Source organism: Passer domesticus, chromosome Z (genome assembly GCF_036417665.1).
Source record: "Passer domesticus isolate bPasDom1 chromosome Z, bPasDom1.hap1, whole genome shotgun sequence".
NCBI classification, from domain to species: Eukaryota; Metazoa; Chordata; class Aves; order Passeriformes; family Passeridae; genus Passer; species Passer domesticus.
Genome location: NC_087512.1, coordinates 18,670,497 through 18,782,643, shown reverse-complemented (window position 1 = coordinate 18,782,643; position 112,147 = coordinate 18,670,497). Strand labels below are relative to the sequence as shown.

At 39.6% G+C, this 112,147-nt stretch overlaps 2 protein-coding genes and 1 long non-coding RNA gene across 13 annotated transcripts; 1 reads left to right on the top strand and 2 right to left on the bottom strand.

Moving 5' to 3' along the window:
* Positions 1 to 17,186: 17,186 nt before the first annotated feature.
* On the bottom strand, positions 17,187 to 23,649 carry LOC135290420 (uncharacterized). Its single transcript, XR_010353189.1, has 3 exons — positions 23,422 to 23,649; positions 22,419 to 22,544; positions 17,187 to 21,362 (listed from the first exon to the last, which is right to left on the bottom strand). It is a non-coding gene; the product is annotated as an uncharacterized LOC135290420 (long non-coding RNA).
* Positions 23,650 to 23,926: 277 nt separating this feature from the next.
* Positions 23,927 to 55,911, top strand: IL6ST (interleukin 6 cytokine family signal transducer). 7 transcript variants are annotated; one of them, XM_064404324.1, is made up of 17 exons: positions 23,927 to 23,966; positions 31,126 to 31,206; positions 31,769 to 32,080; positions 33,845 to 33,977; positions 34,225 to 34,239; positions 35,518 to 35,678; positions 36,020 to 36,171; positions 38,066 to 38,225; positions 40,500 to 40,582; positions 41,459 to 41,678; positions 43,920 to 44,096; positions 44,838 to 44,936; positions 45,539 to 45,685; positions 46,631 to 46,771; positions 48,005 to 48,101; positions 49,355 to 49,436; positions 50,294 to 55,911. In XM_064404324.1, the coding sequence occupies exons 1-17, from the start codon at positions 23,942 to 23,944 to the stop codon at positions 51,017 to 51,019; spliced, it is 2,811 nt and encodes a 936-aa protein (XP_064260394.1). In that variant the 5' UTR covers positions 23,927 to 23,941; the 3' UTR covers positions 51,020 to 55,911. The 7 variants fall into 7 exon arrangements, with proteins under 7 accessions (XP_064260394.1, XP_064260395.1, XP_064260396.1 ...); XM_064404326.1 differs by lacking the exon at positions 23,927 to 23,966 and adding an exon at positions 24,018 to 24,122; XM_064404329.1 differs by lacking the exon at positions 23,927 to 23,966 and adding an exon at positions 24,036 to 24,134.
* An 11,021-nt stretch (positions 55,912 to 66,932) lies between these two features.
* Positions 66,933 to 107,043, bottom strand: IL31RA (interleukin 31 receptor A). Of its 5 annotated transcripts, none has more exons than XM_064404332.1 (16): positions 107,002 to 107,043; positions 90,512 to 90,593; positions 89,724 to 90,011; positions 88,160 to 88,280; positions 86,521 to 86,687; positions 85,224 to 85,375; positions 82,511 to 82,676; positions 81,607 to 81,689; positions 80,882 to 81,098; positions 79,472 to 79,654; positions 77,264 to 77,365; positions 75,740 to 75,886; positions 73,692 to 73,832; positions 72,391 to 72,484; positions 70,816 to 70,894; positions 66,933 to 69,985 (listed from the first exon to the last, which is right to left on the bottom strand). In XM_064404332.1, the coding sequence occupies exons 2-16, from the start codon at positions 90,561 to 90,563 to the stop codon at positions 69,392 to 69,394; spliced, it is 2,586 nt and encodes an 861-aa protein (XP_064260402.1). In that variant the 5' UTR covers positions 90,564 to 90,593; positions 107,002 to 107,043; the 3' UTR covers positions 66,933 to 69,391. The 5 variants fall into 5 exon arrangements, with proteins under 5 accessions (XP_064260402.1, XP_064260404.1, XP_064260401.1 ...); XM_064404334.1 differs by lacking the exon at positions 107,002 to 107,043 and adding an exon at positions 106,369 to 106,391; XM_064404331.1 differs by lacking the exon at positions 107,002 to 107,043 and adding an exon at positions 101,918 to 102,116.
* Between the last annotated feature and the right edge of the window lie 5,104 nt (positions 107,044 to 112,147).

The following is a 112,147-nucleotide window of genomic DNA, read 5'->3' as shown; positions in this document are numbered from 1 at the left end:
GTGGGCTGGGGGAGGTTGTCCCCTTTTGTCACACTTCTGTATCACCACTTCTAGTAAGCCGGTCCAAAATTAGCTCTACATCAGCAGCTCATTCAGCAAGGACATGGCACTTCTGCTTATCTCTAGATAAATGTCTTATTAGCTGTACAAACATTTATTTTGCTGTGTCACAGTAAAAGACAAACCTGACATGAAGAAGAAGATAATCATGTTCCAGCAGCTGCAGTTTCCAATTTCCTTGCGCTAATGACTGTAAATAGGATGGCTGGTGGCTGTCACATACAGTCCCAGAAAGAAAGAAGCAGAGCACAACAACAGCTGCTCTGATGCAACACAGGGAGAGGGAACTTTTGCACGCAAATAAAATAATGCTTTATTTTTAATCATGTCACCCAAATGTCAGGGTATAACCTCAAATTCAACAAGTAATATAAACATCTAGCTTCTTGAGGAAAAACATAAGACTAAAAAGTTCATGTGCTTGGACCTTCCAGACAACCTACTCCCTGAGGCTAAATGCAAAAAACATTGCATGACAGATGCAGTGCACTTTTAAAGGAAAAATCAATTCTGGCATGCTCTGTCTTTGTACCTGAGCAGTCCTGTTCAGGCCAACCTCGCTGAAAAGTCCAGAATTTCTCCTGCAGTATAGCAGACTGGTATTTGCTCCACAAGGTCATTTGCTGAGCTGCTCTCTCTGCTCTACAGAGCCCCTGAGCTTCTTTGCTTGAAACTTTATCTTTGCAAGTCCCAAAATCTCTGTCCTGACTTATGCCATTCTGTACCTGTGTGGCCTCATACAATAGACAAATGGTTCATAAGTTATTTCCTAGAAACATTAAAGCTTCAGTGCAGACTTTATGCCTCTACCATTTGGTAAAAAGAAAATTATTTGGGTTTGCACATATTGCACAGAAGAGAAGGGAAATCTAATTCCTACAGCTCTGGCTGTAACAAGAATGAGGTTTGTCTTTACAGAATGATAGCCTAAAGTAACCATTCTGGCAGAGATTAATTATCTTTACTTCAACAAACTGCTTGGGAATGGGTATAGCATGTGGAAGAGAGGAAAGACCAAATGGCATAACAAGGAAATCCTAGTGAGGTCAAACATCTGTAACTCCTCTGCCACATTAGCCCTTTTCAGTGGGTATGGAAGCCATGCCTTTAGCTGTCTACTGGGATGCCTCAAAAGAGGCTGGTCACATGATGCAACTCCAGATTTTCCTGAATAGAAGGGGATCCTCACTGATACTGCTGGATTTTACAGAGGAGGTGGATCTCTCTCTCATTTATTGCATTACCCTGCAGGTCCAGGGTCTAGGAGTCCTGGGCTGCCTAATGGCAATCGTGAAAGCTGTTCCCATTTGTTTGCCAGCTGCTGTTCTATGCTGGAGAGGAAGATAGAGCAGTCTGTGTTAGCTTCCCATAGAGGCTTGAACAAATTTAAAATGTTTCCAGTATTACAGCAAGAAAGAAAGGGAGAGAAATTCCCCCAGGTTACACACTTCCATTCCCAGAAAAGAAGCAATCAGATTTCTGGTTTTCCTGTTCAGCAGTGTTTTGTTAAGGCAGCATGGGTGAACAAAGCTGAATAATGAACAATTTCTGATCAAAGATAACACTGTCTTTAAAATTAAATTCCTTTTAAAAATGTAGAATTTCAGGTGCAGTCACTTGTTACTTACTATGCATGTTACCACTGTCTACACAATACAGTTGCATGACAGAAGGCTAGGTGAATTTTTCCTATCATTTATCGTTTTTTTCCTCATCTTCTACTTGGAATTAATGTTTTTTTTCCAGGGGTCTGCCACCTAAGAAAGGCTTTTTCAGAACAGGAATGCAAATCCAACTGCCTGTTCAAAGGTAAGCATAGAATACAGTTCTTACCTGAATAGAGACAATCTTAGGAGCTGGTAATCTGAGTTAAGATCCAGGCCACTTTTCTAATGTGTTTTTTCTGTAGACTGCCAATAAGAAAGGAGTTTGTGATTTACCAGATATAGATCTTTCAAAAATTAATGCTCATAGAAAGCATTAAAAGTTATTCTCAGAAATGTTCCCACCAGAAAGTATTCTTATCTTTTGAATTTGGTTGCAAATTCTACAGTAAAGGAACATGACAAATTAAGGTGAAGTATTTCACCTTCATTGAAGAGCAGACTGTTGACTAAAGCATACTGCATGAAAGATAACAAATGAACCAATACCTACTTAAGCTACTCTGACCTCTTGCTCAGACCTTTCCTGGAAGATAATGGCAGGGGAGACAATAAAAGGCTAACATTGTTGATTAGCAGTTGCCAAGAAATGTCTGGTCGGTAGGTCATGACAGATTTTTTTTCCCCTCTGTCTAATGATTAAATAATCCTGGCACATTCTTCTCTGACACTAGCTGAGTGTTTATTCACAGAGTGTGAAGTATTCAGGTGTCTGCAGAGTTCAGCTTGGCACAGCAAGCTAAGAAAATACATGTGCACAAAGGATATATTTTCTGAACAAAACACACCTCACTGGCATAGGCTCAACATATCTCCTCACTGGCATAGGCTCGACATTCCTTATACCATTCTTATGAACATAATTTCAAAATGCTTTTAAAAGTAGCCTTTATTCCAGTGGACCATTTTCTTATACATTCCTACTGAATGGACTGGTCCACTCTATGAGTAAACTGTGCAGGTGATTAGCTTTAGTCCCTTATTTAAAACAGAGAAAAACATTCACATGTATAACAAAGGATCACCACTATTATGATGATCTTTCAAAGGCTGTTCTATTGCTGAGCAAAATATCTGATGAGCAGGCTGATTTTCTTGTATAAATACCTACAGAGGAAGCTACATCCTCTAAAATTCAGTCCTAATAAAGCATTTTAAGTACCTCTACCACTGGCAAAGGTGGAGGTCTCTGTTCCCTCACCACTTAACAGACTGCATTCTGCTACCATCACCAAGGGATTGTCTGCACAATCCATACATTTTTCCACTGCAAAACACCAGAAGCATCATAGCTATCACTTTAGCTAGGGACATTAAAAGCATATCAACTCTTCAAACAATTGTAAGAGGGCTTAAAAAGCTCATGTGGTCATACTGTCTTCATGGCTCATCACACCTCTTCCTCTGCATTGACATCTTCATAACAATTTAGGAGAAATATTGAAAGCATACATTATTTACCTTTGTATTTCAAAGATCGAAATTTTTTTTCTCATTATTTTCATAGGGTTTTCTGAGGATGCAGAGAATCATAGGAAATTCCTTAGATTCTGAGATTTTTCTGTGCTGGCCCTATTTGTGCAAAAGCTCACCATCATAACAGAGGCAGTTTAGACCAGTTTGTCCAGTGTCCAGCCACAGAGCCACCTCAGACCAAGAACACGGATGAGTACTTGATGTAAAGAAGTTGACACAGAGACAAAAATTAACCCCATGCCTGTCAGGATCCTAAAGTCCAACTTTTCCTCACAGGTAGCCAACACTGACATGGGTCTGCCTGATGCAGCTGCTACTGAACGTGGTAAGGTCACACAGTCACAGAATCGCTGAATGGTCAGGTTGGGAGGCACCACACTGGGTCATCTGATCCAGCATCTCTGCTTACTCACTTGTACAGCCTTCTGTAGTTAAGTTTCCATTTCCATCTCACTGTTTGTGATGCTTTAGGGTACTTGGCATCATGATGTGACTTTCTGTGGCTCTGTAAACACTAGAAGAACCTGCAGAGTCAAGGGTATCTTCACACCTGTCTAAGAGTATTATTTGACTCTACACACATGTGCCTTCCTGCACCTTTGCACAGGTTTCTATGCTCAGCGGGTGGAATTCCATCCTCTGGAAGAAGAATGTGCCAGAGTTCCTTGTATCACACAGGAGCAGACTGAAGCTGTCTGAACGCACTAATGCACTAAGAAAAGACTTGGTCCAGCTCTCCCAGCGTATCTCTGTAGCCATCATCACCACTACAAAAGACCCCACAGTCACAGCCTTTCCTTTCAAGACTACATCAGGAAGATTTGTCAGTAAGAGTAGAACTGAGGAGAAGGGGCAGGAGAAGCAGATCCCCGTCTCACACACAGTGCCACAAACTTCAGCTATACTTTATCTTACTGTCCTTCTATTGCCTTCTGTTCTGTTGGGGGGTTTTATGCCAGATAAATTTACATCAGAATTTTATTGTATTCACTACTGCATAAGTACCTACTGTACAGTTAATCAAATGCTGCATTTATAGGCACTTTAAAAGCACAGCTAAAGCCTCTCCTATACTGTTCCTGATGAGACCTCATACTACTTACTTTCAGAAATGCAAAAAATCAATGTGTAATTACAGCAAAATTACTCCTTTACTGGAGTAGTTCTTCTTAATTCAGACACCATCTTCTTAACTGAGGCAATTGTTACACACAGTAGAAAGAAATACTTTTCCAAATTCTTTTTCACAAAAAAAAAATTCATTTTACTGTCAGATTTATCAACATGAATTTTCAATATTGTTTTTGTAGACATAAGATCAGCACATGTCAAACAAAGGTAAAAAGAACATTGTAAAACTCGCAGGAATCAGAGTAAGTTCTTTATGCAAATAAAAAAAAAAGCAAGTACCAGTTTTTGCATGCTTCTGGTGTTTTCTGGTAAGGTGGCAGACAGGAAGATAGTCTGCTTTCACAGAGGTTTTATTTTCCTCTCAGCTTTTATGTGATGATAGCAAATGGTTACTAAAATCCATAGAGATCTCATAGGCAACTAGAGGATATATGTTCTAATGAAATTAAGCATTTTACAAAAAATTAGTCATTCCACAACTGCACACTTCCTCATAGGTTAGTAAATATTATTAGCCCAATGTCACACGAAGAAACTAAGGCAGAAAGATTAGACAATAAATTTCCAATAGTGGCTTCTTAGAACTGTGGCTGGTGGGAGCTAACTTTAGTGCTCAGTGTTAAACCTCCAAAATGTGGCTTATGTATTCCCTTCTTACGGGAACTTGCTTTGAGTGTTCTGTATTTATGACAATCAGGTGGAGGAATGCAGGAAGCAATTTAAGGGCTGAAACATAAAGATGATAAATTGTTTTTCTCAGGGTACAGTGCAGAGAGTCAGAGTCTGACAGCAGAGCCTGACCACTGGCTATGCTTATTCTTGACCAAAAGCCACCTTGGCCAGCTCAGCTGCAAGGCTTCTGCTGGGGAATATGTAGTAGTCACAGTGCTGTCACTGGCAGACTGCAAAGCAACATTACCCATGGCTATGGGAATCTCAGCCTGGAACCACAACTTAAGAGCAGTAGAAAAGGACTGGAAACAGCCTGTATCTTCAGAAAAATTAAGTGGAACCTTCTCTTGGCAATTATTTTGTGTGATTACTCCCTGGGCTAGGAAAGGTACAGAGCTGCCAGCTGAGACTAGCTCTTTGTGTCCTTAATACTCCTTATCCTCTCATCTCCATAATTTCCTTAGCCGATGGAAGAGAATAGGCAGGGTTTTTGGAGTCACAGTACCACTCTGCCCTCCCAAACTACAGAAAAGAGATTCAACAAACTAATCCATAAAGAGTACATTCCAGCTCCTCTCCTGACATGTTTTGTAAACTCTAACTGAACCCATCACATAACACTCTTCATCACAATGGATGGATCACATTCCCTAGCTGATCCAAATTAAACTGCTGCCTTGTAGGAGTGCCATGAAGGGACACCAGACAGGTACTTGTGGTCAGCACAACCTCTCTTGGGCAGCACCCTTTGGGAAGCACCTTAGCATATCATTTTCACCCCAGAAAAGATGCTCTGTGAACAGCACTTGAGAATGCACAGCTGTATTTACAGCTTCACTATAGCAAAGTGATAAAGGCATGATGAGATTATCATGTTCTCCATTTGTACCAAATGGAAAACTCTCATAGTAAAATATGAGATGAGGCTCATCTCATAAGATGAGTTCAGTTCTTACTGACACACTCTACTTTCGGCAACAAGCTGGTCTGATTTTTTTTTTTGTGTTAATGTGCCAACCAAATGATATGAAAATAAAATCCACATTAGCTAACTCCCGTGTTTAACATTCTAACTCCATAGTACAAGTTTGCTAATGCAAATGTTGAGCTAAACTCAATAATTGGGACAGTTCAAACTAACAAGCACGAATTGCTTCAAGTGATGATTTAAACTATCGTAATTTAAAACATGATTTTTTCTCTGCACTAGATGTCACTTTTTTATGGTTTTCTTTCAGTACACTCTTACACCAGTAGAAGCTTTAGTTGCCTCTTAGCCCATCTTCTGAACTCTGTCAGAACATTAGTTCATATTACAATCTGCACGAGCATGATAAATTCTGCATTCCACACATTAGTTTGGGTGGGGGTTTTCTGTTGGTTGCTATGGATAACCACATTGTGTTATTTAACTAAACAGCAATATTACAGTGGCAGCCAAGTTGATTTTCTTTTATGCCAAACATTTTTCAAGAAAAAATTAAATCCCTCAGCTGACTGAGGCTGAGAGATGTCTGAGATTTGTGTCAAAATGTTCTCTAAATTAAGAGACCTTCAAAGAAATGCCACCACAGGTGTGAACTATTTCCTTTCAAGCATGTCTACCAAGAATTTCAAAGCTATTGTTAGTCAGAAAAATTGTCTCTCAAGCTATTTTTAAATACATTTTCATAACAGAAATCAAGTCTCAGGTCAAAAGAGAATTTTTACAGAGAAAAACATGCTAGAGAATGGCCAAACTCAAAGAGTGTGTCAGATGCCTACCGCCATAAAAGACAGTAAAAATGTTTCTATAAATATATCAACAACAAAATGAAAGGTAAGGATAATCTTCATCCTTTACTGCATATGGGGAGAAACATTGTGACAAAGGAAAACAGAGAAGAGGTACTTAATGCCTTGTTTGTCTTTGTCTTTAACAGCAATACCAGTTTTTCTCTAGATACCTAGCCAGCTGAGCTGGAGGATAGCGATGGGAAGAAGAATGAAGCCCCCTTAATCCAAGGGGACATAGTCAATTACCTGATGCCCCACACGTTTATGGGATTAGATTAAACCCACCCAAGGGTACTGAGGGATCTGGCAAAATAGCTCACCAAGACACTTTCTGTCACTTATCAGCAATCCTGGCTAACAAGACTGGTCCCAGTTAACAGGAGGTTAGCAAATATGATGCCCAAATACAAGACAGGCTGGCAGGAGGAAGTGGGGAACTACAGTCAACCTGTCCTTGATGCTGAGAAGGTCATGGAATAGGTGATCTAAGTGTCATCACACTGCACTTGCAGGACAACCAGGAGATCAGGCCTAGCCTGCATGGATTTATGAAAGGGAAGTCCTGCTTGACCACCCAATCTCCTGAGGAAGAAGCTATGGAGACTGACTTCTGTAAAGCCTTTGACACCATTTTCCAATATTCTCGTGGAAAAGCTTGGACAAGTGCTCTGTTCACTGGGTAAAATCTGCCTGGATGGCTGGGCCCAGAGAGTGGTGTGATGGTGATGGAGTGACATCCAGCTGGTGGCCCGTCATGAGTGGGGTTCCCCAGGGCTCAGTGCTGGGGGCATTTCTGTTTAATATCTTTATCAATGATCTGGACTAGGAGATTGAGTGCAGCCTCAGGCCCTTCACAGATGACACCAAGATGAGTGTGAATGTTGATCTGCTGGAGGACAGAAAGGCTCTGCAGAGGGATCTGGACAGGATAGATCAAGAGGCCAAGGCCAACGGTGTGAGGTTTAACAAGGCCAAGTGCCAGATCCTGTCCTTGGATCATAACAGTCCCAGGCTGGGGGCAGAGTGGCTGGAATGCTGACCTGTGGAAAAGGACCTGGGGGTGCTGGTGACAGCAGCTGAACATGAGCCAGGCTGGGCCCAGGTGGCCAAGAAGGCCAATGGCATCCTGGCCTGGATCAGCCATGGTGTGGGCAGCAGGCCCAGGGCAGGGATTGTCCCCTGTACTGGGCACTGCTGAGGCCACAGCTCCAGTGCTGTGTCCAGTGCTGGGCCCTCAGTGCAAGAGAGACCCTGAGGAGCTGGAGAGAGTGCAGAGAAGGGCAGTGGAGCTGGGGCAGGGTCTGGAGCACAAGTCCTGTGAGGAGCAGCTGAGGGAGCTGGGGGTGTTTATCCTGGAGAAAAGGAGGCTCAGGGGTGACCTTGTCACTCTCTACGGCTGCCTGAAAGGAGGCTGTGGCCAGGTGGGGGTCAGCCCCCCTCTTTGAAGTAACAAGAAATTGAACAAGAGGAAACAACTTCAAGATGCACCAGGGGATGTTTACACTGCACACGAAAAAAATTTCTTCATGGAAAGAGCTGTCAAGCACAGACTGCCCAGGGAAGTGGCGGGTCACCATGCCTGAGGATGTTTAAAAACAAACCTTGATTACATGGTTTAGTGGTAGACTTGGTAGTTCTGGGTTAGTAGTTGGACTCAGTGATCTTAGAGGTCTTTTCCAACCTGAAAAATTCTGTGATTCTATAACATTCTTCATTAGACAACCTTTTGGATTTCTTCAAGAGTCTGAATTTTGCAGGAGAGTATTCCTTTCTTCTGTTTACAGGTGACTTCTGAAATCTGGCACACTGATCCTCCAGCTGTTATCTACATGGTAGGATGAAGAGCAGTAAACCCTCAATGCCAACAACAGAGAGTAATAGTGATGTACTATTGGAAATTATAACATGTGAACTCAGTAAAACAACCATGTCACAACATTAAGCACCTGCAATTAGTTGCAGTGTACCACCTCACTGTATTGACATGCATTTGTTCGGTCATTATATTTTTGGATTAAAACTTTCAGTTTGTCATTTTTAAACTGATTACCCAATCTTCCTGACCAGGTCTCCCAGAGTGCATAGTTTTGTCTGTGCAGTGACTAAGAAAACATTGAATGTGAATACCTGGTGATGTGAGATCGTTGGGTGTGGTTTTGTTTTGTTTTTAACAGTAAAGGAGTGTCAGCTAAATGTTGAACATGCATCTTGGAAAACACAAATGTCTGTCTCAGATTATCAGTTAATTTCTGCTGTGTACTCTGAAAAAAAGTCACCTGCTTTATAAAAATGGTATAACCAATTTACTGATTTTAGTGGTGTTCTTGATAGATTAGTAAGATACATTAATTTAAAAACAGAACTTGCTTTCTGAAGCTTACATTTTTCACCCCAACCTCTGCAAAGAGGAAATTGTAGAGCCTAGTTCAACAGAATAGAGCAGCAGAGCAGGAAAATGTAACTCTGTGTGATGCTCTAAGTCCCATGGGTCCACACAGAAGCATACTGGAAATTTCTTGCAAGGGAGAAGGAAGGAACTGAGGAACAACCACATGATGCTCTGTTTCCAAGGTGAACCTCACAATGTGATATGAGTTAAATTCAGAATTTTCAGGGGGGTATTCCTGAAAGTAGGAAAGTATTCACAGAGTAGTTGTAAGAACAATTATTGCATGGACCCTAAGTGACCAGCAAATAAATCTGAGTAAGATCCATGAGAGATAAGCAGCATGGTCTCTGACTTGGTCTGATTATTTTTCAATAGCAGCAGGGTTATGCTTCCTACATACAAAGAAACAAGCACTAGAATCAACTTTCTGTTTCTGTATTCAAAAATGGGAACCTTCTTTCCAGGCAGATGCAGAGAAGCCTATTGTTTCTCTTCCCACTGTCATCCTAATAGAGTCTCTCCCGGTGGATTCTTGGCCATCCCTTCTGCAGTGATCAGATTTTCATATCACCTGTTCATACTGACCAGCAGCAACATAGCTGGCTCACACACCACCCAGGAATGTTTTCTATTTACACCCAAGCTGTTTAGCATCATACAGCTATGCCATAAAATGCCAGGACAATGCTAACAGTTTTGACTTTCTGGGAATACTTACCCAGTTTCAATTAAGATCTCACCAGTGAGTACTTTAAATAGTGTCTAGCAGGAGTTTAGGAAAGTAAGTAATAAATATGTTTATGAAAGAGCTCAATGTCACAGAGCAGCAGGGCACATGACAGTAATCTGTACTGTGATTTATAAAAGAGCAACCATTTAGGGTGTGGTTCATGTAGTTGGCTTATACAGAAAAAAAAAAAGGCAAATTCCATTATGCAAAATATTCTTTCACATTGCAGTCAGCATAACTGGAAATATAGCTTGTGGCAGGAGCCAGCATTGTCTCAGACTGCATCCATCCTCTCCCAGGCTGCAGGCAAATCTTTTTGCTATTCATTCTTGTTCCATTAGGCTCCAATTGCACTAAAGTGCATCTTTTATACATAAGATGTGACTACTTATTTAACTGGTTGTAATTTATTCCTTCATATCAAAGTAGTACCTAGGCATTCCAGTGAAGATTTAAACCTCATTGTGATTCTTACTTTGCAAATATGTTACAATAAATAGACCCTGTAATCCCCAAATTTATATCTGAAATAAGCAGGCTACACAGAGGGAGAAAATGAAACTATTTTGGTCAAGGTGATAGAGCAAAGATATCTTAGTTGGTTTCTTGATTCAGCCACGCATGATGCCCATTTGCAGTTAATTACTGAAAATGGTGCTGTTTTCAAGTAATCCATTAATATCGGTCACTGGTTATCTGACACATAGAATCCTTGTAGTGCTGACAAGCCCTTTTGAACAGTCACTATTTCACCCTAGGAGGGGACTGCATTTTAGCAGTGGATAAAGCATAATTATCACATATGCATGATTCCTTAGACGTTATCTAACTATTAACAATTTTAAATTAATGGTAATAGCCCATGCTCCTTGAAACATGTCAGCAATGGATGTAAACTAAGAAACATATGCTCTTTCAGCTAAAGTCTTTTGAAGAATCTTTTACAGAGTGCTCTTTAGTCTTCCTGCAAAGCATCTCTCACCCTTCACCTCATTCCTGTTACTATTTTTAGAAGCCAGAGATGTAAACATATTGTCTAAAATGGAAGCTTGCAAGGCCAGTTGAAAAGTAAAGCTGTTGGAATTCTTGCATATGCTCATGAAAAATAATTGTAGAGGAACATGGGGCCAGTCAGAATCAAGCACCAACCTAGCTTCTGATGTTCCAGTCAATTCTAAAACAACATTTATAGAGCTCTGGGACACAATTGCACTGCAAAATGTACTAGTAGATAAGTGCAGCAGGACTGTCAGAATCCTTTATGTCTTGTGTCACAAGAGCCTCAAGATATATTGTGTATAAATTCTTCATGTTTGTTAGTAATTCAAAACATTTTTTAGAATTTTACAATCTTTTTTTTAGGCTCATCTACACTTCTGAGTTGAAGAGAAAAATTAAATACATGCTAGACTCATTTGCTGCAATGCTTATATGGGTGTTTCTCTTAGAGAAGAACATTACAAGAAGTAAAGAGGAAATGCTGTAATCAGCATGCACAAGCTTTGAATGACTTAATATGGAAAGTGAAAATACAAATACAAATACCCTTCTCCCCAAATACTTCTTGGCTTCTTTAAAAGAAAGTCCAATTTGTGTATGAACAGTATTTCTGATGTACTTCAAATGTTTATATTTTTAAATATAACAAAAAAAATATCTTTATGTTCCCCAATGCTTTAGGAAAAAAAAAAGGTTTCTCTGTCATAGAGTTTGAGGCTTAAGGCCAGCTAGAAAGTGTGGCAGCTGCTCAACAACTATTTGAGGTGAATTGTAGACAAAAGTACTTTTATACATGGAAATTTACTCCTCCCATTTCAAACCAGAAAAGCAGGCAAGATGCCAGGAGCTACACGCTATGAGCATGTTTTGAAGAGGGAATTCACCTGCCAAATCATGAGCTCGTTGAGCACTGCATGACTTTCTACACCCACTTTTCCAGAATACACTCTGAAACAACTTCTGTGTCTCTGAAACACAGGCTTCTGTCTGTGTTGCAGCCTGGAAAGATTAGAAACCATAACATACTCCTATGATCCTTCCCTGGACTTTTCCAGCCGATATTATTTGAGTGTGTTCTGCATCCTGTACAATAATTTTTTTATTCATACAGAGACTCCTATCACATTACACTGCCCACAGACTTTCTTAACATAAGATTGAAAAGTTTCAGAAACCTCTATGACAGCTTTCTAAACTCCACTGACTTCAGTCCATTCAAAACTGATTTAAGGCCTGATTTAGATGAACCAGTGGATGAATAAAATGGGAAGGCAGACTTCTTGTACCAATAATTATTTAACCACAAAGTTTAGATCAATGTTTCTATTTCATTTCTTATGTGTATTTCATGGGTTGGCATTGAAGTGTTTCAGTGGAAATGTAGTAGTCTGTCTGCTGAGAATACTACCTAGGTAAAACTTGAGAGTGAGCCACAGAATACACAAGTAGAAAGCTACAGCTTTTCTTCTTTCTGACAATAGATTACACAGGTTACCCTGCCTCATTACCCTTAAAAGTAAACCACATCAGCATAACTCCCCCTTAGCTTCACTGGTTTCCCAACACTGCTAAGTGCATGAAGAGTGTGTGCTTTCCAGTCTTGTAGAGGTATTAATCAATATATTTAGAGTATAAACCCTGTATATTCAACAGAGCCTGGAGAAGTCATGTTACTGGCATAAAGCACTACCAAACCCATTGTGTTTGTCTTTATAACTCAAAGCTTCCACAAACCTCCACAGCATGCAAATATGGCACTCTTCCAAACCAGGAGAAAAACTACAGAAAATGTTGCAGTGGGGTTTTTCCACTTTTAAAAGAATTCTTATCTTGGAATTCAGCATTATTTTGCTCTTCCTGTAATCTGAAGCAGCTGTTTGTTTTCTCAGTTGTAACTGTCAGCCACGGTTAACATGAACACAGAGCTGCATGAAGCACGGGAGAAGGCCTGGAGCACTTCTTCAGAGCAGATTCATTCTACAGACTATGCTTCTGCTTTTATGCCATAGTCAAAGCAACACAAAGCAAGGTCAACCATGGCATCTAAGAGATCTCTATGATCATCAAGAAGTGCAGCCATGAAAGAAACCCCTTTTGAAACATATTATTCCAGTGGTATCTTGTTTCATTATAGTTCTAAAAAAAAAAAAAAAAAAAAAAAGAAAGAAAGACAGAAAAAAAAAAGAAAAAGAAATCGGCATTCTTTGGAAATGTGCTGAATGTGAGGAAAATGGAACATTCTTCCCCATCTGCTGAAATACTCTAAAGTAAACAAGGGTGCTAAGTACTGGGCAGAAATACTGGAAGTAATTTTTAAAAATAACAGAAAGGCAGACGCCAATGGAGGCCCCTGGTCATTCGCCTAGGCTTAGCACTGGAAAGAAATTACAGTTTGGGAAACTAAATCTACAGATAGATGCCAGATGGCTAATCTTGGTTAGTAGAGAGCACAAAGGGCTTTGCTTGATGATCAGGTTTAGCAAAATAACAGATGTCCCAAAAAAATAAAAATTTTACAGATTCTGAAAAGTCTGGAGTCTGTAAATTTATACAGTCTGGCTCACAAATTCAAACATTTTTTTGAATGCTAGGCCTTGCTTAGATGTTAACTGTTGTCTAAGAAATACAGGCTGCTAGGAAAAGCTTTAACAAACTTGTCCCTAAGGAGAAGGGTGCAGGGATTGACTATGCTACTAGTATACTACAGCCAATTAGACTAAGATGATAAAATGATCCAATCTCCTCTTGGTGTCATTAGATGGGCTAAGAAGCATGTCCTATACCTACATTAGACAAAAAAATGCTTGCTATATCTAAAATGGTCACCTAATATACCTTTGAAAAGTCAGCAAACACTGTCATCAGTAAGAATCCAAAGAAGTGTGCTAGGTAATATAACACATTAATGATAATTAGAGAAATACATTTGGTTTCATAGAAGATTCGGTTATATGCCAATTGTACCAGTGTAATCAAAAAACAACAGAAACCCCAGAGGTCCTGGCGTAAGAAATAAAGAAGATTGAAGGTTGAAACTTGGTGGGGTTTCAAAGAAATCTATTGCAATTGCTTAAAGCAATTTATTTGAAGCATTATTTGTGCAAGGTAAACAATAAAATATAAATTTTCTTTTTCTTACAGTACTAAAATTTATACAGTACCCCAATATTGTTGACAGAGGCACAATGTCCTCTGTATCTCTTCAATAATCTTGTTACTTGTGTTTTCCTCCTTTTACCTTGACAGTTTTTCACCATTTTCACATAACCTACTTTGTTGTTATTATCAGTGAGTCTTTTTTTAGAACTAGGGTTTGACTCAAATCAGAAGTGGATTCACTGTGCTTCCCTTCCTTTCAAGACGTGTGTCAGTCAGTCAAGCAGTTGGCATCCTGTCTTTCACCATTACACTGTAGCTTCATTTCATAAAGAAATTTACACTAGTATTGTCATCCCTGTTTCAAAAATCAACTGTAATTTGAAAAGACACACATTGTTTAAAATGTACCATTAAAGGCTGAAAATGTAGAGGACCTCTACTACTGTGACATTTCTTTACAGCTTGGCTAGATTGCATTTACTCACCTGGACAGTCCATTTTTGGAAAACTGAAGATGAAAACTGACCTTCTAGAAGACAATGGAAAAATAATTAACTTCACTGAGTACAGAATTTCTCGTTACTTCTTCTTTTATGCATTAAACTTTTCCAAGGAAACACCATTTTTCAGTCTCCATTTGTACATAAGCAATATCACAAAGCATTATTTGGACATTACAATTTGTGTTCACAAAACAGATTAATCTCCCTTGCAGAAAATCAATTTTGTCTGCCAGAGATGACTTTTTTTGTCTGCATTTTGGGCTCATCTACAATAAAAAAGGGTTTTAAAAACAGTTCTACAAACAAGCACAAATAGATCAAACTCATTCCACATAGATATACTTCATTAACAATATCAAGTTTTACACAGCTTTACAGCTTAAGAAGATTCCTGCTGAAGTAAAGATTCTTTTACCCAATATAGGCTATATGTATCCTAGAAAACTTTTCCTTCTTAGTTAATATAACAACATATGAAAAGGAAAAAACAATACCATTGTGTCTTGAAATTACTTTTGTACCAATATTTTATAAGGTTTCTGAATAGTTCAAAGTACATTCATAATGATCCTATTTTCAAAATGTCTTGCCTGTTTTAACTAAAAATCGGTATTTTGTTCTTGTTGATTTCTGAGTACCAACTTGTCTTAAGAGCACAGTGACAGATTTATTTCCATTCGTTATAAATAAAGGGATTAGCAGAGGTCATTTGAAGAATTCAACAAGGGAGTCCACACCAACTGTTACTGAACTCAACAGCAAACACCTATTTATTTAAATAAGAAGTAGGGTTAATATAAAATCATACTGTTGTTTAACTTTCTAATAACAGTTGAAAATTTAAATCCTCAGAGAACATCCCTACCCTACAGGGTCACTAATAAAACACTCATTAGCTTTGCTGGTCTAGATTTTCCTCAGTAAATTGCACTTCATGGTTCAGGAACCAAATCTGCCAGCCCTTAATATGACAAAAATCTAACTGTGAGTCTTTAGAATAATCACACCACCAAGACAACATCACATTATTACAAATGAGAACACTGGAAACATACTGGTCATGTTGACCCTGACCATTTTAAGGGGAAAAAAGCAAAACCAAGGAATTCTAAACTATGACCTGAAAAGCTTCTACTTTGTTTTTTTTTCCATAAATATTGGACTATTATGTTAGCTTATATTCCTTTTCTCAAGAAAAGTGTAATTGAATAATGAACAGGTAAAAAGTTGTTTCTTAAGTTGGCTGGGAAAACACCTTCTTACAGCATTGCATATGCCCAGAAATGATAACAAAAAGTATGTCAGTTACCACTTTAGAGCTATCAAGTTTATAGTGTGTGAGCCAATAAACCTGATCTTGATCTAGCTTTGAATAATTAACTTCTTCCTCTCTGCAAAATTCCTCTACAGAACCAGCTGGATATAATTTAAGACTTCACATTTTTAAACAATTGTTACATTTGCTCCAGACATGGCTGAATTCAGTCATCTGTAAAAGGGACTTCTTACACAGAGAAATGAGACTGAACTTTCAGTCTTCAACTCAGACTTTTTTTCTTAAGGCTGAGGACAAAGAATTGCTGCTTACAGAGAAAAGAATTGTGTGAACACAGATAATATTTCCTCTCATCCCTCAGATACAGGGGTCAGCAATTTGTCAAGGATTATATGTCAGATTGTGTTTTTCTTTTCTGACTCAGTGGTTTAACTTGCTGGAAGGAACTCAGCAGGAGCCAGGAACTGCTGCTTCCCAGGGGACAAGATCCCCCCCACCATACCATCAATAGCTCATGTGTATGTGACATAGTTTCACATAATCACAGAATCATTTAGGTTGGAAAATACCTCTAAGATCATCAAGTCCAATCTTTCACACCGATCACCACTAAGAGTCACAAGCACTAAGTGACATTTCCAGTCATTTCTTGAACACCTCCAGGAATGGTGACTCCATCATCTCCCTGGGCAGTCATCCCAATATTTTATAACCCTTTCCATAAAAAAAAATTTGTCCTGCAGTCCAATCTGAACCAACCTAGGCACAGCTTGAGGCCATGTCTTTTCACTGGATGCTTGGAAGAAGAGGCTGACCCCCACCTGGCCACAGCCTCCTTTCAGGCAGTTGTAGAGAGTAATAAAGTCACCCCTGAGCCTCCTTTTCTCCAGGATAAACACCCCTAGCTCTTGAGTATGTAGAACTCTTCAAAAGGATTCTCCCATTGCTTAATTAACTATAGACAAAATACATTTAAGTAAATCCTTACAGGATGAAAGACAAGTGGCTCCAATTACAGAATAAAGGAAAGGCAAAATTAAAGAGACAGGAAAGTAAAAAATAAAATGAGCAGACAATGATAAAGAATGATGGAGCACTAGTCTATGCAAACAGTTTGGCGTGCATGTTACATCTCTTACCACTAACATTTTTCTGCCATTCTCATTTATCTTTTAGGATCTCTGATTCTGGGGAAGATCTACATTTTTGCCATACTTTTATACACCAGCAAGACAATGTACTCCTACTCCAGTCTGGGAAATGTGAGTGAGGGAATGAAACAAAAAAGAAATCACGAAACATACCAAGCTCTGTTCTTGAAAGTTAAAGTTTGATTACAAATATTCAAAACAGAATTTCAAGTAACAATGACAATTTCTACACTAGGACCTTGGCTCTAAAAAGAATGCTTCACAGATCAGTGAAGGAGATGCTCCCAGGCTAGGATTCTAATGTCTCTGGCTTATCTCTTAAAGCAAGCTTTCAGTGCTATTGGCACTATGAAAGTGTTTCTATACTGACAGACTGGGCTTCATTATGCACACTCGCCACCATTTTTGTTTGCTAAATTCTGACTATGAAGCACTTGTTATGCCATGTTGGTAAGGAACTCTGTCATTTTGGATTTTTGGCAGAATTTAATTTGTTATATAGCTGAGTGATGGTATAAATTGAGAACAAAAGTATTTCTAGGCAATTAACTTTCTCCTAAAATAACTCTTAAAAGGAATTATTTTGACAGACTTTTGCTGGAAAACTTGTAAATGCAACAAGTATTCTGCTAAAGGGAGCAGAAATAACAGGAAACAGGAAAATACATGAATGTGAGTTTGGCAATATCAAAGGACAAAAAGAGCAAAAAGAGATAAAAGCAAGGAAAAGCTCTTAACAAATGGCAAAGAATGGTAAATAAATGGTAGGGTAGTGGAAGAAGATAAGATAGATCAGTAAGACCACAAGTATAAAATACAAAGTAGATACTCAAAGGCAGAGAAACATATGGGGCAAAGATTTTTACCTCTTTGTACCATATAAGAAGACATCACATGAATTGGCTAATACAAATCATTACTATTTCTTTGACTTTTTTAGTGAATGTGTAAGTTTCCTAGGTACTTTTTCACTCCAGGTATTAACTATTTAGTAGCTGATAGAAGCTATAATATATATATATATATAGGTATTTAGTATATTGTCTCAGCAATTAGAAATTATTACCAAAAGCCAATATTGTCCTTCTCCTTTGTTCTCTTTTGTTCTGTTGCTTACTTTATGTGCTATACAATTGCATGTAAAAAGTCCTACATCAATTTCTGCATCTCTTAGTTGCTCATTTACACACAAATATACCTGGTATGTTGAATTTTGTTGCTGCTTTTTCAATTTTTCTTATTCTGAGGTCTTCATTCCTTCATCATACAAAGTTGTTACTCTTTCTCACAAAGCATTCATTTTGGTGACATTATCTCAGGAGCGACTATATTTTACCATGTCTACATTGCTCTCAACAGCATTAGCCAATTTAACAATAAGGCAGCAGTCAGTGAGGGGTTATCTACTACTAACTTAGCTTCAGTGTTAGTGATGAGAATGTACTTCCCTGTGAATTCCACAGTCTTTACTTGTAGCAACAGGCTCAAGCCTTTTGTGTTTTCTAACAGCTCAAGCAGAAAACTTGAAGCACAATGCTGTCAAGGCCTCTTTTTTAAAACGTGTCACTTCAAAACAATTACCTATCTATCACTGATGATAGCTCTCTTCCTGGCAATCAAGGGGTATCTCACTGTATTGATTTCAGTGGTATAGTGTAGAACACTAGGTATAGCATGGAAAAATACAAAAAGGACTGGTCAAGTAGCTTGCCTGTAGCATATTTCCCCTCTGTAACCTACATATACACTGCTTCTTAAATATGTCTCTACCATCCTTTATTGAGAAGTCACAAGCTGTAGTGTCACAAAGCCAACATTTCCAACCACAGCTTAACTCATACACACTCTTTGTGTTTAGAGTCATTCCACTAAGACCAGCTCTCGCACAGACAAGTTTTAGCCTTAGACTGCAGAGGCTAAGGCTAAATGGAGCAACCAGAGTGCGTAGCACAGATTTAGGCACCCCTGTGTTGTGCCTGCTACACTCTGCAGTTGAAGACCAAGAACGTGAGCTCTATTTGTGTTTCTACACCTTGTATGCCAGTCATCATACAACCTGAAAAGGCATGTCCATGGTGCTGCTCTGCACCAACTAGAATCTTGTTACAGCCTGCCCGAAACTCAAGGGAAGGTCTGGATATCTGTGGCCAGTGCTAATTTGCCTGACTAGAACTGTTCCCTCACTCACTGCAAAGGACAGAAGTGCCACCCATGTGTTTTTTAAGAGGTCGACATTAGAAAGGAATCCACAATTACACTGATGTAAGACAGTAACAGAGCAGACTGAACAACACCCTTGGCTTCAGAATGCCTTTTTCTATTGCTAGCGTGCGTTTTGTCAGCCCAAATAACTAGGCCCAGCTCAACTGTTCTTCACGCATTAACTTTGTGCATATAGTTGTGAAAAAAACTTTGCCAAAAAAGTACTGACTTACATTTTCTGGCATATTTTTTATTGACTAAACTGCTCATGAAAGCCTTTGTGGCCAAGTAGGAAACATAATTCCAGTCAATCTGAAATGTCATTTTCTTTTTAATCATCTTCTGCTACTTTTAGTTGGGTCTTACTCACTGCCCAAGAGTTCTGCCTTAAGAACACATCCACATTCTGATCTGTGTGTGCAGAATTACTCCAAAGGCATTTTAACTCCAGCAGCTGCAAGAAGCATATTAAATTCATGGACAGCTCTCCCATGTGGTGTAAGAGACTGCAGCATAACACCTTCACCTCACCTTAGCTCAGAACAAGCATTTCTTCTCAGTGAACTGCATTGCTCATTCTAACTGAACCATTTTCCATGTTTGATCAATTTAATCCTTTACAGTATTTTTATCTTCACTGAAATTTAATATTTGTTTTCCTTTCCTGATCTCACCTTTGGTTTTGTTCCTCCAGTGAAGACCAGACCACTTTTTTTCTGATTATCCTACCCATTATCTTTTCATAAAAAACACCCGCTAGCAACATGTTCCATCAGCCAAAGCTTCCAGTCTAGGTCTCAAATGTCATTAGCTCTGTAATTTCCACTGCAGAAAAACAAGCAGATTGCGAGGCACACTGCTCCATTAGATGTGCCATTAATTTAAAGTGGGCTATAACCAATCTGTTTTCTGTTCTGTATGCCAGGCTGCAGTTTCATGGTGTTACCACTCTTATTTTTGATAATCAGAATGAAAGAACTAGGTCAAGCCCTCATGAGCAATCCAAAGCTTTCCTATCACATGTGGAGGAGTCAGCTATCACCATTCCTAGCTTCTCCCACTGATCACAAGATTCTCCTGAGCTTCTGAAGTCCTGATGAAGCTCTACAGACGCTGGCTGAATTTTGCAAGGTCCTGCCCAGAATCTCAGTTTTTATGCCCTTTCACTGGGCATAGCAATGCTAAGGAATGAGGTCAGTCCTGTTGCAATATGCATCACTCACTCTCTTGTAAAGAGATGCCATCAGACATCCAGCTGCACATACAAAGTTGCCATGATGGCTGCTTGTGGCTCAGTGAACTTTACTTGTTTGTCACACAAATTACAAACACCTACCTGCTCTCAAAGAAAACCAGTATGCTCCCATCTCCCTCAAGAGGAAGTAGTGAATTGCAAAGTCCATTTTTTGCTGCCACTGAGCTACTCATGTTTGGTAAGTTAAAAGGCTGTGAAGTTCTGTAACTGTCATTAAATCATTTCCAAAAGTTACATCAGCCATTTTTTTCCTTGCTGCTCTCTCCTCCCTACCTCTTCAGAGGACTTCACCCTGACTTTTTGACCTACAAGACTGTGGCTTCAATGCAACAGTCTGCTACTTGTCTGACATTCAGGCCAAAGGGAGAAAAAATTGTCTCTTCTTCATGTTAAAGAACGTTAGACACCGGAGATTCTAAGTTCAAGCTCAGAAGTGATACAAGCTGAGACAACATTATCACTTCAGCAAGAGGCTCATATGTTTTACTGAACCTCCCAGGCAAATAGTTCTACAGAGTGATTCACAGAAAATGTCTTGGCATGGGTCAGAATGTTGCCATTAAAGGGTGTTGTTGTTCAGCTTCTCTCTTACTGTGAGAATCTTTCCCAACATCCCTGTTCTGAGAGTCATACATTACCCAGAAAACCCCATATTTAGTGAGAGTGAGGAATCTTTTCACACCCCTGATGCTCCATGTCCTTATACCAAGATAATAATACATGCCAGAAAGATTCTTCCTGTCTGTGGCTCACCTATTTTAAGATTCAGTGGATCATGTAGACTGAAAATTTTTTCACAACTTGTTACGAAACCGCTGAAAATATCCATAGTGTGGTACAATCTGGTTCCTCAGCATTCTCTAACAGCTTCTCCAAAAATGTCTCTGCTCCCACAGTTGAACAGCTATCAACCTTTGCCAACAGCTACGTTTTCAAGTGTTGGTGCCCATCTCTACACTTCCAGGCTATCTCCTTCTTTCTGGAGGAGAAAGCAGAGGATGTGAAGGCGTGCTTCACCGACTGATATCCTAACTGTGTATCACGAGAGCTGGAAATATCCCATATAGCCCTGATGTGAGCACTATGCTGGAATATAAATTGCAGTGTGCATAACCAGAGGGTAATTGATATCAAAGACCTTCCAATTCCTACAACTAGCTTTCTTTTATTCCTGCCTCATATATTTAGGGAATATATGACCAAACATTTAATTAAATATATAAAATAAACATTTAATGTAATGCTTTATTCAATGTGCAGATTAAAATGCTTGGAATTAAAATGCTTAGAATGGCTTAATTCTCTTCTTTACTAGCAATCCCAAATGTCCTGATTCTATGCAGTGGCAATTGTAATGCTATTAACTTTTTACCTGCTTGTACCAGAAAGTGGCTGGTGTCTAAAAACAATAATATTTTTGGCAACTAAATTGTAAATGAAAAAATGGTACTCTATGTCAATACAGAAAAATTAAGTACTGTTGCAAATAAATTATTTTGTTTCTCGACACAACTTCAGATATGTGTACATAGTTTTACAGAGTCCACAAATAGTCTGTGAAATACACAATCTCTTGCTTATTTGAAGAGCTACAATGCATGTCATATATTAAGTGAAGCCTGTCACAGGACTGGTTGTGAAGGGAGATGGAAGGTTGTTCTACAAGTTCTGGCAATATACCAGGAATTGCTTCAGGCTATAGGATTTCAGAATAAGAATGTCATAAGAGGCTTTCTGTTGGCTGGGGGAGGGAGGAGAGTGAAGAGTCTGCTCCTGGAATGTCTATTTAGCAGCAGAACTCAAGTGATCCTACAAGAGACAAAAGACATGCTAAAACGAGAAAAAAACATTATTTTTTTGGTCCTTCTAGTTAGAGCCAGGTTCCACTTAAAGTTTTGTTGACAAAAAGTCATTTTTTGAGGATGCTGAAACAGGCACATCCATGCACACTGAAATTTACCCATTATACAATCAAAATGTACTTGTACAGCCTCAAACTGTAACCCAGAATCGATGCAGACACAAACATACTAACCATTATCTGGTGAGAAAGCAAAAGTGACCAACTGTAATGCTTTTGTCATTCTGCAAAAACTGTGAAACCTGTTCTGCAGATGTCATTTGTCCTGATACCCTAGGAAAGGTTTGAACACCAGAAGTCCTGTAGGAGGAAATGGGAAGGATTGAGTCACTGAGTGCAGACACCACCAATGGGAGAAAACAGCAATATCTACAGTATCTAAGGTTACTAGACAGCATCAGCTGCAAGCAGGAACATAAAGTAATGAATTTAATCTGCAGCCTAGATAAATACCTATCAGAAATTATGTAAGTACAGACAACTTTGTTGTTAGGAAAACAGAGCAACTAAATGACTATTTAAAAGTGTCCATCCAGCTTTACTCTGCTACATAGAAAAAATACAGCATTTTCAGAATTAGCAACAACATTTTTGTCGGATATTAAGCCATCTGAGACAGTACACCAAGCATAATCAGAGACTGGTACAAAATCCAGTGAGAATCAAACTATGTTCCACTGTCTTTCTCCAAATTTCTGAATCTTGTCTTATTAGCAGCTCATGTCAGTGCCTGAAACAGGGTATTAAACTAGATGTCTTTTTTATCTAGCCAATCTGCCCACTTGTCTAAAGATGTAACTAGCAGTGTAATATACCTCATATCCTACTTGGATAAATATAACTTAAGAACTAAGGGGGCAAAACCCTAAAGCATTTGGCAGGAAGAAACTCCAGTTAATGTCTTGTATCATTAGCCTTCTTTAACACTCTCAGCACCAAGTTTGTGACATGGCACTGTTCCTTCTTACTCACGAACTAGAGAAGACATTAATCTGGAATGAAGAAAGCATCTTAGAGGACATTATTTTGATTTACAAAAATAATTTTTCAGAGCTACTGCATGAAGAAATGTCCAAGTATAAGGTGGGTCATGATCACATCAACGATCTATATCGAGGACCATTCCTCAGCAACCTAGCCTTCCACAAACATCTTTCTCAGGGGCTGCAATCCTGACCGATTTTCGGGGACTGAAACATCGAGACCGCTCTGGATCGCAGCGCTCTGCTCGCACGGCAGCTGTTGACAAGAGCATTCTACAGCCGCCCGTACTCCCAGGGGAGTCTTGCGAAACGCCGGGAAGGCCGCTGGCTCCTCAGGCCTGCTCAGGACAACACCCCCGCCGCGCCGCCCGCGCAGGCCCGGCCGGGCGAGGGCCAGGAGAAGCTTCCAGAGGCCGGGCCGGCCAGGGCGCGGGTAGGGTCCGGCCGGGCTCAGCCGGGCGTCCCGCGGCTGCCGCCCACAGCGGCACACACCGCGACGGGACCGCGCTGCGGGGGGCGGCGGCACGGCCGGCGGAGGGGCCGGAGCGCCGCGGGGCAGGGGCAGGGGCAGGGGCAGGGGCAGGGGCAGGGGCAGGGGCAGGGGCAGGGGCACCGCTCGCTCCCGCCCCCCGCGCCCCCGGCATCCTGGCACCGGCCGCCGCGTTACGGGAAGCCCCGCCCCTTCCTGCGGGCCCGCCCCCGTGCGGTGACGTCATGAGAGCCGCGGGCCAATGGCGGGGTGGGTGGAGGAGGAGGGAAGGGCGCGCGGGGGCTGGGGCGGGGCGGGAGCGTGACCGGGCGCGGGGCCGCGCGTGCGGGACGGCGGCGCGATGGCGCGAGGCGGCTGTGCCGCTATTTAGGGGCAGGGGCCGCGGAGCGCAGGCGGCGGCGCCGGGTAAGAGCCGGGGTGTGCGGGGCTTCCCTTACCCTCCACCTCCCCCCTCCCCCGTGTCCTCTCCCTGAGGGCCGTCCGCCGGCGGGGACCGTGCTGGGCCGTCCTTTTCCTCCGGGCCGTGCGCCCCGGGCGGGGGCAGCGGGGCTGACCGGGAGACGGGCCGGGGCGGGCGGGTGCGCGGCAGTGTTGCGCCACTCGGTTCCCGGGCCGGTCGCCAGCCGTGCCCCGCGGCGGTGTCTGGTGTGTCCAGCCTGCCCTGGCCGGCGCCGGCGGTGACGCTCAGAGCGCGGCGTGGCCGAGCCCGGGGCCGAGCCCCTGGCGGGCCCCTCCGCAGCCCTGCCCCGGCGGGCTCCGGCTGAAGGCTGCCCGCGCAGTTCCCCAGAGCGGTGCTGCTTGGTGCTGGCCGTCCGGGCTGGCAGCGGTGTCGCGACCCTCGCGGGACCCGCGTCTTTCGGCTTTGTCGCTTGTCGCATGAGCGCGGCCGTGCCACCGACACGGATTTCCTTGATGAAGAGATTTGCGTTTTGTCGCCGTCTCCGCAAGTGGCGGCTCTTGTTGCCTGTAGGTGGTAGAAAACTGCTGCCCTGTAAGATACGCACACTTTGTCTTATTGCTGGTCCAAGTAGTGGAGGGGATTCCCTGAGGAATTAGGGAGAAGCGGGTACAGCGGCCGTCTGGTTGCTTCCCATGTGGTCCTGGGCGCCAGTCATCCCTGTCGTGGGGCTCCGATGCTTTCCCTAAAAAAAATCGGCATCGTTTTCATCTCTCGGATGATGAAACTGAGGCACAAAGGAAAGCAGGCTGCCAAGTGTTTTGGCAGGATTGAGGGGAATAATTCCCAGTCTCAGTTTTCGTGCTTGTTTCAGGCTGACTAGGGGTTTGCCAGCTGGTGGCTGCTTGTTACTGCTGAGGCATTCTGAAGGCATAGTTCTACACATAGTTGTAGTTCTACTACCAGGTAGTGGAACTGTGTGGGGTTATAGCTCTGTCGTTAGTGATCTGTCACAGAGGGGGAAAGGGAATCCACAACCTTCCCAAGAAATTGGATACTGTGGGGAGTTAAGGTATTTTTTCTTACACCCTCTTTTCTATAGAAATATAACATTTATGCTTCCTACATGCTGTTACTTTCAGAGGCATGTAGAATATACTGTTCAAAGCATGTAACTTCTGAACAAATTATCTATATGTTGGTGTAGCAAAATAAGAATGTAAGTGTGGATGATGAAAATTTGAGATAACTTCCTAGCAGTTGAGCATTCGAAGTAATTGTTTGGATGTTGTTTATATGTCTGGAAATGTGGTGCTTCACGTAAAGTCAATAGATAAATATTTTCAGTGGAGGAGAAAGATAGATAGATATGCACATCTGTAAGTGAGTACACCAAATGGAGATACTGTTCCCATGCTGCTTGTCTGGAGGATTAGCATTCACACAGTTATGTGAAATTAAATAACCTTTTTGGCCATTTTGAAATCAATTATTCTTGTATTAGCAAGAACTGTCTAGATTAGAGAAGCAGCACTGTTTGTGATCCGTCTGGAAGGTTTGATTTCAAAATGCAAACACTAAGTGCTAAGACATTACTCTGTATAAATTAATATAATTTTTGAACTAAAACTACTTGCTAGCTGTGAGAAAATTCTGAAGTGTTCCAGAGAAATTGATTTACAGTTTTAAGAAGGTACCAGAAAGAATTCAATTATTGCAAGCAAATATTTGGTGCCTCTAGTTAGGAATTTCAGTAATTTTTAACTTTGTACCTGTTTTGATTTTCTTTTTTTTGTGTATATATTTTGTTCTGAAGGCCCTATCAAAACTACAAGGATAAGCCTCCTTCTAGAGGCAGAGGAATAAGTATACAGTAGAGAAATTACTTTGTTAGATGGTGAAAGGAATAGAGATGTCATTTGTATATAGAGATTTTAAATACAAAAATGTATTTCAGAGTATTCTGTTCATATAACATTATATTAATGTTACATATAGTATTACATAATGTTGTGTTCATATAACATTACATATTTTCAAGTGCTTGTCTTAGAGGTGTCTGGTGTTTCTTGAGTCTCATAAATATTTCCAAGAAGGAAGTAAGCTTGGAGGAAGGAAGGAAGCTTAGAGATGAAATACGCTTAATTAGAAAGCGGTTACGGTTTGAGTGATCAAAATTCCTTGAGGATAGTTGCAGCTTTTAGATGGCTTTAAGAACAGTCTGGCTTGTTATAAAACCTCAAGGAGCAGCTGCTTTGTGAAGCATCCCTGGTTCTGTCTGCTTGAGCTATGTGGATTCCTAGTGACAGATTACCTCTTGAAGCTGTAAACATAGGTCTTCTTTTTTTTGTGAGGAATTTCTGTAAATCCATTTTCCCGCAACCTTTGGTCTCTTGTGATTGATGTGATAATGAGCCTTAATAGACTGAACACCTTCCTGTGGTGGTTGTGGTGTTATCTATACTTCCTGACTTCCAAGCTGGCTTTTCTGGCAAGTACATGTTATTTTAGCTATAGTTTTTTAAACTGACATGGTGATTTGTAGGTCACTTGGACAGGAATTGCGACTTCTCTGAAATTGAGAGATAACCCTTTATATAATGGCATATCCCTGTGTATCTTTTGGGGCAGGTCTCATGATTTATGAATTAAGATGAATTTTTAAGATTTCTCTCTTGCTCAGAATAAGTAGTGATATGTGTTTTGCATGAAAGCCTGATACTGCTTCAGAAACTATTGGTCACAGGCTGATATTAAAACTCAACACTTGCTACTTTGTGCACATAAGGTGTGATTTTTAGGGTTATTAGCTTTTCATGGGCACTGCATGAAGCATCAATTTGTGGATCACACATAAAGCCCTAGTGCTTTCTTTTCAAAATGGCTGCAGGATGTGAAGAATAATAGAAGTCCCATTTGATTTGGATATTAAATGGGATGATCTCATGGCATATCTCGTGGCAGTCTGTCTTTACGGAAACAATCAGAGCATTTTAACTTTTTTTTTTCCACTTTGAGTTAATTTATTTTCTATGAGTTAAGGACTGTCACCAGCAGCATTCTAAATAGATCCTGTTGGTTTTATTCAGTAGTATTTTGATGGATTTTGGTCTTTGGGCACTAAACCATGAGAACAACCTGGCAAACTTCTGAAGTCAGTTTCTTTCTCATTCTCCCTTGCCTCTTCACTTAGTGATCCACAACAATTACATATAACAATTGCATAGTTAGTTTTGCTATTTGGTTTTGTTTGTTTTTAATAGAAAGCATCTGAACTGGCCAGCTGTTTCAGTGTTCATTCAGCATTGGATTCAGCTTTCACCTTAGATATATGTGTGTGTGTATATATGTATATATATATGTATGTATGTATATATATATATGCACTCTACCAGTCAGTAAAATGTAAAACTTGTGTTAAGCTGTGCATAATGGCTGAAAAAAATTAGTTTTCTCTTGTTTAGACTAACAGCTTAGTCTGACTTAAAATTGTGAGTTGTGTACAAGTTAGTGTTTAGCATTACTATTGAATGATGGCACTATCTTTTAAGGTTTGATGTAGCTTATATGCAGGGTTTCTGCACTGTCTTCGCCGGATCATTTTTACACACTCAGATATGAAAACACCAGTTTGCATAGAAGTATTTTCCTCATTCTAATTTGAATTATGGCTCCTTCTTTTGTTAGTTTTAAGTCCCACCATTTTTTTTTTTTTTTTTTTTTTTCATTTCCTTTATGGTTTTGAGGTAGGCAGGATGGATGGAAGTGTCTAGTGTAACTCTGGATCTTTCCCCTAGAACTAAATTTCAATTAAGAATCAGTCTTGTAAAAGCCAGAGACACTAATGTTTTTAAAAATAGCACACATTAGAAGGGGTTGTAATAGCTCCTTTGTGGGTTTAGAGGTGTGTAGCTTCAGTCTTCTTCAAACCGCATTGATCGGTGGGGGTGGGGGTAAGTAAAATACGTCAGAACAGCCTAAAGCAGATATTTGCTGAATCGTGGCTTTGGCACTGTAGTCTCAGCTGCTTGGTTCCTACTGGAGGTGGGTGGCTTTCCACTTAACTCTCCTTTGCAGGTGATGGAGCATGAAGCCCCATTCTCTTGCCTTTTAAGAGCTGATTGCAGTGGAATTGAGTCGTATGGTTTGTGGAGGGCTTATCGGCTCCCTCAAAACAATTGCTAGACCTTCCAAAGGGCAAAGTAGTAGAGATTGTAGGAACTTCAGTCTCTTACATGTGAATTAATCTGCTTGGAACAACTGAAATGTTGTTTTTCAAGTCTGGAAGACAGTTGAATATAGAAGTGGCTTTTATATTAAAAAAATAGTAATTTAATTTTTAATTTCCAGTGAAAAAATACTTTAGGACAAAAATGTGTAATAATTATGTATTACTGTTTACTTCTTAAGTTGGTTATTGCTTTTTATTTATTTATGTTGCTTTGCAGTATGTTTTTAATAACCTGAGCTACACTTAACTGCTGGTGTGAAAATAAGTAAATAGTTTTGTGGGAATATTGTTTGACTTTAATAAATAATGACCCAACAGAAAGCCAGTAACTTTATAATGTTGTAATAGCTTAGGTGACCCTGCCGTTATTCTAAGGTGGCATGAATCATGATGCAAATGGGAGAGAAATAAAAGAAAAGTTTAAAAACTTTCCTTTTAACATCTGCTTCATTCTTTCCCCTTCAGTTTGAAAGGTGTTTCTGCTGTTGTTTTGCAGCTTTTGGCAATTAGCAGTGAAGCAGAGCTCCTGCTTCTTTCCACCTAGCTTGTAGTTGCCCTCAGGCTTCTGATGAGTTTCAGATCTTCTGCAACTCAAAATGTTCCAATTAAATAATTTAAATTAATCTTGCTCGAAATAACAGATCCTAAGATCTATCTGTAGTAGAGCTCAATAGGCTTTAGTTAACAAGCAGTATTCTGGTAAGTGTTAGCACAAGTCTAGTCATTAAAGTAGACCCCTATGTGCTGATATTATTTGGTGATTTAAACTAAAAGAGAATACTCTTTAGAATTTGGTTGTATTCACCATGCAAATTTATAAATATTTGCTGAACTAGTTGGATTTTTTTTTAAATTCAAAAATTCATGTGTGGGTAGAAACCTTATTTTTCAGATATTGGACACTTCAAAAATAAGCAAGAATCAATTGATATAGTTATTTCACTGTAGCCTTGTAATAAATATCCAAATACACATTGCATTTAAAGCAGTATAGTGGTTGTTATATCCAGCCCAGTGAGAGCACTTAAGCAGAACACAGAAAAAATTAATAGCTTTTTGGTTCTCAGTGCCATATAGCTACAGTCTGATGACAAACAACTTGTTATTTAGTCAAAAAATGAACTAACAAACTTCCAGTGACAAACAAATGCTTGTTAATATATTTGGCAAGTCTTTCAATCAGCAATGTTTATAGTATAAAGTTTCTGTATAGGAAATTTTGCTGGGCTTTGAATAATGAACTCACAAGTATAGGCGCAAATAAAGATACTGCTAGGTGATTCTGATGGCTTTTATTTTAGTTCTAACTGAAAGACATCTAGGTTGGCAAACCCTACAAAGATTCTGCTATAAATGTTTGAGATCTACTTTCATTTAGTTGTTCCTGTGAGTAGAGATTTTCTTTACATTACGCTATCTTTATTTGTAAAGAAAAAATGGCATAGTTGTGTTGATGTGTAAGAAATGAGGTTCTGGCTTGGGGGTGATCCATGCTTAAGTGTGTCTAGTTTTACATATATATAGATATGTGAAATACCTTGTGTCTGTCACTTTTATGAAGTGAATTACATGCAATCAAAGCAAAGGGATGTTTGCTGTCATAAATTGCAGTTTCTTCTGATAATAGTAAGTGGAGTTTATTAATTTTCCTTTCTAGAGAATACTGTGGAATTCCCTTAAAATTTTTAGCAAGTTTCCTTTTATGGGGTAAAGCTCAGAATACTCGTTTCCAAAGAAGTTCTGTCAGGTTAGTGGAAAATAAAACTTAGGCTCTCTCTTCTCAAATCTTAGTAAACCTCAACTTAACCTATGTTAAGTTTCTAGGTGTAAGAATAGCATGAAGTCTGCTTCTAGAAATCAGCTTGTGAACTAAATGCCTTATTTCACTAAGCCAATCTACCTGTTCCTGTAAAGATGCCTAAATGTAGCTAAAAATAATATAGCTCATATGCTTAGCAGAGTGATCACTTGCTTTTGGTAGTTTAGGGCTGCTTTAAAACTGTAAGTTGAGAAAACCAGAACACACTTAGTGGCTTCCTAACAGTGGGGGTGAAAGCTACTATCTGAATGCTTCAGGATCTCTAAAGTGTTTTCTAGAAATGTCAAAACTTGAGAACGAGTGGGCTCTGTTGCAGTACAGAAATAAATACCATGTTATAAAATGTACTCCAGCTTTTGGGGAATTGCAAGCTCCCTTGTAAAGTTTTGAAGACTTAATTAGTGCTTTTCTACAGTAGACAGCAGTTCTTAATATGGAAGCATTGTGCTTTGTAATTCCTGAGTGTATTTTAAGTCACTCTTGTGAATGAGACACGTGGTTTTGTGGTGAGTTGTTCTGAACCTTGTCTGAAGATTTTGTATCAGTGCCCTTGAAAGTTAGGTAAGTATGAAAACCATAATCAAATTCATAGGGTTATATTTTAAAACCTGAACCACATTGTTATACCCTGTGTTCTAATGGAACCTCCTACAGAGTTACCAGTGAAGTTTGTTTTCATATATAGTGTGGAAACCTAAAGCTGATACATTTCTTAAACTTGTAATTAAAGCAGCTTTAAACAATCTTAGGGTTTTTAAATAAACATTTGATTTTGTTTTAGCAGTGAAGAAAATGAAACAATTTGCCCATTCTAACATGAGAGGATACAAACACTTCCAGGAAAAGAAATGTGCATATGTGAGAAATTATCTTACAGCAAAGACAAATCTGATTTTGACATTGATCTAAAGTAAAGAGTAATAGTTTAAATTTAAAAATAAATATCTTTCTCTTGTTACAGAAATTCTGTGCAGGATGTTTTCTAGGTGGAGCTGGGTGGCCTGTGGCTTCTGTCTGGTGTTGAGTATTTGTTCTCCTGATGGTAAGAGTTCTGTGTCTCAAATACAAGAGAATATAGAGCTAGTTATATTGAATATTTGAAGCACCTGCTTGCTTTTTATCTAGATATTTGTGGCTGGGGACAGAAAGTAAGGTGTGTTAGGATAGACACACCTAGTCTTCTAACGCTAGTTCACCACAACACCGGTCCAAACTTACCCCCATTTTCCTATGCTAACTTTCTTAATAGAAAAGACTTTTTCATCAAAAGAGTGACCTCAAGTATAACAACTTCCTTCTTCAAAAGATACAAACATGCGACCTTTGACTCTCCTCTCTGTTTTATGTGCCTCTGTTTATTAATAGAGCTTTCCTAGCTTGGTGAAATGCTTTTGCAAAGCCTAAAGAGCACTATGCTGGTTTCTGCCCTTAAATCTTCATGGTGGTCTACTAATGCATTTCAGTTTTATTATTGTCAGGAAACTACTTAACTTGCTGCTTAGACAAATGTAGTGTTTTTAACATTGCACTAGTGATGTATCAGCAATATTGGTTAGGGAATGCTGTGTTGCTCTCAATAAATGTGAAATTTGTTTCCCTTTTAGCTTCAGGTGGACTTGTGCAGTCATGTGGTCACATCATCCCGGAGTCACCTGTACTGGCCCTTGGTTCCAATTTCACAGCATTATGCATTCTGAATGAGAGTTGTCTTGACTTTGGCAATATCTATGCCAGTCAGATTATCTGGAAGATTAAAAATAGACTGGTACCTAAAGAACAGTATCGTGAAATAAACAGAACAGTTTCCAGTGTCACTTTCAATGACACTTCTTCACTAGCTACTCCTCTGACATGCAACATTTTAGCAGATGGGCAGATTGAACAAAACATTTATGGAATTACAGTTACAGTAGGCTGTGAGTACCATTTTTTTACATTTTATTCTGGTGTTAAGAAAATTGTTTCTGAGAAATGGGAAAATGCAAAAAATAAAGTGTACTTATCTTTAGGCACTTAATTTTTATTCCCTCAGTTCCTGGATAATTGAGTAAAAATATTGTCAAAATGCCACCACAGCTGCTCAATATGCATTGAAGAAAATTTTCTAAAGAGTAGAAAATACTCTGGAATATTTCAGTGTTGAAATAGGAAAAAAATGGAACAACAAAAAACGGCAGATTTGAATTACAGAATAAAGATGTGGATTTAACTGAAATAGGAAGTAGGAAACTAACTTTTCCTTCTTCTTGATTCTATATCAGAGTTGGAGAAATACTTTTAGGTGATAAGTCCTGGTTTCACACTAACATTTTGAAAATGTTTTCTTCATTAATGGACTGAGAAACATTTAGTCCATCTGCGTCACTAAAGCTAACCTGAGTTGCCTTAAGGATGGAACATATTATTTGGATGCCTTTACCAAAGAAAATACATTTAACTAGTTATAAACTTCATTTATTCTAGAATGATAGCACTTGCATGGTTCAGACCAAGTGCATTAAGACAAGACTGTCTTGAGAAAGTCACATGAATAAATACAACTTCTTAATTACTTGGTGTTCTGCTAACAGGACAGGTGTTGTCATGATATGGCTGATGAATTACGTTGTCTCCTAGTGATGGTAAAAGGTACTGCAGTTGTGAATGGTCTGCATGCAAAAGGTCTGCTTGAGTTCACAACTTTAAATTATATGCTTCTAGCATGATTTACAAAATGCTACCACAGAAAAGTAATGTTTTCCATTTCAATTTCTGAGGCGTAAATATTGTACCAGAAAAGATAAAATTAAAAGTATTTTTAAAAGTAGAATACATGGAAAGGCAAGGATAGATAAATTATTCTAAGATTATGAATGTAATGACAGTGCAGATGACATTCCACATTTGTAATTCATGTCACAAGTCTTGACATGCATTTTTATTTAAAGCTATTGTATTTTGATACAATTAAAGAAAACTAAATCATGAGACTAGCAACAGGTGTGAGAATACAGTTATTCAGGAAGAAAGCAATAAGGTTCATAAGGTTGTTGTATTGAAACTAGCACTCTGCTTGAAAGCAAATAAAATTCTCCAAGTACGTTATACTGTTGTAAATAGTGATAATATAGAAGGTAGAAACAAACTCATATGTTACAATTTGAGTTTAAGAGGAAAAGAAAATAGTTTTGCTGCATTCTGAAGAAGTTCCTTACACATTGCAGTGCATGGATGAAGATCTCTAAGCTTTCTTGTATGGGTTTGCAGCTCAAGCTTCTTCCATACCTTGGGTGGGGGAGAACAGACCTATCAAATTGCTTATTGAGCTTAGGTTACTGGCAAAGTCACTATGTGCCAATTCAGTAGTGATTATTAATTTATTTTTCTTCTGTGTGAACTAAAATATATTTAGATGAGAGATGGTTAATACAAGGTGTTCTGCCTCAGAGTGAAAAGTCTTTGTTGTTCCTTACTAGCAGGTGCTTAATCCTTATACACCCTACTGTTTGTCAAAACAGCTATTTAAGCTTCTTTACTTTGACTGCAGTATGGTATCCAGCAGTTTTTGCCACATCCTTTAGAGAAGAATTAATTAAATTCTTCTGATGTTCACGGAAATCATTCTGGTGGTACACTTAAAAGGATTCTTGCTGGATTGAAATATGTGTATAGATTAATTATTGCTAACTCTTTCTGTACAGTGGCTCCAGAGAAGCCCAAGAATTTAAGTTGCATTGTACATCAGGTATCAAGATTCACATATGTCATGACTTGTACCTGGAACCCTGGAAGGCATACATTCCTGGATACTCAGTACAGGTTGAAATACAAATGGTAAGTAGTGCTCTGTAAAATACCTATATAATTCTGAAGAATATTTTATGCTAGTCCTTTCAAGCAGTCCTTGAAATTTCTGATTCTTTGGAAGAGTCCAGTGAGTAAGTCCAGTTTTCTGAAACGTTGCTGTGTGTCTGGTATGAGGGGAAAGGGAAGAGTTAAAGAAGTAATTCTAAGTCAGATGTGAAGTTTTGTTGCTGAACTTCTTTTTGGAGTAACAGTAATCTCATATTTTTCTATTCAGGTTGAGATACAGATGGTAAGTAGCACTCTATAGAATATCTAAATAATTCTGAAGAATATTTTATGCTAAACCAGCAGTCCTTGAAATTCCTGATTCTTTGGAAGAGTCCAGTAAGTAAGTCCAGTTTTCTGAAGTGTTTCTGTCTGTCTGGTATGAGGGGAAAGGGAAGAGTTAAAGAAATTGGCATTCAAGTAATTCTAAGTCAGATGTGAAATTTTGTTGCTGAACTTGTTTTGGAGTAACAGTAATATCATATTTTTCTATTTTTCAAATACATGATTAGTGTGGCTTGAGTACAGTACATCTCATAATAGGGGGCTGTACCCAACCTCCTACACTTGTCTGGGTTGACAGTTCTATCCCATTCTAAGCAAGCAGAAGATGTCTCTGTTCATTGCAGGAGGATGAGACTATGTGAATTTTAAAGGTCCATTTCAATCCAAATCATTCTATGACTCTAGGTAGAGAAGTTAACATAAAATGACTGAGATTTGTAAAGTTATTATCTGAAGTTCCCAGGAACTGTTGACAAACACTATTCTGAGTTAATTCTAACATGAAAACTTCAGCAAAGTATTTCTCCTGTGAAAGCAAATTAAGTTACTTTCCAAGCTCTTTACATGGCCTCTCATAAAATGGAGTTTTTTTAGGTGGCTTCTCAGTTTAAAATTGAGTGAACAGGATTGTTGCATTGCTCTGGAAACGGGAATGATTGTGGACAGCTTTCCAGCTATCCCATTCTGCTGAAGTGTTTTGGTAACAGGTGTAGTAGAAAGTATGCACAGATAGAAAATGTTAATGCCTTGCAAATTTCCTGATGCCCCTAGAACTACCTAGTGTTAGTGTAGCAGAAGATGGTGAACAAATTATGTATTACACCTCTAACTGTACTCTTGAAAGGTATTTGAATAGCACTGACTGCATTTTCTAATGTGTTCTAGTTACTGCTTTTGATTAATTTTGTATCAGTTCTTGTTCTTCTTTTCTTTTTTAAGCCAAGTCAGGTTTTTATATAAATAATAGAAAATTGTTTACAGTGCTCTAGCTTGTGCTTTTGAAGATACATGACTGGAAGTAAAGAGATGTTGTTTTGGTTTCAGTTCTAATGCAATCATGCATTTGTGGCTGAACAACCCATTCCCACTTTTTCTTCCCCTCCCTCTGCTTACAAAGCTAAGGCAGAGGGGAAACATACAAGATAAACTGATTGCTCACTCTGATCTACTTTAAAATATTCTCTAAAGAAACCAAACTCACTGCTTTGACTCTTGTTTTTCTTTCTCTTTTATTTAGGCCAGAAGAGGTCTTTCCTGACTGTATACCAAAAGATGTAAACAATTCTTGCACCATTACTGATACTCAGTTCTTTGTCAATACGGAGATCTGGGTGGAAGCAACAAATGCACTTGGGAAGGCTGAATCTGATCATCTGGTTGTCGATCCCATTGACATTGGTAACTATATGCGCCTTAAAGTTTTAATGGAAAGCAACTGCTGCTTCTGTGTATGCTGCTTAACTAGTATGTTAATGTTTCTTCACTATAAAAATTATCACTACATAAGTGTTGTTGACTAGAGCTTGAACTGTGCTGGGCAAAGGTAGGGATGGTGAGAGATTTCTTCACAATTCAGATAGCAAGTTTGTGTTGAGTAGTCTTACTCAGAAGATAGTGTAAAGTAGCAGCCATTTCAGGTACTGGAAGACTTTAATAGTAGTACTGCAATATAGTATGCGGGCTTCTAAAGGCATGGTAAAGTACAGCTGTGGAGGTAACTTTAATTTCTTCTCTTTTAGTTAAGCCACTGTCTCCACAGAATGTATCAATCACCTCAGGACTACTACCTACTGTTCTGCAGCTTTGCTGGGAGAATTGGATTTCATACGCTGTGATGACACTGAAATTCAATATTCGCTACAAAATTGTTGGTGACACAGACTGGATGGAGGTAATACTGCTAATGTCCTTTGCCATGATTCTGCTGTAATCCAGCCATCTGTCAAACTGGAGTTCCCCCTGTTGCACTTCAGAGCATTCCGTTTCATTTCATTATGTCTTACATGGCCACCCAAGGAAGTTTATCTGGCCTGTTCATAGAGGCTGTGATCTAGGTATTTTTTGGCATAGTCTGAGTATGGTGACCTTTTCGTATCTTCATGGACTTTTCTGCTGTCCTCCCTGTCACAGTGCAGTATGTTTATTTTAAATTTTATTTTGTACAACGTGTAGAATGTTAATGAATTTTCATCTTCCCATGCGTGTGCAAAATGAGTGATCTAAATGTCATTCAAAACTTGGATAAATACTGTATCATGCTGGAAAACTTTTTAGAACTTAGTCTACCTGCAGCTACAAAAGGTCCAGGCAGGGCCACAGGCTGGGTCAGAGTGGCTGGAAAGCTGCCCAGTGGAAAAGGATCTGGCAGTGCTGGTGATGGAAGCTGAACATGAGCCAGGTCGTGCCCAGGTGCCCTAGAAGTCCAGTGACATCCTGGCCTGGATCAACAGTAGTGTGGCCAGCAGGACCAGTGATTTGTCTACCTTTATTTGTGACTAGTGAAGCCACACCTTGAATCCTGTCCTGTATACATGCCTCAAGTGTGAGGCAGTCAAGAACAGGAAAAGTGTAAGGAGTAAGCCCTACCTGTAATGTACTATATGTTCCTGTCATTAAGAGCTGTGGGGTTTTTTTTTCTTTATACATCAATCTGTCAGCATATTTTTAATAGCTCCTCTGTTTTTCCTTACTTTAAGCCTTCTCTCAGAGCAGTAGTGGGCCAAATGTATTCTCCAGCAGAGGCCCAAATGTATTCTGAATTCTTTGAGTTCTTGGAAGACTGCTTTTGATTTTACCAAAATACTCTGTTTGGAGCAGGTAGCATAACACAACTTCTTGTAACTAATGTGGCTTTAGATGCAGAAACTATTTATTAAGGTCACCTGTAATTATGTTTTAAAAAGCATGGCCTGCACAATCTAGTCTGCAACTCCAGGATCATGTATATGTTGTCCTGATAGGACAGTAGGACAAGTTCTTCTAACTTGTCTTGCCTTTTAATATATGCACAAAACAAATGAAATAGTGGCTTTTAAGTCAGCTGAACTTGCTTAGCTGTGTTAAAATTGGACTATTTTGATAATTCTTTACCCTCAGGATTAACCTCTTAAGTGTCCTGCATTTGGGTTTAATCTGTAGTCATTCCTTGCAGGGGTCACTATAAAAAGCCCTTAGTTACAAGTGGAATAATGTGAAGAGTCAGTTACATACTTGTGTCCATTATCTACTCCACCCTGCTTCCCTACATACATACTAAGAATACTTTTCTGGCATTTGGTTGCTCACCTAAGATAAGAGTTTATGAAAATAATTTATTAACAAAACTATAAACTACTGTAAAACTATTTTCAATTTCACTCACAAAGTACTATTCTGGATCAGTGGAAGCAATGATCCTGGACTTTTAACTTCTAGTAAGCAATAATTTTGCAAAGTTCTGAATTGTGAGGCAGGGTATTACAGATCAGTAAGCAGCAGAATTATGTGGAAAGGAAGAAGAGAGATGTAAGCTAATTTTCAAAAAAAAGGTAATGAGATTGTCCTGAGGTAGCTGCCTAACTGTTCTAGTGTATTTTCTTATACCTGGTAAAGACACACAACTCTGACTGAACCTTTACCAAGCAATGTTTGAGAATTGAAGTTTTTGGAAATGAGAGGGAAGGCAAGCTTGTTTGTGTTGTGTGTGTGTGTGGTGGGGAGCCTCCTTGGATGACAGCTGAAGTAGCACAGAACTCAGCTCTACAGTACTTTGATCACTGCTTTTAAAATCTTTGTCACATTTGCAGGTTCCTCCTGAAGATACAGCTTCCCCAAGAACTTCGTTCAGTGTTCAAGGTCTCAGACCCTACACAGAGTATGTCTTTTCCATTCGTTGCATGAAGGAAGATGGAGCGGGCTACTGGAGTGACTGGAGTGAAGAAAAGACGGGGATTACCACTGAAGATTGTAAGTAGTGTATAAAAATAGGTCACTGACTTCTCAAGTGTGAGTGCTCTGCAGTTTGGCAATGGCTAGCTGAAATGGTGTTTCCTTCCTTGAGCTGCTTGCTTGTATAAGCAACAAAACTCTCCTGAGTTACTTTCAGCACTGACTGACTTGACCCATGCATTCCAAGGAGCATAAGACCAGCTTCTTGTTAAGCTAGTGTAGAGGAACTCCCTGAAAACAGCTAGAACAGCAGCAGGGGAGAAGAGCCTTCTCCACAGAAAACTGTGTTCTCAAAGTCTTCTGGAAAAAATCTAGGCTTTATGCTTGGATTTTTATTCTGAAGGTTATTCTCTGTAACAGAAGGTATCCTATTTAGAAAAGGTTTTCTTAGTAGACCAACTGTCTTAGTTTATTAACAACTTGATGTTTAAGAGGCTACTAAAAGTCATAGGTGAACAATCGTCACCTATGATGATTGAGAAACAGAAGATCATACAGGATGCATAGATTTCTTCACGAACTTAATAAAGCAATAATATAAAATAATGTGCATGTGGTAAGTGTAGCTAGCCTCTTATGCACTAAAGCATCTAAATAACACATCTTTTAATACTTTCAACAAAGTATTCATTTTCATTTATTTTCCACTTCGGTAGCCTGCAAGGTTGGCTTTGTTTCTGGCTTGTGCTGATGCTACCCCATAGAGAACTCAGTAGGGAATCTATTCTTATATCCAGTTGCTATAAATAATTTGTAATAGCTATTTAGCTTCAGTGTCAAGCTGATTGGTATTTTTCTGGTTTTTAAATACACTTTAGCTTTTCCTACTTGCACCTTTATAATCTTGCTTCTGTAATACCCTATATGTCCCATAGCATCTTCCAAGGTGTCTTTTCTGAGCAGTCTGTTCACTGCAGCGTTTCAGTGCACATCAAGTTAAAACAATACAAGTTCCATTATTAAAACAGATTTTAAATTCTTCTTTTTTTATCCTGAGTTCATTTGTCATCTTAGATAAGAAATAAGAGGGATTATTGTAGTTTAAAATAAGTGAAATTTATATCCATGATTGCATTGCTTCAGTTCCATGCAAAATTTAGTTTCTCTGGGGGAGATACTGTAAAATGTCAATATTCTAGTCTCTGCTTTTCAAGTTCTAATGATAGTATGACTTCATTTTCTATGTTTCCTATCTCAGGCTGAGCAATGATGATTTCAGGACTGCCTGCCTGTTTAGAGTGCATTGCTGTTCTGCTGTGGTAACTGGCTTTGCAAAAATACTGCTAATATTGATTAAGTACTCATGTCTTACTTTAGCCTCAGAACAAAAGTTTTAGAGTAGCAAATGAACATCAGGCAGGTCATGTTAGATTCATTATCTCTATTAGGCAATTGCTTCTCTTTAATGTGAATCAAATTTGGATACTCAGATGAGTAAAAGGGCTCCCTTTGCATCAATTTGTAGTTCTCCTCTCACAGTGTAAATCATAAAAGATGAGATGCATGCTGTACATTTGGTACTGAGGGGTGTTTCAGGTTAAGAGCCAAAACCTCATAATACACTAAATGCTATGAAAGAATTCTGAGAAAAAATAGTCTTAAAAGGTTGAAGATGTAATTCATTTTGAGATAAGCTTTCTCTTGGGACTAAGACCCTCACAGAAGATTGGCCACTTTTTATTGCTTTGTGCAGTATTGTATTGGTTGGTTCATTTTACTTTGAAGTGGAATTTGTTGTGGGAGTACCACCTTTTCATAGTACAGATGCCAAAACATACTGTAGTATTGTATAAAAATACTGCAGTTCTGTTATGCTTTTCAAATCAAAGAGTCTTACTGCCAGGAGAAATTTGTCTCCTTGTTAACTCTTGTGCACTTTTCTTTTTTCAGGTAACTTGATATTGAGGGGTAGGAACAGTGTTGGATGCAGACTAGCAAGGTTTGCAGGGTGCAGGTGTGCAGCGCTGTGCCTCTGGATGCAGGCTGCACAGTGTAGGTGTGATCATGCCTCACTCAGCATTGTCACCTTTAGTCTTATCTTGCAGATGCCCACCATTGACTCCATACTTCTTTTGATACTGTACACTTAAAGCAGAACTGGTGTCTTGCTCATCTCTTCAGGAAATTTTTCACTTAATGTGCCAAGCATTATTTTCATTGAGAAAGCAAGAAATGCTTTTTAATATGCTTTTATTTTTTTAAAGAAAGCAAGCATATAATGATAATCCAAGGATGAATTGAAACAGATTAAATAAAAATTATTCTACTCTCAAGCATTGTTTTTTTCATCAGTGCCATCTAAAGGACCACCCATATGGAGGATCATTGATACATCTCGCTCACCAGCTTTCTGGACTGTGCATCTCGTATGGAAGGTAAAGCAAATTGAAAAAATGGAGCATTCTTTTAGAAACAGGAGGTTTTAAGTGGAAAAATCTACCCAACAGCCTTGAGAGATGACTGGGATAGTATAGGGTTTTTTAATATGAAAAGTGACTTCAGTATTCTTATGGTAATACTTATGAAAAATTAAACATGCAGATGTAAAGGCTATCATTTAACTGACACTCATCTGTGACCTAAAATATGCAGAATATACTCATATTCCTCATTTGTTGTCCTGTGAATTTGGAACTGCCACTCAAACAAAGCATAGCTTCATGTCGTGTCTTCTGCTGTAACCTAAAACGTGGCAACACTGTCCAGACAGTGATACCCCAGCTGCAAAATCCATTAAGCCTTGAGATTCTGCAGAGACCAAGGTTATTACAAACAGCACTGTGCATTTGTGTGCAGTAAGGCTCTTGTGTCCAACTGGATGATTAGTCCAGCTGAGAAGGGGAATGTAATTATGGTCACTCCCCTTTCTTTTGGTCCATGAACTGTGTCATATTAACACAACCAAATGTGAGATTCCTTTTATGTCATTATGTTGTAAAGTCATGTAAAATGGAGGTTTTATCAACTTTTGCAATCCTTACAGAACAGCTTTTATTAAATCACTAGGTATGATCAAAGAAATAGTATTTAAAGAAGAATAGGCTTTGAAAGTGACTGTTCTATAGAAATATGTGCATCACAATCCTTATCATAGCAAATGTGCTCAGGTTATTTATGTTTTTCTTAAATGTACAGGTGTTTGATCTATGGAACTTGCCTTGTTCTCATATTTTTTAATTGTACCATAAGGACAGTAAGGGTTACATCACATTTGTTCATTATCAACTTAATCAAAGATGTGTTTCTGACAGGCACTGAAGCCATTTGAAGCCAATGGAGTAATCTTGCAATATGAATTGACTGTCAGAGATAAATCATCTCTTTCCAGTCCAGTGAAGAAATGCAATGTTACCAGCACCAACCATACCTTACAGCTGCGGGAAGGAACTTATGAAGTGACTCTGATTGCCCGTAACAGTGTTGGGGCTTCTCCTCCATCAGTTTTACTTATCCCAGCAAGTAATTCAAAAGGTGGGTGTCCTAGTAATGGCTCTGTCAAGTAAACCTGCATGGCCTTTTTTATAAGAAATCTTCAGTGTTGTTGTCAAATAATACTTTTTACATGGGCACATAATTAAAGTATTACTGAATTATCTATGGTCTCATGCCTTTTGTAAAACTGCCATTGTATATAGTGTATATGTGCCAGGGAACGTGTGGATTTGTGTACTCACAGTGTCATTTGAAACTGTGTGTTGATCTGCTGGTTTTTGATTCTTAGAGCTTCTGTATACTGTAGTCTCTATTTTGTTTCTTTTCTTAGCATGGCAGGCATTTTTGTCTCTTTCTTAAAAAAAATAAATATTTTTAAGACATATGTTGATATACACTTACATATATACCATTCTGCCGTTGTTTCGCCTTTAATTAATTTCCTGATCTTCTCACTTCATTACTTGTTTGTCCCAGTCTTATTCTCCTACATTTTCAGTGTCTTACCTGGTTGTCTTGTCGTCTGCTTCCACTATTTCCATACTGTTCATGTTCTTTTTTGTGTTCTATTCATTATGCACTAATAGTAAGGACAGGCTGGTTTATCCTTCTTTCCAGCCTTTTCTTAGACAATCCAAACACTACCAGGATAGAAAGGAAAAAAATAGGTATATGGATAGGTGCAGGTAGATACCAAGGGAGAGCCACTGGTTCTAAAGCTGTTAGATGAATTAGTTAAGGGTATAAATTCAAACAAAGTATTATTGCAGGAGGAAGTACTTAGTAAGGTATACATATATGGTATATAAGCATATAATATGTATTACAGAATAAGCTAAGTTGGGAGGGATGCACAGATATCTCAAAGTCCAACTCCTGACCCTGCACAGGTCACCCCAAAAGTCACACTGTGTACTTAAGAATGTTGTCCTACTGTGTCAAACACTACCTGAACTCTGTCAGTCTTGGTGCTGTGACCACTTCCTTGGGGAGCTGTTCCAGTGCCCAGCCACCCTCTATGTGAAGAACCTTATCCAGCCTAAACCTCCCCTGACACAGCTTCTGTTCCCCTTGGATCCTGTCACTGGGCACTCAGAGAAGAGATCAGGGCCTGCCCCTTCTCTTTCCTTCACGAGGAGGTTGTAACTGCAATGAGGTGTCCTCTCAGTCTCCCCCAGGCTGAACAGACCAAGTGACCTCAGCTGCTCTTCCGATGGCTTCCCCACAAGGCCCTTCTCCATCTTTGTTGCCCTCCTTTGGATGCTGTCTAATAGTTTAATAACTTGATTATACTGTGGCACCCAGAGGTGTCCCCAGCACTCGAGGTGAGGCTGCCCCAGTGCAGAGCAGAGCAGGACAATCCCCTCCCTTGCCTGGCTGCCCATGCTGTCCCTGATGCCCCCAGGACACGCTTGGCCCTCCTGGCTGCCAGGGCACTGCTGGCTCATGTTCAGCTTGCCATGGACCAGAAGCCCAGGGCCCTTTCCAGGCTCTGTCCAGCCTCTCATTCCCCAGTCTGTCTGTACATCCAGGGCTGCCCCATCCCAGGTGCAGAATCTGGCACCACTCCTTGTTAAACTTCATGTGGTAGATGATTGCCTATCCTTCTACTTTGTCAAGGTCTTTGTGCAGGGCCTCCCTGCCTTCGAGGGAGTCAGCAGTTCCTCACAGATTTCTATCATCTGGGAACTTGATTAGTGTCCTTCCAGTCCTGAGTTAAGTCATTATTAGGCCACAGGGCTGATGGCGGAGCCCTGAGGAATGCCCCAGTGAAGTCCCTGGAACTGGTCCCAGCTCCCCAGTCTGATGCATTCACTGTAACCCTTTCTGCCTGACCCATGAGCCACTTGCTGCCCCATCACAGGATGTATTTATCCAGCTCTGGGCTGGACATTATATATGCTATTTACTTCTATATATACACACTACACATAAAGTATAAGTACTTAGTAAGGTACTTAATTGTAACTGTTTGATACACTTGTAAATTCCCATTCTAAGTCTGATTTCTCTCTTGAAATAAAGTGGTTTTTTGGAAGAAAGAAACATAGTGTCTGTGAGAATAGAGAAGTTGAGTCTAAGTTCCAGTTTTTAAATAGTCTGATACTGCTTTTGGATCTCAGATAAAAAGATCCATGTGTAAATCTCCAAATTTCAGAAAACAGCATCTACATTTACTTTGGTTGTGTCAAATTGCTACCATTACCCAAAAGTACCAACCAGAACTGCTCCTATCATGAAAAAACTGTCAGTATTGATCACCTTTTTCTTTCATTACAGCTCCTGTAAAGAATCTTAGAACATTACCTAAAGATGACAAGTTGTGGGTAGGGTGGACTGCTCCTAACAGTTATGTTCTTAAATATGTGATCGAATGGTGTCTGGTGTCCAGCAGCTCAGACTGCATCATAGAATGGCAGATTGCACTAGGAGATGTTCAAGGAATTGACTTAAAAGGTATGTAGCTCATAAATCTGTGTATGGTTTGTAGGACACTCTAAAAACCTGCTTAGTGTTTAGAAGATGAGAAACATTCTCACAGTGATTAGACTTTTATAGTGGAACAGGGGTTTAATGCTGAAGGTTTCAATTAGTTTATTCAGAGTGTATGGAAGTATTTGAATGTTGTTGTCAAATATACAGCTGTATCTGATCTTGAATTTTGAAATTTATGTAATGTAACAAGGGGTTTATCTCCATTTTGGCTTTAGTACTGTCATTTTTGGAAACCATTAAAATAGTGAAAAGGCTGAATTCTTTTAAAATCAAATTCTTTGATTACTCAGTTCAAACAGTGAAACTTGATCAGCTTTGTTCTTTTGAGATTATGATCAGCATCTGAAATTAATAATTTGGGGACTTAATACTACAGATAAATAAAGGCTTTCTATGTAAAATAAATTTTTTAAAAAACCCGTTTCTCTAAAGTCTACTTTTTAAATTTTACATTTGAATGTGAACCATTATTTTATTCCTTTAGTTAATATTTTGGAGAAGTGTATCAATGAGCTCTAGAAAATACCCAGCTGCATTAGGTTCAAGTCCTAGTTAGACAGTGGTCCTATTTAAACAGCAAAAACTCAGAAGCCTGTATCTGAAGTAAATGAGAAGGATAGTGAGGAATTTGACTGTCTGTGAAACACCACCTTTTAAATTCCTCTTATTAGGTATATATTTATTTTTTATTCCTTTTATTAGGTATAAAGCCTTTCAAGTGTTACTTGATAACTGTGTACCCTCTGTATGCTGATGGTCAGGGAAGTGGACAGTCTGTGAAGGCTTATCTCAAGCAAGATCGTAAGTATAAAATTATCACCTTGAAGCACATACACTGACCCTTTTTTATAAAAAATGAAGAAACCTTTTCTTTAATGTGGACTGTGTAATGAAGTATGGCTTAGTACTAGAGAGCCAGGTGACATCATTGATCGTTTCCCATCTGTTATCATCTATTCTGCTTTTTTACAGTGTTTGGGAACTAGACAGATGGTTGACTATAGCTGGCTCTTTGTTTTTCCAACCTTGATCAGATAATTAGACATGAACTTGTTATTCTAGTGATATATTTGTTATATATATATGTATATATATAATATATTTATTATTTATAGTAGCGATATTTATATGCTGGTCTATTTTAAATTTCAAGTGTAAAATCAAGACTTAACTTCATTTGAAGGTTTCCCGCAACATGCTGATTTTTATTTTCATATGTGTTTGAGTGTTTCTTTTTTAAAACAGCTTTGTAGTTTTTGTTATTTGAAACAGTGTTTTCTAGAGGAGTTAGTAAAAATATTCTATTGAAGTTTTTATGCTGTTACAGTTCAGTGCTTGTTAGTATGTTGTTTCTGTGAATGCAAGGTTGCCAAGCAGAAACTAATCTTCATCTCCCATTACAGGTCCTTCAAAAGGACCTACTGTTCAGACAAAAAAAGTAGGAAAAGCTGAAGCTGTTTTGACGTGGAACCATCTCACAGTTGAGGAACAAAATGGATTTATCCGAAATTACACTATACTTTACAAAACTATTGATGGAAATGAAACAGGTACTAGAAAACAGAAGTGTTTTTGGGGCATTGAAGTGTTTTATCTGTCTCCTTCCTAATGTTTGTTCCTGAAAAATACACAGAATCAGTTATAGTTGACAGTCTGTTCTGAGAATGTTAAGCAGGTGTGTGAGCCATAATTCTCCACACAGAACAGAAAGTCCCTAGTAAAGAATTCAGAGCATTCAGTCTGTGTACAGCAGGGTACTGAGTTTAGTTTCTGGAAGCTGATTTCTGAATATTGTGCTCCCATATTGCTATCTAAATACAGAATGAAATTATGGCATATCAAGATGATGACAGACCATTCAAGATACAAAAGGAGTTGACTGCATTTTACTATGATAAAACCTTCAGAAAAGGAAGTGGGGAGAAGTTTTTTAATTCTTCTGAAGCTGTAGATCAGTATATTACTGATGTAAATCATCTTGTTTGAAGTGCATCTTAGTTTTCAGTAATATGTATGACCTGCAGGCATACTACAGGCAGCTGGCACTATCAAAACTGTAATTTTTAGTTTTGCTTAAATTGAAAGGGCCAGGTACTTACGCATACTTATGTCTCACTATTCCTTACCTTGATTTTTTTTTTCTAGTCAGTACTAGCAGTTCCTCATTAGGGCTATGTCTAGTAAGCCAAATACAGACTTTAAGCCTCAGTTATACTGCTGGTTTAGTTTGTGGATGCATTCTGGGGAAACAAAAATTCACAGGAAATTAAATATAGAGGGAGACTAAATTCAGACACCTAAACAGAAACAAATGAATCTCAGTATTTCTTGTACAAGTTTGTTGTCTTTGACTGTTGTATTTTCCATCTGCTACATGTTCTGTTAAAACTATCTTTCACATCTGAAGTCTTGATGTCTTAATGTTGCTGGTTTTGTGGGGATGCAGTTTGTTTGTAGTTTGTAGAAAACTAGTATAAATTTCTTCTTCTCTTTAGTTGTGACAGTGGATCCTTCCAAGACAGAGTACACCCTTTCCTCTCTGACGAGTGACACACTGTATACTGTGCGGATGATGGCATCCACAGATAATGGAAGCAGGACCGGTCCTGATTTCACATTTACTACACAAAAATTTGGTAAGGCAGAGTGGCACAGTTGGTAGAAGTCAGAATTAATGTTGCAACAGTACAGCAGGGCTCTGTGAAAGATGTGTTAGAAGGGGAAGGTGTTTTTATTTTAAAGTTTCAATTACGGTCAGCTTGCAATGTTCATAATACCTGGGTGATTTGTCTAGTGTTCCAGTGTCTAGTGTTCTACTAAGAGGTAGTTTAGTCAGGTTTTTTCTGATTATATAGAGAACAAGATATCTTCTGCAAATCTCATGAATTACACTTTTTATGTTATTAAGCATGCTGTTTTGGATGTGTTTTATGTATACTTCAGGTTATAATGTTTCGCCCTGACCTTTAATGAGTCATTAGAGTTTACCCAGTGCTCTTGCCTCTTTTGGTGTCCAATGGCATCCACCCCTAGTCAGAGTCTCTGTTTTAATCCTGATAAGGTGTGCTGAAGAAGCTGTAGAGATGTGTGCTTGTATCTTAATCTGCTGATGTAGGCACCAGTCAGCATATGTCATTCTCAGAGCCCTTTCATGTTCTTTCATATCACTATGAAAGTTTTCTGCAGCTCTTTACAGAGACTCATTTTGAATAATTAAATTTGTTGTATGTTCAGCTCTAGAGTGCTTCTTATAAGTAAGGGTAACAGCAACATTACTAACTGAATTTAATTGTGAAAGACATGTACTTAAATTTAGTGGAGGGGTTTTTTTCTGTATAGTGTTGCTCTTCCCCTAAGCATTCTCCAAGCTTTACTTAAGAAAGTGTATAACATTGGAAGGAATACATAACAATAATGCAAACTTTGGTGTTTGCAGACAGATGCGATTTTCATGTACAGAATAAACTGATGGATGAGTAGTGATGTTGTTCACTTTACTTATTGGACCATGACTGTGTTATGAGAGCTGCTGGGGCACTGAAATACTGGGGCAGCAGATGGATTGGCAAAGGGGTTACTGTCATACCTGCCCAAGCTACAAAATTATTTGCTCTGTCACTATTACAGCTTCTAGATCAGCTCACGTTTTCTGTCCTTGCAAGGCACTAGATTGTCAGGGCAAAGCTTTTCATGTTTTTACCCGGAGACACTTTTCATATGGTGAAAAGGTTCTTCTGAGTGTGAAGCTTTAAGACTGAGGTATTTCAGTTTCAGGTTCTCCCTAACCTTTTGGAAATATGTACTGCTTCTGAGTACATATTCGTTAAATGCTAAAGTGGGCTATAACTGCCTCTTTTCACCTCCTTCAGGAAAAGGAGAAATTGAAGCCATAGTTGTACCTGTGTGTCTAGCGTTCCTGTTGATTGTGCTCCTTGGAGTTTTGTTTTGCTTCAACAAACGTGACCTGTAAGTACTTTTCCTCTTACATTTCTGAGCATAACAGAAATGGCAGAATTTATACCAACCCAGCTAAGTATCCTTCAGTTAGAGCAGAAAAAGAAGTTAAAACATGCATATATTGATTTGTGTTAAAAACTTCTGTGTTTTCCATGAGAAATCAGGGTCTCTTCTCATACAAATCTTTTACTGTTAATTACACACATACTAAATGTTCTATGATTCAATACTGCAAGAATATTAATGCTTTTGTTAGGTTTTGATCAGGATAAACTGTTTTAGTAATCCTGTGACTAGGAGTTATGGTCCCTAGTTTGTGAAGAGTTGGAAATATCTTCCTTGTATTTGGGCTATTTAATTACAGCATTAACAAACGTGAAGCTTTATGACAAAAAAAATTAGGCAGACATGATCTCCAGTAACTCTGTGCCTGTTTACTGGCTTCTGGGAAGCCTGCCTCCTCCTGCTCCCCCACCCCAAAGCTCTTGTCTGTTGCTTTAACCAAGACGTCATTGCTGCAGTGTTTCCCCTGGCAAGGTGTAACACCCCTCCTATGTCGCCTGCCAAGTATCCTTTCTTTCTTATTAAAGACAGCATTTTATGCCCTTTTCTTTTGACCTCCCTGCTGCTCCTAAAATCAGTTCTTAATGGATGTCAGTTGGAAAGCCTGTCTTGAATTGTTCTTCGGAGTTCTCCTTCAGAGGAAATGTTGTTGGATCTGTTTATAAAGAGCAGGATACGTGCATCAGTTTCAAAGCTGGTTTGGTTGGGGGTGATGTATCAACAGAAGCTTCTGGTTTTAAGTAACATTAAATTCTTAAAAGTTACAAAGCAAGTTTTTCTTCCAATTTTTTTTATTCATTTTTATTTGTGACGTTAGCTTAGGTTTTGACCTTTGGTATTCATAGTTATATTAAAAAGAAGCAGGATTGTATTTTCATACTGGCATGCATCATAAACTACCTAAGTAATAGCTCTGTACATTCTAGAGTGCTATAAATTTGAAAATCTCTTGCTGTTACCATTTGTTGTTTTGTGTTGCATTGATAGCTTCATCTGATGTGTGGAGGGGTTAAGTTCAATGTGTTTTGCTAAGTAGTACAGCCTCATACAAAGATGAAAAGTAACCCAGACAACATTCTTATTTGGCATACAAAATTTCTAGGTAAGGGAGTGGTCTTCTGGGTTCTGCTGTACTTGCTATGAACAGGGAATTTGGGGAGTGCATCTTGTGACTTTATTCCATTTTTAATCCTTTACAGAATTAAAAAACATATCTGGCCTATCGTACCTGATCCCTCCAAGAGTAACATTGCTCAGTGGTCTCCTCAAGTTCCAGCTAAGGTAATACTTACCTTTCTGCATCCTGCATCTTCCAGTCTGCACGATTTCAGATAAAATAACCAGTGGGAGTCTTCTATCTTCTAGCAGACATGGATTTCAAGGAAAAACCTGAATATTAAGTTTCACTGACATTGTGATACAATAGGGTTAGAAAACTTCATTGTGTCTGTAGATTCAGCATTAGATTTACATGGCTCTCAGCAAAAGTTCACACTCTTGGATGGGCTTTGAAGTTGTGAGTTAGTTTCAGTTTACTAGCTGGAATGGTCAAGTACTCATTTCTTTGCTCATTCATGGGAAATCAGCATTAAGTAAACAATTCATGGTTCCCATTCTTAAAACCCTGAAGTAGCTTGTTTGCACAGATCAGTCATAAATGAGAGAGAAGACTATAAACAGTTCCTCATGAATGAGAAGATGGTAGCAAAATTTATGCCACATGTGAGATGAATGACCAGGCAAACTGTTCAACAAACTGTGGCTAATTTCTTTGAAGAAATATTCCGATGTTGAGTACATTATTTGAAGTAATGTATGGTTCTCAGTATAGAATGTTCCTGTGCTGCACAGCAAATACTTCTATCTTTACAGTTCTTAAGAATAATTAAAATGAGAGCAAAGACTTGCTCACATATCCACTATCATTTTAGAATAGCTGCATAATTAAGACTGTATTGGAAACAAAGCTGTATCCTTCATTTTTTAACACATGCTTTGGAGATATTGCCAGACTTAGTGAAGAGAAAACTTACATTAAGAAATTCAAAGACATTATGAACAAAAATTCACATATTTATTGAAGCTTCTGATTTGTAACATAAACTTCCTCTTAGGCAACATACATCTCTTTCTTTCAGCATAACTTCAGTTCCAAAGATCAGATGTACCCAGAAGGCAGCTTTACAGATGTAAGCGTTGTAGAAATAGAAGCTGATGACAAGAAGTCTTTTTCAGAACAAGATCTAAAACCCTTTGACTTGCTTAAAAAAGAAAAAAGTACTTCAGAAGGACACAGCAGTGGTATTGGAGGATCCTCGTGCATGTCTTCTCCTAGGCAGAGCGTGTCTGACAGCGATGAAGGTGAAACAACACAGAACACTTCAAGCACTGTACAGTATTCAACTGTGGTGCTTAATGGCTACAGAGACCAGACACCTGTGCAAGTCTTCTCAAGGTCTGAGTCAACCCAGCCCCTGCTAGATTCAGAAGAGAGATCAGAGGATCATGCTGGAGGAGCTGACAGTACAGCACAGAGGCAGCAGTATTTCAGACAGAATGGTGGTCAGGATGAAACCAACACAGACAGGCCATGCTTTGAAAGAACAAAGCAGATTACTCACGCTAATGAGGGAGATCTTGTTGGATTTGTTCAACTGCAGATCTCAGGTCAGAGTTCACAGCCATTGGGCCTTGGGATGGAAAAAAATACCCAGGAAGCTGCTGTATCAAATGTTTTACAGACATGTACTGAAGGACAAACTGTGAGACCTGAAACGGTGGAAGAAAATCCACTTTCAGTTGATGAAATGCCAAAAAGTTACCTCCCACAGACTGTGAGACAAGGGGGCTATATGCCTCAGTGAGAGAAAAGACTGGCTCTGTTTAGGCCTTCATTAGTGCCTGTTCACATCTTCCCCTGTGTTTCTGATAAAGTAAGCTAGGTATTTTTATCTTACTGCAAATAGAGAAACTGAAATTAAGCAAAGAGTAATTTGACAAAATACAATAAGGACTGTTTTTGTGGAAAATTTCCAGTCCAGACCTACTGGAGATATACTTTTATGCACTACATAAAACCTTACATCTGGATAGCTGAACAAGCCTTTGTGCTATATTGGGCGTTTTGTATCTCTTCATAACAGAATTTCACACGATTTAAAAGGTCAAGTTTTAAATATCCACATCGGCCAATAGACCTCTCTGAAGAAACACTTCAGTGTGTGGCAGTGTACGAGCCTAAAAAGCCAGCTCTAGTTGCACAGTGCAGCTTTGTGCAAAAGTAAGGCTGAAGCTCAGTATTCCAACATGGCAGAATACTTGTGTGATACACTTTTCAGTAACTTAATTGACTTACTGAATTTTGACTTGGCCCAGTGCCTCAATTTTCAGCTTACCAGACCTGCAAATCATGTTCATCCCTGTTTAAAACCCATAAAAATTAAATAGAACTTGCTATGTTGTACAAATAGGAAAACACCAAGATCAGTTGAATCCAAATGCTACTATAGTAACTGATACTTTACCTACATTTAGATATGTGTGCACATGAACTATAGAATAATTTGGCCTAAATGTGCCTTGCAACTTGACGCACAGCAATTCAGTCTCATATTCAAAAGTTTGGAAATCAGATGACACTACAGATCAGCAGTTATTTAAAGGCTTTGTACCCCAATCACTGTTTGATGATATAAAACTTCTGTGGTCATATATGCCTTTGTTTAATAGGTGCACCTTTGTTGTGTACAGCTCAAGTAACAAGCTGTAAGCTTTTACCATCTTGCTGAGTGCTCAGGAGAAGGGAAATATGACCTTCTTCCTTACAGCACACTACCAGACTGCAGCTGGTAGTGTGCTGTAACCTCACTGCTAATACTGCAGGACATCCTTGAAACTGAAAGCAGCCAAAGCATTGAAGTCATTGGTGCTCAACCAAAACCTATACTCTAAATTTGAACTTTGCTGGTAGTACACCTCTGTTAGTAATCATGAGCCACAAAACACACTTAAGTGGCTGTTAAAATTCCTTAGTTTTTCTTAATGTCTCATTCTTTCCCTGCTCACAGTTTATATTTTTTTGAGGAAGCTGCATTTCTTGGGAACTTCCTCTGCCAGTGTTTAAACGAAAATTAAATTACAGGACAATAAATCCCTTCTCCAGTGATAACCAGTAATTTTATGGCACGCTTAAAGATATTTTTTTTAAATTAATTCTGATCTAATATAGGCTAGTCAGCTTTCTAATCTGACACTAACAAAAATGTATTTCAAAACACTAAATGCTGTTTGGTGAGACTAAAACAAGTGTTTTATTTCTCCTTCAGCAAAATAACTATGTATTTAAGACCACCTGAAACCTTTTGTGCTGTGACCTCTGGTACTGCTGTTCTGCAGAGCACTTGCTAAAAGCCCTTGAAAGGCCTGTGTCAGTATCATTTCATCTTCCCTAGTCTGTCAGCTTGCATGGAAGGATGGGTGTACATGTAAATGTCCACATGTGTCTTATGCTTTTGTTATGAAGAAATTAAGTGCAAGAGTAAATTTGTGAGATTATCTCTTGAAGTTTGGAATATTTAAAACAGATAAAGAATGCAGAGTCTTTAATAACATTTCAGTATTCCACAGTTCCTATCTCCTGACAGTATTTTTCTGTATCTAGGCACTTTTGTCTTTAATTAAAAGGCTACATTGCAGCTTACTATAATTACACCTTTCTTCAGACCAGTCCTCTTCCTTTTCACCCCACTGCACCTCAGCACCTTTAAACTCCCTCCCAGAGGGCAAAGGTGTAATGAAAACTGCTGCCATGAGACAGCAGGGAGATCATCTTTCATTTTTCAGAGGTTGAAGGAGCATTCCTTTTTTGGAACACCTTACTCTTTGAAAAAATGGCAGTTCCTTTAATGGGGGATGAGTTATCTTCTCTATGCAAATTTCAAAGTGACTGTAGAAACCACAAGTAAAAGGGAGAGTCTGTTGAGCAGTGTGCATGCCTCTTAGAACTGCCCAGCAGCCACATGCATTCAATCCATCCTCCACCTCTGAAGTATTATAGGCCACTTCCTGGCTAAGTAATTGTCTGGTTTAGGGCAAATTTGGGAGGAAACTTCCAGTGGGATCCCTCTAGAAAGCAAATTCAAGTGGCCCCTCTTCCTACTGATTTGGGAAAAGAGTTCCTTGGAGAAAAGTGGAAAAAAAACTTGTTTATTTAACAGGCAAAATATTCACAAGCATTAAAATAAATGAAAAGTATTAAACACTAAAACCTCTCAGTGTTCTGAGAAATGGCAAATTCAGAAAGTCCTTGTCATGTGTGTACCTTGTCTTGCTCATCTCTTATCAGTCCCTCCTATGCTGGACAATGCCGTGTCCTGGTTCCCAGCAGGCCACAGGTGTGAGCTCCCGATGTTTTTCTGGGTTTTCAGTCCACGGCAGGGCCAAACAGCTCCAAGAAAAAGAAAAGCCAGAGTCCAGGATTTCTCTGCCAGCTAAAAAGGAGCTGAAAGCCAAGGAGAGCTTCCTGCACTGCCCGTGCTGCAGACAGCGCAGTCTGTGAGGAGGATGCAGGGAGCAGGGGCAGTCCCTGAGAACAAACTCTGCTTCTTCTCCCCTCTCAGCTCTCAGAGCCAGTCCTAAAGGTGCAGAACCTAGTACCCAGCATAAACAGAACAGACAACTGAGGATACAAGCATCATAGAGTCACCCTAGGACAGTAGTCTAAACAGTGCTGCAAAGGTCTGGATGTTTTCAAAAATGTGTTGATGATTTTTTAAAATATGTTTTTGTGACTCAGTAATACTAACTTTTGATAACATATGTTATTTGAGGGAGAATGTCAGGTAGTCCTTAAGTTGCTACTTGCCTTTCTGTAAAGGGAAAGAATTTTCTTCTCAGTTGGTGTTAAGTGTGGACCACTCAAAACTTAACTACTGCTTAACAGCAGCAAGAGATTCTGATTTTTCAAATCTGTGCTAACAAGAGTTCTGGCCTGTCATTTCTGACATCTTTCATTGTTGTTTATGGGCCAGTGGTACTAAACACAAAGAATTGAGTGGGTCCTCGAGAAAGTTCTGGCTGGCTGGCAGTGACATGCTCTCTTTTGAGACAGAGCATTTATCTAGGGCTAAAATTATCTAAAGACTAAGCAGGAGCTCCTAGTGGGTGAGCAGCTTGCAGAAGCCACAATACATATAAATAACAGGTATACAGCTAGTTCATTAACCTATGTGCCAAATACATTGTGCAGTGTTCAGGGTTTAACAAGATTTTGTACTTTGGACTGTAAAAATCTAAGTGCATCAAACAGTTGCATACAGGTTATTAAGAGTATCTGCAGTGTAATTATAGCAATCCACTGAAATTTTCTGAGCTTGGCCCTAACATAGTAACACAAGAAAAAGTTTTCTCCCCCCTTCACCAATGGCTGCTGGTGCACATCACAAAATAAAGGCATTATTAAAGTCATATTTCATATAGACACTTTCATGTCCATCTTGATTTCCTGGACTGGAATTTTTCAGGTACAGGTGGAAGATGAGTTGTAAGGACTGTTAATTTGGGTGTGGGGAAGGGAGGCTAGTAGAAATATATTATCATATTTGAAAAACCTCTTAAATGCAGGCTGGTTGATGCTCTTCTGTTCACAAGGGAAGTGAATATATAACCTTTATAGTTCTATTGTGGTGGTTCTGTTAGACCAGAAGATGATTGGTATTGTTTTCTGGAGTGTATTGGCTCACTTTAAGGGCAGATAGTCTAGGAATATCCTCTCCTGCTGTAGTGAAAATCTTGGGATTGCTTCATACGTGCTGTTATAGAAAATTAAGCTGCCTGTTACGCCTGAACGTGACAGTACAAGCACAGCAGAGGAAAAATATTTTTAAACTTTGTTCTGGAGAGTTTATGACAAGTATGTGCTTGTCTGGTACAGAAGGGTAGAAAAAGCTGGAAAAAACCTTGGCCCTGGGAGGATGAGGGAGTTTGCATGTTAGGGCTGAGTCCCATTCTTGGGCTCTAGAGAAATCCCGTAACCTGGGTGGGAGCTTCAGCTTTGTAAATCATGAGCTTTGTCAGGTGGTTAAAGCATACATCAGTATGCCTGGTAGGTGGGGTCACCACCGCTGATTTACATTAAGTAATAGTTTAATTAGAGACAGGTCTCAGATACCCAAGATCCACATCAGAGTATGCTGCAATGGAGTTGACTTCTCAGTGGGATCTGAAACTCCAGCGGCTGTCAGATTGTTAATAGTCTGCCCCACTCCAGGACATAGACATTTTGCATTGTAATTTATGTGCATTAAATGGGACTAAATACACTAGTTTATTTTTCCCATTAGACAGTGGTTGTAGCTGAGATTAAATGTTATTTGAGTGCATTCCTTTAACTGGGTTAAAAAGTTCTCTTGACAGAGACTGTAAGAGTTCCTTAATCCCCATAACCTCTTGTCTGCCTGCAAGGATGGATACGTATAGCCATTTTAAATTCCAGGAGTTGCTTGTAATATTATACAGGAGAAGTTTATATAAAAATGTTGAGTCTTCTGTCATGAAACAGCTGTTAGGGAGTTGCAGCCAACCCGAGTCTTCAGCTTTGCTTTTGACCCAGAAAACTGCAGTAAAGTGGAGGTAGAAGTGCAAAAATCTGGAGGAGGTTGAAATTAAGTATCTTGTATTGGATTCATGAATTTCCATTTCTCTTCCTTCAAAGTGAAAGCATCAGTAAAACAAACAAAAAAAAAGAAAAAAGTAAAAATGATGTGAATTTGCTTTCATTGTTGATTCCTTTGTAGGACTTGTGCAATCTGAGCCATTCTTGAAAATAAAAGCAGTGCTGAGTTAATGCAGAAGGATGCATTTCTAAGGCCACAAGATTTGATTTAAAAAACCCTAAAGATAATAATGAAGGGCCATATTTCAGCAATTGTCTGCTTCCCTGCCTCTCAACTGTAGTGCAGAGAGAGGGTGGGCAGCAAGAACCTCCCAGAATGCAGCCTTAGCCAGTACTTGTATTTATTTGCAAAGACAACCTGAAGGGGATATATGCAATAACGTCATTGCTACTCTGCAGAAGCACACTTCTGTAACAATAGATGAAAAACACTTATGGCACAACTGTTGACTGATGGCTGGAAAGCTCCACATCCACATCCTCCTGCTCAGACTGAAGTGTCAGCTGTTCTTCTCTGGGGATCACGGGCGTGGCATTCTCTGCAGCGTGAAACTGTTAACACCTATCACCTTTCATCATCAAAGCACATTTGTTAATGGATCCAGTCAACTTGCCGTGTTTTTTTTAACACACACCAGTTTTGTTTACAGTGTCACATCTAGCCTGACACTTTGATACAGCCAGGGATTGTCTAGTAACCAATTGCTTTTATTTGGGGATAAGAAGTTACTGGTCACCCAGTTTGCTGTGCCAATATATGCATCTAGGTGCGTGGAGGTGTGGGACACAGGAAGAGATGTACCAACAAGGAAAGTGCCTTGATGCTGGATTGGATGGCTAGTGAATGTAAACATTAAGTTAAATTTTGCTATGTACTTAAACTAAGTATGGCCGATTAAGCTAGTGGTAATTTGAATGCCAGCTTTAAAGGGCTTGCATACTCCGGCCAGAGGTTAAACTTGTAAATTGCTGCATAAGCTGTCTCTGTATGGAAATGTGTTTTAATACCTGTTCACTGTCTTTATTCTTTTGCAAGCTGCATGTGTATTGTCATATAAAATCTGCTTTCTACAATTTATTTTGATGGTCAGTTTTGAATGGCTTCCTCTTTGTTACTTGACTGAGCCTGAATGTTGCGTTTCTGTAGTACATAATATGCAGAAAAAAACAAACCAAAATTCCATATTTTCCTTTTGTGCTGGAGTCAGTGTCTTGTAAGGCTGACCAAGTAGTAACCAAGAAGAGTCTGGGGCACTGCTTCGCACACTGGATAAAAGGCTATCTCATTGCACCTGTGGCCACGTTTAGCAGCAGGTGAATGGTCTTCAGTCCTGCCTTTGTAATTCCTCCTGGAAACAGAAACAATGCTCTCTACCCACACAGTCTCATTTCCATGAAAGGCATCCCTGACTTGCCTATGTCTGGTACTGCTCTCGGTCTCATCTGGGTTTAGTTCTTTTGTTTCTCATGGGTGGAGGATCCTCACAGATTTATATGTCAGTATTAAAAAGTTCTAACGTATCACAGTACTGAAAAAGCAGTGTCAGGTCTTCAAAGGCTGGTCACCTTCACAAAAGGTTTTAAGGTGGACAGCTGGGGAAAGACTGCTCCCCCTTCCTGGCTGAAGTCCTCATTGGAATAGACAGACTCAGATTCCTGTAAAGCTGAGGGGGCAGTGGGGTGGGGAAAGGGGGGTCCATTATATGTCACCAAAAATTATTATTGCCACAGAAGAGCCATCCCAGGCATGTCATGCATGAGTTAATGCTGGGTGGTGTTAGATGCAAAGATTCCTTTTCCAAAATGTTGGTTTACTGCACAGTTGTTCACTGTTTCACATAAGGCCCTTCACCTTTTCAAGAGGCATAGCATTTTTGTGTGTCCTACTCCTCTGTGCTCACAGCTGATGAGCATTAGTGCAGTTGGGCTCCAAAAGGAGGACAAAGTGTGTGCAGAAGAGGAGGCAGCAGTTTGTCCTTTACAGGCTGCTCCCTGCTGCCAGAGCAAGAAAGAAAACATGTACTTGGGCACTGTACACTCAGAGCTCCAGAAACAGCTCAGTTCCTGGAAGGAAGCAGTTCTCCATCCCCGTGGCAGAGGCCAGCAGAGTCTGGAGCACAGGAGCAGGAGGTGTGCCTAACCATGTTCTGTCTTTGAAGTAGCTAGGTCTGTCCAGCCAGGATTGGCACTGGGCTGCAGCACAGCACCTCTGAGAGGTGCACAAGGGCCCTGCCCAGGGCTGGGCAGTGTGGTTGTAGTGAGCTGGGGGATCTCTGCTTTGTTCTGACCACTGATAATCACAGTAACACTCAACCTCTCTGCAAAGTCATCTTACATGTTTTCCAGTCATTTGTGCTATTTATGGCAAAGTGATCCAGTGCCTTTCTGACTTCCCAGCAGACTCCATCTGCACAAAATAACTAGCAGAGCCAAAATATTCCTCCCACTCCTACAAAATAGCTAGGAAATTCCTGGATCAGCCAAGGAGGCTGAGCACTAGTGACCCAGCTGGGAGATGCAGACTTTCCCGATGAGTAATCTGACTCCAGGCTCTCTCCTGGAAATGGAAGTGTGCTGTGCAGTAGTGTACTAGGCGTTGCCCTGGCTTTCCTTTTGTGATGACTCCTGAGTCACACGGCCAGCCTGGGCACTAAGCTGGTCAGGGGCCAGCAACAGGTTTCAGTGAGAGGACAGCTCTGCAGGAGCCACATAGCTCCAGCAGCTCTCAGCTGGTCCTCTGCTGCTGCTGGCACAGCCTGTTGTCCAACTGCAGTGTCATGCAGCAGTTGTGGGCACCAGAATCCCGAATAAAGCTCCTCAGAGAATGTCCCGTAGGACTGTGAGTGCCTGGGCACTCATTGCTAGGATGCAGCTGAGCAGACCCATGCTGGGACCAGCGAGGAGCACTGTCATGGTGGGGCAGCCTGGGCAGCACCTGGGGGGCACAGAGCACTGCAGATCCACTGCTCTCGGCAGCACTGCACTGCACTGCACGCCACAATGCACTGCAATGCATTGCACTGCACAGCACCGCGCAGCAATGCACAGCGCAGCACAGCAATGCCATGCCGTGCACTGCAGTGCACAGCCCCAGTGCTGGCCTCGCTTGTGGCGAGCAGGGCAGAGCAGCTGCAGCCCGTTCAGCCCGCCAGGACCGTGCCAGGAGAGGGCAGCACAAGTTGCCTGTAGCAGCCGGCAGGCTGACTGCTCCAGCACCAGCTCCTGACTGGTTTTAATATTTGTTTTCTGGCAGTTTAGCAAGTCCCCTTGGTTTCCTTTCTTCCTCTCCCTTGGTGAGCAAAACCCTTGTTAAGGTTTTGCATCACCCGCAATCCTGAGTCACAAATCCAGGTCAAGGGCAGGCTGTTGCCAATCAGGTCAGTATCCCAGAGCCCACTTGGCACACCATGCCCCGGATGGAGCCTCACAATAGCCGCTCCACATGAAACGGGCCCAGTTCCCGGTTCCCTGTCCCCACGGGCTGACGGACCTGCTGATAGATGTGCTGGGGTTTGCTGACAGGAAACCTGTTCTCATGCACTGCTGCAGCCTGGATCACCGCCCTGCTCTGCCCAGATAAGTAATCACCACTGACCCAAGTGCTTTGGGAAAAAAACAGGAGGCTCCTGAAGATCATTTCTGGACGAAACCTGTGGCAGCACAGCTCTTCCTGACTGAACAGATGCAGCTTTTTCCCGTTTTGAGGAGATGCGTCACTGGCAAAAGAACATGCATGGCTGCTCATGCACCCAAGACCCCGGGGACCACGCACACTGCCTCTCTTGGTACTAAGGCAACTTCCCTAAACTGAGTCACTATAATAAGCTTTAAAGCATACCCTGACTGTCCTTTATCATGTATTACACAAAACTTGCTATGTTCAGCCAGACACCTGAAGAGTGCCTCTCCTTCCCTCCCCACCTTCCTCTCTCACAAGAGGAAGGAACACAAGGAAGAGACACAAGAGTTTGCCAAATACCCCCAGGGCAATAGCAGATGTCTCCAGAGCCTGCTCAGGGCACAGCTCTTTCAGCACATCCCCATTATGCTCCATTTGCTGCATGTGTTTTTACTCCTCTGTCTGCTGATGTCTTCCTTAAGTGAAACTATTAACATTCTTGCACGTGTCAAAAAGCCTCTCCGTTTTACTTATTTATATAAATTAATGCCATTTAGATAGATAATGCGGAGATACAAATCTGTAAATGGAAGCAAATTGAATCATTTCATGAGCTTGAAAAATAAGAGATCTTGTCTCAGCCTTTAAAATTAGGTTGCTTGTAATGCAGGAAAAAGGTCAGACTCTGTGAAACTGCAGCATGTGGAATAATTTAAATAAAAAAATGTCAGCATGGAAGCACCAAAAATAAACAAACACTGACAGAGTAGAAATTCCTTTAAAGGCAGTGAAACTCAGACTTGGCCACAAAAACTCGAGTAAACAGATACCTTGGACAACATGTGGCTCTAGAGAGAAACTCTAGTTAGCCCTATCATTAAAGAAAAAATCAATCTTTACAAAATTTCCCATGACTGACCTCAGTCATGGGAAAAGAACAACCACAAGCTGGAGACAATGCATCCAATAATTTATCTGAGGAGATAGCACAAGAGAAACCGAAGTCACCATAAAACAAGCAGGGTCGTGAGGGATTTACCCCTGTGCACAGCTGTGCTGCTATCTGTATTAGACAGAGCACTGCCAGCTCAGTGCCTGAGAAATGAGCTCCTACCTTAGATCAGGAACCTGGTCCAAATCTACAAAAGAGCAGCCCTGCTAATAAACCCAAGGCTTAGGTAATTTCACAGCAATTTGTTTGGTAGTTTTGCATTGAGACAGTGGGATCGGGGAAGTGGGAATGTGTGCAAGAAATGTAAAAAGGGATGGGAGCTAAAGATGGTGTTGACCCCTAATTGAGCTCAAGCAGCTCCTCTCTGTCTCACTGTAGAGCATCAGGAGATGTAATGCACAGCTTATTTCCAGGACTGTCCTTTACTTAATAAAGACAGTACTTACAAACAGAGAATGAGCCCTCTGTGCTGGAAGAAATGTGAAAAATAGCAAAATCTAAAGTCCTGTGTGTTCTTTTTCACCCAAAATGATTCAACACTCCCCTGCTTCCTTCCTTGCAGATCAGATGCTGGGAAACCTTGTCTGACCCAAGAACTGCAGAAGCCTTTAATCACAAGTATAAAACAATTAAGCTCCCAGAAAACAAAAGCAAAAGCAGAAGAGAGATGCAGTCCCTAAAGACAAGCAATAATCCAAGCCTCTTTGTGAGCCAAGCTATAAAACAAAACAAAAAATAGAGAGAGACTAAAGCAAATGCATGGAGCATGTTTGAAGCATGTGTAAGGTCATGGGAGAGAGAAGCAGGCAGCCAAGGCAGCAAGCCATGAACACAGCTGGGTATGAGCATTTCTGGGCAGTGTGATAGTGACAAAAAAGCTTTACATTCAAAGCAAAAACACCATTCCCCACTGTTCAAACCTTTTTGTGTTCAGAGGATTTAGAAACATATTTTGTAAATAAAAGCATCTGTAGCTCATAAACTATTGATGCTGGCATAAATTCCTACACTAAAAGGGAACAAAACATAACCAAACAGGAAAAAGAAAGGAAAACTAAACCCCCTCCCAACTCAAACCTTCTCAGTTAACTTTTAAAGACAGTAACAGAAATACAGCATAGAGTCCATGTCCAGACTTAGCAGACACTGGCTATGAGAGGATTCACTGCAGAATCGTGCTGGGCTCACTTGGTATAATAAAGAAACTTCCTACATTAGGACCTTATTTGCCAGAGTAACATTTTAGAAAGTCTTTTATGCTCTTTTACTTCAGAATAAAGTGTTTGGTTCAGACCAGTGATGCTTTAAGTGTACATCCAGAACACTAACTGTGATTATAATCCTATGCTCATTGTCTCTGACATCCCTAAATAGTCTTGTATAATATTTCTGTTGTTATGAAAAGTGTTACTTCTTTGTTAAATTCCATTAGACACACAATTGCTCATGTAGTTGTGAAATTCTGCAGAAATTAGCCTTGGCAAGGCTACTATTACATTCTGAGCAGAGCAATGAGAAACTCAGGAAATATTAGGCTACTTTTCCAAGAAATAAGTACTCAGAAACTTCAGCTCTATCAGGTCATACACTGAAACTGAAACAATACACTAGCTGGCTGAGCAGACTTGCTACTCATCAGTGTGGGGTTGAGCAATGCCTGGAAATCAAGGCAACCTAAGAGGCTGAGAAAGATATTGGTAGCAGACATTCAAACTAGAAAGAAAGTCTGGACCTCACTATTCAGTTGGACTAGTCAATGTTAAAGCATCACTTTTCAAATATAAACCACCATATTATAGTATAGTTTCTTTGACAGCTTGATTTGGGAAACAAGCCCACTGCAGCCTTAGATGTTCTGTTCTGTTACTGAGCACTCACTGGGTAACTCCCCCAGAATCCTCATCCCCCCTGAATGAGCTGTGGGCTAACCCTCCATCCTCCTCCGTGCTCCCAAAGCTCACTTGAACCCCCCTGAGTAATTCAGGGCCCTGGGAAAGGACATCCTTAATCTGTAGTTGGGGCATCTCAGGACAGCCTGCACCGTGGCGTATTAACCTCTCAGGTAAAGTTAGATATGTGACTGGTTTGAAACTGCCCCTTTCTGTCTGGTGAGAGCATTTTATACACTTGTCTCTTTTAAGAGCTGAAGGAAGTACAGCATAGGAATGGTGCTACGCCCCCTGAACTCACTCGGTGAGTGTTTGAAAGGGCTGCAGTATTTCAACTCCTTCAGAAGATAACAAACTTCTCAGGAGGTTGAACAGCTTTTATTTGCAAACTTCAGAGAATAACGTACTTGGCAAATTTTAAAGCAACATCCAATTAAAGTAAGGCAATTCATGTAGCAAACTCCAATTTTAAGAACACCGATTTTGAGAAAAGGAAGTTGTGGGGCAGGGGGGTGGGAAGTAGTGGCTTGGTGACCACTTTGGGGCTGGGCCACAGGCTCCAGCGGGTGAGAGGTGGAGCAGTGGCTGCACCACTACCCAGAACCTGCCCTGTTCCCTGCTCTGGACACACACTTCAGCTGTTTCGAGCCATTCATCTTTTCTCCAGTCGGCTACAAATGGGCAGCACTAAATAATCATGCTGTTTACTTTTCAAGCATCCTGTTATGATACTGATAGGATAAATCTACAGCATAAGTAAGCACATCTGTTTCTATTCATGTTTTGATATTCTTGAAAATGGATATATTTTTAAAATCTTGATTCACCAAAAAATGTGTTAGTCAAACATCTGTTCCAATTTTTTTATTGTTACTCTTCATATACATGCTCTGAGTTCAAGAGACCTAGATAAAACAGTAGTTCTTAATTAAGGCAGTTCTTAAGTAAGGCAGCAGTAAAAAGACTATTTATTCTTGAGAAAAAAGGCAAACAAAATAATCATTAGAAAGCCCAGTAAATGAGCAGGCTAATTAGTCCGTGTTCACTAGAATAATAACATCTTTTTCAAATACTGAAAAAAATGTATGCAAAGTAGAAGAAAGACAACAGATGAAACCGACACTATTTTGCTCAGTGCCTTCTTCATAAATTCTCAAACTGCAAAACACAACATGTACAGAAAGTATTTTGTAATTAATAACAGTGTTTTGGAATAAATACATCTAATGAACAGTATTACTAAGAACAGGTCATGCTACAAAAACAATAAAACACTGCTTAATGATTTTTTGTCAGCTCTGTTTACAAATGCCATCCTTTGTTAACAGGACATAAAAATTCCTTTAGTTATGCAAGGAAGCAAGAGTAGCACATTTTCCAGCCTTCCTACAGAAACATTAGATTGCTGTATATTTTATTTCTGTTGTGCCAGGAGAGAGAAAAGGCTGCAGTTAACAACTACTTTTATTTGCAATAAGCTCATATTCTTATGGGCTCAAGACTCACCTGCAGTGAGAATGTGCCTTGCTTCCTGTTATTAATATGCCAGACATTAACACAGAGCAGTGGAACAAAACTTTTACTGTCTTGACAGTAGATTGATACAAGAAAAAAGTAGCTCAGACATTAGCTTAAATTAGTATCCATTTCATCTGTTTACAAGAAGCTTTCATTTAGCCGTAAATAATTTATGGTATATAAGCTCTGTGTGCTATTTTTGAGTAACCTTTAGCAGGATATCTTATCTGACTATTTCAGAATAGCTACTAGCAAAAGATAAAACTATTGAATAAATATTCACAAATTACCTCTTACAATCCTAAGGGTGTTTTTTTTTTATTCAAAACACTGTTTTGTGTGGCCACTGGGATGTGGAATCACACTGCTTGCTACACAAGCTACTTTCCAAACACTGTGCTGTTAATCTTTGCTATTTTGTACTTTGACATCTAGACGAGCAAAGCTAAAATCTTACAACCCAATACACAAAACCCCTGTTACAACAAAGGTCTCTGATTCATCAAAGGAGTATTCAAAATTAAAATCTGGTATTTCTTTGAGATAGAACTTGACCCGTAATATTTTCTTGTAATATTTCTAATCCTTGACAATGTAAGGCCATTCAACTGCAAAAAATACACCAGACCAAACCTTGCTTTCATAACCACATCACAATGTGTGCACCACAGTTCATCTGAGGCTGCACAGAGCATGGTCTCTGACATTTGCTCCACCCAGCCCTTCAGTGTCATTTTAAAATGTATATCTGGCCCAGTATTAATACCCTAAGGTTGCTGTGTCTGCACAGATCTACTCAACTTACCTGTGAGAGCTGCCTTGCCTAGCACGGCTGCAATCACAAGGCATCAAAGTTACTATCTTACTACTGATCTTAGCAATCACCTGTATCATGGGAGCAATGGATGATATTCCTACCCTGTAGCTCTGGACATGAGCCTCCATGTGTCTAAAGCTTCCTGAGCATCCAGACTGTCTGAGTGTTGGTTTACTCTGAACTGTGAATGGAGGGAGCTGGTCACATCCTCACACATTAAACCCAGGAACAAGGAACATCAATTAAATCAACAGATACAGCACAAACATGGGCTAGGGTTTCTGCGTCTGGTCTGTCAAGGGCCAGGACCTTGTGGGCTCTTATGCCAGACTCCATGCACAATGCAAAAGAGAGGATCCCAGCAGTGAAGCAGCCTGTAATGCCATCTGTGCTGGTGAATGACACTGTGCAGCAACATAAATCACATAAACAACTTCCTTCTCTGTGAACCCTCCTGCATAAATTTGATTAATTATGACACCTCACTGTGTCCGGGCTCATGAACATGCTCAGGTGTACACAAGCACTTCAACAGCCAGTTCTCAAAGGAATCCATGTGGTTGCATTGCACATGTACCTGCACATGTGTATGTGTGTATCTGCATAACTGCATCTCTTCTGGTGAAGCTACACCACCTTGCAGCAGTGACAGGGCCAACTCCTCTCCTTTCTACATCTGGAGGTGCTCTGCTTCTGCAAACACTAGAGAAAGAGACTGCATTTCAACTTTCTATAACTGTGCCTGTGCAACATATTTTCCTCTCACAGAAAGGACGCATAATATATGGCAGCTGAACAGCTCCTCATGGAAGGTCTAACTACCATTAGGGAGACAAGAAAGAAGTTGGAGGGGAGACCAGACACTAATACAAGTAAGGGATATAGTATTAAGGGATAATACTAGCTGAAAATAAGGTCTGGACAAGCAAGACATGAGTGTGTTGAGTAGTTCAGAAGAGCAGAGAAGTAATTTTAAGGTAATCTTTGTGTTTAGGAATTATATGCATGGGTGTACCTACAAAAAGTCTGATCAGATTTCAGATCTCATGAAGTTCTCAGCTCCTTGGTACCCTGGGGAAAAACATAACATCAATAAAGAGGATTATCGTTTTCAAATTGCTCTTTATAGTCACAGACTTCTTTAGGTTGGAAGGTACTTGTAAGATCAAGGAGTCCAACTATTAAACCAGTACTACCAAGTTCACCACTTAACCATGTCCCCAGGAGCCACAAACACACATATCTTTTAAATACCCTCAGGCTGATGACTTCAGCACTTCCCTAGGCAGCTTGGCCCAGTGCATGACAAGCCTTTTGGTGGAGAAACTTTTCCTAATATCCAATCTATATCCTTCTTGTCACAACTTGAGGCCATTTCCTCTTATCCTATCATGGCCATTTCCTCATCCTATCCATAGGAGAAGAAGCCAACCCCCACGTGGCCACAGCCTCCTTTCAGGCAGCTGTAGAGAGTGACAAGGTCACCCCTGAGCCTCCTTTTCTCCAGGATAAACACCCCCAGCTCCCTCAGCTGCTCCTCACAGCACTTGTGCTCCAGACCCTGCCCAGCTCCACTGCCCTTCTCTGCACTCTCTCCAGCTCCTCAGTGTCTCTCTTGCACTGAGGGCCCAGCACTGGACACAGCACTGGAGCTGTGGCCTCAGCAGTGCCCAGTACAGGGGACAATCCCTGCCCTGGCCCTGCTGCCCACACCATGGCTGAGCCAGGCCAGGATGCCATTGGCCTTCTTGGCCGCCTGGGCACAGCCTGGCTCATGTTCAGCTGCTGTCAGCAGCACCCCCAGGTCCTTTTCCACAGGTCAGCATTCCAGCCACTCTGTCCCAAGGCTGTAGTGCTGCCTGGAGCAGCATGGCCAGAGAAGCTGATTTTAGTAATGGGCTGGATTGTGGTGGTGCACCCCACCCTCCCTCTCCAGATACACTCTAGGCTGAGAAATGCTCATTAGTCCTCAGCCTTGACAAACAGTACCTGGGCTGAGCTCCTCTTGATTTTTTCAGACCACTGTCTCCCAGGAATTGTTAGTGCTGTCTAACAAGTACCTGTTTCATTAACAAACTTACTTGGAAACTTCTTGCCTGAATAACAACCCAAGTGGAATAATACTTTTGTTGCTGAACATTCAAAGGAAGTTACTGACTCAAACTGTGGCCGTAGAAAAATACTATCACTAAAGCCCATTCTCTTGTGACCCTATAAACAGCAGTCCAACGTGAAACTTATTCTATATGAATTTGAAAAGCTAAAATGTCTAAATGGTGCATTTAGTATAAATCAATAAATTAAAAAAAATTACACGTTTTCTCAGTTTTAATTTTTTAATGGTTCACAGTGTTAGTTTGAAAGACACATTGCAAAAGGTCAGAAAGAGTACAACTCTCAATGCAAAATAAACCAAGTACAAGAAGCTTTCATTCCAAAGCATGTGCAAAAGGCAGCCTGACTTTCTGGAATGTACTGAGCCCACTTCTAGCATTTTGCTTTTTATGGGAAAATAATGGGAAAGGGAAGCAGAAGAATGAGGAGAGAAAAGCAGAATATCAATAGGGAAGGAAATAAAGTGAGATAAAAAAGGATAGACTCCAGAACCTAAAAACTGTTACAAGGATAATCTAGTCAAGCCACCCAGAAAGAATCTCCCCTTTCTAATGATCCCTTAAAGGTTGCATTATTTTCACTTTTTACCTGTCTCAAACATGCAGCTCAGAGTATGCAGCTTTCATATGGCTGTTAAACAATTCCTAGAAAGGCCCAAAATATCTCTGCATGTGTTTATTCCTATATATCGTGATATTAAAACAAACACTGAGATTTAAGGAAAAGAATTGCTGTGATGGAACCAATGAGCTCTGAGCCTGGGGAGACAACAATGTCGCTGTGAGTGAGAAGTCTAGAAACAACTGAAGAAGCAGGAAAAAAGCACTGACCTAACCAAAGCCTTGCCCTAATTTCAGAGTATGACTTACCTAAGTGAGCATGGCCTTATCAGAGCAAACATATATGCATTTCATTTTGGAGCACTGTGGTTGAGAAAGTGATCCAACAAACATGAGAGGTGGAAATCAGTGTTGCAGGCTAAGGAACGTTTGCAGAAATTGTTTTCCCATCCTTTCTTGGCAACTAGAGGAACATTGTTCTAAGTTAAAGCAGCTTCCAAACTATAGAAAAAGATCCTAAATGCAAAACTTTACATTGTTTTCACCAAAACAATGCAAGTAATAGCCACTGTATCCAGGGAAAGGCTCAGCCTCCTCATTCATGCTTACAATATATTTTCCATTCTTTCACTCCTCTTCCTGCACAGAAAGGAAACACTTTCTAATCCTATTCACATTTGTCTCTCATTTTTCTATCCCCATAACTCCTGTATCTTTTTTTACCCTGAAATAAATCTGTAGTTGTGCAAACTACAACCTTGTGTAAACAAGACTGATGACATCAAGCCTCTAAATACTGTAAAAATACTCAAAGTCTTAAAATTGGCATATACCCCACATGTGTCAAACTGAACAACCCTAACACAATTAATTTGACTCTCCTTCTTTTTAAACCTGTTATTTAGCAGAGTACTTCACTAAGAGTTTTACAATAACAGTGTCTTTCTTGTTAAAAAAATTAGTGTGATTGAGTGTTTTACTGCTTAAATGCTGATCTGTAAAATGGAAACTATAATTAGATTTATGACTTAACAAAATCATAAAACAAATGACAAAAGTTATATCCTTCATGTAGAAATACCTAATCCTAAATCAATTACCAGATAATATCTTCCCAGATTTTACAGACTTAGTGTTTTTTCATTACCTCCCTGAAAAATAGCTTCCTAACTCAATGTTTATTCTAACACAATATGACATATTTAATTGAATTCTTTTTCAGTTCAAAATATAAAAATCTCAACTGGGAAACACAGTTTTAAATTGAAATAAATTAGAAGGACAGAGCAAGAAGATAAGAAGTTATCCTTCAACAAGCACTTTTAAGTTTTATTTCTCCTGTTTGTTTTTAGGAAACAAACAGTAGAAACAAAAACAGCACAAAATGCTGAGGACTATTAAAAAAACATGAGAAAGGAAAGGAAGCCACATAGTAAGCACAACACATTTTCCAAAATGCAGGTAACACAGCAAATATACTCTCATTAAAGACAAGAAACTATAAGCCAAACTATTAATTTAAGAGTCAAGATACAAAAAGACAACTCCTGAAATGTATAAAATATTTGTAAAACAAGAGGAACATAATATATAAAACCAGATGAAAAACAATCAAGGGAAATAAGAACAGAAAAGTAGTTCTGCTCCATGGAAGGAAGGATTTGGTAGGTTCTGACTCTGTTCAAGTCTGCCCATGTTTCCCCATCAGAGTTGAGCCTTGGGAACTGGTTGTGTGGGAAGCAAGAGATGAGTTGCTTGTACTGCTGGATGCTCCTGTAGCAAATATCAGTTTGTTTTAGCAGGCTGTTACAGGAGAACTAAGAAATAACAAAAGCTGTTTCTTTTGTCTCACTACTGGCATGCCTGGTAAAAAAACAAACCACAACAAAAAAACCAAACCAACAAAAATGTCAAACATCCATACTGAAAGTGAACTCTGACGTGTACACAAACAGTGCAATTCACAACTATCTGAAGGAAGAGGTTGTTTCCATCCAAATGAACAAGATCAGCCACCTCAGAACCTGTGAATGCCTGTGGACAGCAGGGCCGAGGGACACTCACAGGAGGATTTTACAATGGAGTTCTCTCACACTACTGACCTTTGGCCAGCCTGAACATGTCCACTGTTACGTAGGATTGTCCCGGAACATTTGGTTGAAAAGGAGGTAAGACACTTGACTGGCTCTTGCGTTCCTCTGTACTGTGCTCTGGCAAGCTCTCAGAAACAAGAAATTCCCTGGTTTTAACTGAATTTTTAAGATACGGATTGAACAGTGCTTTTTCACTGAAATCTTCCAGCTTTAAAACTTCCTCATCATAATTTTCTTCACTTTTAACTGGATTCTGCTGCAATCCACTCAAATCATTTGCCTCCACTTCTATGGGCTGGACTTCCTTCACTGGTATCCAAGCTGACTGCATTTGACTTCTGGTAAATTGATCAGTAATTATATAAGGCATGGATGGGGAAAAACTTTTAGCAGCTTCATTCTCTTCATTATGCAGTATCTTTTCACCTCTGTTAGTTATGCCTTTTGAATTAATGTCAGTACATTCAGAAGCATGGTTTTCATAATTTATTAGTAGCGATCCCTCCTGACTTTCTTCAGGAAAACAATATTCCAAAACATTTATGTCTTCTACAGTTTTAGTCTGAGATGACAGTCTCTTCAAAAATGAATTATTCTGTCAATACAAAGAGATAAATTGGAGGGTTATAAAGGGATATATAATGTATCAGTTAATTTTTTAATAAACAAATTATTGCTATTTGAGCTCTGTTTAACCCATAATTTCAGACTTACACCAGTAAAGAGTTCACGTGCTTTTCAGATGGGATGCAGTTACATGTGAATGAGTACTAAAAAAGGCAATGTTATTCTGTCCATTTGCTAAACACTTTCGCATTAGGTTTCCTGTACCTAATGAAATAATGAATTTCAGTGAAGGCTCAGAATCAGGTTTGGATTGTGTCATCTTTTCTTGTCTAACCAGACATTTTTGAGAAAAAAGTTTAAATCCCATTATCCACAAATTACACCTTCTATGCAGACCTGGTCAACTCCACTCCACTCAAATAAACATCAAAACTTTAATAAGGAATAAGTATTAAAAATTAAGAAGACAGAACTGTTAGTACAACCATGTACCAAATCTTACTATATGTCGCAATACATTTTTTGTGGAGAAGAGAGAAGGTATGCAGATGTGGAAACATGATTTAACAGACTCAATAGCCTGCGTAAATTTAATTTACTTCATTAAATGAAGTATATCCACCAACCACTTTGTCACTTAAAAACATTATTTCCCAATATTCTATAAGAATTAGATTAATATACTTTAAGAAAATGCATCTTTCCTATTATATCAGAACACGACAAAGAGTATTTTGTAGCACTTAAGTTGAAGAATTAAACTCAATCAAAAAATTGATTAATAAAATGACTGCCAGAAAAGGATTTATCTTCTCTCCATTCTCTCCCTTTTTTAATGTATAAAATTCCAACTATTACCACAGATGAAGCAGGAGGCCATTCCACTGCAAGGCTTTCTTCAGGATTTGGTATATCAGGCCAGCAAACCTTTTTAAACCTATAATTGAGAATAGAATTTTAGACAAATTATAAAAGAAATATATTATTAAAAATTAATAAATCATCAGAAATTCCAAATACTGCTAAAATATCAAACTTCAGAAAAGAAATGTTTTCTATATCAACACAATGCTTTTCAATAAAATTGTTTTCCCAAAAACTGATTTTTATTACAAAAGAGCTCAACAAGATCTCTTGGGTTACAGAGACATTGCAGAAAAGCTATTTTATATTATATAATATATTACTCAGTTAAATAGTATATGAAATAAGAGCATGCCAAAATAAGACAGTACAAAAATTCTGTTGTGATCATTTTTCAGGGTGATTCTTCAGTGAAAATCCACCTCAGGTGACCTTTGTTCAAGGAAAGTGACCCTAGCACTATAGCACATTAGAGCTACACTGAATTCCTAAATTAACCGGAGATAAAGGATGCTCACTCATTTAATCACTCATTGACACAGGATACAGAGGCAAGGGAATGAAAACCAGTCCTTACATTGACTTTTCACATGGCAATTTTATCTACACAAGAATATAAACATTCAACTGCATCTCAAAGTATTCTTCAGAAACAAAACAACAGTTTTTACTATTGTAAAAATTCGGTATACTCAATACAGATGAAGATGTAAAAGGGATGGAAATTATTGCTTCAGTTGTACTTATTACCTGACGCTTCTTCACTTGACAACAGTATTTACTCCAATACCCTAGAATGCCCCAAAATAGTTCAGATTTTTAACCTTCTCATCAGCCAAACAACTCAGTCACTTTTCTTGTGAAAATATTTTAAAACTTTAAAAAAACCCCTCACACTCATCTTTGGAATGTTACCAGATCCCCATGCTCAGAGAAAAAAATTTAAAACCTGTCAGGGGACATCCATGACAGCAGATGAAAGGATTATGAATCATGTGCAGATACGGATCTGCAAGGATCAAGCATCCAAACGTTTTCACTGAATGTAATTTCTAGGTTTTCCCTTACTCCTTTGCAGCTCAAGGGAGGCATCACAAGCTAATAAGAGTCACAGTTATAGATAAGTAATATGGGCTGTGTGAAATACTTCCTAGTACCATCCTAGCATATTAGAAGTGTCTAGAAACTTTATTTCCTAACATTATTAATTTTTCAGAAACTGACTTTAAGTTTGCTCCCCTCACTTAAATGACCATGGAACTGCAAATGGCATGTGTGTAGCATTTACATAAACTGATGTAGGTGATATGTAAATCTGTTTCTCTCATATATTTTGTTTCAATTTACTAAACTTTCTAAAATTAATACTTATTTTTGGACTACAGCACACAAACTGCAGTCAAAATATAACCTGTACACTTACTTATTTGTTAGTTCAATTTCTTGTTTTCTATTTAGACACTGGTTTTGAACACAACAAAGGCATTTATAAAACAAATAAAAATTCCCATTTTACAGTTTAATTTTAAATGGTTGCATTCAGTTTTAGACAGTAGGAGATATACTCACGTGTGTTTTTTTAAGACGCACGTTATCCAAAGGCCTATCAGACACAAAATGCTTATCTCAACAGGTATAGCAATAAAAAAGATATCTTCTTTATCTTTAGACAAAAACAAAGAAATAAAAACCAAAACACTAATTAGTCCACATTGTCGTTTCCTCAGGTATTCCCTTAAGACAGCAAATTTTTAATATCCAAGTCACTTAATTAGCAGAATTCTAAAGAGCTCTGTCAAAACTAGCCAAAACTACTCAGAATACTGTAGGATACCCATTCCATGATGAGTCAAAAGATGAGTATCTGGAATCCAACAAGCCACAGTTACTGAGCCAGAAAACCAGGCCATGATGAGACTTTTCAGGATGTTTCAGGAACAGATTTATCACATTTTAAAGTTTTCTTTATTTAACACAATCACACAGTAATTTAGATTGGAGGGAGGGGATATCTGTAGATCACTTCATGCAACTTCAAACCTAGATGAGGCTGCTTAGGGTCATCATACCATGCAAACATTTTAAAGCAACCTAGGAAGAAGGCTCTACCACCTCTTGGTCATCTGTTACTTCACGCTCACCTAAATCTGCTGGTCCATGCCACTTCTACCAGTTACAAAAAGAAAAACAGCAAATTGAGTGCAGGAGATAGATTTTAAAACACACCAAAAAAAAAAATACAGTTACTCTGGCTGAAACACTGCCCAGATTTCTGAGCCAGTTTCCAAGTACCAGAGTACCAGAGGCATTTAGGGATATAGTGAGAACATTCCTCCTGAAGCTGAAATGAGGAAATGTCTGAGCTTCTGATCTGTTGCCATTATACCTTCTCAAATCTGGCTAAAACAAATAGTAAAAGACAGGAAAAGGTATTTCCCTACACACTCACTGGCCACAACCTCTGCACTTGTTTACCAGTTAAGCTTATATACCAGAATAGGTGCAACACAATGTGTGGCTATTGTAAATTGCTCACATGGAAAAGTCTACTTTTTAATGAACTGTTAGGCATCCCACCCCACAGCATACACACTGCTGCTTCCACAAACAACCAAAGTATTCCACTGCTTTACTGACAAAGAAATGAAGATTTTTGGGGTTGACTTCTGATTCTGAGGGTTTTGTAGTCTGTGAGATTGTCAGTGAAATTAAGTCAAATTCAACTACTGTTGCCAATTCTTCCTTGTTTAGTTCAACACTACTTAAAAAACAAATAGAAGTTAACAAATGTCTAGACAGCAATGTCATATATTTCTTACTTCCAAGCCCATTTTTTTAAATAGTAATAAGTAACCTGGATTATTACTTACCCAATTTTAAAGTCTTGAAGGTTTTTGGCTCTCCAGTGGTTCCACCAGCCTTGTTGCTTGCCATGATCTGAACAGTATATTGTGTATTAGCCTGTAAGGACTTCAGTCTGTACTGTAGAACATCAGAGTTCACTGTTTCATCTTTTTAGGAGAAGATTTATGTAAACACACAAAAGTAACGTTATATCAGGGAACTGTTCACTTATTTAGCAACTTCTACAATAACAGATCACAAACTATTTTAAAGGTAACTTGAAATACAAAGCAACCTTACCAGTCCTTTAAAAGACAAAACCTAAATTACTGAACAATATTTATCAATATTACTTAAAAGTTTGAGGCAAAAATCTGAAGCATTATGCATTTACTTTTAAAAGTAAATACAAATATTTTTGTTAATATTAAAGATAGGTGAACTATGTTCTCCGGCAGATTATCACTGAAAACACCAAAATAGTTGGCTCAGAAATGAAGAACTTAAAATAATGTTTGTAGCTTGTGAAATTCAACTATATTTCTACTACATGCAGTTAGACACTGATCATCCAAAAGAATGACATCTATCAGCACTGGGATACCACACCAATAAAGTGAAAAGAAAGTCAATATCAAAAGGAATTTTTTTCCAAGTTTCAAAATGCTTTATGAATAGAACTCTGTTTCAAATACATTCTCCAGTATTGAAATTAATGTAATGTGCTTCACAATATTTTAAGCAGGGCATAAAAAATCCTAGTAACAGTACCAGTGTTCACATAAGAAGTTACAGTCACTAAAACATTTTCTGGTGCATAAAGTCAAGGGCAACTCATTTCCTCAGTCAATTCTATCAAGAAACACTCAGGAAATACTTATGCTGCAATATGTCCCAGTTAAAATAAACTGAGTTTCTCTCAAGTCAAGGGTGGGAAAGCGAAGTTCTAGTGCTAGAAGGCCATTAGTGAAGTCACCTTGGCACACACCCCCACGTCCTATTATTAAGAACATATGACATCACAGAAGCCCCAGAAAACATCAGTACAGCATGTTTTGTCATTTAACTCCTTTGTGTTGGTATTTACAACTAATTTTCTAAAGAAAATAATCTGAAGTCCTAAAAGGGACACATCCTGCTTTACATTACAAGTGATATGGAGAAATACAGCTCTGTAACATGAGGCTCCGTGTCTCACAGATAACCCTGCACAAAGCAGTCAGCATTAAATTACTCAGAAACCAACACAACAGGAAAAACTGTGCAGATGACTAAATCTCCCAGAAATGATTAGCTTTCTCTTTCCCATTTAAAAATTGCCAGGAATTGCCCTGGTCTGAACTGGATACCCATAAAAATCAAGCATCACAAGATTTGTAAGTCTGAAAACTGCAAAAGAGATTGTGTTAGGTGCCTGATAACAATGATGTCTAAAAAAGGGAGGAAAAAACCCAATTCTGAAGCACTGAATGATCCAACAGCTTTTTTCATAAACTATATAGGAAGAAAAGTTTAGGTCACCCAAAGACTTTTCATGAAAGCTTCTGCTGAGATATAAACTAAAGGAGTTTTGAACAGATACCATTACACTGCCAGATTGTATGGACACTATCCCTGAGGTAGAGATTAGGAGTATGTTCAAATTTATGCTGTCAGCCTCCAGACCAGAAAAGCAATGGCAAGCACAGAAAATCAAACACATCTGAAGAAACTCATCTAAAATTATGTCCACAGAAACTATTCCTTGGCAGCTTATTTTACTGTTATTTCCAATTTGTTTTTAATAGAAAATTGACAGTAAAAATACTTTAGCAGTAAATTTTCACCATACTTTTCCAGAAGCTGAAGGCATATCCTTCCAAGAACATGAAACTTATAAATTCACTGAACCCTCATGATCTACATCTTTGCAAAAAAAATTATGATTCTGCAATATATATTAGCTCCTCTACTCCTGTCATGACTTTTTTCATTTACTTTGAAGGTAATGAATATGATGATGAATATGAAGATGAAAGAGAGATTGAAAATTTCATAACCCTGTTGGAAGTATTGTTGTTTAATGTGTACTTACTCAATTCTTTTCCATCTTCAGGTTTATAAAATATTGTATAGTTAGTGATAAATCCATTTCTTTTAGCCTTTGAAATCTCATTCCACTTTACTGTAACTTCATTTTTCCCCAGAATGACTGTATCAGCCACAGGTCCTTCTGATGGCTCTACAGAGAAGCATTATGAAATAGCAAAAGTAGTAAAATAGTCAATAGCGTTATCTGCCTCTGTTATTTTACACATATCAGTAACATATGCATGAGAAAATAAGTAAACAATGCTCTGACACAGTCCTTAACTTTTCTCACTCTCTTTAATGTAGGAATTCTTCTGATAAAACTTGCTCTCATCTATTCTGGCATTTACATAGTTTTAGGTGTTACTGTATTCAAATACTTAGAGATCATTAAAAGGCTTTTTGATTACAACATCAGGGAGAGATCAAGAGGAAAATTATCCTTTGTGCATTCCTGGCAGAGACTCAGGTGCAAGGCCACTGCCTCTGCAGAAGGTCTCTGGCTGAGCTGGGATTCAAGTGGCATCTCCTGCACCCCCAGCATCCTCATCACACTAAACAAAGCCTTTCTGCTTACACAATAACATCTCACATGCATTGCTCATAACTTTGTGGAGACTTTTTGAAGAAAGAGTTCCCTGTGTTGCAGTTTTAAAACTTCCTTCCCATTCTCTAACAACCTTGAGTGTTATCACAGCTACCTATAAACAGGAAAGGACTCAAAACACAGTTCTGACTGTGCTAGTAATTATTACTTAAACATAAAATACTCCATTGCCTCCCTCCAGTAATTAATGCTCTTTAGTGGTGCACTGTACTACGTCTGCATGCACATTTGCATAGACACACACACCAATCAACATTTTCACATGGAATCTTAAAACTAGTGGTAAACTACATTCTTATAGTTGATTGTATAAATCATTGAATTCACAATAAACTTCTACAAATAAAGAAACTTTACCCCTTCCCCTGCAAAACACTACTTCATGCAAAGTTTCTATCCAATTACAAACTCCATGCCTTCTTACCAGTTTTTATGTGCAAGACTGCAAATATTTTATTACATTATAAAATCTAACAAAAAGTAGCCTTTTCAAACCAGCCATTTTATTTTATGAGTAGAATTTCCTCATATAAAAAGACTGAAAAATGTAATCAAGCATTAAAATGAAGTATAATTATATACCTAAATGAGTTTTTAAACATTGAAGAGATAGCTAGTTTAAAAAATTCTTTCATGTCCATAGCTACACTCTTTCCAAATGCTTTGTACACAATATGTAAACTTCACAAAAAATGAGAGGGTGCAAACAGCAATGTACCTGTATCACAAGATGAATACTTTCTTATAGATAAATTCTGTTGCTGAACAGAACAGAAATGAGGAACCCTGAAACCTGGGAGTTTTTCCACCGCCTTCATCACTTTTTCAAATAACAATAGAACCAAATCACTCAAAGATAATACATCCTGAAAAACAGACTACAACACGCATTTCACACCATGATTACTTTAAAATACCTACCTTTTTCTTCAGCATAAATTTGTGTGTGAGATGGAGCTGCTACATTACTTCCATAAAGAGGATACACCAAGATGTTATAGCATATAAATGGTTTAAAGTTTTCTACAAAGAAAAGAAAAGAATATTTACATACAATCTCTACACGATATTAATACAACAAAAATAGACTAAATGACAAGGGAATTCTAAACATAGTCTTACTGACTATTTGCTTCAACTCTCTAGCAAGAGCAATATGCAATTATTGATTTCAATGCTCATTACTAGCTTTAACACATTTTTTTCATAGTAGTATTTGTAGGAGCACATGGTTTCTGGCTCATTTTTCACTAGAAATAGTTTGAATGGGTGCTTCAGCATCATACAACTTCTCTATATGAATCCACTTATTCATCTCTAAACCCTCTATGGTTTTAGAGGAAGTCACTATTTTCAAATAACTAGTATAAAATTACACTTGAAGGTAGCATTTTTAATTTCACATATCTTTATGTTTACTGCTTTGCAGGAGACAACTTTGTCTCATGCATCAGCTTATAAAGCTGTGGGAGTTCTCCCTCGGGACCTGAGGAAATGGCAACTGTGTCACAGAGGCTTAGGTCGGATATTAGGAAAAGGTTCTTCACCCAGAGGGTGGCTGGGCACTGGAACAGGCTCCCCAGGGAAGTGGTCACAGCACCAGCCTGGTGAAGCTCAAGAAGGGTTTGGACAATGCTCTCAGACACATAGTGTGATTTTTGGGGCCTCCTGTGCAGGGCCAGGAGTTGGAATTCAGTGATTCTTCTGGGCCACTTACAACACAGAATATTCTATTATTCTTATTTCTACAATGATGTTCTAGTCATGCCAACTGAAGATCTTCTGACCAGCCTGATTGAAGGGTACAATTGTCACAAGTGAGATCTCTCCAGTAGAATTTTATGTTTCAAGAGGTAGTTCCAGCTTCTGGAAATGAAGTTTTGAACTCTGAACAATCCAGGAGCCAAGTAAACAACCAGGTGCACCCACTACTTACAACAACTCCCATCGACTCTGAGAAGACATATCTATAGCTTTACATCCCCTGGAATGAAACCAGTGTAAATGGATTCCTAGATCATTCCTCTCTAGCTCAGCAGCTTGCTCAGCAAGAATAATGGCTATCAACAGATCCCTGTATTATATCAGCTTTCCGCTGCTCTTTCAGTCCTTACACCTATTGGAATGGCCATTATATATACATTACCCCAGCTGGTTTTAGCTAGGGCAGAGTTAGTTTTCTTCCCAGTGACTGGCATGGGGTTGTGCTTTGGATTTGTGCTGAACAGAGGGATGACAATACAGAGATGTTTTTGTTATTGCTGAGCAGAGCTCACACAGAGCGAAAGCCTTTTCTGCTTCTCCTACTGCCATGGTGGTGAGGGGACTGGGGGCTGGGAGGAGACACAGCCAGGACAGGTGACCCCAGGAGAGCAAAGGGATATTCCAGACCATGTGGCATCATGCTAACTATATAAAGTGGGGGAAGAAGGAAGAAGGGAGTGTGATGTGTGACTGAGTCCACAACAGAGCCTGCAGCCTGTGGAGGACTCCACATTGGAGCAGGAGGATGCCTGAAGGAGAATGTGACCTCACAGTGGAGTCATACTGCAGCAGTTTGTGAGTAACTGCAGCCAGTGGGCAGGACACATGTCAGAGAAGTTAAATGAACACTGTCTCCCATAGGTGGGAACCAATACTGGAACAGGGAATGTAAAGATTCCTTTGCAACATGTAGTGAAGATCAGGTCATCCTGATCGAAGCAGGCCGTCCCCCTGCAGCCTGTGGAGGACTATGAATATGGGAAAAGCTCATGCTCATTCACGTGTTTTAGAGACAGAATATCAATCTTTTTTTTTAGTTCTAGATTTCCCTGATAGAAGAGTCACATCAGTCACAGGCCTCCCTACTAGCATAAGATCAAGTCACAGAACTGCTTTAATAAAAAATTCTGTAGCCTAATTTTATATGAGAGCAAGCACTACCTTGCATGTTGCATGAAAATTTGTAAGACTAAAAAATGCTATTACATTAGCAGTTCAGATTTCTGTAAAGCATGTAATAATACTGTTACATTTTAAAACAGTCTGAGGAAAGTTAAATGAGTTCATTCCTTGCTTATTCTTTCCAAACTACCTATAAGTACATGTACATCTGTACATTGTTACACCTGTAACTCATAAACATACTTTTGTTATTTTTCCACTTTGTAGAATTTGATACATATTGCCATGATCTACCAAAAGGATCCATCTCCAATTCCTCATACCACTCAACCACATATTTGGTTGTTTCTGGTTCAGAGGTTATCCATTGCACCACCACTTCTTCATTCGTTGTAGATGTCACCACTTTTTCAATCATCTGAGAGGCTAAAAATTTAACAGAAAATATCAGCAATTCTGTCTTCAAAAACCTTGAAAAACACATACAGAATTGAAGAACCAGTCTCGCTTTCAGAATCCAAATTTTGCAGTGTGCAAAACTTTATAAACCAAATTACTACCAATTTTGCAGGTAGCTTATAAGTAATTTTGATTGAGATAACAAAGGCAATAGTATAGGAAAGCAAGTCAGCAAGGTCAAGAATGACACTGAAGCAAAGGTGAACTCTGCATCAGCCTGCAGAATAGAGGCAATGAAAGTCTGAGTGAAAATCCAGCTTGGCAAAGCAGAGGCAAAAAAGACCTGATGAAGCAGAGAAAAAAAGAGATGCATCTGGTGGGGGAAAAGCAAATCCCAGCATGAAAAAGATCAGAACAACCTTTGTGGTGGGATGCAAAAGTGGATAGGGAGGTAGTCAGCAACCTCCAGGACAAGATTATATTAAATCTACATATCCAGTTTTCTGATTAGAAATGGAATTTGATGGAACAGTTTCAGGGGGACACTTGCATGTACATCATGAACAACTCCTCTTAGAAGTGATTCAAGTGTGTAAAATACAACCTCTCTGTCAGATCATGGCAGGCAGCAGAATGCTGCAACAAAAGGCTCAAAGCAGTATCAGAATTAAACGTTAAGAGCCAAAGAGCAACTCTTGTGCTAGATCAGGCCAGCTTCCTAACGCTGGCAGTGGGTGGGATGGGTACTCTGGGAATGCATATGAAATGAGAATAAACACAAGGCTTCTCTCCCTGCTTCCACTAACACAACTTAGAGACTTCTATTTATCATATCTTTGAATGATGTTGAATACTCTGCAATAGCGCCCTGTGGTAACCAATCCTCTGGGCGAACAAAGAGATCCAAAAGAATTAGGTAGCATTCCATAAACTTATTTAGGAGGTGCAAAGTTAGGAAAAAACCTAAACCAACCAAAAAAACCCTCCGAAAGTAATACAACAGAAATTCAATTAGACAACTAAGACATCACAAAGTATTCATATCTTAACAACTGTATCTCAAAATAAAACCCCCAACAATAATTGTCTATAATAGAAATATGATACATGTTGGCAAAATATTACAAGACACAGATAGATACATATGACAGAAGTCCTTAGCACAGTTTTGTTTCCACTATATCAGAACTTGAACAGATATAATGAAAATCACTTTTTCATTAATGAGAAAAATATGACATTGAGAAATCTTACATTTTTCATCAGCAGATGGAATCCTCAAAATAGCTTCAGGAGACTCTCCAGCAGAGTTATAAGCAGTGACAGATATTATATGTGCCTCTTCATTTAAAAGTAAGGTAATTTTCTGTTCAGTAGAGTTGTTTGTCCTTTTCTGTGCAGCCTTGTTTTCTGGAAAATACCGTATTTTGTAGCCTAGAATTCTCCCAGAAGGCGGAAAGCTTTTTAATGGCTATTAAAAAAATAAACAGTAGTAAGTGTTTCACAGTGTTATCTGCCCAAGCAAAAATATATGCTGTATAAAAGATCAAATTACAAAACTATTATACTGCATTTAGAAAAACAAAGTATTTTCTTCAGGCCCATCTTCACGACAGACAGCCACAATAATTTCCTGGATGGATTTCAAAAGTCAAATGGTGAGATTTGAAATGTAAAGACCTTTTACCAGCTTTGGTAAACTGGATTATTTAAATGCAGTTTAAGGACTTTCAATGAGATTTTCCAGTGATCTGAACACAATTAAACGCTCCCTTTCCACACAGATTACAAAAATCCATTCATCTACCATTCAGTAAACAAAAGCCTTTTCAATTCTAATTTAGTTCAGTGAGAATTTTTTTTTCTGATAACATCAAATGCCTCTGGCAGTTATATGTCCTAGAACACTGAAATACGTAAATACAACATCTGCTACAGGATATCAACATGATTACCAATTCACAAAAAAATTTATATACCTTCCACATAAGATGTACAGATCTATTCCTAGATGAGCGTGAAGACTCAATTACTCTCCACAAATCCACTTTTCCTGAAGGAGCTGTTTAAAGACAAAAAAAACCACTTGTAATTTGTTGCTATATTAAAAACATCGTTTTAATATGGTGAAACCTTTAATAAGGTTTCAAACATAGGGTCTAAGAGAAACTTACTAAAAGTAAGTATTATCTTCTGTAGTGCTATGCCTTTTTTTCCCTAATTAGGTACTTTTTTTCTTTCCATAAGTTTCCTACTGATCGTTTTAATTTGTTCAGTTCTAGAGTCTCCCAGAAGAGATTTTCTAGTCTGATTTTAAAACTCGCATTTTGATTTTTCCACTGTCTTAGGCTGAGAAGGAATTGAGTTTTTCGGGAAGTTGTAGTCAAAACTAATCAGTAGTCAGATTTGAGTATTAGCACCTGGTGTGGCTACTGAAGACACAGACTGCCTCTGAGAACACAGGGTGTTAAAACGCAGAGAACTTCTAGGGGAGCTCTCCTGGTCCCGGTCCGTGAAAGAAGTCAGACCTCCCCTGCTCAGCCATGGGCACTACTTATAATTTAATCCATTGAACACTCATGCTGCACTATTTTTCTGCTACTATCTCACTTTGCATTGATCAATCTTCATCTACATTCTTAATTTTCCCTCTCTTCAGTGTTTTCTTCCTTAGTCCTATGTTGTTTGAATCACTTTTGAAATCTCCTCCAATACTTGCTGTTGTCTTTCAGTTTTCCTCTTCTATCTTTAAACAAAATACACATGTTCTGTTTAAGCAACAGGATTCTAAATTCAATAGAACACTGTAACACAGTTTTTCCCTACTAAATCCTCATGCCTCTAAGTACAACAGAAGAAAACTTCCACAGGTGGGCAGCTTACCACTTTCTTCTGTGCTTCCGTTTTTCTCTCCACTCCATCCACTCCAAAATGCTGACTCATTATTGACACACCGAATGGCAACAGAATAGTCTGTGGAGTCCCACAGACCTGTGAGATTACATGATCCTAAATTCTTATTAGAAATCATTGAGACATTGACAAATTCCTGGAAATAGGAACAGGAACAAAGAATGGGTTGATATAAATTGATATAAAATTTAGTGCAGATATATGACTTATTTTCTTAAAAAAACACAGAAAATGTTGTTTTTGTGTATGCCACCTCACTCCTCTGAAACTCAAGATTGCTTGTTTTATACTTCATTCTTCTGTGTAGCACCTTTGTTCCTCCTGTAAAACTCCAGGGTTTGAAAAACTTGATCCCAAACTAGGTCTCTACTGACTGACCTGTGGCTCGAACCGTGTGCAGCCCACATGTGATTCTAGGGCAGCTGTGCACAGAAGCTGCTGGAGGAATGCAGTTCCCACTGGTGGGAAGCAAGTGCTTAGTGCTACAGCCATTATTACAAAAACGTCCCACAGCAGCATCCCGGGGGAAGCAGTGATTCCCCCAGTGATTCCTCACAGTTTGTGAGCCAGCTGGGTACTTGTTTCCTGTCTTGTTCATCTTTTCTGAGTTACAAGGCCTTCTAGCTGTTAGCCATACAACAGTGTAGCTGTGGGCTGGCCCAAACATAATCAGCATTGGATTAAAATGAAAAGACAAAAAATTCTGGTATCAAGAGGTAAAAAATAAGATGAAGCCTGTTAGTGGTGAAAGAAGATGGGAGTATAAGAAATAAATTATGTGGTATATTTTCAGAAATGTAATGACAATCATAGTAATTTCTTTGTCTTAAAAGGAACCTCACTCACTTCAACACCCACAACAGGGCTAAAACACAGTCAAGAAATTCTTGGCTTCCATCAGTTGAACCTTCCAATGAAAAGTTAATCAGTCTATAGCAATGCAGACTGTACTATAACAACTACAAAAAATGCAGACTCATTGAACACCACTCATAGGAACACCATAATGGGAAAGGCACTGCCTAATGTAACTGAAGATTTTAGTCTGTTCTGATCTCAAGAAACTCACTGTCAAAAAATACCTGCTTCTATGACAGTGAATTCAGGGGTCTCCAAACCACTGTAGGTAACAGATTCTGCAACAAATCTAAAATTTAAAAGGCTCCAACACTATTATTAACCTCTGGCAGAACCTGACATAGAATTGGAGACAGATCATACTAGGTTTTAATTACTTGCCAAAAGGCTGTTAACAATACTGCATTAAAATCAGAAACTTAGAAATTTAGTATATGCAAGTACAAAAACATGTCACATGTCTTTCACTCAGTAAAAACAGTTCACACCAAACTATTTAGACTGGTTTGGGCAGATAACTTTAAAGGCCAAGAAGATATTTGTCATTTGTGCAATCATTTTTTAGTTAGATTTTTTGTGGGGTTAGTTTTGGGGTTGTTTGTGGGGTTTTTTTGCATATATGTGCTGACAAAGGAACAGCTCCTATGTCTTTACTAGTCATGGATAGCTCCTGATTCTTCTGAAATGTCTGTGTGAAAATGCAGGCGTGAGCTGAGGAAGCAAATGGACATAGGCTGTATTTGACAGCAAAAAAACCAGACAGGTGATTTCTAATGCAGGTGCTGAAAACTAGACAAAATACACAATAAAGCTGTAGCCCTCCAAGGACTATGAGGGCCTTTCCAAATGTTGAAAACATAAGGATGTCATAGATGTAGGTTTCAAACACAAGGACACCAGTGCCTTGTCTCCAAACAGATAAAGACATAAGGTATTCTAAACAATCATTAGTTCCATTTCTAATACCCCAACTGGACCTAAGCCATCCTGCCCATCCAATCATCCTGAATCCAAGAACTAGTACGTCATATTTACAGTAACAACACTTGAAAATGTGAGAAGGATGCTAGTAAGAAACAGCTTTAATATTAGAAATGTTTTTAAAGCTCCAATGACTACTTTGATGAATTTTTCTTTTCCAAAATTATATATGTGGTGTGTAAAACAGTAAGATCAAGGAAGACATCTCAGTTCAATGAATTTAAACAACAATCCAAGAAACTTTGCCTGTTCTTTAATTTGGAAGAAGAAACAGGAAAAACTACAAATACAATCCCTTCCATATGAAGACCATAGGAACAGATAATCTGAAATATGCAAATACTGGGGGTTTTTACGACCATTCCATTTAAGTGTCAGAAAGACAAACTATGAAAAGAACTTCCCTTATTTTTCATGTTGCAAAATTTGTATTTTCATTCACTTTAAAATAAATTTAACATCATTCTATATTAATCAGATTCAAATACTGTGGTTCTGAGTGAGTGCTGTTTTCAACACCAGAATGCAAGGGAAAAACAAAATATTGTTACTGACTGCATGTGTAATCCCTTGGCCTAGGGTCATCCCTCAGCCTTCCACAGAGTAATTCTGAGAAGCACAATATGGACCAAACAGATAACGACTAAAAGAAAAAGAACAATTAACCCTAGAAAACCAAACCATGTTCTTAAGATCATGCACCCCTGGTAAAATTCCACTAAAATAACAAGGTTATTATCATTATTTCAAACAACCTGTTGCATTTTTATTACTTAAATTCTTATGATATTAAGAAGTTAGTCACAAAGAAACTGCCATACAAAAGAAAAATGACATAACTTACGGTAAAGTTTGAATACAAGTTTCTGTATTGAACCTGGCAAATTATATGTTTTAAAGGGATAATCTTCTCAGGCATTTTCCAGGTTACCATAAGTAACTGCTTTATACCAGGGATTTTTTTAACTGAAAGTATTTCAGGAGGGGCAAATTTCTCTAGAATGAAGAAACAAAAATATTATGAGAAGAAAATGCTTCTATAAAAGTTCTGAATTTCTCTGTCTGTGCGTGTTCCAAGAAGTTAAATCCTTATCCCAGTAACACACATCTTATCATATGGTGGTTTATTCTGTAGACATAATTTTACATATGGGAAATTATCTGTAAGAGAAATTGCACACACAACTGATTTAATTACATGGGATTTTGAACAACATGGTCTAGTGGAAGGTGTCCCTGCCCACCCAAGCCTTTCCAGGATGCTGTGGTTCTCCTCACAAACCTGCTCTCAGATGTGCAGACATCTTTCATTTGTATCAGCACTGAAAAATATTACCCAGAGACAGCAGAGAACACAAATGAAGCAGAGCTGGGATGCCAAAGACAAGACTGAACTGCAGATGAGGAAAAAATTTAGCGGGAAATTATCTGAGGGGGAGAGAAGCGTAAAGGAGACAACGGGAAAAGAATGGACTAGCAGTGAGAAAAGACATGTCTGGCATAGAGAGTGTGGAAAGTAATGAAGAGTCACAGTAGATCTGAATACAAGAATAAAGGATGTGACTGATGAGTGCTGCAGCAGAAAGTATTCCATTATAAGGGTTACTGCTTAACTACACCACCAAAATGAACTGAGGAGAAGCACAGGACAGAGGGAGAAGAGGTAGACAAAATATTATTATTGCTCCTGTGTGCAAGTATTACCGCACATAGAACAGGTGGGGTTTTTTAACATTCCTAACCAGAAAGTGGAATAGCAGAGCATACGATGCATGGCCCTTGAGAAATTATAATATCACAACCCATTGCAGACAGGTGTTGTACTGATACTTGATACCACTCAGAAATATTAAAGTAGAGTCTGAGTACCAACTGGGTTGACAAAAAGTTTTAATATATGGCCTTAACTTCTCAATAATTAAAAACTTAGTAATTTATAATGGATCTATCAGACATTAGCTTAAAGAAATATTGTTGCACTTAGATGTTGCCTAGTCTGAAAACAACACCCTGTCATTTCTCACCACCTCACAGTAAGATCAAGAAACTGCTGAAAATTACTGCTGTTAACACCAACCAGCTGGAAGAACTTTACATGGAAAGGTCATAAATTAAATCTTTATTGATTCTTTTTACATTACCTATTTTTTGCAAAGGTATAGGGACACACTCTGTTAAGGATGCACCCAAAACATTTTTAGCTTCCACTTGAAAACAAAAATCATTACTATAAGCATTGTCAGGATTTAAAAATGAACATGACTCTGTTGTAGTCTCGCAGGGGCTGACTGTATCTGGAACAGAGGTCCTAAAAAAGAGAAAAATTAAAGCAGTTAGAAACTAGAGGACTTTCTTAGAATAATTCAAACAAATTGTTAGGCTATTATTTATATATCTTTGAGGTTGCAAGACTTTTTTACCAGTGAAGATTTTTAGATGACATATTTGTGCAAACGAATACCCTTTCCTAATTTCTCTGCCCCTTGTATCAGTGCTTTTGTAGTCACACGCTAAACTCAGCTAGGGAGATACCTGGATAAAAACTTAGGTTTATATTTGGCTGGAAACAGTTTTGCAATTCAATTCACTTTGTGGTTAATAAAAAGTCTGTGCTTATACAGGAAGGAATAATACTGAAATAAGCTTTCAATGGCTGTTGTAACTTCTGGCTTCACAAATGCAGCTAAGTTATAAAATACAGAAACACCAGAAGTAGTAAGAAAGTTCCACATTAAAAAGAAAAAAGAAACCTAAAATGTCAAAGCTAAAATGGAGATAAAACTAAAAAGATTTTCTTACCCTATAATTTAAATTACTAAGATAGTATACACTAGTACAATATGAAAAAGTACCCTCCAGAGTCTGAATTCTTTCCCATTCACAAGAATAACCTTAGGATATTATAGAAATATTTTCATGAAACAGTATTACCTGGAGTCTTGATTAGGCAGAAAAAGACCACTACTAGAAGCAGCACTATAAAGGGCAGATTGACAAGTGCACCTGGGACAAATCTGTACTATCACATTCAAAATCCTATCTGAGATCTTCCTTGGAACAACACTGATTTCACCATTTTCACAGTCACTTATGAAAAAGCAAGCTCCTAACCAACATTTAAAATGTAACTGAAATTGAAAGAATCACGTATCTGTGCTTCTACACTGGAAAGCATGGGACCACATAATTTGTAGTTGTAAATAGAAACCCCCAAGCAATCCAAAAGGACAACTCTGGATTTTTTGACTGAAACCTTATGACTCCAAGAGTCACTAGGTTAAATGCCACTGGAGCCAAGCAGAATACTGCAGTAAAGCAGTGACTTAATGAATTTTGATTGGACTTTTTTAAAGCTGATGAGGAAGCAATATTTTTTATGCGCCCACAATGAGGTTAGTTCATTATATAGAAAGTTTCTGGGAAACTCTCCCATAAAATGCCTCCATTCACCATTCATGCATATGGTCACTCAACTTTCAATCTTATTAGTAATGTTACTTCAAAGAACAAGGGAATATCAGCTCTGATATAAATATTTCTCTACTGAATATTGGTTGAGAATGTTTACTTCCTTTATACAGCACAGTAAAAAGGTATCAGACTGCAAGTATTTTCAACAATTACCAACCCTGAATTAATCAATTTAAATTACTAAGAAATGCCAAGACTCCAATCTCCATGATGATTTCAAGTTTTCTTTAAAAAGACGTCAGGATGAGAGAGGAAGAGAACTGGTTGCCACACCCCAGTAACCCAGTGCCCAGTATATCTGGTACTTACAGTTTTCGGTAAAGAGTATACTTCGTTGTAAAACTTGTTTCTCTTCCTGCATTCCAGGTACAGGTAAGATTAGCATCATAGAAATAAACACAGGAAATATTTTCTGGCATATCTGGACGAACTACAGTGACAAAGGTTAAAAAAAATCCAGTAAAAATAAGTAACTTTATGTACACCTAATTTTGTTGGTCAAAAAGCAATTATGGCAAACTTCATTCAGTGTCTTCACAGTGCTTCATTTCATCATCCCTCACTGCTCTCAGAACTCTCACAATACAAAAATCAAAAACACTCTTTCTTACCCTGAGGAGACAGCACAATTTTCTCCAACTATTTCTCATAAATACTTTAGTAAGTGTGCCTAAAGGCAGTAACTCTAACTATATCAAACCACTGCATACACTGTCTTGAACATCTAAGCACACACACACCCCATCTCCCATCTCCCCTCTGCAATACACCTGTAGTTTAAGGTGAGTCCAGAAAGTAAGAGGGAAAAAAAAAAAAACAGCAAAAGCAAAAAAAAAAAAAAAAAAAAAAAAAGAACTGGAGTAAAAATTAAATGCTCCATCATAACAGGACAGACAGAACTCCTCAGAACTCCTTTTATTTCTCTCCCAGAATATCTAATTGTTTGCCCTATAAAAAACTCAAATCTGAGAAACATGCACAGCCTAGAAAGTGCAGAAGACAAATTCCTGGGAAACAGATCTGTGTGACCACGAAGAGATTGCTAATTCTGGCCTCTTTATCTTACAAGCAAGATAGCACAAAGGAAACAATCTTCTGCAATCTCTACAGTCTGAAGTCATCCATAAAAATGTAACACCCTAAAAGACATTCTTGTTACAGCTCAATTTCTTCACTGTTAGAAGCTGGAGTAGAAGAGAACTTCTGCCCAGTGAAATCAACTGGTTGACAAAGCCCTCTTTTCAAAACAGTATTCTTCTGTCCCATCTAATAGAACTGTCAAAAGATCTTTCTTTTATCAACATGCTTACAGCACATTAAGATTTTCAGACATGCAAGACCTTTTACTGGGTTTTTTCCTACAGATGTTTTGCTTTTATTGCTTCTTTATTAGAATGGGACCCCCAGGTATATGTTAGTATACTCTGGACTTAATCTGTTCAATAAATTACAGAATTTGTATACATATTTTAATGTTCTGCATAAGAGAGTGTATTTAATTTCTTTAGAAGAGAAGATTAGAGAGAAAATCCTCTCTGGAGAAAGGATTGGCTAGGCTAGAAAGAAGATATAACCAAAGGAACAGACCCACTACCTTTGGAACTCAACAGAAAACTTCAGCTAGGCAAAAGTCAGGGTCACAGAGGTTATAGAGCCGTGTCAGTAAGGAATGCTGATAATTTCATGCTTTATTTCAGAAAAAAAAAAACCCTATATGTGTGTATAAATACATATGTATATATATGTGTGTATATATATACTTGAATACATGTGTTTTAAAATAACACAACCAAAAGTAGATGTTTTAGAAGTAAAATTCTTCTAGTAAGTTGTTAAAAAGAATTAAGATTATTTTTTCTGCCTTTCTACTTACAGCCAGATTTAACTTCCGTGTGAACCAAAGGTAGTTTCTTGCCCATTAAGCACTGCACATAAGCTTTGCTGTATGTGAAATTATGGATGGTTATATTAGATACAGTCTCATTCACAATGTTATAGTTTTCTGGAGCAATCAATTCATTATTCAATTTCCAAATTATGTGGCTTGCATTTCTCTGTGGCATGTAGTTCTTTCTAAGAACGCAGGATAGTTCCAGGGAGGATCCTCTTTCAATTTCAGGAGATGAAGGAAAAATGTCAGCATCTCTAATAGAGTTTTCACCTAAAAACAAAATACAAGTCATTACATAGCCATATTCCTCTTAAAATACTAGAGGAAAAATGGTAAATTGTTTTGTTGTCTACAAATAATTAATTTTTTTCATACAGAATTAAAATAAAGTGTTGTTAGTCATTCACATCAGACGTTCCTGTTTGAAAATGCAGCTCACATTAATTGCTGTGTTACAATAGCTTTTATATATTAGAGTGATGTTTCAACAACTTCACAGAAATAATGAGGAAGTTTCCACTCAGATACTTTTTTAATAGCCCTAAATTAAGTCTTGTACTTTAAGCCTGTTTTTATAAAACACTCCTATGTAATTTACAAGCATTTATCATTATTACTTATGATATCAAAAAATACATTAAAACAGTAAGACTAAAATTTAGAACTAAGCTGCAATATATTTCAGAACTCTTCAAAATTTCATTTGGAGAATGTTACCTTTTTGAAAACCTTCTTATGGTAAGACAGGTGCTAATAATCCAGAAACATACCTGCTACAGAGCTGCAGAGAAGGACAAACATCCAAATCAAATTGCTGAACATTTTCTTCTCAGTAAGTATGAGCAGAAAATGCTGTCGTAAAATAGAAATTAAAATGATGGTTTTTATTTTTAAAAGTAAAGTGAAGATGCCCTTTTAATACTTTGTTAACATTTGTGTCAGAGTTAATAATGTTACTCAGCTTTTCTCATTTGTATTCAAGTGAAGTATTGCTTTGTCTACATGTTACTTTTCTGAACAATGGAGAAATTTGATGCAGTTTTACTAAGACAAGTTGCATACATTTCTGATAAAAAATAGAAAGACAAATGTACCTAAAACACTGCTGAAGGCAATCCAACCCACACACATGTTTAACCTTCCAAGGATCATATAAGTAACTGGTAAGAAAGTCGTTCTATTCACTTGACATTCAGCCTGCCTAGTCTTTCCTAAGCAGATTCATCTAGTGAATTCTTTTGAAAATGAAGGCTCCTGCAGGAGAAGGAATGATCTGCCTATCTTGTTCATCACCACCTAGTAAACAAATTGTTCAGGAAGTTGATAACAGTCCAAGTTACCTTTCACCCAAAAGAGGGTGAATTTGTATTGGTTTTTTCCCAGTTTTGCCCTGGCAGCAGACCTCAGTGCACTCTGCAAAGACACAGGAAGGCACCTCTCTTTGCCTTTCTTTTTGAAGAACTACTGTGCACACAAAAAAACTCAGATTCTAGGTTGAGAAGGAGGAAACCAAAGTAGCAGACTGATTTCTTCCTAAAGGACAGATGAGTCTAGGGCTCCATAGGGAAAAATTACAAAAATCAAACACTCTCCTTGCCTGAACTGCTGCTGTCAGCACTTACAGAATCACAGAATGTTTGTTTGGAAAGGACCCCTACAGACCATCTGATCTTACACAGGTCTTCCTAGAGTCAGCTCCCCAGGACCACGTCCAGAAAGCTTTTGAAGATCTCTTTTGATGGAGAGTCCACAAACTCCTTGGGTAACCTGCTCCAGTACTCATTCACTCTCACAGCAAAAAAAAGTACTTCTTGAAGTTCAGAAGGAACCTCCTGTGTTTCGGCTTGTGCCCACTGCCTCTGGTCCTATCACTGGGAGGATTCTGGCTCTTCAGTACTGACAAGACCTCCTCTGAGCTTTCTCTTCTCCAGGCTGAACAGTCACAGCTCCCATATGGCAGATGCTCCAGTACACTGACTTCCACTGTGGCTGTTCCCTGAACTCTCTCTGGTGTGTCCATGCCTCTCTTGCTATTGGGATTCCACAACTGGGCTAAATACTCCAAGCGTGGGCTCAGCAGGGCTGAACAGAGACAGGATCACCTCACTAGCCCTGCTGGTTGTAGTCCTAACAGCCCAGGAAACCAGCATTCCTTGTCTCAAGGGCACATTGCCGGCTCATACTCCACTGCTGTCAGGGACTGCCAGAGCACTTTCTGCAAAGCTGCCCTCCACCTGGCCAGGCCCCTGTACTGCTGTCTGGGGTTGTACTTCCCCACATGAAGGATTTAGCACTTCTCCTTATTGAAGCTCCTGCCAGCCCATTTCTCCAGCTTATCAAGGTCTCTAAGGACAGCAGCTCAACCCCCAGGCGTATTAGTCACCCCTTCCCGTTTTGTGTCATCAGCAAACTCACTGCAGGCAGGCTCTGCCACAGCATTCTAATCCAGAACATTAATGAACATGTTGAACAGGACTGGATCCAGTATTCCCCACTGGGGTACATCACCAGTGACTGCCCTCCAAATGGACTTCCCCACTGATCACCACCCTGTGGGTCCATTTATTAAGCCAGTTTTCAATTTACTTCACTGCTCATCCAGCCCACACTTCATCAACCTGCCTGTAAGAACCCGTCTGTAAAGTGCCCCAACTCCACCATGAATGGCAACTCACACTACTCCTTTGGCTAGTAAGTAGATCTGCCTGTAGAAAATAGAAGTGTCAGACTCCCTTAACCACACAAGGGCCTAGAGCCCAGTATTCCTACTTCCTGGACAAGTAGCTCTAGTTACTATGCTCATAAGCAACAGGTGGGCACTAGTATTCTGCAGCTAGTTGGGGTCCATGTTTCACATCAGGTTTTCAGATTTGTCTGGAATTTCAGCTCTCCATCAAACCTGTGTCTCAGGAAGGCTCCAGGTGGGAGGCAAGTACTATATCCCTAGGACAGGCATACCAGTAGCTTACAGTCCCAACAAAGTATCTCCTCCTCCCACAGGTTCAGATAATGCCAAGAAGTAGGTATGATCCAGGTCACTGGACAGAGATCTAAGTGGGATATAGGCAATAGGGGTTATGTCCTATGCTATGGTTCTTTCCATAAAAACTTCTTGGATTTGCTAAAAAATTAAACTTTACAGTAATCTAAAAGAGAAAACATGGTAAAAACAATGCATTCATTGCATTTTTTTCTGTCAGAAATCAACTTAAATATTATTTTAAGTTTGTCTTGGTAAGCATTTAGTAAACTTTAAGGCTATGACACTAAAAAAACAGGAGAAAAAAAACCGAAAAGGATATGTGGGATACAAAAAAACAACAAAAAACAAAACAAAAGAAAAAACCCACAAAAACCAAAAAAAACAAAACAAACAAAAAAAAAAGAAAAAAAAAAGAAAAAAAAAGAAAAAAAAAGAAAAAAAAAGAAAAAAAAAGAAAAAAAGAAAAAAAAGAAAAAAAAAGAAAAAAAAAGAAAAAAAAAGAAAAAAAAGAAAAAAAAAGAAAAAAAAAGAAAAAAAAGAAAAAAAAAGAAAAAAAAAGAAAAAAAAAGAGGAGTTTGTCCAGTGACTAAAACACAGCAGTAGCAAGATATGTACCAACAAGAAAGGAAGCCAGTACATAAAGAGAATATATTACTACTTATTCATCCAGGGTGTATGTTCTTGTTTTCAAATAAGTAAAGATGAATTACACTACTGATGGCAATAAAAAAATAGCAGTTCTTCCAAGTATTCTGTACCAGCACAACACCAGAAGCTTTTCTCATTGCCCTTGATGTCTCTGGCCAGATTTAATTCTATCAGGACTTTCAGCTTTCCTAATGTGATCCCTCGCTGCTTTTTGTATTCCTCCCAGGCTACCTGTCCCTGCTTCCACCTTGTACAGGCCTCGTTTTGTGTGTGAGCTCATCCAAGCAGCCCTCCCAGTGCTTTTGACCAACTTCCTCTTTGTTGGAATGCACCAATCCTGAGCTTGAAGAAGATGATCCTTGAATATCACCCTTGAATATCCCAGGCCCTCTTCCCTCCAGAGCTTTATCCCATGGTGTTCTACCAAGCAGGTTCCTGAAGAGGCCGAAGTCTGCTCCCCTGAGTCCAGGATAATAAGCCTATTGTTCTTGCTGCCCTAAGAACCTCAATCAAACTCCACCATTTCACAGTCATGGCAGTCAAGATTGCCCCTGAGCTTCACCTTCCTGCCAGCCCCTCCTTGTTGGTGACAACAGTCTGTCACAGCACTTCTTCACATTGACTCCACTGTCATTTGGAGAAGGATGTTACTGCCAACAATTCCAAAAACCTCTTGGATTACCTATGCCCAGCAGTGCTGTCCATCCAACAGATACTGGGAAGGTTGAAGACCCCCATGAACACCAGGGTTTATGAGCACAAGGCTGCTCATATGCAGAGTCTCCACTGCAATGTCCCCTGTTTAACCCTGACCCATCCCCTGGCTGCCAGCTCCTCACCCACCCCAGGCACAGCCCTGTGCTCTCCAGCTGGTCACTGACACAGGAGGCGACACCGTCTCCTCATCTCCTTGCCTACCCTTCCTAAAGAACCTGCATCCTTCCATTCCAGCACTCCAGCCACAGGAACCATCCCACCACGTCTCCACTGAGACAGGAAGATCACAGCCCTGCAAGCAAGGCATGTCGGTTCTGCTGATATCCTACATGTGGATTTACTGTTTTTGAGACTATAGGAGACAGAAGAGGCTGCATTTCAGCCAAAATAGTTCAGCTCTTTCCAAGAATAAAGCACACAAAGTTTTTATCACATTCCTTTAACTAGCTCCAGCAATCCCATACTTTCTTAGGAAGGAGTTGGAACTCAGAAGCATTGGCAATCCATAAAAACATTTCTGAATAATGCTTTAGCTGAAAATACTATGACCTATCCCATCACAGCAGAGTACAGAACTGCAAGAACAGGCATGACCAAGCTGGCTGCAATGCCAAGTAGGAAGCCTTTGAAAAATGCTAGTTTCGCATGCACACCAGAAAGCTTAAATAGCTGAAGATTCCATCCACACTCAGCGGCTGCTCCTCATCCTGTAACCATTCTGCACCTTTTCCTCCTCTTCTAGTTCTTCTCTAGTACTCAGCCATATAAGAAGTCACTTCCACTTGCCAAAACAGCAGAAGACTAAGAAAAAAAATACTACATTAGCAAATGTAAGGCGTCTAAGTTGGTGAACGGAGGAGATAACTGGGGTAAAAGAGACCTCCATGACTTTTCCCAGATGTGAGCTGGTTACTTGGCCCAGTCCTCCTGCTTCTACTTTGTCCAGTATCAATTAGCAGCTGTTTATTTGGTATGACAGCTGGTAGTTACTACTTGACACAAACCAAGGTAGTGACTTAGCAGGTCACAATGCTGCTCAAATTTTACATGCTTGTCAGGACACTGATACATGATATGTGACAAGATAGCTCTTGGGCTGTTTACTGAAGAGGCTGTATATGTAAAAGTGATCAAAGAACATGACTGAGTGAAAATTGCACCATATGTGCGTGTTTCACTTAAAGATGCCTATAAAAGCTGTCTTCTTCAAGTGATTAAAAAATAAATTCATCAAAGCAAGACTTTTCCCCATATTATATTTAAGAATATTTATTAATTGCTTTTCTTCTCCATTTCAGGACATGAAACCTTTTTCTATTCAGATCCTATTCCAGGATTTAACTACATGCCTCTGGTATACAGTGTAGATGTTACGCCAAGAATAAATAACATGCCACATCTATAAATGTAAAGACAACATGTCATGGAGTCATTGAATCACAGAATGTTAAGGGTTGGAAGGGATCTTAAAGATCATCTAATCCTAACCCTCCCTTCCATGTTCAGAGACACCTCCCAGTAAACCAGGTTGCTCAAGGCCTTATCCAACCTGGCCTCAAACACTTCCAGGGATGGGGCATCCACAGCTTTCCTGAGCAACTTATTCCAGTATTTCACCACCCTCACAGTAAATAATTTTTTCCTAATATCTAAGCTAAATTTCCCTTCTTTCAGTGTGTACCCATTTCTCCTTGCCCTGTCACTTCAGTTCCTGTCAGAGAATCCCTCTCCAGCTTCCCTGCAGGCCCCTTCAGATACTGGAAGGTGTCTCTGAGATCCCACACAACCTTCTCTTCTCCAGGCTGAGCAACCCCCACTTTTTCAGCCTGTTTTCATAGGAGACATGCTCCAGTCATCTTACAAACCTCATGATCCTTCACTGGACTTGCCCTAGCGGTTCCATGTCCCTCTGATATTGATGACCCGAGCTGGATGCAGTGCTCCACGTGGGGTCTCAGCAGAGCAAAGGAGTACAACTCCTCTCTCAATCTGCTGGCCACACTCCTTTGGATGCAGCCCAGGATTTCCTTGGCTTTCTGGGCTGGGAGCACTCACTGCTGGCTAATGGTGAGTTTTTCATCAGCCACCACCCCCGAGTCCTTCTCCACAGGGCTGCTCTCAATCATTTCTCTGCCCAGCCTGTGGGTGTGTCTGGGATTGTTCCAAGGCAGGTGTAGGACCTTGCACTTGGCTTGCTGAACTCCCTGAGCTTTGCATGGTCCCACCTCTCAAGCCTGTCCAGGTCCCTGTGAATGCCATCCCTTCCCTCCCCTGTGCCCACTGCCCCACCCAGCTCAGTGTCATCAGCAAACTGCTGAGACTGCCCTCGGTCCCACTGTCCATGTCACTGACAAAGGTGTGGAATGGCATCAGCCCCAGGACCGACCCCGAGGGACACCACTCGTCACTGGTCTCCATGCAGACACGGAGCTGTTGACCACAACTCCTTGTGTGTGGCCATCCAGCCAGTTCTTTATCCACTGGTCTTTCCATCAAATCCACATCTCCCCAACACAGAGACAAGGATGGCAAGTTGGGACAGTGTCAAATTCTTTGCTTAGGTCCAGATGGACCTAATGGGAGTTGCTCTGCCCTTGTCCACCAAAGCTGCAACGCCCCATCATAGAACACCACTAAATTTTCCAGGCATGGTTTGCCCTTAGTAAAGCTATGTTGGTTGTCACCAATCACCTCCTTGTTTTCCATGTGCCTTAGTGACATGGACATGCACCTCCATGTGCCATGTGACAGTTTCCAGGAGAATCTGCTCCATGATCTTTCCTGGCACAGAGGAGAGACTGCTCTGCAGTTCTATGACGCTTCTGCATTCCCTTTTCTTAAAATGGAGTTTATAGTTCCCTTTTTACAGTCATCAAGACACTTCATTTGACAGCCACAATTTTTCAAAAATTATATATAGTGGTTTAGGAGCTTCTTCTGCCATCTCCCTCAGGACCCACAGATGAATCTTATTGAATCCTATGGATTTGTGCACATTCAGGTTACTTAGATGGTCTCACACTTGATCTTCTCCTAGGAAAGGGGGTTTAGGCTCTTCATTCTCCCAGTCTCTGCATTTGCCATTCTTCACCTGATTAACATGGCTGGAACTTTGCTGTTTAAGAGGCTGTTGAGAACCTCAGCCTTCTCTTTGCCCAGGGCATCCATGACTCCCATTTCCTTTTGAAGAGGGCCTAACCTTTCTCTTTCATGCAACATATCCATGGACACAAGGTGCACAGTGCCCAGTACAGGGGACAACCCCTGCCCTGGCCCTGCTGCCCACACCATGGCTGATCCAGGCCAGCATGCCATTGGCCTTCTTGGCCACCTGGGCACAGCCTGGCTCATGTTCAGCTGCTGTCAGCAGCACCCCCAGGTCCTTTCCAGCCTCTCTGTCCCAGGCTGTTGTGACCCAAGGGCAGGACTCAGCACTTGGCCTTGTTGAGCCTCACACCACTGGCCTCAGCCCATTGATGCAGCCTGTCCAGATCCCTCTGCAGAGCCTTCCTGCCCTCCAGCAGATCAACTCCTGCCCAACTTGGTTTCACCTGCAAACTGACTGAGCATACCCTTGGATCCCCTTGTAAGGATCAGCAATAAAGATTCTGAACAGGATAAGGCCCCCGTTCTGAGCTTTAGGGAACCTTATTTGCAACCAGCTGCCAAGTGGATGTGACACCATGCAGCAGCATTCTTTGTTCCTGTTATCTTCAAAAATTTTTCACATCTTTGCTGGAATGTGACAGGAAATTCTTTACTATAAAGTCTGACACTCTTCTAACAACTATGGAGGAAGAAGATGAAGAGACACCCCTTTTATTTAGTCTTTAGCATCCATTGCTACAGCTCTCCCATGATGACTCCACATGGAGATACAGACCTTGCCCTATGCTCAGCCAGCAAGAACTGAAAGACAGGAGCCTAATCCTTTTCTTTAGCCCACTGGGCCACTCAACTGCAGTGTTCTGCAAAATGCACCTGGAAAAGCAGTAACCATGAGTTTTCGGAACTCCAAGATTCAAATCCATCAGCACTTACACAAGTGTGACACTTCAGAAAAATTATTCAAATATTTACTTCAGCATCCTTTTTGGTAACAGGGTGCATCAGATTCATGATTAGTCAGGACTGTACCAAAGGTGAGAGTACCAGTGAGCATCTGAAGAGGAAAACGCAGGGTTTCCTACATTGGTCAGAGAACACAATGACATGTAAACATAATGGAAGAAGCAGTAACTTTGAGGGACAGCTAATGGGTATTTTCAACTTTTTAACCCCTATGACTTATGCACTGACAAGCCTATCTATGGGAAAAATGACAGACACTGTGACGAAAGATCATGAGCACACTGATTTCATAATCCACAGTCTTTAACTGAGCCAAAAATAGTCACTTGAACCTCAGAGCAGGATGAATTGCATTCAAACATTTACCTTTAAATTAAAAAAACCCCCACGTGTTAGGTGCACTTTCTTCTGGAAAATAAACCTATATGTATTTTAAATTATGATGGCCTACCAGAAAACTTAATGGTATCATAATCTACTAACACCACTTAAAGTAAATAAACTGAAACAATGCATATCTCTTCAGAAAACTATTAAGCTGACAGACATATCTGAAGGAGCCACACAGTGAGGCTCTCAAATGCTGTATCAACTGCTGACCACAGAAACTTGTTCTAAAAACACAGTAACGTCAAGAAAAGAAAAAAAAAAAAAAGAAAAAATCATCATCATGTAAAATGACTTGTTAATTTAAAAACTTCAAACCAACTGGAAACTGAAAAGCAGGAAAGCCATTTTTCATCTTTCAGTCTCTAAATAGCCAATGTAGGCACAAAAGGATAAGATACATTTGTTCCAAAATTCTGAAGGACATAGCAACCAGGAAAAGTCACTTCTGCTAATAACTGCTGATAACAGTTATTTTGCTTAGTATATCCTGGAGTTACAGACGCAAAACATGTTTTGAGAAAGCCTTCGTTGTCTTATAAAACAGCACACTGAATATTCATACATTATAAGACAAAATACTGTTACATTGGAATTTAAATCAAACTTTTAACTACATGAGCTGGATACTAATAGGAAAAAATAGAATATAACTCATTATAATAACATATAATAACAAGTAATTTTATAAATATTGATGTATAAAATGCTCAGATAGATAAAAAAGCTTCAAAACAGGTGTTCTTTTACTAATCAATGCATTGTACCTCATAAAGGAAAGAGAATTTTCATGCAAAATACTTAAAAGTTACAAACACAAAACAAGTTTTACTTTCCTTATCTTTATATATGGGTCACTTCTTTAATTTTCACTATATGATTTCATCCAATTTGCTAGTGCTCACTAAAAGAGGCCATCAGGATCACTAGAACTAAATGGTTATATTACCAGACATCATTTTGCTTTCAGGCACCATCCTCCCTTGCTCTTTTTTCACTGACAAAGAAAAACCAGACAAGCTACGGTTTAAAGAGAGCTCCTGTACACAACTGGTCTTGGAGCAAACCTCCTTTGGCTCATTGTCTGTGTGACTACAAAATCTGTGTGGGCTACAAGGGTCTACTTTGAGAGATGATTTTGCATCAGATGTTTCAGCAAGTATGATGTTATTAGACAATGGCTGCCTTCGTGCTCCTTTGTGTTGGTGGAGAACACGCTGTCTCTGGTGTGGCAAGCAACTGGGTGAGCAAAATGATGGGCAAGGTAGGAGGATCCGTGCACTGAACTCTATAAAGAAACATAGAGCTCTCACTGAAAAGAGGGTAACCAGACCAAATTATTTTATGCTTGTCAGATTCAGGTGGCTTCAATTTGTATTGTACAGAATACACACCTGTCAGAAAATCAGAAGGAAGACTCGCTCTACTACTTCAGAGCATTTGTTTACCCTTGCCAGTCTTGCCTTTCAAATTAAGAGTGGAACTAGATGTAAAACACACATCTACTTAAATAATATTAATAAAACAAATTTTGGAAGAAAGCAAATATGTTTCTGGACTGCTATGGAGTCAGCTACACCTCAAAATGCAGAATATAGTTATAATCACTGCAGTACTGCAAGTAGAAGAACACAGAACACAGTGCAGACATAAGAAGGCAAAAGAACAAAATAAGCACAAAACTTCACTTTTATACTTTCTTCACACTCAAAAAAGATGACCATGACCCTGAAACGTACCTGTACATGTAATATATTAAATGTCTGAAAAATATATTTAATAATGTATTTTAGAAAACATTAAAACTCAGACTCATTGCATAACCCTGCTGCTTCAGATCAGCTCCTAAGGGTTATATATCCTGCTTTTCTTTACTATCTATGCTGTAAACTTTATTAACATTACTTCTGTAGCTTAGTCAAAACTGCAAGGCAAAACATGGCACAGAAGTGAGAAATCGGGCTCGAAACACTACTGAACACATTTAGGTTTTAACTTCTCTTAGTATGGCATGTTTTAATTGAAAACGTCCCCTACAAGCACTAAATCGTGCAAAAATTCCTCAGGTTTAAATGATTATTACAGTAAAATCAAGATCTTTAATCTTCAATACTGTAACCTCTATGATATAAGCCCATTGCTTCTTTTCCCCTTTTTACTCCTTTTGAGACCTGTTTTATTACAGATTAGGCTCTGACAGAAAAATCTGAACTGACTACACCATTCTTCCACTCAATACATGAAGCTTCCTTCAAGCACAAAAACATTCTCTTGCCCAGTTTCTTAATTCAAAGATAGAGTCCAGAAGTTGTATTTCAACTATTTTAGGCAATCATAGAATCATTTTGGTTCCAGAAAACCATCAAGTGCAACCATTAACACAGCACTGCCAAGTCCAGCGCTAACCCCTATTCCCAAGTGCCACATCTACAAGCCTTTTAGATACCTCCAGGGACAATGACTCCACCACTTTCCCAGGCAGCCTGTTCCAGTACTTGACAACTTTTTCTGACAATAAAGTTTTCCTAATATCCAATCTAAACCTTTCCTGGTGCAACTTCCAGCAATTTCTTTGTTCGTTGCTTATAACCTGGGAGAAGAGACTGACCCTCATCTCACGACCTCCTCTCAGGCAGTTGTAGAGAGTGACAAGGTCACCCCTGAGCCTCCTTTTCTCCAGGATAAACACCCCCAGCTCCCTCAGCTGCTCCTCACCAGACCCGTGCTCCAGACCCTCCACTCCCAAAAGACAAATCATGCAGTCCATTACAGGTGAGAAGGCAAGTAACACTTCCCCAGTTTAAGCATGAAGATGATACTCACTATGGATATGTACACAGGCACATTACAAAAATATTTTTCTCAGAAGGCAGAAATTGCAAACATTGAAGAATCCTAGGACCAGTACATTTAAATCGGATTCATCACTTAGAGAAAATCAGAGTGAATACAAATTAAGCTGAGAGCAATTAAATCAGAACTTTTCCTTCCTCTGATGATTGCATACATTGCAAACATTTTGAGAACTGACTCTTAATCATTACACACACTAGGAAAACCACTGCCAAGCATCTGTATTGCATTCTTTAGAAAACGAGAGAAATGCAATGAGCTAAACAGAAAGTTTCAATTCTTACTATCTCACGGACTTGAAAGAAACAAACCAAAAGGATCGTTTTGGCCCGAAGAGACACAGAAGCATGTCCTGCCCCAAGTCTGGGACGAACGCCTGGAGAGATGCGAATGCAAGCAGGCTTCACTGCTAGGGATCCACGGGAGTAACAGTCCGGGCAGGAGTTTCACACACTCCCACTTCATATAAATGAACGTGAGCAGAGACCCCTCTGCTGAAAACATATTTTTCACTTACCTCAGCTGCAGAACGCGCGCTTGTTTTAACAGGGGCCTCTGCCTCCCCGCGAGAAAGGACGGACAAAATAGGAAGTTGCCCGGCAGAGCACAAGTCACGCTTTTTCCTGTAATTCTGAAGGCCAGAACCCCCCACGCCCGCCGCCGGGACCAGGGGGGTCGGACTCAGCTCCAGAGGCCCTCACGGCCGGATGCTCCGCCCTGCCCGGAGCCCCGACAGGCGCTCGATCCCCGGGGCCACCCGCCGGCCCTCCGCACCCCGACCGCCCTCTCCGCCCCCCGACAGCCCCCGCCCGGCCCCGCGGCCCCCGCAGCTCCCGGGATGGGATGGGATGGGATGGGATGGGATGGGATGGGATGGGATGGGATGGGATGGGATGGGATGGGATGGGATGGGATGGGATGGGATGGGATGGGATGGGATGGGATGGGATGGGATGGGCGGGGCGGGGACGCGGCCCCGCCGCCGCACAGGCTGTGAGGGCGCGCCCGCCGCAGCCCCGCCGCTCCCTCCAGCCGTGCGGCGGCGTACGCAGCGACATTTTGCACTCACGCTTAAGCACCTCATGCATCATTTAGGGCACAGGCAGCGGAATAAAGCAAGTGGTGATCCCTTTTAAAAGTAACAAATGTATTCCACTTAATGGCTTGGAAGAAGACTGCAGCCGTCAGCAACATAACTGACTGCAGCAACAGGACTGAAAATCAGAAAGAACTTTGCAGTGAAGATGCTGTGAAGTTAGTAAATGGAAATCCGAAGTCCCTAGTTAATGTGCCTCCTACTAAGCACTGACAGTCCTTGCTAAGCAGATACTCTCCAAGCACAGATACTGAATTTTAATAACGCAATCAGCACATCAAGAGGTCGTGGTCCCAGTTCAGGAAGAGATCCATTACAGACAGCAAGCTGTTTATCCTGCACCAGTGTCACACACAAGAAGCCGTAGATTGACTCCTTTCGACTTCCATGACTTATGCACCTCAGGTTTTTTCAAGCTATTTTAACATGCTGACTCCACACCCACTCCAACTTCCAGATCACTCATTAGCCTTCACCCTCTACAGCTAATCATCAGACTCAGCCAGTTAGCCCATTTACTTCTCTTTTTATTTTTGAATGGTGTTGCCATCTCTCCACCCCCATAACCTCCGTGTAACACTGCATTGTAAACTGCTTTAAAGTTTTTTTAATTCCCCTTGCTATTTAGAAGTATACATTAGCATGGATAGTGATATTTTGATAACTTGCATTTGTTTTACTATGAGGTAATAGATGAAATAGAAATGTGGTTCAAAAGAAGGAGATGTAAACTGTAACCTAAGTGGTCTTTTTGGATTTTTTTTCTTTAATGACAACATAAGAAAGGGCAGGACTAGATCCTTAATTATGTTTAATTATTGAACCTCTATTCTGGACTTGGTCTGATTAGTTGCCTGTTCTCACACATTAATACATGAATTTCACTGACACACTGAAAGTTGGCTGCTCAATCTTTCAAAATCATGAAAAGCCACACCAGACCTAAAAGACTAGTTAAACGTTTTCTTAACTTTCAAAAACCTTTAGTGATCCCTCTGCCTGCCTCAGGGCTATGTACATGCTTACATTAAGGCTTCCGCAGTCGTAAATGTTTGGTTGTGGACTAGACAGTAGCACTTAGGAGATTCCAGGATCCAGAGGGCACTTAATGATAGCATCAGTAACTGTTTCAGCTATTACCTTTTGTAGGAAGTTAATAGCAAAGAGAAAAACTTCTCAGAAAGGTAATATCATTTACCAAAAGTTATTTGGCACAGAAGAATGGAAACCTTTAGAGTACAATAGAAATCCTGCCAAAAAATGTGTTCCATATCCACATTTACAGACACTTTCATCCACTTTGCACATTAATGTTCTAGAAGAATTAACTTTTCCATCCTGAGGGTGGGAGCAAAATGAAGCTACTGTTCCTGAAACACAAGGAAGGAAGTGCCTTCCACAGAAAGACTCGACTGTTTTCATTGCTGATGCCTCTCTGTTGTTTGGGCTGGTGATTCAGTGGTAACTGCTCCAGAGATTGGTTAATCCCAGATGGTACCCCTTCTTAAAGGGAAGTATTTTCACTGTCTATGTTGGCAGGGTAAGACAGGAGACTGCAGAACCACTGCTAGAAATCTTCGCCCTCATTGGAAATTGATTTGTTACCGGTAGTAGTTCAGTTTTGAAAAACATTTATCTTCTGTATTATGTATGACCACACCCTATAAAATTACTGACCACTGTATAATTACTGTGAGCCTGTATTAATTAACACATGGGCACAGAATAGAGCATTTTGTAGTTCAGTGGAAAAATTAGGTGCATTTTCATTGACCAGTCTGCAAATTGACCTTGCAGCATTTAATCGTGCAGTCTTAGCAAAAGCAGCTTCAATGGAAAACATAATACTGAGTTTTAACCCAGGAAGCTGCAGAGTTGGTTTTAACCAAGAAACTCATTAGGCTGATCTCTGCCTGGGCCAATGACTCAAACCACTTCATTCCTCTAAATGTAAAGAGGAGGGCATGATAACAGACTTCCATTGACTTATGGCATTGCAAGACACAAATAAAAATCATGAGTGTCCTTCTATTCCCTACCGATTTCACTCATGGGGAAGAAAAATCCAGTGAAACCAGTCTGATTTTGATCTCAATTTCCAAATATGCATAATTCCACTTTTCAGTGAGTAGCTTGTCATTAGAAATCTACTAGCATCAACCTCCATGCAAGGCTGTATTCAAGAGGTAAAAAATTACCTATGCTGTTCTTAAATTTCACTTTAATGCATCATAAAAATTCAACAACAGCAGTACCCTCAAAACCATGCTCTTAACTTACTGGTTTATGACTATAGCCTTAGTTTAAATGCAACACATTGTCCAAGCTTATGTAACATATCATTGAATAAGCAACAATAATGGGTGTGACAACCCACTGTTAAGGGGAAGGAAGCACCTAAGATCTGTAAGTGTTCACTGGTCAAAAGGAACAAGTCAAAGGGTACAAAATCAATCAGAAAGTTTTACTAGTAAATTACACATTTGGCATGGAAATTGGTGCTAGTCCCTGACCTACCATATAAGCACACAGCACTGGGTTTTTGATAAAGGCGTGGGGGGGAGAGAGAAAGGACCTTCACAATCCATCAAGTGCCTACAGTCAGCATCACTACAGTGGACACAAATAAAACTATGTCAAATTAGAGCCAGAGGCAGACTCTACAAACTGCTCAAACCTTATAAAAGGCATAAGAAATGTGCCAATTACTATGTTGTTCAGTGTGCAACTACCAACATTTAATACACACAGAAAGGTTTTAATGCCTAAGTGCAAATATGTGAGCATCTTTTTCATCCATTTCATCTTTCACTCTACAGAAGATTTATTTCTCAAGAAAAGCATCAGGTATTTTGCTAAGAAGGCCAAAATGCTGTTATCAATTTCAGAACAGAGCATTATACAATACTTCCTTCCTGTCACATCTTCCTTCACAGCATTGCGACATCACAACAGCTCTAATTGCAATCCAATAAAATGCTGGCAAAGAAGGGATGGCTTTATTCCCAAAGTAATGTCTTCAGTGGTTTATTACAGAATTTTTTTACAGTTTTTCATCTTATGGTAATTTAAGATTCACAGGCCTTTTACTACAATTGCAACAACAGCTAAACATAATGAAACCCATTTGTACAAACAGGCTGAAAGAATTACTGAAAATCCCAGTGGCTTTAATAGCTGGATGACAAAATTTCATTTCTTGTAATTTTCCACCCCAAGACCACAGTGAACAGACTCTTTATGACAACTTCAATCAGCACAAGTTAGTGCTGGCAGAGAGGCACTGAGAAGGCAAAGCTGCAGCAGTTTGTAGTAAGCACCTGCAATGAAGTAAGTTTCTCACATACACTTCAACAAAGAACACAGAAAAAGAAAGAGGCTATATAGATGAGAACAGCTTATCATACAGATATTCTTCTCTTACACCTACCACTGCCTACTAAATCATAGCACAATATGCCATGTTGACTCATTTTTTGAACAATGCCAGGGATTGCAACTCAATCATGAACCTAGGGAGCCAGATCCCATTCTTAAAGACTTGTTTCTTAAGTTTTTCCTAATATCCAATATAAACCTCCCCTGATACAACCTATTCCATCTGTCATAGAACCACAGAATCGTTAACATTGGAATAGACCTTGAGTCCAACATTGAGTCCAGCCTTTAATCAAACACCACTCTGTCAACTAAACCACAGCACTAAGGGCCAACTCCAGGTGGTGTTTGAAATCTTCCATGCATGGTGACTCCATCAACTCCCTAGATAGCCCAATCCAATGCCTAATCACCCAACCTGAATGCCCCCTGAGGTTAAAGCCACTTCCATTCACCCTGTGAGTAGTTGCCTGGGAGAAGAGACTGAGCCCCACCTGGATACAACCTCTGTTTAGGTCACCCCTGATCCTCCTTTTCTCCAAGACAAACACCCCCAGCTCCCTCAGCTGCTCCTCACAGGACTTGTGCTCCAGACCCTGCCCCAGCTCCACTGCCCTTCTCTGCACTCTCTCCAGCTCCTCAGTGTCTTTCTTGCACTGAGGGCCCAGCACTGGACACAGCACTGGAGCTGTGGCCTCAGCAGTGCCCAGTACAGGGGACAATCCCTGCCCTGGCCCTGCTGCCCACACCATGGCTGTTCCAGGCCAGGATGCCATTGGCCTTCTTGGCCACCTGGGCACATCCTGGCTCATGTTCAGCTGCTGTCAGCAGCACCCCCAGGTCCTTTCCAGCCTCTCTGTCCCAGCCTGTGGCACTGCCTGGGGCTGTTGTGACCCAAGGGCAGAACCCAGCACTGGCCTTGTTGAACCTCACCCCACTGGCCTCAGCCCATGATCCAGCCTGTCCAGATCCTTTGCAGAGCCTTCCTGCCCTCCAGCAGATCAACACTCCCATACAGTTTTATTTCATCTATGAACTGACAGTACACTCAATCCCCTCATCCAGGTCATTAACAAAGATTTTAAACAGAAGTGCTCCCAGTACTGACTGAGCCAGGGGAACCCCACCTGTGACCAGGCACCGCTGGAAATTACTCCACTCAACACCACTCTCAAGACCTGGACATCCTGTAAGTTTTTACCCAGTGGACAGTGCACCTGTCCATGCCTGGACTGCCACATTTTCCATGAGAATCCTGTGGGAAACTGTGTCAGGGGCTTTATTACATGTAGCTGACACTAAGTTCTTTGTGAAACCATTCAGAATGGAAAACAGTAAGAGGTAAAACACTAACAAACCTCTAACCGGCAAATCTGAGGTAAATCTTGGTGACTGAAGAACACAATATGGAAGCACAACTGCTTTTTATAAAATTAAATATCCATAGCTTGGAGAGGAGTTACAGCACAAAGCACAACCAACCTGAATTTAGACATTGAAGGTACTCACTAGGGCACCAAATTTCTGGAATAGGAAAAACACTTTAGAACATGTTTTAGACACACAACTTGTTTCCAAGTCTCTGAAATTCCTATTAAGATTCATAGAATGATTTGAGCTCCTCTCTTTCCTACCTGCCTACCCACAAGTGTACCTTCCAAGGAGTCAAGAGACCAAGTCTTCACATGGTGAGGCTGGGCTTTTTTGTTGCTGTGGTCTGAGGTCAGGTTTCTTCTTATAACTCAACAGATGTCTTATGAAGGGCATGCTAGTATTTAGTCAAGACTAACAGGCTACCATTACATACACCTTGCAATCAACCACTCCTTTGCACTCTTAAATTGTATAGATTGTACTTGCAATCTACATGCACAAAAATTCTCTCAGTGGTTCAGAGAGAGTGGGTTACATATTCACCACTCTAGAAAGTAAATGTTAATAAAGCAAGTATATTAATTTTTAGAAGTGATCTCTAAATGAGCTGATCAACTACGACAAAAAAGTTTCTATTGCAAGCTCAAATTCATTTGTTCTGGTAAAAAATGTTTCTTTGCTTAGTACATTTGTGTATGCTTCATATGACCTTATAATTACAGAACCTTTTAAGGAAACCTAGGTCTTCAATATAATTTAATTTGACTGGCATATTTATACCAAGAATCCCACAAAATACTGCTACAGGAATGGCTTCACAGTTTCAACTGATTCGTGATAATGCTCCTGAAGAAGAAACCCAGTTTTTTTAAGCAGTAGGAGTGAGTGGAGGGGCAGAGCTGATGAAGACAAAGAATTATTGAGACAGAATTGACAAATCATCTGCCTGTTTTCATCTCCCTGCTACTATTGGTAAGGGAAGACCACTAAGAGGCCAAAGTTGAGTCAACTTCTTTCAGTATAAACCTCATTCATCTTTCCAGGACACAAAATCTTTGTTAACAACCATCCCATCTCCTATGACCATGCATATTTCATTTTGAAGAGTGGAGGATGAGTGAAGCACAGCATTCTTTGAAGTTGGGAGATATTTAAGGATTGGGTATTGAAAACTATTTTATGTGACTTGGTTAAAGGAGGGGGGAAAAGAAACAGTGCAAGGAAATCCTGCTTGATAGTACTGCACTTCAGGGAGAATGACAAGTTCATACAACACTGAAATCAGCTGACTATAGCCATTGCCCATAGTATTCTAAGACAGTGTCAGCAGGCAACATGTACATTTGCAGTGAGAAAATAATTCTCATTTATATATTCTTAGTTATAGATGGATATCAGGTTCTGAAAAGCAAGTCAGATTTATTTAGAAGCATAAAGAGGAAGAGGTATTTTCAGCTAAATAATCTGTCAATTCTGAACAAAGAGATGACTCTCCTTGAATAGTCAAGGGGAGTCTTGACTACAAAGTAGTTCCTCTAAGTGTCCTTTGGTAACAGATAATATTTTTTTGCTTAATAAAAAGAAATAAAAGCCAAACTCATTACCTTCAGAAATGACAAAGACTCTACCACAGTTAATTTGAAGGAAATAAGCAGCATAAAATAAAAAACACTTAATGCTTGTATTTCAAGCACTACTGAACTATTGTCCTGAATTACTTCTACTGATTTCAACATTTTCCTTAAGCTTGCTGGAAAAGAATACAAGTATCAGGAAAATTTGAAGAGAACGTGCTAAAATGTAAGATTCCCACAAGATTCCTTGGTCCAAACTCCATAGTCAAATGATTTCATCTACTGTTATTTATTAGTTAATGGAGTTAAGCCATGGAGACCGTCATACCATAAAACCCTCAGATAACTGAGAGTGTATAAGAAATGTTATTGCCAAAGACTAAAACTAAACACACACAGTGGAAGTCACACAAAAAAAGTAAAATTTGTAATGACAGAACTATTTTTACCTTTCACAATTTCTGAAGTACAGGACAATGTACAGACATTCACATTTGACCAAGACCTGTCAATTTATGGTGTCACTGAAGAAGTTATGACAGATGTCAAATATCCTCCTCTTGAGTCAGCAGGGAATTCCTGCAACTGCTGGACAGCACACTGAAATTACTAAACTTGGCTAACGGAAAAAAAACTCCTTATTACCTAACATCGAAGCTTACCCTTTGTCTTAAATCAGAGGAATACAGGCTTTGCATAAAGCCAGCTGACATACTGAAAATATTCAGCAAGCTTTCTTTTTCTTCCCAGTCCTTTAACTGAGGTCAGTGAAGAGAGACAGGTCCATTCTTTGGCATTCTTAAAGCTAATTTGTAGGTCAATGTAAATTCCTATGAGCATTATCAACAATGAAAGAGATGTTTTCAGAATAGACTTTATTATGTCTTCAGCAGACTATAGTTTGCTTCCTATCTGCCAAAACACTCTGGAGGATTTTAATCAACCTGGTATTAGTTTTGCAGTCATTCTATTTCCTTTCTGGTTTTCAGAACTCATGTTTACAGTCCTTCAATTCTTATGACCGTAATTTTTGAGTTGGGGTGCAGCCCTTAATCAGAAAAATTCAGCATTCCGTGAAAGCTTTGCTTTATTCAGCTACTACCTGAAGATTCCTTACAACTCGTCCATAGCACATGAGCAGCTCCAGACCAAAGGTTGTAAATTACTCATTGCCATGGTTTGACACCAGCCAAACACCAGGCACCCAAGTTACCCTCCCCAGCTGTGGCTGAGCAGATGAGAAGGAGAACTTAATGACGGCTTCACGAGGTGTGAGATAAGGAGCAGGACAAAACACTCCAAAGCATAACAAGCTTGACTTAGAGGTGCAAAGTGAATTTATTATTAACAAAATCAGAGGAGGATAATGAGAAGTAAAGTAAGCCCTTAAGTAAACACCTTTTCTTCCCACAACCCGTCCCTCCCTCCCACTGACAGTGCACAGGACAGGGCATGGGGGTTTGGTCAGTTCATCACCCAAGGATTTTCTTCTGCTGCTGTGGGACAGTTGTCCTTCCCCTACTACACTGTGGGGTCCCTCCTATGGAGGACAGCTCTCTGTGAATTTCTCAGGTGTGGGTCCATTCTCATGAGAGCAGTCCTGCTAGAACTGCTGCACCATGAGCCCATCCGACACTCCTCCCAGAACAGCTGTGGCGAGGGTCACTCTTCCCACGGGGTGCAGTCCTCCAAGGACTCCAGCCTGGAAGCTGCTCCAGCCTGGAAGACGGGCCCTCTCTCTCCACTGGGTTTCCCACTAGATCACAGCCTCCTCTAGGCATGCACCTGCTCCTGCATGGGCACCTCCCCCATGGGCTGTGGCGGATGTCTGCATCCCCTACGGATCCACACGGGCTGTGGGTGGATCTCTGCATCCCCCGTGGATCCCCATGGGCCGCGGGTGGATCTCTGCATCCCCCATGGGCTGCAGGGGCACAGCTGCTTCACCCTGGTCTCACCATGGCCTGCAGAGGAATCTCAGCTCCAGCACCTGGAACACCTCCTGCCCCCTCCTTCTCTACTGACCTTGGTGTTGCCATGTTGTTTCCTTCACATGTTCTCACCTTCTTTTCACTGACTGGGAAAAACAACCACCTGAGCACCCACTTTGTTTTAATTTTCTTAATTCAGAAAGGCTTTACCATCACCTCTAATTTGCCCAGCTTTGACTCATAGCACAACCATCCTCAGACCCATCAGGGACTCGCTCTGCTGGGCACGGTGTGAAGCTTCCAGCAGCTTCTCACAGAAGCCACCTCTGTGGCTCCACCACTGCCAAAAACCAGGCCATGCAAAACCAACACATTACCTTATATTTTCCTTTAGTTACAAGAATTGTACATAATTTCTGCTCAAACCAGCATTAAAAGAAAACATATCATCAGTGTTGTTTTATACAGCCCATAAAAACTGAATTTAGCTTGAAAAAAGTCTATGTTCATTGTTCAATGAAAGGTTTGATGTCATTTCTCAACACTAGTCTGTCAAGAACTTCCAACCTCATGTTGAACTGAAGTTCCAATACAAGTAACACCTGTTACATAAACCTGGACATAAACCTGGAGGTAGACGATGGGGAAAAAAAACCCAATTCAGCACTAACTACAGGCAGCAGAATCACTTAAGTGGAATCCCAGATACATGGTTACGCTGCTCTTCGGTTAAAATCAGTTCAGCAAAACCTTTTAAGAACACTCACCCTGACTTGCCACCAGGACAACCTGATTCTCTTGAATTAAGAAGGTACTGACATGGAATTTTTCATTAAGTTTTTCAACATGTTCGTCATGTAACACTACTTGAGTGAAAAAATAAAATAAACAGGCAGCTGACAGGGCACTTCATTCCCCACCCCAACCTCCCATGCCAGCATTTTTCTACAGTGAAAAATCACACTGAAATATCTTCCTGCAGATTAAATATTTATTTAAAGAATCACACAGCTTAAACCAAAATTAAATATCCTATCTTTCTGCAAATATTGCTCTTCTAGTTTTTATTTCTCCTTTCCAGCTGACTTGGTCCTTCCAACACCACCCTCTCATAAAAAGTAGTAAAGATCCTTTTCTTGAGTTATTTCAATACCATTCTAGGGACTGGTTTGTTGGCTCCATTGTTTTTATGAGAGCATGCAGCTCTATGCTGGAACAGCCATCATTTATTTAGCACCCTTCTGTGTAAATGATTACAAAGATGGGGCCAGAACAGTAGTTTTATAGAAAATGTAACAACTGCAGAACTCCCTCTGCTGCCTGACCACAACTCACAAGTCATGATGGGAGCCAAAGCAAGAAACACCCAGTGGTCTTTAAACAATGCTAAACCA

What these genes read in the sequence shown, in the direction of transcription:
- IL6ST (XM_064404324.1), top strand. Translation starts at nt 23,942, where the DNA reads ATGAGAGCCGCGGGCCAATGGCGGG. An exon ending in TGTCGATCCCATTGACATTG is followed by an intron (nt 35,679 to 36,019) that starts GTAACTATATGC and finishes CTTCTCTTTTAG; the next exon opens with TTAAGCCACTGTCTCCACAG. An exon ending in ATTTACTACACAAAAATTTG is followed by an intron (nt 46,772 to 48,004) that starts GTAAGGCAGAGT and finishes CACCTCCTTCAG; the next exon opens with GAAAAGGAGAAATTGAAGCC.
- IL31RA (XM_064404332.1), bottom strand. Translation starts at nt 90,563, where the DNA reads ATGTTCAGCAATTTGATTTGGATGTTTGTCCTTCTCTGCAGCTCTGTA. An exon ending in CACGGAAGTTAAATCTGGCT is followed by an intron (nt 88,281 to 89,723) that starts GTAAGTAGAAAG and finishes TTGTCACTGTAG; the next exon opens with TTCGTCCAGATATGCCAGAA. An exon ending in TATACTCTTTACCGAAAACT is followed by an intron (nt 86,688 to 88,159) that starts GTAAGTACCAGA and finishes TCTCTTTTTTAG; the next exon opens with GACCTCTGTTCCAGATACAG.